Genomic DNA, 140669 nt, shown 5'->3' with positions numbered 1-140669 from the left:
CCATGTAACTACAGTTGGTGGTTGAGAGTTTGCACTGGTCCCTTTGAGATCCCAGATGGAGGGATTTGTCCAAGCTGACATGTTGTATATTCATAGCCAGACTTTATATAGCAAATGGATGAGGAAGGTTATTGATCCAGAATGAAGGCTGCAACTGTGGGAAAAGCCAGTTATCTCTTAATTAGATACAGCTGTGCAATCTAATGCAATGCAATGCCAAAAACGCAACAAAATCCCACTTTTGTGAAGCTTCTAATCAGTTTCTCTTTGAGCTTCTAATGCTGTGTTAAAGTAATGAGAGATGAATAAGAAATGGGAAAGATTCCCACATTTAATAAGTGCTCATAGTTCGTAACATTTTCATGTGTTTATCTTAAAATTAGCATGAAAGGGTTTAGAATGATATTGCTTAATTCTTCATCTAAGACCAAGAAAATCCAAACAAGTGATCTCAATTACCCTGATTAGTCAGGTGGGGTCTGGAAGGAATTATACAGGAACCTCCATCGTGTCGACAAACTCTTAGTAATGATGAGGGTGTCAGTTGTTCTGTGCTTACAAGTAGGCAAGCCTCAAGAACCACTTATTTCACAAGAATGCTCAGATTAAATTATCTTTCTGCCTGAGAGGTGTTCCTGCAATAATTGGAATGTGGTTTGTTTGTAACTCATAATATTCTAATTGTCACTCCTCATCTCCTTTGATGAACATGTTTACGTGTTGGTGAATGTGGGGATTTGTGAGAGTTTTTCATCTCAGTTCTAAGATACTGATAGAAATACAAATACAACCAAAGGATATTCATACTGATGAGCTCATTTTTCTGTGGTATTGTATTATACCTTTTTCTTCATATTGGAAGCATAACTTGGATGGTGAGGGTTGTTTTTTTAAGCGATTCAGGGGTCATGAAAATTTTCCACATATCCTCTTTTTTCTTTTTTAATTGTATAGGTTCTATCATTGTTTTTTTGGCTCAAACAAACTGGTGATTTCATCATGTCTATCCAGTCAGAGTAAACAAAAAAATCTAGATTCTGCGGTGCCTTAAAGCCACGTGGTGAAACACAAACTCTTTTCATCCCTGTGGAAATATATGTATATTCATTAAAAGGAAACACTCTATACAAACTCTGAATCAATCTTGGCTTTGAGTCATAAGCAGGGCTTGAAGAAACAGCTATGGTCTGAATGAACAAACCCAAAATTTTAAACCACACTCAGCTGATTTATTGAAAAATACCAGCGTCCCCCCCTGAGTAATGAAATATGTGAAGCCGAGATCTGTGTCGCTGGAGATGCTCTCAGCACACTAATATTATGAAATGTTAATCATATGATGAGTTACACCTCGTCAGCAGCAATATGAAACTCACTTATGTCTGCTGTGGTCTGTATTTCAGTGGCAGTGGGTCAAATGACTGGGTTTCATTTTAAAGACGTAGCTCACCTGGTGATAAATCTATGTTTTCCTCCACACTGTCAACATGATTTTACCAGCCTCAGTAGTATGGCTTGGGCTGTTTTGACCTTGTTAGTCAGTGTGTCAGCGTGGCAAAATCACCTCAGAGACAAAGGTGGTCATTAGTGCTGCGTTTGTATACACAGAGTTTCCCATTTTCAGCATTTCTTTGGAGTAAGATGTTGGTGAGGGGATTCATTTTTATTCATTTGGGTGAACTGTCCTATTAGAGCCCGGAGCGAGAGACGCCACTGTGCATTTAAAGGGAGGAAAAATACTCTTCTATTAAACCTAAAATCTCACGACACAAATAATCCCCAAATAACTGCCAAACTGACTACATTATTCCCAAAATTGTTTATACGCTTCAAAAGATTGCAAATCAATAAAGAGAGATCGAATGAAAAAATATTTAACATTTATCAATGCAAAAAGGATCTATTTAAAAAAGGTTTGTTTTCCAGTTAGAGTCCAATGCATCATCGTGGTGAGTGGGGACATGAATAAAGGAATGGGGAAAAGATAGGACCCCCTAAGTCTAGAAGTTGGTAGAGGATGAGCAGAATTAGCAGATGACTGATGATTCAAATGAGATTCTCGGGCATTGGAAAGAGGCTGTAGATGGTGAGGAGGCATGTTGCATGCACATAGTGAGAGAAAATGACAGAAGGAAGAGGAGATTTAAAGAATGGGAATAAGGCTGATTGGCTTAAATGAAGGCAAGTACCCATCAGACCACATCAGTGACATCAAAATTAAGAATCAGGTGAGTTTATCAGTGTTGAAAAAAGTAGCAGGAAAAAGGTCAATACACCCTGATGAGATGGAACAGATTATTGAACTTTCAGCAAAAGGCTTCTTATATGGTTCATGAGTAATGATCATTCATCTTATTTTACATGTTTTCATGGTTACTGCCTTTAAAAACTGTTTTCTAACCTTTATTCAACCAGGTAAGTAGACATTTAAGATATCTTGTGCGAATGTATCCTGACCCAGACCCATGTGACACACAGTAGTACACACAAATTGCATGTACATAAATTAATAAAGAATAAGCATTCCTAAGCATTGAAATCATAAACATAAAAAAGTAAAAGAACATCAAATACTGAAATATTTAGCTAGTGTGGTGAAGGTCAATCACAACATTTGTGTTGAGAAGCGCACGCCATAAAAAATTACTGTAAATAATACAAGGCTTGTTCATCATCAAATTCAGGTGTTTATTCCAGCTGATTTCAAGTGGTCCATAATTTCAATCCTTCGTTCAGTGTGAATAAAAGAAGAGAAAAAGTCTTTGAAGGCAGAAAACTATTTTTTATAGTTATTTTAAGGCTGTATTGTTTGTCTGTTTGTAAGTTCGAGAAGACCAAGAGAAATGTTGTTTTTGGTTTCTTTAGTGCTTTATCCAATTCAGGGTTGTCAGGGGGCTGGAGCCTATCTCAACTGTCATTGGGCGAGAGGCGGGGTACACACTGGACAGGTTGGCAGTCCATCACAGGATCACACAGAGACAAATGAGACAAACAACCACACACACTCACACTCACTCCTAGGGACAATTAAGAGTCACCAATTAACCTGACACCCATTATTCTGGACGGTGGAAGGAAGCCAGAGTACCCGGAGAGAACCCATACATAACACATGCGAACCCCCACATTACTGTGATGCCCCCATTCAGAAGATGTGTATTGGTTAACGGTCAGGACTTTGACTTGTCTATCCAAAAACATTATTCTTTTCTCCTTTAACAGATTTAACAGAAATACAGTGTTTTTCTTTTCCAAACATGGTGCTTTTCCTTTCTAACAAAAAGTTTTGGTCTTTTCTATCCACAAGCAAAGCTAAACTCTGGAAAACTAAAGACAGCCAGCGGTGTTCTTTTTACAGAGCAGTGGCTTTGTCCTTGCAGCCATGTCATGCACACCATTGTTATTCAGTGTTCTCCTGATGGTGGACATTAATATTAATCAATGTGTGAGATGCCTTTAATTGTTTGGAAGTACTCTGGGTTCATTTGTAGCTTCAGAGACTTCAGCTTTGCTGGTCGACCTCTCCTGTGGAAAGTAACAATGGTCTTTTTCCACAGTCTGTACAAAGTCTGTCTGAGAGTGGGTTGGCAAACTCTTAAGAAATGAGTTCTTAACCTTTTCCGGCCTAATGAGCACCAACAACTCTTTTTCTAAGGTCTCCAGAAATTCCCAGAGCTTCCAAGAACTTTTCCTTGTTTTTGGAGCGATAGTTCATCATAAAACATTCAACAAAGTTTTTGTTTACAGAGCAACCATTCACATTCCAACAATATACCACATATATATCCAACAATATACCACATATATATATATATATATATATATATGTATATATATATATATATCCGATCAGTAAAAACACACATAAAAAAGAAATACAATTTTTTTCAAAAGAAATGTCTTAGTTACATTAAGAAAAGGAAGTCTATATTGCATCAGATTTACATACCTATAGAATTCTTAATTATATACAAACATTAACATATATATGAGGATTAAAAGTATAAAGATTATAAATATAAGGATTAAAATATTTTAAAAAATGTCTGTCCCACTGTAGCTGCTGAGATCAAAACGATGGCTGGGTTTGAAGATGGGTGTGATGCTAAATGGCCATCGGCTGTTAAGTCCTTATGCTAATGCATGTTGCGGCTGGTGGTTATCCTGTCTCCAGATGGTCCTTAATTTGACCTGTTTTTATGGCATTTGGCAATCATTTCTAGCCACAGCAGGGAACTGTCTAATGGCGAAAAATAATAATAACGAAAAAAGCAAACTTGTAAGGTAAATATGCATCTGTGACTGCAAGCAGTTTGCATTCGTGACTGACCCTCCCTATAGTTGTTGGTGTCACTGGAGTCATTATCGGCTAGCAAACATCTTGCCTTTCCAAAGTTTATTCAAACATATGCGAATTTGAGTTCAGCTCTAGTGACAGCGAAACATAATCATTAAATGTGTGCTAGCAAAGCAAAAAAATAATGATTCTTTGAGATGTCTACTCATGCTGCCATTGTAATCTTAACCAACTGCTACTGGCACAGTGGACCATGGGATGTAGTAGCATGAGTATCCAATTAAAGTGGACTAGTTGTTTGGCATCTTTGGGCAGAATTGAACCTTTCAGAATTTTGTGATTCAAGCAATATGAGAGGAAGCTTGAGCTCCTGCTCTTTGCACACACAGACAGAATTGAGCGATTGATGGTAACAATCCTGTATCCTGTCTGTTTTGGCACATTGTGCCAAAGTAATTCTAAGATTTACTTTAGAATTAAGACATCATTGTCCCTCATGTGAGGCATTGTTTGATAAATGTACCTGAAAATATCTTATTCGTTATTATTCTAAAGAGTTACTTTGAGAGCCAGCATCTAATTTTGGATTGTAACCTTTAACATACAGCCCAAGTTCACAGTATGACAAAGCAGAGTGAACTCTGCAGAAACCCATACACATGAACTTCTGACCCACTGCTCTTCCTCTCTGGGGGCTTCTTTTAGCTGATTTTACACATTTCTATCAAAGCTGCCCAGTTACTTATCATGTAAATGTAACAGAACCTAAGTTAAGCATTTTGGCTGAAGATAACACAAAGAATACATTACATTAAACTGACCGCTGACATTCAATTTGTTGGTGACAAAAGGCTGTAACGAAGATAAGAGGTTTGGAATAGCGTGATAACAATAATTAGTTTTCTCTCCACAAATATGGTCGCCAACGTCATTATCAGTAATGGTATTATTGAGATATCAATAAAACACACAAATAAATTCATCACTGTCAGGGTCATTCATTCCAACTTTTTTTGTGTTTTTTGTGTTTTTGTTTTTTTTTTGCAAATTGATTTACAGTCAAAATGGGAGGAAAATAACTTTAAAAATTGCACAGAAACCAATCTGCATTGACAATGTTTTGATTTTATCAACTGAGAACAAATTGCGATGTGTTTGATCAACACAATTTCAATACTTAAATCTTTTAATATCACATTTAAGGTCAGTATTCATATATTGCAACACCTCTTGTTTGGAAGATTTTTTTTTATGAATAACAAAACAACTTCAGCCATATTCACACATTTGGAGCTTTTCAGCTGCTCATTTTAAGCCTTAATCAAACACTGTTCTGGTTAATGAGTTATTTGCATGAAAAGAAATTGTTGATTTGAAGCTGATAGTACAAGTGCATTACTGTTCTCAGCCTTGAACAGTCTTTCATTTACTACCTTTATTTTCTTCTTTTTGGTTTACACAAAGTATGCTGAATTTCAGTGAATAAGTGAGAATGTCACAGATGAGATAAATTGATGCTGTGAGGGAGAACACGTAAGTGGTTGGCATGACAGAGGAAGATGCAGAGGACAGGTAGAAAACGATGGTCCTTCATGGTGACCCCTAACAATAGCAACCAAGAGAATTAACTATACTATATAATTTCTATGCACCAGTGTTAGAAATGATCAATTCTGAGGTTCACCTCTGAGAGCAAGTCTTTAGTCGGGCTCTTCCTTTCATCCAAGTAAAGTCATTCATTCTTTCACAAGTTCTTCTGAGACAATGTACCAGACCAGAGACAGTTAGCCAGCAAAGCCCCTTTTCCTAAATTGCCATCAATTTTTTCTTTGTTCTTCCTGATCTGTCACACTATCACAACTTTCATCCCTTCCGAGGCTGTGCCTCTGGTCCTCCCCATCTCCCACCCTGCAATTAGACTGCACACACTTTTTCAGTCCTCTATTGGGCCTGAAAGCAAATCAGCTTCTATTCAGTTGAGAACCAGCTGAAACGGTGTGTGTTTGTGTGTGTGTGTGTGTGTGTGTGTGTGTGTGTGCGTGCATGCCTGTGATGAAATGGCATAGGACATGTCAACAGCAGGTTTTTGCCTGTGTGTTGCCACCTAATCTCACGCATGATTAGGAGAGCAATAACACGACTGTCTGAGCAGGTTACAAAAAATGTGGGCTTACCTCTCAGTGTGTGTCTGCATACGTGTATGTCTGCTTTTATGTGTGACAGTCAGGAAAATGTTTATTGAAGCACTAACTGTCACATTATAACCAGACTCTTTATGTCCTCTTCCCACCTGTGCATCCTCTGCCTTTGGTTCATACACGCTGGATCTAAATTCCCAAGTCCTGACCTTCATCCAACATTCTCAATCCTCCCTTTTTACCTCCTCAGTCCCCTGTGGCCTCCCTCCAATTTCTTTTCTCCGTGAAAGGGTGATTGCAGAGTTGTCCACTGGTTGGATCAGTAAGGAATCGACACGCTCACTTGACAGATGCTAATGGTCTCATCTTGATGTGCTTTTTTTCTTAAAATTTCTGCCCACCGCCTTGCCTCCACCCCTCTGCCTCTCCTCCACTGCTCATCCCTCACCCTGACTGTGTTTTATTCTTTCGCTCACTTCCGGACACTGCCCAGTCTGTGAGTCCTCCATTGTGCTCATTTTGAATATGAAAAATATGATGTGGTGGGTGGAAAGAAATCAGGAAAGCAGATGGCTTTTATAGTCATCTTTAGGAACCTTGTGTGTGTGAGAGAGAGAGAGAAAGAGAGAGAGAGAAAGAGAATGGGGACTTAACAGGAAGATAACCCATCTCATCCTCTGGGGAACAGCACCCCCATGTGGTAGCTAACTGTTTTCTTTTTAATCTTGCCTGTTAAGTAATCTAAGAAGGTAATGTTTGTGAGACTGAGAAGCTTTTATTCTTTATCTTGCAATGGGATGAATTACAATACTTTGTATGAAAGTACTAAATGTATATCTGTACATTCATTTGCTACATTAATCCAAATTTGTCAATAAACTTATCAAATAAGAAATGGATTTATAAAAACTGCAGATTACACTCAGTAGATTATTTGTAGATGTGGGTTCCTTTTTATATTGTCAATGAAAAAAGGATAAATGAATGAGATATGTATGTTGTGTTCTTCTTGTATTTTAGTTTGTTCATCTGTGGAACAATGGATTTATTTTGGAAAATTGCTCATTGTCTTCACTATCCCTTTCAATCTGTCTGTTCATGAAAAAGTGCCTTACTATAAATATTTCCATGAGACCTCTGGTCCTCTGTACATGGCACCTGAATCTCTGGTGTGGAAGGAAAACACAGAGTTATGTGCGAAGAAAGTAAAGAAATGGCAACAGAAAAAATAACAACAAACGTATAGAAATGGGTATACTTACAGAAATCATTTGTTTGATACCCAATTAGGTTGTGGTACTATAACTTGTTAAAACAAAGTGTGGTAAAACTAGTACATAAATTGTGTTGGGCACAAACTTTTCAACAAGACAGTGATCCAAAAATTACAGTCAGGCTGGTCAACAAATAATTAGCAGAGACAAATATTAACATGTTAGAGGGCCCGATCCAGATAACTGGATGTCCTCAAGAATCAGTGGGCAGAACTGTACTCCAAAGTGATAATAGAGAGGAACGTGTTACGACCCATGTTCCAGTCTTAGTTTTTTTTCCAGCTGTGTAGTTTTCTTTTGCTCCATCCGCCTCCAGCTGACAGATTTTGTGTAAGCAGCTGGCCCCTGTTTCTCTTACACTTTTGTAACTTCACGTAGACACTTCTGGAGAAAGTTAGGGTGTTTGATTTGTTCTGAGACAGAACTCAGCGAAACTATCAGTGAAATTTCTGTCTTGTTAGAATACTAATCTGATCCTTGTTTCTTAGGCAGACCTTAAGTTTGGTCTTAGGGGTGTCTCTCTGTAATTTGGGTTTTGACTTGTTTAGTTTTCTATAGTTTTATTTACTTCACCATGTAGAGTAGTTTCACTTAGCTTCTGTAATTTCTGTTTTGTTATGGGCTGTTGTCATTGTAATTTATTTGTTAAAGGATGGCTGGAATTACTTTTGGGAAAACTGAGTCCTTGTCATTTCTTCTGTTACTCCCCTTTTCCCCTGGCGAGCTGAACATTTTGGTTAAAGAAGATCCCCCATTAATATAAATATGGCATTGTCATGAATAATTTTGAGCTTAACCAGCTTTTAGCAGGGAAGCTCTTCTCTGGGTGTCCAGCTTTGATTCTCAGCACAATATTTCTTGATTAAAAGCTGAACAATTCTAATTTGATTAGTTGGTTGTGAGCAAATATTAATAACCTACTAATATGATGTTCAGTGCTTGTTCGGTCTTCGGAATGCTCTCATAGGTTTTGCACTAAACTGAGCACAGCTTTGACTACCAACAGATTAAATATACTGAATCGCAGACAGCCCGAATTAGTGCTGTATGTCAGCTGTGTGAACAGTGATGTTACAGGTGGCTTTGGAAAAAACAGCGAACAAACTACAATGTCTGCCAGTATGAAGGCTCGAACTCAGCTGTATAAGGCAAAGTAGTTTGTGATTTCAACCTTTTCTCAAAATGAGGGATGGAGAAAAAAAAATAAATCCACAGCCCTCATTGTGTCTATGACTTCTTGTGCTCAGCTGAGGCAATTATGAGGCTTCAGCCTTGTCAGTCAGTCAAATATAAATATATAAAATACCAAATCTTTCCCAGTGTCTCACTGCCAGTCATAAGCCATGTTTGTTCCAAATCTGTTCAGTTTGCCTTCTCATGTGTCACGTACAGTATGTAAGCATTTGTCAGCATATCCGGCTCAGCTGCAAGTGTTGTTTTTTTTCTATTTCTGTGTCACATATCTTTGTGGGTCAAGATTATGTTTATTTTAGCTTTCCTTCCCTTTTTTGCTCAATATTTTTCTGTCAGTTTAAGAGTTATTTAAATATTTCCCACTGTGTTTATTGTGTCTACACTGCAACCAAGAAGATAACAAAATTACAAACTAAGAAAGACAAAAAGAGTAAAAATACAGCCAGTCTGCTTCTGACTTTCTACTGGGTGTTTAAATTTCAAGGCTCGAGTCAATTTGGTATTCCACAACTGTATGACTCTGTCAAAAAAATGTGTAATTCCAAAGCTTTGCACCCTTAGAGAAAACATCACACCCTCATGTTGAAACCTTTTCTTGCTTCCCTCCATGAAAGGTAAAAAAAAAAAACTTCCCCTTTGTCCATGCTCTTTGAAATGTCATCTTTGAATTTCAATTGAGAGATCACCTTTTCCTCGCTTCCATTCTTAAGACGCCTTCCCTTAAAAAACAGCTCCTTTATATTCATGTCACAATACAAAATGTAGATGAAAACTGCAGGAACTGCTCTGACTCTTAGAAATTCAGTGGCAGCTGCATTGCAGGACTCCTGAGTTACCACTTTGCAACACATCAGACACTAACCGTCATAGATAAGGCTTTTGTTCAGATATCAGAACATGAAGAATATAAAGACAAAGGGTGTTTCATTTTGGACATATGAAAAGCATCAGGAAAACTGCCAAAAGAAGCACACATAGAGTGTAAAATTCAAGATAAACACATGAGAACGAATTAACAAAGCCAAGCATATGGACTAAAATAAAAATGTTGAGCTTATACAGGGGGCTGGAAAATGTAGACATACATTTAGTTAACTCTGTCTCACATGTTTATAAAGTATTCTTACATCTTCAAAAGTGTTTAACCTTTCACACTTTATTGGTATGAACTAATACCATGCTGAAATATGAAGTCATTTTAAATGCTCTTTTTTTTAGAGTTGAGCTAAAAGATAAAATTGAGGCAGAGATGGTGCACATCTAAGAGAAACTCAACAAAGCTAAGAAACAGGAAAACACCAACACAGTTAGTCAAAGTTTCAGTGTCTCAAAGTTTAATTTCCTCGTCATTCCATCAGCTTTGCTGATGCATAATGCATGATTGGATACTTTTATTACAGATTAGGTCTTTTTAAAATCTTGAGTGAAATGACTTTCAAATATGTCAAAACAAAGGTACTGGAGCAATACAGAGGCCACGTAGAAGTGGTGTAACAGGTGAGTTTGAGATCTGATTTCTACCCAAGTGATGAAGGAATTCTAGTTGTCTTGATCATGATGAGTGTTACCAAAAATGTGCCTGACAGTGTTTAGTCGTTCATTTAGTCGTCATCAAGTTTTGATGCTGTCATGCAAAAGTTGTGATCCTAATATATACATGAACGGATGGTAACAGAATTTGTTTTAATAGTAAGGTGTCTTAAGTGTCTCCACTTTTCACAAACACAATTTTACCATTATTATTATATACTATCACTTTATTTTTAATGTCACAAAATTCGAGGGGCCAAAATGACAAATTACAGCTATTTCTATCATATCTGAAAGCAAATATCTAAATAAATGCAAACTGTACGATAAAATCATGTGCAGTGGTTGAAAGCCCTTATCAGGTCACATAGTTTAGTGCTACACCGGAAGTGAGGCTCTTAAAAGCCAGTTGACAAAGGCTAGCAAAGGTTAGCCGTCATCCGCGTTCCGTCATTGTGTAGAGATGGAGGTAACACGCAAAAGTAAGGAGCCATGCAGCTTTAGCACTCTGACATTTTATGCTCTTTACTATACATATCATGACTATGTGCAGCAGAGTAATAACAGTGCATATATTTAAAACAGACAAGACTGAAAAGGCGCATCTTACGCTGTTTGATAAATTGTTAGCATGCTAGGTAGCATCACTGCTTAATGTGCTCAGCTGCTGGCTAGCTCGCGTACACGCTAATATTAATGGACTTTTTCTCCCTCCAGATTTTAAAGATTGTTTAAGCACTGTGTACAGCGCGATAGACGAAGCTGACTTCCTTGCCATCGATGGGGAATTTTCTGGTAACATTACCTCTGTTTTAACTGAAGTGGGGATTGAAATGGTCTCCACGGTGTGTGTAAAGTGACATGTGTTTTGCATTTTTAGGGATAAGCGACGGTCCCAATGTCAGTGCACTAACTAACGGGCTGGATACACCAGAAGAGCGATATACGAAGCTTAAAAAGGTTAGCAAAGTTGGAGAACACTACATTCCTGCTGCAGGCTGCGGTACTAACACCCCACGCCAGCGTAGTCAGTCCATCCTCTGCCCCAAAATCAAAGCCGATGATCTGACCATGTCCTTCTTAGTATTGATGATTTTAATACTTTGTCTCTGTCCATCAGCATTCCATGGACTTCCTCTTGTTCCAGTTTGGAATATGTACATTCAAGTATGACCAGACAAAGTCAAAGTGAGTATCATCTTATTGGTCAATACATACATTTAGATAAGTGTCATATATTCTGTGCGCTCCCTCTGCAGACATGCAATGCACCAAAACTAAGGAAAATGGGCTCCATTTCTTACAGTGCAACGCTTAAAGCCGACAGGCTTGCTCTTTCGCTTTTTGTCTGTGAGCTTTGGAAGGTCAGGGTTAACACATAGACCACAGTACTAAGTGAGGAGCTTGGGGGAAAAAAAAAAACAACCTGTTGTCAGAAATTCTGGTTGAAGAAGTCAGGATGTGTCGAGACGCATTCAAACAGATCTCACCAGAAATTCTTGAAGATGGTTTATTTCTATTTGAGAATTAAACCTTGCGTCATACACACAAAGACCTATAGCACCACTCGAACACATTCCATACATGAAATACAGACACACAAACTCGTGTGCAACTGAACAACACCCACAGACCAACACAGCCTTGCACTGAAAAATACACACTCCCACAGGCACAGACCAAGACACATGAAAAATGCATAGTGGGTACTCCGGAAGACTCCCAAGTTGCATACACAAACGCACATTACGCAGCATTACACACAGCACCACTCACCGGTGTACGCACTATTTGTCCTGACACACAAAGCTGTGTGGCACTTCATACATGCACTACACCGTGTAACAACTTACACAAACGGAAAATACTAACGCACCCACACACAGTAACGCCTCATAAATGCACACATCCACCACGATACAGTTATATACCCAGATAAACGCCGGACTCGCACAGATGGACCGCTCTTGTTTTCTTGTTGGGTTTCAATTCATTCGATCTTTTAGTTATTCCTCTGTGCTCTTTCCAGACAAAAAAATAATTAATTGTCAGGTCCTTAAACATCTTGAATGTAGTTTAGCTCCCCTTTTAAAAAATCTTAACCATGAGCCACCATGAGGGTTATGTTTTTATGTTGTGTACATTTTTTAAGGGGCATTTTCAGGTTTTTATGCAAAACTCATACGTAAACAATAGATTAAGAATGGAGGTAATTTAGCTTTTTCTGTGATTTGCTTCCAAGATAATGAAATTGCCACTCTGCTGTCCACTGTCGTCTTTTCTCTGCAGGTATATCACAAAGCCTTTCAACTTTTATATATTCCCAAAACAGTTCAATAGGACATCTCCTGATGTAAAATTCATCTGTCAAGTAAGTGTGGCTCCTTGGGGTTATTGGACTGCTTCTTTGTAAACATATTCAAAAGCTTTTTTTAATTTTCTGTGATGATAGATTAAGAGTGTTTGTTTGTGAATTACCTGTTTAACCACGGAATGATTTTAAGAGCATGACGAGAATAGCCCATATGTCATTTCAGAGTTCCAGTATCGACTTCCTGGCCAGCCAGGGATTTGACTTCAACAAGGTGTTCTGTCATGGTGAGTGTAGATCAACTGTTAACCTTTTCGATGGGAATTATATTTAGGCTATGTTTTGCTAGTTTTCCCTAAATGTCACTTAATTGTTTGAAATGTTGTGAAATAAAAATGTTTCTCTTGAAAAATGTATTGCAAAGAATAAATCTTCACGGATTCAGGTTTTCCATTTGTGTCACTGCTAAAGACTTAACATTACCGTCATAGGGCTCAGTCTTTTAGATGGTCCACCTAAATCTACTAATCGGGATTTTATCCTCGATTCAGTACAATAGAGTTCTTATTTGAGTGTTACCTCCATGTGTGGTTTGACTGAACAAACTGCAGTGAATTAACTTACATTAATCATCAATGCATTAATAGTTGGTATTGACCCATAATCAGGACTCGGTTTGCAGGTGAATACCAGAGAATGATTTTACACAATAAGCTGTTTATGTACGGAGCAAATGTAAATCAAAAGTTTGCTGTGCAGAAGTAAAACTGAGACTTACTTTCTGTTCTTTTATTTTATTTTTTTTAAGGAATCCCATATCTAACACAAGAAGAAGAAGTTCAGTTACGAGAGCAGACAGAGGAGAGGAGAAATCAACATGCTAACGGTCTTGGGACACCGTCGTATATCTCCCCCTCATCCTCCAAAGGCCCTGCACATGTACCCGAGGAACATAAAGACTTTGTTAACAGAGTGGTGTAAGTGCTACATGTGGCTCTATTTGTTGTAAAAGACCTGCTGTGCTATCACTGCCCCATGTTTTCACTGGGGTGGGACTTACCTTCTTGGTACACTTTGGAATAACTGTGCGTTTCTTTAAGTATTAAATTGATGCTAATTCCTGCCCTTTTTTTCTATTTCTGTTTTTATAACAGAGGGAAGGTTGAAGCCCTCTTCAGTGACAATGAGAAGACTTTGGACTTGGAACCGTGTACTGGGTAATCGAGCCGTCTTTTTCCAAAAGCCAAACTGCCCCTGAATCTTTATTTACCATGTCAATTTGTATTTATTGCGTATTCTCAGGTTCCAGAGAAAGCTGATATACCAGACACTGAGCTGGAAGTGAGTGTTCTTCAGATTCTTCTTTGTATTATTGTTCCTCCTGTTTTTTTTTTTTTTTTTGTTAAATGAACATTTGTCCCGCTCCCACAGGTTTCCCAAAGGTCTTCACGTGGAAACTTTGGAAACGGAAAAGGTAAGCGTGTGTTTTTGTTTTAATTTGTTCCTTTTTGTTTTCAGTAAAAATTGTTGATGGAAGTGCTGCTGTGTCTGCAGAAAGAGCGATACATTCAGGTCAGTAAAGTGGATGAAGAAGAGAGCAAGAGGAAGAAACAACAAGAAGTGGAGAGAGAGCAGGTGAGTTTGGTCACAAGACTTTTCAAACTGCAGTGTGTGACCGAAGGAAAACATGTGGTGTGTTCTGGATGAAAGCATAACAGAATAAGAGATCTTTTTCTTGTATTTAATGTTTTAATCCCACATGGCTTCTCCTCCCCAACAGGAGAAGCTTAATGATGCCGTCGGCTTTTCCAGGGTCATCCACGCCATTTCTAAATCTGTGAGTCGACCTCCATGTTGTTTAAATCACTTCACACAGTTTCAAGTTTTAAATTACAAGATGTAGAAAAAGCAGTGAGCAGAGATCCAAAATGTAGTTTTGATGATGTCATAGGTGGTTTACGGTGGTTTTGTGCTTCTTGTGAACAGGGTAAACTTGTTGTTGGCCACAACATGCTCCTGGACGTGATGCACACAATCCACCAGTTCTACTGCGCTTTACCAGAGGTACATAATGTTTTTTTTTTGTTTTGATTTTTTTTTAAACGTGGCCTGCGCATTATTCAAACCTTTCACTCTTATCTCCAGAATCTTCAAGACTTCAAAGAAGTAACAATGTGCGTCTTCCCAAGGTAATTTCCTGTTTTATTCATGTGTTTTCATAACATATTCCCTGTTTGTCTTCGCATTTTAATGTTTAATGCATCTATTTCTTTACTTGCAGACTTCTAGACACAAAGTTGATGGCCTCCACTCAGCCATTCAAGGTAAATCATTTGGTTAAGCTAAAGAATGCGGTGGCTTTTACATTTCTCCTGTGGCAACATACTTGACAAATAAAGCTGATTATGAATTTGAATAGGGCTTATTAAATCTGTATGTTATTGGGTATGATTGCACCATGAAAGTGTAACTTAAGTTCCTCGATCAGCTGAAGCTCTATATTGTTTAGAACAATGTGCATTTACAGATAATTGTGCAGTAACTCTTCTTTGCTCGCCAGTCATTGTAACCTTATAGTCTCTCTCCATTTTAGTGTTTTGTTTTAATTTACTCAATAGTTGTTTTTTTTTGTTTTTGTTATTTATCATATTTTATACATATTTTTAAGGATTGTATTTCTCCATCTGGTCTATCTCAGTGCTGCTGCGGACAAATTTCCCCTCTTTGGGACAAATAAATAATTTTTCTGTAAAGGAACGTCTGAGTTATGCTGACATAGTTTTTTATGATTTATGCTCTAGGAGCTGATCACTAACACCTCTCTGGCAGAGCTGGAGAAACAAGCAAAAGAGAGCCCCTTCAAATCTCCACAAGTTGGTAGGTTGAATAGAACAGTTTCCCTGAAAAGCAAAACTCTGAAAAATAAAATAATTTTTTTCCTCCTTTGTGCTGTTATCAGAAACAGCGGAGGGCTTCCCCAGTTATGACACAGCCCAGGAACAGCTCCATGAGGCGGGATATGACGCTTACATCACCGGCTTGTGTTTCATCTCTATGGCCAACCATCTGGGTAATGCAAGACAGATTGTAGCAAATTAAAGGCAGAAGTTGAAGCTTTGGTGGTTTGTTGGCTCTGTTACTTTGCGGCGTGCATTCTGCTGGGATGGTTTACATCCACCAAAGTTTAATTTAGTATGTTTTAGCTACATAATCATCTTCATTTGGGATTTATTTATTTTCTTGCTGTTGCCAATGTGCATGCAGCTAAACACGAAGACTCAACAACTTGAGACATTTTGTTTTGTTTTTAATTAGTCGCACATCCGTATTAGTTTGTAAATATATATTTTAATACACGTTTCAGCTTGATTGATTTTCTCTTTACAGGTTCTTTCTTGACTCCACCCAAAGCTTACATCTCAGTCCGCTCCAAACTAATCGAACCTTTCTTTAACAAGTAAGCCAAACTTAATTTGCTACTCTCCGTGATCGGTGACGGTATTTCTACTAATTTATGGTACTCCTCAATATTTTCCAGGCTCTTCCTGATGAGGATTATAGATATACCCTACCTCAACATCACAGGACCAGATTGTGAGTTGGTTCTAAAAAATACTTTATTTGTTTTTAAACTTGCTCAATGCTGTAATTTCTTCAAATTTTTCATGTGGGTTTAGCTCTGAGTATTTGAAATGTTGGTCTGAGCCTTTAGTTGTTCAATGGAATCTCAAACCAAAATGGTCAATAAGGATGTTGCCAAAACATGGACAAAGCTGCACAGATGATTTTCATTTTTTTAACTCTCACTTCTCTTACAGTGCAACCCAAAAGAGACCATGTCTTATATGTCACCTTCCCTAAAGAATGGAAGACTAGTGATCTCTACCAACTCTTTAGTGCCTTTGGTAAGCCCTGATTATTGGATGTTAATTGTGCTTGCAAATGGGTATTGGACACTGTTTAACACTCTCTTTTTCCTTTTGGCATCCCTGCAGGGAACATCCAGGTGTCATGGATAGACAACACGTCAGCATTTGTTTCCCTAAGTCAGACAGACCAGGTACAGATAGGTGAGTTTGACATGCCGGCCAAGTATCTATTCCAACCTGTACAGACGAGTAACTTTGAAACTCTGCTAATATAATTTCTGATTCCGCAGCTATGAACACCAGCCGCTATGCAGAGAGCTACAGGATCCAGACATATGCAGAGTACATCAAAGGCAAACAACAGGAGAAGGAAAAGCTTGGCCAGACAGCCAAAACCTGGGGCGAGGATGGCTGGTTGAAACCCCACTATGTCTCCTCTGCTGCTTCTGCTGGGTTTGGATATCCCAGGTATGCCTGTGCTCCTAAAGGCTACACTTAAAAACTTCCCATTTTGTGTATTTACACCTTCTGCAGAAGCTTCTGAAGGTTTATACAAAACTTTTTTTTCTTCTTTCTTTTAGTATGAGAAAGCGCAGCATTGGTTCCGTTCAGGGAGAGCAGGGAACCGAAGAGGTGCCCATTGCAGATGGCTGGAGCCACTACTCGTATCTGAATGACAGTCCAGGCAACAAGAAGCTGAAACTTGGTGTGTAAAAGCATGCTTGCATTTATAGCTCATTGCTGCTGTGCTGTAGCATGCAGTATGTTTTCCTTTGGAAAGCACAGTGAGCCCTGAGGAAGAGGGGGGGGTGTTGTATCTTGAATAGTCACAGCCAAGTAGCTAAAGCGTAGGTAATTAACATCGGAATTTAATATATTGTAATTGCCTCCTGCTCCCAAACACATGGTTGAGCTGCCTTTTTTTATTTACAGCAAGGAACACGGGAATCATTTCCAGTTATTTATATTGTGTTTTTAGGTTCACGGTTGAAGTTATTCAAAATGTGTCAGTTTCACCAGTGTCGTCAGAGTCGGATATTTCAAACATCGCACCATGTTTGGGATCAATTGTCATTCATTCAGTGCGGTTACATGCGGGCAATCGGATTAATGGCTAAATTACAATAAGATTGAGTTAGATCGGGTTACTTGCGATCGAATTAAGACCCTGGGATAACTCGATCCGATTGCCCACTGAACGTGCCTTTAGACGACAGTGGATGGGATCGAGCGTTCTGCGCATGCTCGAGATTTTTTTCCCACGATCATCACTAGGAAGTCGAAGGAGACTATATTACTGTTGTTATCCCATCAGAAACAAACAAACAACGTGATGGAGAATGCGCCGTTGTGCATCGCGTTTGTGCCATAACCAGCTCATCACCAGAGGGATGTAGCTTCATCTTGCTCTTCGTTCGTCATCTTTCTCGAATGCCTTAGTTTTGTTGTTGTTGGTGGTGGAGACGTCAACCAGAAGTGGCTCTATTAGCGATAGTTGAAATGGATACAGTGCCACTTATCTACTGTGGTATTGCTTGCTTTGTGCCAGGTAGCAAAGGATAATTACCCTTGCTCAGACAAGGAGCATAACCCAACTATAGCTATAATCGAGTTAATCTCATGTAAACCCACTGACTGTTGACCTTTGATACCTGAATGACACTCAAATGTCATCGCTCACATTGAGCTGAAATCAAATAAGGGAAAGTAACTTGAAATTGTTTCAACAACATAGAAACTATTTCTTTGGTTCTCATACCAAAGAAAAATAAATACTTGGAGAGTTGGTTCTTATTTTCTGCGTGTTTTTAGAAGAATAAAAATACACGCTGCTAAAGCAGATCTAATTCAATGTCTTGCGCCGTTTTCTAGATACAAGTGGACAGGCCAGTGACGAGGCTGTTGAAAGCAAGACATCGGAGGGATGGTTGAAAACAACGTAGGTGAAAAGCACTCATCTCTTCTGCTGTTACTATTTTTCTGTTTGCTGTGCTTTTAGTCACTTTATTGGTTTTCTTCTACAGAGATGCATCATATTCATCTGGGTCAAGTCCAGCTGCTGACGATAAAAGTCCCAGCTCAGATACAGGCAGTTCTGCTGAGGGGACAGTCGCCTGGCAACAAGCCCCAGCAGTCCCTGGGACGAAAGGTCAAAAGAAGAAGAAAAAGAAGTCTGAAGGTGTGTAGATCAAAGGAAGGGTTGTCCTTATCCATTGGATCCAATGGCATTGAACTAATTGGAGGTTAAAGGGGAACTCCGGTATTTTTTAAACCTCTGCCTTATTTCTGGCATGAAGTACGTTTATCTACTCACCGAGAACAGTTTGGCAAAAGTCGGCGTCCTTCGGAAGATATTTAGATAACTCGCGGTCCATATAATGGAGTGAATGGGGCAGGGACGATGCAGCCTTTAAATAAGGCATTATCTGTCTTTATTTCACCAATACTTCAAGACGAATGAATGAATGAACGAATGCGTACTATTGCTCTGTTAGCACATAGCTACTGTTATGTGGCTACTTGCAGCTATAGGAGATCTAACAGAGGGAATTCTACACACACCTCTACTGGGACCACTTCATTGACACGCATGGCTGCAGCAGCTCATTCACTCCGGTAAGAACGTTCATCTTACTCAAAGTCGTCGTTCACGTTGTCAAGATTTGATAAATATCTTGCCATGTTGCACAAAACTAGCAGTAGCAAACTCTTTGTGAAGTTAGCAGACTGTCACAGAGCAAGGAATAAATAAACTGTGCTCCAGGGGGGCGTGTGGATGAAGTGGTCCCAGTAGAGTGCACCTATGAGCTAACAGAGCTGTAGTACATGTTCGTTCATTCATTTGGCTTAAAGTATTGGTGAAATAAAGGCAGATAATGCCTTATTTAGAGGCAGTATTTTCTATGCCCTGCTCTTTCCCGTTATATGGATGTACACGATCGCGAGTTATCTAAATATCTTCCGAAGGATGCCGACTTTCGCCAAATTGTTCTCAGTGAGTAGATAAATGTATTTCATGCCAGAAATAAGATCTAGGTTTAAAAATACCAGAGTTACCCTTAAAAGGGTGTGAGAGGATATTTAAAAAAAAAAAAAAAAAAAAAAAGGCCAAAACTCACAATATATATGTATATGTGACTGTTTCAGTGTCATGGTAATGGTACAATCAGCAAATGTTCAATTTAGAGTATTCCTGTACGATACCCATGCAGTCAAGCTGCTGAGTGTTACTTTCGTTCTAATCTGACAACGTCTCTACCTCTTTTCACAGCGGCAGAATCTACGACGTCATTGTTCGAAGTCCCAGAAGTCTGGTAGCGAGAGGTGAGGAGCAGCGAGGCCACTGTCCCACAATGGGCTCCTGCTCAGGGTCTCTTCCTAAGCACTTGGCGCGCTCTCCTTCGGGCTCCTACAGCACTGGGACTGCTGCATGCCCTAAATTCATTTGTTCACTCACAGCTGTGGATGCAGTGTCCAAAGCTACCAGCCAAGCTACTTGACTCAACTATTTAAAGAGAACACAAGCCATAACAACAGCTGCCATATTTTGATCCGACACCAGAGGAGCAGGCACCTCCTCTGCGGTAACGCATACGTAAATAACTCCTGGTTATCTTGGAAATATAAGCTACAGAATATTTTTCATTTATACCTTGATGCGTTCAGACTGGAATCTGCCATCCACAGCCATGCATTCACTTTGGATATATTCATAAATTTTAACAACGGTCACCTCTAATCAGTCTTATATTGAGTGCGAGTTGTGTGCGAGTTTGTGCATGTGAGGGAGCTGTACCTTTTCTCTAGTGTAGTTTCCTGTGAATTGGTTCATAAAATGAGAAAAAAAAAATGCCACTTGACAGGTTCCGTACTGTACAATGTCAGGGTCACTTAGTATTTTAATGCAGTCATATGTTCTCATTTTAAAATAAGGTTAAGTTGTCAACTTCTCCACTTTTAACCGACCCCTGTAAGCTCATCAATGATAATTTGATATTTATTGTTGGTGACATTCTGATCCTTCATAAAAGGTGCTTGTGTTTGTTGTTTTTTTTTTGTACAGAACTGTTTTTCTTTACCTTTTCTTTTTTTTTTTTTTTGTAACTGTGTCAACCTGTGACAACGTCAGAGTATCTTGTAATGCAAAAGGTGTAAACGTTAAGACGGATACATTTTTGTATAAAGTATAAAAATCCTTAAATATTTCCTTTTTAAATGGGGGAAAATTAAAGAATGTTTCTTGATCACCTGTTTCTGTGATTGAATTTTTTTTTTATTTTCTGTTTTCAAACTGCTGTGCTGAAAAACATCATGGTACAAATGTCACTTTGAAACGAGTTCATAAGGATATAATTTAATGTTGTGAACATCTGGAATAATTGTTGGAATTAAGACAAGCAGAATTATACAAGGCACCTACAAAACTCGACTTCTGGGCAGTTGTAATGGCATAGCCAAAAACTGGGCTTAAATGAGTCATTTGATGTACATTAATCAATTTCATCGACTTAGTCTTTGTTTTAAAAAAAAAAAAAAAAAAGATACAAAAAAACTGCTCTTGGCTATTTCAGCAAAACTGTTCAAAGTATCATTAAAAGTTTTATTTTAGGAAGTTCATTTTATTCCATGATCCGGTGGAGACTTTTTGGTTTATTCTCCTTTTTCCTCAGGCCCTCGTTTAACTTCCAATAGACACAAACCTGGATGCTGACCATTTGTGCTGGGAAAGGAAAAAGGGCAGAATGTAGTTCAGAAATATCAAACTGGCTAATGATTCATGACTAACACTGGGAGAGTTTTTACCTTGTCTGACCGAGCAGCAACACCACGGACAAGGTGCCACCTGGGAGGAAGCGGAACACTTTTTCAAGCCGGCGGTCGAGCTTCTTCATCATGAGGTCCAGTTCCTGATCCTATAAATATTCCATGTTGGAGTGATCGTTACATATCAGGTGCTGTGTGTTTTTGTTTTTTTCAAATTAAATTACAAAAGATACTCGTCAGTTGAAACTGGACTCTTAAAACATCCAATTTCTTAGATTTCTTCTGCTGCCACAAGGCCAAAACAACTGAAATTCCAGTTTTAAATTGGTCAGGTTGTAAAACATCCAAACTATTTAACACCTTTTGGACTTACCAACTTATGGAACTGAACTTTCTGGTGAAATGAGCTACAACAAAGTGGAAGTCAGGACTTCACTTTCTACACACACACTTGTGAGTTGTACAATTCTCTTCATGGGAGGAAGGTTTAAAATCAAAAACTGAAATCTCACCTGATCAAAAGCATTCTGAGTGTTGCTCAAGCCCTTCTGACAGCGATTACATTTTCTCCTTTGCTACAGGCTATGTACATGATGAGATGAGATGGTTTCTCCAGACAAATCCTCTCCGGCCCCATCAGAATGGTCGAGAATCATTTTTGAACTGCTATCCTCAGGTCTCCACACAGATGTAGTATTAGGTTTTAGTCTGATCTCTACCCAGGCACCCTTCACTGTTGTGCTTTACTGTGGAGTATGGAGTTTTCTTCAAAGAGCTAGTGGACACACTTCACTTAAGCTAGGCAGCCAACTCTAAAAGGAGTCCTACAGGTTCCGTAAACCCGAAACAACAACACCTGTAGAGATTCTGGTGACTTTGTGAGTCTGAATGTGTTTGTTCTGAATCATTTTTACAGTTGTTTTCCTCTGTTTCCCTGCCTCATGCTTTAAAAAAATAATAATTTAGACGACATATAAACTACTCTAAGCTGTTGCATTAATTACGTCACTAATCAATAATCACTCAGATTTTACTTTCTAAAAGAGTTGTTGTGAGGACAGGCTGGGAGTCGGAACAATCCCAGCTACGATGTTTGAACCGGGTTGGAACAAGATGAAACCAAACCATCGCATCACAAAAAAAAAAAGGATTTGATCTTATCCGTGCCTCAGAACTGTTGTTCATGCAGGCTGTCCTCTGTTCCCCTGCCGCCACCCCGCCTGCTTCTCTTGTAGTCAATGCAGTTGTCACGGCGGCCCATGACGGTAGGTGAGGAGGAGTCAGGGATGGACAGATTAGGTAGTTGTCCTTCAGCAGATCCTCTGAAGAGCTGAGGGCTGCGTGCTTGCCCTCTGAACTCTCAAACTCTGTTAAGCAGACATATTTGGGTTAGAACTGTACTCAAACTGTGGGAACTCCTACACTTGCTAACCAACAAGTGCGAATAGATATTATAACTCACTTATACATGCGTATCTTGCACGTTTTTCCAATTTGGCGGGCAGGATGACGCTCTCCAGCGCACCGAAGCGGCTGAACATCTCTCGGACATTTTCCTCGGACAGTTTCGATGAGGTCGTAGTGAGCTGCAGCTGTTTACCATTTATTTTAGCCGGCAGCGACCCGTTTGCCGTTTTAACGCCAGTGACACCGGAACATTTTGCATCGAGTGCGTGTCCATTAAACTTTACGCGTTCAGCAACATGCGGACTTAGTTTAGCAGCGTAGAGGAGATTGGTATTCAGAGTATCGCCCAGCAGAGTGTCAAGATTCAGATCCAAGTCTAGCATCGACTCGCACATCGGCCTCTGCACCTAGAATAAAAGAAACGCTTTTACAACTCTCAACAAGCTCTGGGAAAACTGTGATGTAAAGCGTAAGAAATGTTAAAAAGAAGTAAGAGGACAAAAAGAAAAGAGGAGGAAGAGCTACCTTGATGGGCTGACCCAGCACGCAGAGTCCATTCAGAGTCTTTAAAGCAAGCGTTGCTCCTTCCAGTAGCTCAAATTCTACCTCTGCATGAACCTGGAAACCAAATAATGACGCTCAACCAAAAACAAAATAGAGGCCAAAAAAAGATAGTAGTAAGCGCTGACAGAAAGAAAAATAGATTGTTAAACAAGACGTACTCTGAAACTTGTGTTCAACATTTGGATCTTCCTAACTGGGCCACAGCAGCGAAACAGCTGCCTCACTTCCCTCTTGGTGAAGCCTGCAGGGAGCGGCCCGGCAAACACCACACACATATCCCGCAGATTCGCACACACCTGCAGCATAAACACAGCCAGTTGTACATCCGAAACAACCCCACGTGCAACAATGCAAAACGTTGAATTCCTCACACTCCGGTAGAGCTGCTCCTGGTGAGGGAAGCGCCTCGTCAGGTGGGCTGCGAAGGAAGAAAACTGGAGGACAGAGAGGTAGGAACTCTTTGTCTGTTTCCTGAACGATGCCAACACCTACAGCAGAGAGGATTCAGGCGAAAAGACAAAGGAGCAGAGGGTGGAAGAGTTTAGGGGAGGACAGGGAGGGCAAACAAGAAGGAATACATGGAGTGAGTGAGAGAAAGTAATGCAGCCGATGTTAAACGCTGCTGGTGTACAATTACCCAAAAATGACATTTGACATAAAAGATTATACATGCCTTGATATAATCAGAACATAATGCAGAGGAATGTCTAACATACTGGTGAAGCAGAGAAAAGCAAGTCTTCGTCAAGTTAGTCAAAAGCTGTAACATTTCACTTCTCACCTCCTTGTCAGAGTTGTACCAGTGCTGGTTTGACAGATCCAGTGAAATGTCAGCACGCTTCCCTGAAAAGGCCACAGACCGACCAAGTGTCTGCAGTATGTCAGCAAACCTGCACAAGCAAGAACGATGGAGAATCTGTCAGATAAGGTACACCCTAGATAGGTCGCCAGTCCACCACAGGGCCACTCACACTCACACTCACACTCACACCGAGGGACAATTTAGAGCTGAATTAATGCTTCAGTGGGCTAATGTTTCAGTACTTGACAGCATAGTGGAAATCTGGCTGAACATGTCTCTATTCGTGGGTGTTCCCTGTTTACAGTCGATTTATGAATGCAGTCCTTGTAAATCATTGATTCTGCTGGGCAACTAGGTCAGAGATGTAAAACAGAAGAATAGAGGTTTAATATGCCGCACCTGTAACTTGGTGCTGGTGCAGATGTGCAGTCAGTGGACTCTTCTTCTATTTTGTATCCCCACAGCTCCTCCAGATGAAGCTCCACAACCTAACAAAGAGGAAGCAGAAAATATTTGCTCATTTGTGTGTGCGTTTTGTTGGGGGTTTTTTTCCGAAAGGGTGTGGGGGGGGGCAATTTAAGCTACCTTACGAGGTCCTGTTTTGATAAAGTACTGAGCCAGCTCCAGGGCTGCCACAGCATCCTCGGTGGGATTATGACCGTTCTTCTCTTCCATCTGGATTTGCCTCCTGGGATGTGAACAGAAAATCTAATCATTACTCTCGGTGGGTGAGAGAGGCTCACAGAGACCGAGAAACAAGAACTCACTTAAGTATCGTCTCCGCCAGGACCTTCAGCTTAAACTTCCGTCCAAATTCTCTCCTGTACAGCAGGGAGGTGTCAATTACATGTTGGTGGATAAGCTGCAGGGAGGACAAGGAGACAATATGGGTCAAAAATTAAATTGTAAAAAACTTCTGGGTCTGTGCTTGAAACTAGAGAAAAAATTACTCATAGATTATCTAAAAATGACTACTGGGACATTATGAAGTACTTGGGTAATGTTGAATTATTACTATAGTGATGACAAAATGTAACCTTAAAATAATAACCAGCAGTCAGGTTACCAGCATCTGGCTCCTGAGTCCTGCTTATAGGTATCCATTCATCTTTTTGTGTCTCAACTTTGTTGTTTCAGACATGTTCACAATAACCCAACAAAGCATCGAAGGAACATTTTTTATCTGCTCAGAAAAGGTTTTCTTTTGATGACTCTTGACTCTCATATTTGTGCAGGTGTCACTGCACAGCAGATCAGTGCACCACCACTCGAGTGTCTGCTTTTGCGGTCAGACGGGGGGTTTAGCTTAGCTTTTTACCAAATCATACGAGCAGAAACCTTTCCTGTTCCATCAGACCTCGATCTTTCCTGTTAATCGTTGTTACACACTGAGGAAACAGACACCTAAAGATGACTACTCACTTTTAGAGCCACGAGATCATTGTTGAGGGAATGGCCCACCAGAACTGCGTCTCTTGGCAACAGCATTTTAAGCTTTGCTTGAACATCCTGCAGGGTGGTTTTGATGGGTCGCAACATCGCTGGAGTGATACCAGAGAACCTGTTAGGAAGAAATGTGTTTTAACATTTGAGCATAGGACTAAATGTTGTCAACAAAATGGAAAACTTTGCCTTTACACGCGCCTAAAAGATGTAACCAATTTCATATCAGTTGCAGGAGGGCTGCTGCAGATCCCCTCTTGTACAGCATGGCCATAAAGCTTAATTTTGTCCACAGATGTGTGTGTGTGTGTTTTCTCTCTGAGACAGAGAGAGATAGAGTGTGCCTGTAAATGTACTTTGTGAGGTAGTTGAAGACGCGGTTCTGGGGTTTCACAAGATCATCCAGCACACAATTCCCATCACTGTCCACCAGAGAGACACGAGTCAGCTCATATCCCTTCTCTGTTTGGCACTGAAACGCAACATAAACACAATGATAAACTGCTTGGAACAGCCGTAGGAGAAATGTAATAACTCAAAATATAATAAAAAAAAAATGTAGGAGTAGCTGGATGACAAAGAGTGGTATGAATTTGGTTATTTGTGCAGCTGCACAATGGATTTTAACTGTCATTTCTCAAAGTGCATCACAGGTAACTTTGAACCACTGCAGCTACAAACAGGCCAGATCAGTGGAATATCAACGCCAGGTGAGCAGATGTTTCCAATTCACAGTTAAGCACAATTAAATACTAGGAAACAGTGGGGAAGGAAAAGCAGATGCTTAAAAAGAGATATCCAGTCAACAGTTTGGACAGTATCTGGTTTTAAGAAGTGAGTATGTATTGCCATAAAGACTGTGAATCACACAACTTGTGAGAGGAAAGGATTCTGTGGTAAAAGGGAGAGTTGATCATATATTTAAGAGCACCTCACCATTTCACAGTCAAGTCCATACAGAGGGCTGCAGTTGGTTACAGACTCAGCGCTGTCTGTGCTCACAAAGTCCTCAAAGGCTGGCATTCCTATGTCAAAAGACACAAAAAGAAAGGTGAGAACGACACCATGAGCATGCTGAGCTGCCTAAATTTGAACATTCATTTTGTCCTCACTGAATTTGAGTTTTCACTTACCAAACTGAACTCCTAGTGTGGATAGATATTAAATAAATAACTGAATATTTGAGTGTGAGCATGTAGATAAAAGGCAATGACACAGTTTGGAGCGCTGTGGCAGTAAAATGACTCGAAAGAGTCAGAGGAATGTTGCTTTCACATGTACATCATTCAAATTTGGTTTGCCTTGCTGTGATCTAGTGACAAAGTGACCCATCATTGTTAAAGCATCAGTTTTGTTTTCTGGGTTAATCAGTTGGAAAAACAAAAGAAAGGTCAATGAAAACTACACAAAACAAACAGGCCATCTAATTCCCAGTGCGTACACATGCGTTTTCCAAATGCAAAACTAAACTTTCCTCACCCTCGATGGGATAGTGGTTCTTCATCTTCTCTTCCTGGCTGAGAAGAAATGCAGTTAATCCTCTCCTTCGAGTCCCGTAAGTTGTGATAACCGGGTGATGTTTCACCGCTGCAGCAGGACAGAAAATAACCCCGCAAATACGAGCAAATTTGCAAAGAGTGAAAACACACAAAAAAAACTTTATGAGAAATAATATATCTGACTAAATGGCATCATCATGTGATGAGTATTCATATGACAATTACAGACAAGAACACACAAAAACATGAACTGGACAAGCCCACTGGTGAGGGTAGTCATTTTTGATCACCTCTATGCAGCTTCTCGTCTGGTTTGGAAAAAGATAAAAAGTCCACTTTAGGAAGTTCCCTGCTGAAGATTTCAGAGGCTACGTTGTTAGATGACGGAGTGAAGGTGACCCTCTATAAGAATTCAATTGGAAACAAAATAAAATTTAAAAAAGAAATACACCGCAATGAACAGAATTCTTTACTTTACGTAATCTATGCCGGTACAATCACGCTCTCTCCGGTGGTTACTTACAGAGGTGTAGTTGGTCCGAAGGTGTTTCATGGTGAGGTAGTTCTTGTAGAAGTCACTCTGTGTCAGACCTTCCACAATCACAATGTTTAAACCCCCAACCTTTCTTTGATGGCTGAGACGGCACCAACTGGTAGAAGCAGGAGGATGCAGACCAAAAAGACAAGAAATAATGTATTTCTCAAGTCTAATGACTGAAGTACAGGGACACTAAGTTAATTACAGAGAATTATGTGACACATTATTGCCACCTGTCATTACCTGGGCTGTTTGATGCCTCCTTTTTTCCCCAGAGCAGCAAAATGGAGAAGCTCTGTCAGCTCAGTCAGTGTGATTGGCTGCTGAAGGCGGTCGAGCAGCGGTGAGATCCTCGGTGAACCAGAGGGACGTCCACACTGCGGCGCTTCATCACCTCCTGGATCTGCCTTCAATCTTTTGGCCTCCTCATGTGCTTCGGGAGCTTTGTTCTTTCTTTTCTTTCTGCTGCTCGCTGTTGCTGCTGACGATGATGAGGAAGGCTCCATGTTCAAGCTGATGTTTCTTCAGAGGGGTAAAACTATATATGAAAACACATTGCAAATGTACACTGTTCGTAGGTATCGATGAAAGTAGAAAAATCCAACTCTTACTTGGGCTGGAAGAACTCCGTATCAAACCATAAAATCTATTATGCATTTCCTAATGTGTGTCAGTAACGTTTACTATCATGAAAATTTTAATCAAACAATGTCAGTTATGCTTTATCAGGATTTTGGTTATTTACTTAATTTGACACTTGTTTAGCAAAGTTATAGATTTGTACGTTTCAGTTCAAACTAAGCACAAACAGAAATCTTTATGAAACATAATTTGAAATGTAATTAAGACTATACAGCATGATAGATAGCTACTGAAACAAGTATTTCAACTAGTATATATACCAATACAAAACTATAGCAAATATCAGATGACTGTTCAAAATTTCGTAAGTATTTTAACCATATAAGGGGCTTTGGGTACCACTGCTTAAACATCCTGAGGCTCAATTTCGTGTTTTATCATTGGAGTAGCAGAAACACTATGTAGCTAAACACTTTGTAAACTATTTAAACATGTCACACACATTTATAGTTTCTGAGTACTCCGTAGTCTTTGGAACAGTTAAGAGTGTAAAATTAAGCAAAAATACCAGGTGTTAAAGGTCCAGCTGAGTCCATACCACCACAGCTCCAACAGTGCTTGAGGTTAGTAACACATTGCTAAAGCACGTTACAGTGAAAGCGGAAAACGTTGACAGTACTTCCGTTCTGCAACTTTCGTAATAAAATCATTGAGTATTATGTGACGCGTATATAGTGGCGAATCTGTAGTTTTTATGCCGTTTTACGGTTTTATTTTCTTAGTTTATGTCTATGAGTGACACAGACATGCTGGCCTGTAAGTGACGCATGAAATATCCAAGGTTAATCTTTCTACTATGGGCTTTTATTCTGAAATAAAATGCTGTCCTGCAGCTCTGTTGCTTTCGATAAAAACAGCAGATTTTTCTATGATCGACTGTTTGTTTCGATCTTGCTGACTTGCAGAACCAGCTAATCGAGCTCAGAAACATTAATGTTACACATTTTTAAAAAAGAAAGCGCTATTTTTCAGTTTGAGATCAGAGCCTGAGATCGGTCCAAAGACTCTCTGTTTTAGAGATCTAACAAAAATCTCACCGGCTCCAACTCAAGTGACAGCTATGTCTACAAAGAAACTGGCGAAGTAAGTGAATTCGCCGTAAAAGACGTTCATGAATCGAATTCTGACTTTTTGGAGATTTACACATTTTAAGCCTTTAAATGCGACGAATATACCTTCTTATAAATAGTTTATACACCAAATTTTGCAGTTGAATGCTCTGTCATAGCATTGTTTGTGGTTTTGCAGTTTCTGGTGAAGTTTCTGTTCATTTGGACTAACAATGGCTTTTTAAACTCTAGAAAATTAGGATTGTTGAGGCAGCGGAGTCAGTCTTCCGGGTCAAAGAAATCAGTGATATCCAGTGAGTGCGATCATTTCACATTTCATTAGTTTAGACCTGATCTTAACTATTTCCACAGGAGTAAAGACCGTTTTTTCTTTCAGATCAAATATTTTCGTACTTGATTGTGATTGACTTTGAGTCCACTTGCTGGAGAGAAAAAAATAACTGCAGCCAGGAAATTAGTAAGTAACATATTTGAGATTCAGCTTTTGAAATAAGCTTTTTTTTTTTTTCTCCACAATTATTGCCGTCACCATCTGTCCTTTCTCCCTTTCTGCAGTTGAGTTCCCTGCTGTTCTCCTGAACACATCTACAGGGGAGGTTGAGTCTGAGTTTCACGCTTACGTTCAACCCCAGGAACACCCCATTCTGTCTGAGTTCTGCACTGAGCTCACTGGCATTACACAGGTTTTTGTGCTTTGGCAGAAGAGTTTGAGTACAGAGTCAGGTACGGTATATAGTTTAACATTACATATAGCAATGTGATGTCTAACAGGTTCAAGTGGAGGCTGGAATCCCCCTTCAGATCTGTCTCTCGCGGTTCAACCGCTGGCTGCAAAACCTGCAGCTCGAGGCGGGAGTGGCGTTTCCCAACAAACGGCAGGCAGGTCCGGCTCCTTCGCCTTCACCGAAGATGTGTGCTTTCCTCACGTGGTCAGGTAAAAGTAGCTTGTATTTGTGTACATGTATTTTTTTGCTGTTAAACTACACGATCCTCATCATAATCATTATGATGAGGCTAAACATACAAGCGAGATTAACTGTTGAAAACTATTAGAAAAAAAAATGATTTAGAACACTTTTAATTGAATGTGCCTTCATCTTCGTCCCATATTAGACTGGGATCTTGGAGTTTGTTTGCAGTACGAGTGTAAACGCAAGCAGCTTCACAAACCAGATGTTCTGAACAGCTGGATAGACCTGAGAAGCACATACAGGGTAAATGCCGCTTTATTTGTTGTATCTTTTCACCTTCTCTGTCTTTTATACTATTTTCTTTTTTTTTGTAATCAGATAATTAAAATACCAGTAAATTATCATCTATATTAACAGAGACAACAATACAATATGCTTATTTGTCTTAGTGTGACCACATTTTTTTTTTCAAATTTACAGTTGCACAAAGCGGGAATAAGTATGTTTCTGTTTCCAATTCTGTTATTTTTTTGGTATCTACAGCTCTTTTACAACAGGAAACCCAAAGGCCTGAACGGGGCGCTTCAAGATCTAGGAATACAGTTTTCTGGGAGAGAACATTCTGGTACGAATTAAAAAAAAAAAAACGAAAATCATAAGTGAAAATTCTCCAGTCGAGATATATCTACATATAGAACACCTTCACCCCCTCTTCATCGTCCCTCTATATCCACCTCAGGTTTGGATGACGCCCGAAATACCGCTCAGCTGGCAGCAAGAATGATGAGAGATGGGTGTGTGATGAGGATCACTCGGAGCCTGGAGAGGGTGAGTGGCCGCCCGATGAACCCCGACTCCTGAAATCCCTCCAGAGGTTTTTAAAGGACGAACCTCGTTTTTGTGCTGAAGATTTTATATGTAGAAAGATTACGCAATTTAAAACTTATTTATATAAATAAACAGAAAACTGGGCTGCGGCAAATGCTGATCTTGCTGCTTTGTAACTTATTTTGTACTTTAATCTTGCAGAAATTGTGTTGGGGCTTGTGGAAGTAAAGGCGTGATTATTTCAGTGGTGCTTGAGATTTCGTGATCTCTTTGGATTTTCATTTATTTCATATTTTTACTTTAACCTCAAACAAATCAGCAGATTTTCATACACACCCTAAATAAATCTAAAGAGAACCTAATGACACAATTCAGACAGAAATGTTAAAGCCAGTGGTTTATTTGCCAGAGAAACATTTCTGATGGCGATAAGATTTCCTTGAGCAACAAAAATATGAACCTTCAGGATCAGCAGTCAGTCTGGAGGTGAAATTGGAGTTGGATGTTTTCAGTTAGTGGGTTGACAATCAGGTGTGAGAGGATGCTCTTCTTTAATATGATATACTTCAATAAACATGGAAGTGTATCAAGGCACAGACGAGCAAGATTTCTGAGGAGCTGAGTGCTCCAGAGACAAGATTGTGAACAAATGGTGGAAATTCAGGAACATTGTTACTCTCCCTCGGAGGGATTCACCAACAAAGGTCGCTCCAAGAGATAAGTGTAGTAGTCTAGGAGTACAAGAGGCTTTTTACACATTGACTAATGTTAATGTTCATGAGCACACCATCAGGGGAACATTGAACTCCAACGATGGTGCACATGGCTGTGCTGCAAGGAAAGAGTCACTGCTTCAAAGAAAAAAAAAAACCTTGTTGCACTTTGCAAAAAGATTGCAGGAACCATCTAGAAAGCTGTTAGGAAAAACGATGGGCTGTTATATATTTAATGAAACCACAATAAAACAGTTTTTAAATCGAAGGAATATTGTTTCGTGAAAGGAAAACACCCAATTCCACCTGGGGAAGCTTATTTTATCTCTGAAACGTTGTGGCATCATGGGTTCACAAACTTTCTTGCACCGCTGTAAATGGTATAAATACTGTGTAAATACTTTTCTAGTCTGGCTGACCAGTCAAAGCGCTTTAACACCACATTCACTCACACACTCATACGGCACATGTTAGTCCACAGAGCTACGCAGTGCTTTCTACTACCTTCACACACATTCATACACCTATGGATGCATCAGCAGGGGTTCAGTGTCTTGCTCAAAGACCCTTCGACATGTGGCCCCGGAGTGGAACCACCGACCTTCCGATTGGTAGGCGACTGCTCTTCGTGCTGAGCTACAGCTGCCCCTATGTATTTGGCTGTAAGTATTTGCCTCAAGTGGAGGTTTTACTTTAAAGTGACTGATAGATATCTTCTCTTCTTCTTCTTCTTCCTCCTCGTAGACCCCAGTGATGGTCAAAGCCGCGTTTGGAAGCGCCACCGGTGCTGCAGAAAACCAGAAAGAAAATCTGGATATCAATAAAAAAGAAAACGTGTCCAAACTCTTATCATCCAAAGTTCCTCTCAAAACTATTCAAAAACAGTCATGTTCAGAGGACGTTACAAGAAATGCAGACACAAAGGGAAACTCAAATATTCCCAACGTTCAAATGTGTCGGAGCCTGATTTCACCAACGACGCTGCTGAGTGTCACACCAGCGCCACTGTGGGGACGCAGCCGCGGGTCAGCTTCAACACAGAGTGCTGTTAACCTTTCAGCCACAGCTTTGATAAACTGTACCTCAACGCACAATAACAGTGGCCATGTTCTGTGCCCTACGACCGTCAGCTGCTTTTCAAATCTGCCTCAGCGGGACCAAGCCTCAAAAACGGGACCTGTGGATGAAAAGGAGGAGAAAGCAGAACTCTTAGTGGAAACGGAGGAGAGGTGTGGCTCTTATGATGATGTGATGTTGGAGGGTGATGATGTTATAAATGTAACAGACAGAGAGTGTGACCCGGAGTACATTTCAGATTTTGACAGTGGATGTTATGAGTGGGAAGAGCTATCTCATTCACACTCACCGGCACATCAATCCACAGTGGAGGATAAGATGAGAGGCTCTGTGAGTGCTGGACGCAACTCTGAAATGCAAAATATCACCAGTGATTCATCAGTCATCCGTCAATCTACGAAGACATCAAACTCGCCTATCGAGCTCTCGACTCGCACAAAGGAAATGATACAGCCAACGACAGCATATTTTGCTGTGCCTAAACCTGTTAATTGGAGCAATTTAAATTGGCGCAAAGCAGGCCTTAGAAGCTCTGATCACATTCACCTCCAGTTTGAAGGACTTAGTAAAAATGAAAAGACAAATATGCCCTCTCCAGTCAAGCCGAAGCCCTTTGTGCCAAGAAAGACTTCAACCCCAAACACCTCCTCCGTCAGGCCCAAACCAATCCTCACGAAACGCATACAGCCTCTTAAGACATCTTTTACCATCTACTCTGAGCCAGCAAAGCAGGCTGCAGGGTCTTCCCATCGCTCTTCATCTGGTTCTCTGCACACCTCCAACAGCATCCTCTCCTCTTTGTCAGCCAACACACTTTCCTGCTGTACCAATCGCTCCCGGGTTTCTGTTCCAGCTAAAGGACCGCAGAAGATCACCTCCCCTCTTTGTGCGTGCGGGCGCCGTGCAAAGCGGCAGCTTGTGTCAAACGGAGGCCCAAACCACGGACGGGGGTTTTATTGCTGTGCGGTCCGCCGCTCAGGCGGCGGAGGTAGGATGGAGAAAGGGTGCGAGTTTTTTAAGTGGGAGTCTGCTCTGATGAGGAGTACTTCTCCTGCTGTTAGGTCCTCTGTGTCTCTCTGTCAGATTAATTCTTCTGTCTCCCAGCGTCCAACCCACAGAGCACCATTGAGAAAAAGCTGTTGAGCAGCTGGAGAAGCATCTGCACGAGCACACATCAGTCACAGCGACATGCCGACACAAAAACAAAACTATGGGTTTTGAATGATTCTATTTTCCTTTGTGTGCTGGTGTCCACTTTTCATGTAATATTTTTAACAAGGAAAACCTCTGAAGAAAGAGGTTTGGAGACAAGAAGAGAGATTTAATTTATTCCGCTAGCATGTTTGAAAGTTCTCTTTTTATGAAGTAAAACTGCTGTCAGATCAATGCCTGCATTAACTTATCATGTAAAAAATAAAGATGTATGCTCATTGTCAAAAAGAAAATATGTTATTTGCTTTATAATTTATGTGCCATCACTGTATTTAGCACGTTGGAATTTTTTACTTTTACACTTTCTTTAAAACAACACCTAGCACTTGCGGTAAGTTTATCAAATGTTTAGTAGAAAAATATGAATGTTTCAGTCAAAATCGTCATTTACTGTGTTGATTAGAAAATGTTAATTGTGTTGTACAGCAAATGTGAAATGTTAATTTTTATTCTGCTTTAAAGCTCAAATAAATGATTTTGTGATGATAAAGCCTCTGCGCTTTGGTCTGGGCGCTGCTTTTTGTCCCTCCTCACACACCGTAGGGTATTACCCACAAACGTGCAATGTTGTGACTGAGACGTCCTGCCTCGATCCATTTATAAGTTTAACCTGAACACATGTGGGGGTTGTAAATTGCCCGAATCTACTAACTCCTCAAGGTTTTCACACCGAGAGCGCTGCAGCTCTGAGACCTTAGAAAGCCTGAGTTAGCTTAACTAGCGAAGCTAACGGCTAAACAAGCGAAACGAGAGCGTAACCGGCTGTTGGTGTGCTTACACCCGCGATTTCGACAGCATATCTGCTGGAAAGCCCGTCGGTAACATGTCAGCCGCGCAAAACGACTCCAGGAAACGGAGCAAGAAGCACTATGCGGTCGGTCACCACAACAAGCGGTGGAAGGGCTCCCGGGAGCTGGAGGTGGGCATGCAGGGGATCCTCATCACATGCAACATGAACGAGAGAAAGTGCACCGCGGAGGCCTTCAATCTGCTCAATGAATACGCGGACAAGCTCTACGGCCCCGAGAAGGTGAGTGTGGAAGTAGTCATTTTCACATACTAAGAGTTCTTATGATTAAGTGCTACATGAACTGAAAGTAGGACTGAAAAAAACAATTTGCTTGAATTAAAATTTGAAGCATAAATAGCCTTCAGCAGCTACTGTGTCGTGTTCTAAAAACTGAAACTAAATGTGAAATGTGTCAACACAAGGATGCTGAGGTAGTGTTGCGTTCACTTGTGGGTATGAGTATGTGTGTATAATGAAGGTGTATTAATATATCTATTGAGGCTTCTTTACAGACCCAAAAACTACAGGAATGAAAGCAAGCTTGAAATGTTTTACAAGAAATACTAAATGCTTAATTAAAATTAAGATATATTGGTATCTTATGTGTTTAGATACTGTGCAAATAATGTGAAATACTCTAGACTTTTACCAGGAATTCAGAAAGCTTAACACGAGAAACTGCTCCTGATTTCAATGGATCAGTCAAGGGCAACATTTGTGCATTTTCTATGCGGCAGTCACCTATAAGGGAGCGAGCAAAAAGTAAGGTTTAAAAAAAAAAAGGATGAACTATATAACCTCTTTACAGTTATGTGCTACTCTGGCAAAAATCGTTTCTGTGCCAACCTGATTTCCACCCAGTAAGAATTTTCTGTCTGCACAGCTGGTATTCACCAATACTGATATGATCAGCCGCTGCTGCCTGCTGATTTTGTTACAGTGCCTCGTTCTGCGTCCTGATATTAACGTAGAAGTTACACTGAAACTTTTCGCCTGCCTAAACATTTTTAGCCCGGTCAGCAAATAATTAAGAATAACTCCCAGATTATTAAAGTTCCACCCTCAATCACAGCTTTCAGATGGCAATGGGAGCAGCGGCGAGGAAGAAGAGGCTGAAGAAGAAGATGTTGATGTTGCACTGAAGAAGGAGGTCGCACAGCTGCAAGCATCTGGAACTAAACAGGAGAGGCGCTTCCGGGCACTCGACAGTGGAGCAAACAATGTCATCTTCATCCGAACTCAAAACCTGGGTACGAACTCTAAATGTACAATTTATAGGTGGATGATTTTTTTTTTTTAATTCATTTTCAGGCCTTTCATTGCTGTTTTTTTTTTTTTCTGTCCTAGAATCTGATAAACTGGTTCATCACATCCTGTCTGATCTCCACACCACCAAGAAGAAGAAGTCGCGTGTGATTCTTCGAATGCTGCCAGTGAGAAGCTAAAATTGATTTCAATCTGTGGTTAAAGTTATTTAAGAAATGCAGCAGAGAAGAATGTTAACCACACAGGGAGTCGTGGGGTGTTGAGTCAGGCTATCGTTCAAATGACCGATATCATTTACAGATTCTGCCATGTCGCATTTTAGCGCTGACTCCGGAGTTGTTCTCTCACATCTGTCACATTAGTTGCAGCCACCAAAGCTGCACTCCCCTGGAAAAGGAAAAGCGAAGCAGATCTATTATGTCTGTTGCAATCTGCATCTTTATCGCTAAATCCTCCCCACCTTAAGCACCAGAACATCACTGTGCCTCTTCTGTCATCTACCAGGCTAGATGTTAGAAGCATAAAGGCTAACGTAATTTGACTTTTCATGCTGTTATCTGTAATGTCTGATCTTTTCGTCTCCCTTCAGGTTACTGGAACATGCAAGGCTTTCCAGGAAGACATGCTGAAATACCTGACCACGTTCTTGGAGCCGTGGTTCAAAGCCCCAAACTGTGCGACCTACCAGATCGCCTTCAAGGCTCGCAACAGCAGCCACAACAAGAGAGATGAAATCATCAAATCTATTGCAGGTAGACTTGGACCCACCTTGTGTCCATGCATTACATGATTGTTGCACCCCTGCTGACAGAATCTCACCTGTCCTTTTTGGCCCCCCCCCCGTAGGTCTTGTGGGGAAGCTGAACCCCAAAAACAAGGTGGATTTGACAATCCCAGAACTGACAATCATTGTAGAGGTCATCAAGGCTGTGTGTTGCATCAGTGTGGTAAAAGACTATACACTGTATAGAAAGTACAATGTGCAGGAAGTAGTGAAAGAAGACGCACCCAAGTCCGACGCGATCGCAGCAAACACGGATACGAACGCAACCGAGCAGAAAGAGAAACACGTTGGGGAGGAGACCGAAAAAGAAGAGAGGAAGGGCGAAGAAGACGAGGACAAAAATGTGTCGCAGAACGAGGTTGATGAGGGTGAAGGTGGCAGGGAATGAGAGCGCACTTTGTTTTGTTTTTTTAAAAACAGCCAGTTGGTGTGACGTCATCTTAAGTCGCTTTATGTCGTAGTGCTGTTTTTTTTTAAATAAACCGATAACATGATTTGTCAAAAATACTGAGGTTGGCAGGAGTCAGAAGCATCCTAATATAATTTAATGTCTTGGGGTTTTTTTTTAATCTCTTCGTAAAGCTTTCAGGCATACAATGATTCACTGAGCTGAATTATCAACACATATCATAATTTTGCTTTAAAAGTTGGACCAGCTTCCAGTTTGTTTGTTTTTTTTAAATGAATATGAATTCGATTTCAGTTAGATTCTAATTTGAATGATTTTACTTCAAGAAAAAAAGGTTTTTTTTCTCAGGTCAACAGGTTTGTCACATCACAGATGTTATAAGGGAGATACCTGTCATTTAAAAACTCCTTAATGCCACCATCTTAACTTTGGTCAAATTTAACGACAGTCTTCTTTTTGTAACCGTTGTTTTCTAAACCAGTTGTTGAATTAAAGCCACCTGTGTTTGACTGATCTCTCTCAAGGTTTTTTTTTTACGTATTTTATGATGTTTCATGGTGTAGCGATGGAAGAAGGGAAGGACAGAGACCTTTTGAAATCACAGCATAATTTTCATAGCCAAGTATAATGTTTTAAAACTTTTAGTGGTGTCCCTCTGTGTGTTTGTCTCATTCTTGTGACGGTCACCAAAGTTTCAAGGTGGACACTTCTGTGGGTCTTCTGTGCTGGCGGGTTGTAGAAGTGTAAGACAATTACATGTGTTTTAGAATTTGTAGCATCTCTATTTGACACATTGTTTCCCGTCAGGGCTGAATATTTATGTTCTGCCAGAATCTACTTGATCTGACATGAATGTACACTCCAGGTTTGAGCTACTTGTTAATACAGTAAACAAACAGCAGGACAAAAATAGCATCGCTTAAGAAAGTTCTTTTCACATGTGTTACTTGTACAGATAAGGGCAGACGTTCTCTAGTATCAACTCAAGAGAGGAACATCTTAGATTGTGGGGAAAATGGAGTCATGGACGTACGCTGCCACTTTACTGATAGAGGGTTCCATTCTAGTTGTAATTACAGTTTACTCCACAAGATGGAGTTAAAGCCCCACTATTCCAAGACATGCTTATTATAGGAGACTTACGCTTTAGATATTCAGCCTGGATGAGCAATTTAACGAAAAAAAATGTAAATATTTCTGCATCACAGCCTTTGTTCTAACTACATCGCATAATGTTTCAACCATTTTATAACTGTCCAGCAGATATTTGTTAATTGTGAAGAAAACACCGTTGTGGGGTTTTAAAATGTAATTCCCATCATTACTTCATTGCTATGTGTGACTGTCGGCTGGGAATATGTGTAATCTTTGATGTAATGAATTCAACTCAAGTTGATTTGTGTAAAATTTGACATGATGTTAATTTTTTTATATTTATTTGTATTCGTGCAAAATCTTGTGATAGTCTGTTTTGGAAGCACATCAAAACGTCTGAAGTGGACATGAATGTGTGTGCTAAGTCCATCTGATATTTACTGAAAGATTTCAATCTTGACCAGAGTAGCCATCTAAGAGTGACCAAAAATGATACAATATGAGCTGCTTTCCATTTTGTATTTGTTGTGTTTTCTAGTGTTTGCAGAAGGTCTTGTATCGATGACTCTTGGCTCAGTTTTGGATACAGCGCGGCTTTATGTCAGAATATAAACCAGAGTCTGTCCTTTGCATGCACCGAGCCTTCCTCCATAGGTCATGGGCAGTTTTATAGCTTCCCTTTCTGAGGCTACAATATCACCTTGGGATATGGCTTAGTTTGTTGTTTTGTGGATGGACACATTAAAAATTAATATCTTCATAGAAGAGAAACTGGGAAAATGTCTCTAATTCAAAATAATTGTGCTATGTTTTGGATACATTGCAGTGGTGATAATTAATCATTACAAGAACCTCCAGTTCATGTTCTCTGCCCCTTTCACGTACACACACACGTACACACACACACACACACATGCATTAAGTGATTTGTGAATTCCTTTTCTGCTCATTACACTGTGGCTGAACTGTTGCTGTGACCCACCAATCGTTATCTCCACCACGTTCGGCGAAAACTCTCAAATTACGTTGCTGCTGCCTCTCAGGTGGCCCAGTCGTTGAGACCTGCTGACAAGCCTGCACCTCCGATCGAAAGCGGGGGAAAAAAAATCAGCCTCTCAGTGTATTATTAGTGAAATACCAATTAACTATGTAACTAGACTGCATAATGGCAAACATACAGTGATGCCTCATAATGGTATTTCTGTGGTCTGCTGAAAGCAGAGTATAAGTGTAAGAGCAAATGCAAAATGAATTATTGTTTGTTAATGACTATATTAGTTTGAAAAAGTTGTTAAAACATGGGAGTAATTACAATTTACCGCCCAGTTATTACTATTAATCTTTTTTCTTTTTTCATTTGGGGGCTCTGGGGGGTTAACAGCTTTAAATGTTCAGCCAAATCCCAAAAACACGATTTTTTTTTTACAGCAATAACCTAACGTAGTTGTCTGTATGAGAAAAGAGTCTCTGATGTTTTAATTACCCCCAAGGCCATGTCTAATTAAACCCCTGTGGGCACTAAAGCCACTGTTTTCCAGCCAAAGGTGTACCTCACATGTACACTGTTGTGTCACACAGGACTTTGCACTCATTCAGGTCTAAATGTCACAGGCCTGTGAAACAATTACATCCACAGGCGCATGTGCACACAGTCTCTGGGGTCCGGATTAGCATCCACTGGTGTGGCTCCATATCTGACCTTTATGAGTAGCTAAGTAGTGCTCTCCGGGGTCTCATTTGTCTCACTTCAACCAAACAATGGTCTCAGCCACCTCACAACTGCGGCTTTATCGCACTCTCTGAGCAGAATGAAAATGGTGAGGCTCGAGTCATTGAGTTTTAGAACATGTCAAGGACTCTAGGTCTACTTTCACTCACGTGTTTATAAGATAATCATGACAGCAGCTGAAAATGTAGTCTGAAACCCTAAAAATGACATTTAGCACTTTATACTCAAGACAGTGTAAATAGCAATCGAGCTTAATCAAAAACTATTTAATTCCACTTTATCGGTTACTCTTTTGTGGTGTTTGAGCTTCTTTTTGCAGCAGAAACAGGAACAATACAGTATGTGTTTTTTCTAGTTTTAACACGTGAATTCTTGATGCAGAAGGATGAACGGTGGACAGTTTCCAGTGAACATACATTCAGATTGAGAGAACACACCGTAAGTGCTGAAGCTACTGAAATTAACTGATTCTGGGTTTTACAATCAAAGATAAGATGTAGTTTAAGGTTTACCACAAATAATGTTTCAAGGTAAACCTTGAATTCCATGTTGAGTATTTTAGATACTGTATTTTATGTCTGTAAGGGATTGTGCAGGTTTTATTCTGTACTATGATATAAAATACAGAATTCTGGTAGCAGTAAGCAGAGGGAGACGATTACTCAAAGGACTCGGTTAATCTGCTTTACTCGAACTGTGTTGATGTTTTGCCTGCAGAGATTTTGCCTGCAGGGTGCACATTAAGTTATTTTACTGAAGTGCTGAACTTAAGCAGATATTTGGGATGCTTTTGTACAACAGCATACTTCTACTCCACTAAATTTATTCAACAGCTTCAGTTGCTTTTAAGATGAAAATGTTACAATGGGAATAATGTAACAAACATGTAACAAAAATGACATTTTACCTAATTGAAATTTGAAATCTTTTGTGGTCTGGGTCACACTTTAGAGGTCTCTGTGTTGTTCATTTCTCCACCAAGTCTTGATTTTTGCATTTAAACATTTCAAATGATTTCAGCTCAAAGAATGTATCAATTACCCAATTTTCCACCAAACTCAAAAGTTAGAACATTTTTGAAAAATTGCAATAGATTTTGCTACAAAACTTTACTTTTTCTCTCCTTTCACATTAATCATATGACCACAATGCAGATGTATCTGATCTCAAAGTGTCTAAAACTGGTCATTGAGTAGTTTAAACCAGCTTCACCTCCATCAGTTACATCAGTAACATGTTGCTTACACACTAATGCCTCAGACTTAATAATGTCATGATGCTATGTAAAACAAGATATCTGAGAGACCAAACCAGCACTTTCCAACTTTAACTACATGCTTCTGCAAATAGTGAGAAGTTGCTGTTGCTGTATTGTTGCTTTTACTATTGAATACTTCTTCCGCTGGAGCATTTAGGAAATTGAATTACCTACACCTGTTACATTTTGGGTTTATAAAGGCCTGAGGAGATGACAACTGAAAACAGAAATTGTAGAGCCAGTGAGTAGAATCAGTATAACATGTAAGACTAAGCAAACTAAGACAGCAGTACAGGGATGATATAGAAACATTTGCACGCAGGCATTTGAAAGTGTGCCACATTTCAGCTACATTTCCTGTACGTCTCTTCCTTCACAAAAATGATTATGAATTCAACCCTAAACAATTGATTTTCAAAGAAAGGATCAAACAAACAGTTTGTTCTGAGTGCAGCACTTTCAAAGAGAAAAAGCAACACAGAAGTGAACCTTTCTTTCTTATTTAAAGCGTTGCTGTCATCACGTTCAATGATAATCATTTAACAAATGTCACTTTTGACATTGTACTATTTCCAATTGCATGTACAGTTCAAATGCTTTACAAAGCATTGTACTGAACTGATGTTCAGGAAATATGGTTGTACATCAGTCACAGGAGCACCAACATTATGCACTGAAACAAAAAGTGAATCATTGGAAGAATGTGGGTAAAACACAGTGCAGCTTCATTTATTTGGCAACTCACTAAGTCTTCCCAAGCAGACCAAGAAAGACACTGAATGTGGTGTTGGCCTGATAACAAATTACAACCCCCAAAAATGACCACTGAGTTAAACCCTGTGTGTCTGTCTGCTGCAACAAAATGCCATCGTGAGCTCTGCCAATCTGTTCAATGCACAGCTATTGTACAGTGAAGGCTTTTCTGTAATTCTGCCCATCCCCTCATGGTATGTGTCAGCTTATACCTTTTCCAGATATCCTCTCTTTTGTCATACATATGCATGGTAAATTGATGTACACATCAGTGATTTATTTATTTATTTGTATCTGTTGTTTGCAGCGATGGCATATATTTTCCTTTGTGAGTGTGTGTTTGTGCGTGCCAATGTGTGTGTGTGTGTGTGTTACATGTGTGTGTATGCGAATGGGGTTTGATAATGAGAAATTCTTATCAACCCTCAACAGCCTGTCAGCTCGCTGCTATTAGCTGTTAACCCAACAAAGTTACAGGTAGGCCAAGAGTGCTCTTATTGATTCCAAACATGCCCGTTTGTCTTCCCAGAAGGCGCACAATCAGCAGACGGATTTAGTTGATTGGGATTATGGGTAAGTCATTTGCGCAGGAAGTAAGTGGGCATTTTTAGCAGAGCTATTAATGTTGAGAAATTAGTTTTCTTAATACCTGCGGTGGAGTTGCTTTTTGAATATAAATGATTGTTTATGTCAGTTGTTTGTGAATGAGAGAAAGGAGTGTTGATTCTATGAGGAAAGCTGAGAAACAGTTTGTTGAACTGATTTAGAGACTTAAAGAGGGGGGGGGGGGGGCGACAGGACCAAGCATACTTGTATATGTTGAGTTGTTTCCATCGGTGTTAAAATCCTTGCTGAGGGGGCTTTCAATATAACCGAGTGGCTTTTGCTGTAGAGAGACCCATTTAAGTATAATGGTAACAAGAACCTTGACAATTAGTTAGACAGGGGAGGCCATGCGGGGGCAGAGGGGCAGCAGGGCAGCGTTCAGAGTGACAACGTGAATAGACACCAGAGGGAGAACAGAAGGGCAGCAGACTGAGGAGAGGAGGCACAACCTAGTCCACAACTTTGTTACGATGCAAGCAATTAATCACCTTTCATTCCACTGTGTTTCTTGTAATTGGTGCTCAAGAGGAAGCGGATGTAGGCCATACTTCACTAATCAGACTGGTTTGATTCATTTACCGCATAAGGACACTGAGATGTTGCTGATACGACTTCAGTCATGCCATGAGCTTTTCACAAGACTTGCATCAGAAACAGGAAAGTGAATTATGTTGTTTTAGCAGCACACGACTTCATCAGAGTTGACAGTCAACTTTAAATAGTTATAAAAGCTTGTGCAACAAAGCTGAAATAGGAAATTACACAAACAGAATTTTAGTAAGGGAACATTTGTTGAACTGAAAATGTTATAGTATCTAAGCGGCGGATTTTTGCGTACGTTTATATTCTACATCGCAAAGCCAAGACACAGCAACTACAGACCAGATTTTTTTTGGTCAAAACTGAATTAAGACTGGACTTTTATCACTGATTTATCTATTAAAAGAATACTGTGCCACAAAAGTGTACAATTTCCTTAAAAAGCTTCTCAAATTCCAAAAAGACATATCATAAGAGATGGTATTAAGCTCAAACAAGACCAGCTGAAATAACAGAGCTTGTAAGCAAAAGATATCTGGGAGGATAGTCACTACTAACCTTATTTAGGGCTATAAGTTTTCTTATCATTAGTAACTCAAAGATATAACATTTGGCTACCGACATTTTTGCTATTCAGTTTCTCATGCCACATAATTGATTGAATGTAGCCAATGCAGCTGAAATTAAATCAATGTTGGAGATATTTCAATTATTTTTGGTTACACTTGCTAGAACAAGCCAATTGAATATGGTCTCAATCCTAGTAGTGGCAATTCCTCTGGGACAAACCTGTAACTGGACGGCGGACATCAGTACCAATCTCATCTCTTTGTCTGCTACTTGTTGCTGTCTATTTCAAAGCCTCAATGTGAGATGTTAAAGTCAGTAAATGTGTGTTTCTGAAAAGAAAAGGTGAGCTGTGCCCACTCTCGTAGCCCCGACCTCAGCACCCTCATTGAAACGGGTGTGAATCCAGGTTTTGCTTTGCCATCAATGCCCGCCGGAGCTGAAGCTGAAAAAAATTATGCAAGACTGAATACCAAGTTTATACTTTCCAATTGCACTCAAAACGTCAGATGTCAGTGGGTTTTTGACTTGTTTAGAAAGGGATTTATATGCCGAAGTAGTTCTCAGTTTCATAAAGCACCAGTCCTTCCAGTTTCTCTTTTCAGTTGTCAGGTCCTCAGAGCAGGTTGTCTTTTCAGTTCAGCTTCCTTGCTATTAATTTGTTTTGTCTTCTTTTTATGTATTTTTGTCCTGTGTATTTCTCTAGGTCATGTAAGCTTCCCTGTGTTTTTTAATTTTTTTTTCTGAATATTGCCTCTTGCCAACCACAGGCCTGTTTCATCCACTTTGCTGGCTGCTTCTCTGTATGACCTCTGCCAGTGTGTTAAGATTTGTACATGACTTTTACCTGTTTCTGGTATTCTGCCTTCCGTTCGTCACTCCTCTGATTCATCCCACCTTATCAGTTAGGTTTTGGTACCTTAACTTAATCAAAGAGCCATTTAAAATTAAGGTAACGTGTCAAAATAAAAATATATAATTTCTCCTGGTTGGGATATGGATCTGCATTTCCTTGATGAAAGCTGAACGTTATTCCACCACCAATTTATCCTCTTAGTATTCTCTTATATACTCTGACACTTGTTGAAATTTTCTCCTTCTTAACTAGTTTACTCTTATATTCATATAAATATATATAAAAAAAAACAGCATAATTGATATGACTAAAAGATAATCATCTAATCTTGCTATGCCATTGCAATCTTTCTGTAATAAAGTGTTCTGTTCAGAGAGAAAACTCTAAAGCTAAACTTTTTCTTTCCCCAACATCTCTGTCTCTTTGGTTGGGGTCACTGCTGCCAGTACAGTAACTGTTATGTAAATCCAGTACTCTGTTTGTCACAGACATGTTGATTATGGCATAATGTGGTAGTACTTTTAGGTTGGACAAAGGCTACTCATTCTGTTGCTAATCATGTGTGTGTGTGTTTTCAAGGAAGACCTTCTTAGATTGGATACCAGCTGCCACAGAGGATTGAGACTGTGACAGTGAAACATGTATATGAGATTTTCAGGCAGATGTCAGACAGACAGAAGGGTTCCTTAAGAGGACATACAACTTTAACAGGATTGGAAATGGTAACGACCAGCTGTAAGTGGTAAGAGCAAGCAGGGGATGAGAGTCAAAAAGGAGACTACGGAGGGGTGGCAATGCTAGAAGTGTTTTCTTTTAGCCACAGAGTTGACCAAGAAGACATTTTCGTTTGCTGCACCAGCTTAGAGGAAATGGATAAGAAGGATGAAATAGATGAGAAAGAAAAGGACGGAGCTTTGGGATTGAATGAAGCTGTTTAAACATGTCATCAAACGCTGGAGGCACAGCAGGGGGCCTCGGGATACACCCGTCTGAGAGATGGGTGGTGTGGATGTGTGTGTATAGTTTTGTATTGGCCTAATAAACCATCCATCTGCAGGGAGAGGAAAGCAGTGGATGTGAGTAGTGGGGGTGTACCCACTCCTGACTAGTGTTCTTTTTGCTCCATATTTACACCCATTTCAAATGCACAGACCGACAGGCGCACGGTCCTGCCCAGAGGTTCTTTGATGCTTGTCGATAACGCTGCGTGATGATGTCATACGGCAGAGAGCAAGGGAGGGAGGCATGATCAAAGGAGAGAGGGAGGGATGAAGACGCAGGAGAGGATATCCAAGACAACAACGGGACAAAGATGGCGACTGCTTCTGCAATGGGACGTCCACTGGCGTCAACACCTCCGAACGACCAGGAGGAACCAAGGCCACACAGCAAGTGTATTCCATTCCCTTATTCTAACAGGATGACCACCAGTATTATACATATGAACCTCCACGCCAACCTCAGCCTTCTCTACCGCCAGGCTAACACGGTAAGCTCTCCGTCTACCTTTGCCTTTCCTCCGCTGCCGTTAAACCTCCAAACCCTCAACACCCCGATGTCTAGTTACCATCACTCCATCCGAAGTATTTATCATGAGTTGCCATTCTTTTTGATTTCACATTTTCTACCCATTTTCCTTCTTTTTCTTAGCCCTTTCATCATGGTCTTTTGCCTGTTAATATAGGCCTCTCTTTGCCATCAAAGGCAGCACATCAATTGCCTTGACTCCCAAGTGTATGTGTGAGGGTGAAAGGGAGAAAGGGAGAGAGGAGAGAAAAGAAAACACCATGTACCAAAGATCAAGGCAAGCTTTCATGCCTGTTTTGGCCTTAGTTGGGTTTTGCTTGCAATCATCTTTCCATCGCCTTTCTCTACCTCTTCCAGCGCTACAGATGCTCTCCGAACCCACTGATAATTCCACCGAATCCTCCGAATTCTGCACTCGTTGAAAGATGAAATTAGACGCTTGTATGGGGAAATGGAAGCAAAGACATTTTTTTCTGGTTTTCTTTGAGAATATTCTGTAGCTTGCGGGCTCCTGGGCCAGAGCTTTGCCCCAGTGATGACAATACGTGAAACAATATTTGAATAAGCAGCAGGAGGGCAGCCAGCTAATCCACTGTGGCTAATCCAGTATTGGCGCAGGCCATATTGGTAGCTGGAGTATTCAGCCCCATCACAATACACATCAGCAGGACGCCATGGCAGATATACTGACACTCTTACTACAGGCATGGCTGGGAAAGGCCAACAGATGGATGGATAAATAAGAAATAGATGGATGAATGAAAATACTAATAATATACCTGTTTTTTTTTTAATATCTTAGTGTACTTGTGTAATTCAATTGGAGAATTTTCAGACAACAAAAAAGACAGGAGGCTCTCAGAGGAAATACGGGCGAGATACTTGAGGTTCAGCTCACAATGTCATCCACAGCTTTATGATAATGTTAATGTCTAATCTCAAAGTAAAGGCTCAACATTAATACATCCAAAGTGCTGATAACACCTTAATCAAGACATATTGGCCATATAGGGTCCACTGTACAAGTGTTATTCTCCTGTTGAGTTTTTTTTGTTTGTTTGGGTTTTTTTTTTTTGTAATTAAGCAAAATACATGTCTCCAATTAATATTCTTAAAGAGTTGGGGTCTGTTTGTATTTCAAGACATTTATAATGAAGATTTCACTCTCACTGTGAGGATCTAAATGGGTCATTGTGCTGGGAGGCCCCCAAGAGATAAGCCTGTTTCTGACAGGCCTCCGTACAGACGCCGAAATCTGCTGTGGCAGCTGGAACAAAGGAACCCCCTGAGCTGGACCAGTTCGCTGACAAAAAGCCCCGTCTCAGTAGTCCAGGGGGCTGCCTCAGTTTAAGAGTTAATAAACTACTCTTATCTCCCCTGGAATAGTTTAATTTCATCACATAACTGACACCATTTAAAGGGTGGTTGGATGGTGGAAGCAGCATCATCAATCATTCATTGTAACAGTGGCAGAGTACACATGACAGCAGAACACGCCATCATCTGTTTATTAGTCCAATCAGTGCATGGTGTGCCACACATGGCACACTTGGAATAAAGCAGAAAAGTAGGGCTGTTGTGTACTGTGAAACTTATTTAGTCATTACAATATTGATTTCATTTGGCACAATTTTCAATGTTTTAACTTACAGTGATACATTCACATGGAATCTGTGTGATTTGAGGATTTTTATAATTCTCCATGTAACTTCATTTTTTTACCCCCAATTAAAACTATTGCTGAGGGACAATTTTCTTACCTGAATAGTTGTTCAGAGGGTGGCTGTTATCAGGTGTATCAAAAATCAAAAAGGAATAAATAATGGCTAAATACTATGTGTATATTTTACTTTGAGCTCCACTCTGCTCTTTCCTTAACTATGATATGGTACAAAAGACCCACAGCTTAGTATGAGCAATTAAAAATCCTCAGCATCCCTGTGTGGCACAATCGTGTGACGTGTGTTGTTTCATAGTGATAATGCAACATATTGTTGTATGTCCAAGTCCTGATGTCAAAGTACATTTTCACAAAAATAATTAGCTAATTTGCCCAATTTGTCCATGACCCAACTCTTATTCATCATGCACCGATTCTGCTCATCGCTTGCTCATCTTGGATGTGTGTCTGGCGTGATCTGCACATGCACATTGTTCCACACAAAGAAAGACGTGACCTCACACAGCAAAGACCAGGACCTCAGTGGAGCGCAAACAAACTACAGGCTCACAAATCAACAACACCTGAAGCTGTTCAATCCTGACATCTTCAAGAAGATAGATAGATAGATAGATAGATAGATAGATAGATAGATAGATAGATAGATAGATAGATAGATAGATAGATAGATAGATAGATAGATAGATAGATAGATAGATAGATAGATAGATAGATAGATAGATAGATAGATAGATAGATAGATAGATAGATAGATATAGATAGATAGATAGATAGATAGATAGATAGATAGATAGATAGATAGATAGATAGATAGATAGATATAGATAGATAGATAGATAGATAGATAGATAGATAGATAGATAGATAGATAGATAGATAGATAGATAGATAGATAGATAGATAGATAGATAGATAGATAGATAGATAGATAGATAGATAGATAGATAGATAGATAGATAGATAGATAGATGCGGGGTGAGAGCCAGGTGTATTGGTGCCCCCCTTGTGTGATGACCTTTCTTCAGCGAAGAGCTCAGACCTCTACAACACACACATACATAGAGGAGATTCATTATAGATTCATAAGTAGCAACATGCCCCCAACACTTCCACACCAAGACATCGTAAAGGTCAAGTTCATCTTCGTCAGTATTCTCTCTTTGTCTCCCTCCCTCTCTCCTCATTGTCTCTGGGGGCACCGCAGCAGCAGTAACAACACCAGCCTGTTGCCACAGGAAGCTGTGAATGCAGGTGCTGTGTGTGTGCGTGATTATGAGTGCGTGTTGAACACTGAGAATATTGGCCAAAGCAATGTGAATACATTTACATAATGAAGTGTGTTTGTCTTGGCTGTAAAGTCTGCCAATCAAGCATGTTGTCATTTTCTACACAACCTGCTGCCCGTCTTCATTTCTGCCCCCTGAAAGGCTTCTCTGGATCTCTGACTGAACAATTTCACACTGATTATCTGTTTAAAGACATTTTGATTGTTTTAAACATGCAGGGCTAATAGAGTTTAGGGTGAAAGTGTAAGAGGTTACAATGTTTTTCACCAAGTGTCATGGGATTCAATCGCACCTATCTAAAAGGTTTAAGATATTGAAATAATAATATTTTGCATTGTGACTCAAGATGTGGGGAAAAAAATCAAACTTGATATTATAATCGACATATGGAAAATTATTTTTGGGGTTCTAGACTGGCCCTGGTGTGCAAAATACAACAAGAGAACAGAAAGAGACCCATACAAATGAGAAGCACAATGTTTTATCTAAAAAAAATTTCAATTTATCATTTACAGCTTGAACCTATAAACACCTTTTCAACTGCAAGTCACCAAAATCAGTAATACTGCTGAGGTGATGATTTTATAGGTTCAAGAAAAATGTCTTATCTGTCAGATACATATTTTCATCTTGAGTTACTGTCATCTAAATTTTGTCCCATCAGGATTGAGCCGAATAAATATTTTTGAAAATATTGTGTAAATCCAGCTGAATTCCACCTTTATCTTCAGCTGTTGTCATACTCATAGGACTGTTCTAGTTCACATTTCTAGCTCTACTGTATTAACATGGAGCTGTTGCTCTTTACCAACCCATTACCATGGTGACTCGCAGTATTTGAGCTCTGTTGATTTTTTTTTTCTTTCTCTGCATTGCCCACACACACACTCACCTCAGAGTGAACATACTCAGAGCTGATTGAAGTAACACTTGAGTCCATCAACTCAGAGTTCAGGGTTGCACTCATAAACTCGTAGGTAACACATGAGAAGTGGACATAGTCAAACATTCTCTGACAGTCAAACATTGTCAGACATGAAGCCATTGTGGAATGAACTTAAACTGCAATAACACTGGACTCAGAACATCTTTGACTCCAATAAACTCCCAATCAAAAAGCATCAACTACTCAGATGAAATACTGAATCAATAATTACTTTTCTGATGATTTACGGAGTTAATAACATTTTTCAAAAAGTCATCATGGTGTCATTCATTAGATTTACTCCTGATCAGTGTGTCCCCTCTGAAAATTAACTTTATTTAAGCCTCAAAGATACATACTTTTGTCCAATTAGCTTTCAAGCTCCACCCCCTTGTCCAAATATAAACCTAACTCACAGAGAAAACTTTATATGTTTTGAATGCTCTTGCATGATAAGTGTATTAATGCTATACATCTGTATACATCTGTAAAATGTAAAGCAGCGACGAAACAGTGACTAAAGTATGGTGACTTTAAAACATCAGCGGTTGGGACAGAACTGGAACTCAGTTGTTTTGCTTGACAGTTCAGTTTTAGCTCCATTCCCCAACCCCTCTGACCTCCAAATTACAGACTTTATTGTACATGGACATGAAATTCATCATTTGTGCCTATTTCACATACTCCTCTGAAACCAAGCTGCGACCTGTGGCTGGTCCATCAACTCCATCCACATCCAGTTTGGCCTGTCATGTAGTAAGGTCACATTTGAGTGGATAAAAAAAATCCTGCCCATGTCCAAGTTGGCCCCTTTTTGTCCAAAAAGGTAAAACTTCAAGTATGCAACTGTCTGGCCTGCGAAATACCGAGATTTGTTTTATATTGAAAAGCTGTTGTTTCCTACTGTGTCAAACGTCTGCCATACATCGAGAATCTCAAACAAATAACTTTGTCAGTCATCACCAGCAGTTGTAATACTGTGTTTAGTAAAAGTTGACAGCTGAGAATACAGCTCGTCTTTTTAATTTGTGACTCTAGCTCAGCCTGATAAAACTGCGGGCATCTGGATGGAGCCACAATTGTGTTGCTACCTAACACGTCTGTGTTGAGTTAGAAACCCATAAAGAATGACAAAGTATTGCTAGAACTCCTACGGCGATCTTTGATAATGAACAGAATTCTTAAGGTTATGCATTTATCAGCATTGTTAACTTCATGGAGAATTCCAACCAAATGCATTTGATTTCACTGTAGTTAGGTTGTGAGAAGAATAAGAGTAAGAAGTTGGTTAATGTCCACTGCACATTATTGATTTTGAGCTACATTGTTGCTGTAAAACCAGAAAGCAATTCTGTTGCACAGTCAGTTCATTTCTGTGTACCGTTATTATTATCACTGCCACTATTTTACAGCCTCAGGTTGTCATGGAGAAGAAGTTCATCCAGGATTGGACAGAGGTGAGGACATGTGTCTGGTCCCAACCTGAGCCACCGGATCCTGACCTCTTGCTCATAGGACAACCAGCCTGACAGCAGCCATGGTGAGCTACTGTACATGATAGGTTTTACAGGCAACATTTCAGAGGGCAAATCTATCCAAAATGAATGCACCACAGTTTAGGTTTCTTGTTTGGACTGTCACGATTCCGCCGATTATCATCTGTGTCATTTTTTATGTGTTTCTATTCTGACCTGGTGAACTTTCTGGGATTTTCTAGGTTTCTGATACACATTCAGATCAAAACCACCTGGATGTCACATTTAGTCACTAATTAACTGTTAGAGTACAAACTCCAAGCTTAAGTTGTTATAGTAGGTCAGGTGCTAGTGTATTACTGCATGGTCAGATCCACAGATTTAGGTGAGTGTGGTCTGTGTAAGTACTGCTGATTATTGTCATGGAATCAGGACTGCATTAGTTTTAGTAAAGAAATGATCCATTTTAATCAAGGCTCACTTTTAAGCTTGGAAACAACAAATTCTGCTGCTCGTAGAAAGTGAAAATGTTAACATCTTCTATTCCATATCAACCAGACTAGGTAGTTAATTAGTAAGCTTGGCAACAGCCTCTAAATAAGCTTTAAAGTGTTTTATTCACATATGTTTCTTATTTCTATGCTTTCTTTAGTTGTTCGTTTAATGGAGGATTTTCCAAAAATGTTTTATAAGATGCATGCTTATCACATGTAAAACTAAGTCACATGACAGCATTATTCATAAGCACAGGTGTATGTCAGATATTGGTCATGTCAAATTAAAGGCGTGTTTGTGACATGCAAATTAAACACCATGTGATAAGTCTATATTTCGACATGTGTTGTTTTCGCACTCATCATATGTCTAACATAACTTTCACTTCCCACGTCTGTTAATATTGAACGGCCACCTCTCTGTTTCTCTTTCTTTCTCTCCCTCCCTCTAACACACACACAATCTGCTGGCAGCTTCGTGCTCCTGAATGACTGACAGTCCGGCGGAGGAGAGTGACAAGGAGGATGCTCAGGTGGTGGCAGCAGCATGCTCTTTCTGTTCTGTCATTCTCTCTGTTTGATGGTACAGCCTGTTAGATCTGAGGACCGGTTAAAAATCCTAGAGGTGAGTCGCCTCCTTAACATTTAAGTTGCTTTAGATTGCTTTACCGTTCAGACCAGTTGAAGGAGCAAAGTGAGCGCTTTACCTGGTCATATTGTCTGGTGCACCAGTGCTGTTCCTGTGTTTATCCAGTGTTATTTTTCCATCATACGAATCATTATTTATTTATCTATTATTACGCTTAATGACAGTGTGTTATCCAATTAGGTTATAAAAGATTAAGTAATAACTTCTGATTAGTGTCTTTAGAAATGTTCCGTTTAGATTGCAAATCCTTTCACATTGTCAAATTATGTAATGACCTGTTCTTGTCGTTGGGGGCGCTGTGTGGTGTATTTTCGCAACCTTGACATAGAACTGTAAAGGATAGAACCGATATAATGACTTTAAGTCACATACATTTACAGAGAGTAATGCCTAAAACCTTAAACTTTGGGAACATTTTTTGGGGGGAAGTTCATACCCCGTAGAAAGAGAATTTCCTCTCGGGGATTAATAAAGTATCTGAATCTGGATTTCAATATATGTTACGTTTTATTTACTGCCTAATGGCTTCTTTTTATTCCATTTGCTGATAAACACATGTGATTTTAATTGTAAGTCCAGTAACCCAGTATTTTAACATACATGTTAACATTGCGACAGAGGACAGTCATGAAGATTTTTTTTAACACCGTGCCTTTCACAACTGTGGCCTGTACGTGAACATTAATACATCTTAATGGAAATAAGTACCCAGAGGATGTGTGTTTGAAAAAAAAAATGAAAAAAATGCCCAGTCCCAACTTGCTGATAAAGTTTAAGATAACCTCATGAGTAGAGTAATTAAGTTAACATTGCACCACACTATTTATGCAACTCCTCCTTCATATATGAATGAAATACAAAATACTACAGTGAGTCAAACAACACAATATTAGCAGAACAGTTCAAAATAGTATCTCTTCAACAAACATTGACTTTAAAATGCTGCTTCAATGACAGTGCTTCAGGGAAAATTGTTTTGTTTTTTTTCAGATTAGCTATTCCTTGCTGTTTGCTTATACATTGCGGTTTTAGAAGGTACTAAGTAGTAACAGGTTGCATGTAATGTGGACAACAAATTACATTATAACCTGCCGAGATTACATTTGAAAATAACATTCTTCTGTCCTTATTCTAACCATGTCCTCTAACCATTAAAACATTTCTTAACGATATGAAAATAACCTATCAAAAGCGTCAATTTAAATGAGATTTTTCTTTGTTTAATGATGATTTATTCACAAGGGTGTCTAAAATCACATTTTGAATAAATACTCTTCCTGCGTTACAAGGTCAGTTCTTATGGTGACCTTTGATTAAAAGCAGCAGCGACACAAAAGAAGAAGCCCCAAGTGTTGTAAAATGCACGCAGCACACAGAATACATGCAGTGCATTTCTGGACTGAATTAGTTCAATTGACCAACGCAAAATTCTTAGTTTGTTAAATTCAGTCTATTTGCATTTATTGAAAATGTTTTATTTTGTTTGTAATTCATTTTTCTACATTATCTAATATTTCAATAATATGTTTGATTTCCAGGATACCCAAAAGTAAAAACTCAAATTGATTACGTTATCAAATACAATAATAACCATGTAATTCATATTCAGTTAACGGCTACATTTCAGAGTTCTCAGACCCAGCCCTGATTGTTACCTTTACTTTGACAAACTTATAAAGAGTGCTTTCTTCCAGGCTGAGCTCTTCGTGACACTTGGTGCTTATTGCTTCTATCCCCTACAGGTCTATAAACGTACTTCATTCCGTACGCAGTCGGTGTGGACGCACGTAGTCTCTCGCTCTGTATTATTGCTCTGAAACTAACCACCATGGGGAGTTAAGGGCAAGGCGACGGGATATTTTTTATTAACATTTAGTGACTGAAAGCTATCCTTATGCTGCGTTTCGGAGCACATTGTTCGCGCCAGTATCCCCAATGCAGCGGATTAAGGGGAACGGGCTTTCAGAGACGGTAGGACCAACACTTTTAAGGGGAACACGGGACGTTAACGCACCTAGCTAAACTAGCCAGCCAGTAAGCTAACAAACTAGCTCACCCACCGAAGCTAGCTGGCGCTGCAGCCACTGGAGTGGAAAACGTGCCCTCGCTTTCTTGTTTCGTTTGATCTCACATCGGGGGAATTGTTGGGGTCTATCATTCAGAAAGTTTGCGTTGTTTCTGTGGGAGTTTGCTCGGCACGAGTAAATGTATAGCCCACGGTTGTGTTGAAGTGTTCTTGCACGCAGGCCCGTCTTGTGTGGCTGTAGAGTTTGTTGCTGTACCCATCCCCCACCGTCTTTGCAGGCCAAGATGAATGAGATTCTCACTTCAAAGCACTGGCATTGCTGGTGGCATTGCTACAAGGCTAGCTAGCTGTCTTAGCTTGTTCACACCAGTTGATTGTTTAGGAAAATTAGGTTTAGCTGCACGAAGTGCGAGTTTTAAGGGCTGTTAGCATGAGTGAGTAAGCTTATTGATAAACACACGACCAAAACTTGATGGTGAACTTAAGCTTGAAAACTTGCATACGTTGTATTCAGTTGTTTTTGGTCACTCTTAAGTCTTGGTTCAGTGTCGCTGACGGTATGCAAAACAATTAAAATGTAGTTGATGGCATGTTTATGCGCCATATTAGCATCTGATCAACTGTTGTCGTTTTTAAAAGTGTGCTCTCATTTTTACCAACACTTACCGGCTTCTTTGTGTCTACTTATGGACTCTTATTTGATTCTGTGATATTTTTAACATGTATAATGCGGATGTGTTCGTATGCGTGTGTGCCTGTGTTTATTTTGGTGGTCTGATTTTGTGTAGCGCGTGCAAGATGACTTACTCATCATTATCATTTTACAATTACTGTTTATTTCTGTTGTGTCGACTCACATTGCTGCAGCTAACTGCTGTTCCTGTTTCCATTCTAGGGTGAATTGTTTGCCAGCAAAATCATTGCTAGAGGGGAGCGTCTGACCTCTGCCTTGTGCAATCAGAGACATGAGTGTTGTCAGAGAATTACATGGGATTGGATACAGGGGCGGTGGAGGGGTTGTGGCCTCTATGAGCGGCCCTACCCACTTTACCGAAGATGCCCCACGACCTCCAGTCCCTGGTGAGGAGGGAACTGATCTGGACCCCCCAGTCCAGTCAGTCAGCACCCGTCCAAACACCCTTTCACAAAGTCTAGGCTATCCTCCGTCTTCTAAAATGGGGGATTCGTCAAGTTACACACCGTCGTCATCATCTGCGACCCCACGTCGCCCTGATCTGGATTTGGGATATGAACCTGAAGGCTCAGCTTCTCCAACTCCCCCTTATCTGAAGTGGGCTGAGTCGCTACACTCTCTCCTAGATGACCAGGAAGGCACCCAGCTGTTCAGAAACTTCCTGAGCCAGGAAGGGTGTGCAGACCTTCTTGACTTTTGGTTTGCATGCTCAGGGTTCAGGAAGACGAGCCAGGAGAAGAGGGCAAAGCTGGCCAAGGCCATCTACAGGAAATACATTGTAGATGGAAGTGGGATTGTCTCCAGGCAGATCAAAGCGGCTACCAAGAGCTTCATCCGAGACTGTGTGGGAAAGCCTCAATCAGACCCTGCCATGTTTGAACAGGTGATTATAGCTTATCATACAGGTTATCAGTAAAGGTTCCTATAAGAGCGATGTATTATGTTGGCCCTTGGAGGATGGAGGCTGGAGTTTAACCATTGAAACGGTTCAGTTCTGATGTGGTATTTTTGATTCATGTAGACACGGTACCCAAGTGAAACTGAATTGTGTCTGTTTGCAAGACGATGCATGACACCCATAAAATTAGACAGTGGGCTTTGATGGCTGCACTGGACACAGTCTGACACCCCCCCCCCCCCCCCCCCCCCCCCCCCCCACCCCCATCTTACATCTTGCTAGTACACAAGTGTTATAAGCCTGTCAGCGTTTACTGAGAACTGAGGGAAGCTTAAAGCTATGTCTGGTTTCACAGTCGAATAAAGCCAGCCTTAGAACAGGCAACAAATTGTATACAGATGGTGTTTTAAAACATGTCTGATGCAATTTATTTGTAATATAAAGAATTTATCGTGTGAGTGTACATATTAGCTGCAGAGAGTAAGATGTGTGAGGAGTTAAACAAAGGTTGCTTAGTTGTAAAAGAAAAGATGTCAAAGTTTCGGTTAGGAAACTGCTACAAAATATTGTAAATAAGATAAAGTTTTAGTTTGGCTTACACTTCCTTTAGTGTTCCTTACATTCTTTTAACCCGTGTTGCCTTTATTCTGCTTTCCTTCATGGCTCATTTTTGATGCAGTAAGTCCCTTTGATTTGATTGGGGTCTTTTAGGAGTCCTTTATTCGCCCTTCTCCATTATGATCACAGGAAACAGAGGCTAAAACAGACTTTTAGTGAAGAAATTTCACCTGCAAAACAGCCTAGGTAGGAAGGTAGCATGCCCACCTTAATCAACTGAGGAAATGAAGATGTGCCGCACACTGCGAGACGTCTCAGACTGTGACAAGAAAGTAGTAAATCTGAACAGTTAAATGTTAGTCTCTGATTATTTCCCAGCTATTATTTCTGTTGATACGGCTGCATGAAATTTCATGCAATTCAATTCGTTGTTGAGCCTCCTGAGGCTCTTCTTTAACAGTTAGCAGTGGCGATCTGACAAGGTCGGACATGATCATGTGTACACGTGGTTTACAAGACGGCACAAGTCTGAACTTTTTTTTAATCGCTCTAATTGATAAACACGCACAGTAGGGATGGGTGTTCATGTGATCTGCTCCTTACAGTCGGCACTCAGAGTGCAGTGTGTCACTCACAGTCCTTTTGAAGCATCACCTGTTCAGTAAGCTTAAACGGGTAGAAAAGGGTTTGTTTTTTTTTTATCCGCTGCTTCCATTCATCACCTGTATGTTTCACACAACCACAGCATGCGGGAAATGCTCATGGATTTTGGCGACGTGACGTGTGATGAGAAAACTCACTCTCAGGGCTTTGGTGTTCTACTTAATTTGCTGTACTGTCCAGTTTGCATGATTGGCAAATACGGTGCACACCATGGCTCTTTCAGCCGCTGTCAGGGGTTTACCTGCATGAAGCCATTAGGAACATTAGAATAAGAGTGATAAATTTACTGAAAACACTCCTCTTTTACGGTCTGGATTGAATATTAGCTGGGTGGTCGGTTGTGTAATTTCAGGTTGTAATTGTGTTTGTCTGTACTGGGTCTGTTTGACAAAAAATCTAATTATCGCATTTGTCCGACCAAAATCAGACATAAAACATGTTAACACGTAAAACACGCCAACTAAAGCACCCATTTAATCGCTTCAGCATATTTACTCTGAACTGGATGCAGATGGACCTCTGCGCATGCATTAAGAATTCTTTTTTTTTTTTTAGGAATAGTAAAGTGTAAACTTATATTAGTACAGTTGAATTACCAATAAAGCTGCTCACTTTCACCTATTTTTCCTCTTTTGTCTGACAGCTTAACAAGTCAGATTAAAAATCACTGAGACTTTGTGTCAAGTTAAATTTAATTATTTTTAAACTGTTGCTCTGCTCTAATAAAATCCTGGTTCTATAACTGCTGCGTCATCTTAACAAATCACCATTCAAGTAACCAAAAGACCGCGTCTGTGCAGTGAATTCGGCTGTACTTGCATGTATGATCTGCCATAGAGAAAGTTAGACGCTGCAGAAGGTCTTGAACGTTCTCTCACACAGTCCACAGGCAGTAGCTCAATTCCCCCATACTGCGCATGTATTCATGGGCAAAAACGGTGATCAAGTTAAATAGCACACTCGAGCTTAAATGGTGTAAATGTAGTAATTGAGAACAATTGAGAAGTAAGATCCATGTCAACAACTTTGAATCCCCGCATCTTTGCTCGAGTCTAACATTAATATCAGCCATGAGTGGGCTGATTAAAGTGAAAAAATGGAATCAAATTTGAACTAACTCTTAAGTCCATGTGTGTGACCACGTTGTATACCAGGCCCAAACAGAGATCCAGGCCATGATGGAGGAGAATACCTACCCTTTGTTCCTCAAGTCTGATCTGTATTTGGAGTACACGCGGACAGGAGGAGAGAGCCCCAAGCCTAATCCCAGTGATCAGAGCCCTTCATCCGGGCCAACCAAACCTGTGCCTGGGTACCTGCCTACACTTGCTGAGGATGAAGAGTGGCGGTGAGTTGAGATGAGCTCGATTCTAATATTCTTAAGTCTTGCACAAGGTCTGTGTTTGATGTCTGGAATGATTGAACCGTGAAATCCACCGACTGTTTTTTCTAGTGGTTGGGATTTTTGAATGATGGAATGTGACTGTGATTGAATAACCAACATTAATCTGATTTTTAGGTGTGGAGGGGGAGGGGGGGTTAGGGAAATGGAGGAAGAGAAAGACGAGGAGTGTGGCGATACACCAGCTGAGAGGCTGACTCATAGCCTGCTGATGCAGACGGCACCACAGAGAGCCACGACGAGCAGGAGGAGGCAGGACAGCAGGGAGTACAGGTGCGTGTTGTCGTGCAGCTACGGAGCAGAGCATGGCAGCTCAAATTTGATTCTCTCTTGTGTCATAATGCTGGTATTGAATTTTTTTTTTTTCATAATAAACTGAATTAACTCGTTCATTAAATGAATTGTTGCGTGATCAGAAAAATAACCCAGTATGTTTTTAATTGCGCATTCTTATAATGCAAAACAAACGTGTGGACGTAAAACGGGAAATAAACGGTTTAGTTTGGGGGGAAAAAGAGACGAAACGGACACGCACCCAACATGCTTTCAACGTTTGCCTCATTTTTTTTGTTGGAGCGGAAGAATCACAGTGTCTCGATCCTTCCTCAGGCCGTGGAGGGAGCCGGTAAACCCGTACTACGCCAACATGGGCTACGCTCGGGCTCCAGCAACCAGTGCCAATGACAGTGAGCAGCAGAGCATGTCGAGTGATGCAGACACACTGTCGCTGACCGACAGCAGTGTGTAAGTACACACAGGGCATGTGTTCATTACTTCCTTCACACCTTTTATTATTTCAGTTACTTCAAATGAACATGCTAGACCTCTAGGATTAAGTAAGGGACACTTAAGAGCTGTGGTAATTGTTCTTTTTTTTTTGTGTGTTTGCACACAGAGACGGTATTCCTCCCTACAGATACCGGAAGCAGCATCGTAAGGAGATGCATGAAAGTGCCAAAGCCAATGGCCGTGTGCCCCTACCTCATATACCTGTGAGTACGGATGCTAAACACACCGTTGGAGAAAGTAAAAGTGAACATTGTCCAACTTGGACGAGTGTCTCTTTCAAAAATAGCCAACTTATTTGAAAGTTGCCACTCGAACAGGGAAAAGAAATGACTCTTTTGCCATTCCCCGTTTCTGCTCCTGTTCACTTTCTTATTGAAGCGAATTATAGATATCAAATGTACTTTGGAGCTTCTTGCATTATGTTTATGCGTTTGGCAGACGCTTTTGTCCAAAGCGACTTATGACTCACATGACTCTGCGAGAACCTGCGTTCATTGAACTTTATTTGGTGAAACGCACCATGTGACTTGTGTGCAACAATTTATCACGTGGAAAAATTTTTTTAACATCATTGTTTATTCTGCTTTAAGGAGAGAAAGTAGATGTTATATGTAATCTTTGTGAAATAATCATTGTAACAAGACAGAGCCATAACATGTCTTTTGGGAATATTTCATTATCGTGTCCAGAAGTTGAGATTCTGGCCTTTTTTCATTTCTGCCCAGGGACTTTCTTTTGCTCCTCTGTAGTTCTTCCCAGTTTTCGGTTCCCTCCTCATTCTTACTTTTCCCCATCTGGAATGTGTTGCTTTACAAGTTTGGAGTGTAAATCTTGGCCGCAGATGTGTGTAAGAATTTATTGATTGCCATTTTTTAATGAATTAATTCATTTTTGTCTTCGTGCCTTTCATAAAGCGCACACATCGCATGCCAAAGGACATCCACGTAGAGCCGGAGCGGTTTGCAGCGGAGCTCATCAGCAGGCTGGAGACTGTTCTCAGAGAACGAGAGGCTGAGGAAAGGCTCGAGGAGAGGCTGAAAAGAGTGCGACTGGTGAGTGGGCGACTGTATGGGAACTCTCTGTGACGTGAGGGAAGCTTCAGTCTGGCTGATATGATTTTCCTTGAAAATGCGCACATTGGGCATTACGGTGTGAAAGTCAGTTTTGCTTTCCAGTCTCCCACGAGTTGGTCATTTTTTTTTCTCTTATTTTGTTGTATATTATGTGTGCAGTCTGGTTTACAGTAGTGTTTACCTTTGTTTTGACAGGAAGAAGAAGGGGACGACGCTGACATCTCCATAACGCCCTCCATGTCCTCTCATACCATACCACTCCCCCTCCCCACGTCATTTCCACCTCTATATGGCGCCCGTTATTCAGAGACCACTGCTAGCACAGGAACAGCTGCCACTTATGGCGGCCTGGTTGCCATGGAAGATTCCCATGACGACGACCCAGAATCTATTTTAGACGAGCACGTACAGCGGGTGATGAAGACGCCGGGCTGCCAGTCGCCAGGGGCAACCAACAGCACCTTAGGAGGAGGAGGAGGTCGGCACACTCCTCCCAAATCATCGCGCTCGCCTGATGGAGGAATCGGGCCACCTCACTACGCCCCGCACAGAGGGGGAGGTCACAGTCTGCCTGCAGCTGGGGTCAAAGGTAAGCGCTGTGCCGGTGCGTAGACAAATGTCCGTGGGGTGGGATGTATGAGAGCCCGACCTCTCAAACGGACCTGTAGCTTACAGTGTGGAATAAAACTTTGTCGGTTTACTGGTGAGCACGTTTGGCCACGAGAGGAATTGGATGCAGGGTTGCAAAAATGTGTAACCCGATGGGTCGTTGACTCAATACTGCTTGACAATGAATGAATGAACGTTTCAGTGTGCCCACTTTCTAAAGCAATAGTTAAAAATGCAGCCTGTAAGCCACTCTGCCACTTTGTGTGGCTGTAGCTGAAGTGCACTCGCTCCTTTCACTTGTGGCTTCTCTGCTCTGTCTGTGCGCTGTAGATGAGACCTGCTCTCCTTAAGGGTGTGCAGCAGCGACGAGAGACAGTTTTGGGCACGGTAAAAGCAACAAAATGCAGACTACTGAGCCGGCAGCTGCTGATCTGTCCATTAATAAGCCAGTGGTGATAAGTGACAGACCGGCCGTGGGAAATTAAATGTGGGCTTTCCTTCAATCCTTGAGTCGAGCAATCGTGCATATAGCCGTGTTATAGCTCATCTGTGCCATTTAACTGGCCCACCGTCCTTGTAAATGTATACAAACACGAGAGCGGAATTGAGGTATTGATTTAGTTCTGTAGTTGGCCTGGATGAGTAAAACATTACAGCATGTGTAGACCACTGAGGCTCATTCGGGTGTAGTTGTGCGTATACAGACAGGAGTGATTCCATTCCACAACTGCATTATCAGGATGTGTTGGGCCTGTTTTGAGAAGCTTGATCTAGTACGATTTCAGTCAGACTAGCATGTATTTTAAAGGTCGGTTCGTTCGGACTAAGATTTTGTGTGTGTGTGCCATATAAATGGGCTTACTGTGTTCTTTCTATAACTTTTGTATTGTTCAAACAACATGAAGGATGGTTCATGGCTTTTATGTTTTTGATGGGACTGTGACGCTTAGGAGGTAGTGAAATATATACACTGCAGTCCTGGTTTTAATACTAAAATAATTGCGATTTCATAGAAGTTGGAATCTTGCGAAGTATCATATTTTCCGGATACGTTTTTTCCATAGTTTGGCTGGTCCTGCGACTTCTAGTCCGGTGCGACTTGTATATCAAAATATATATAATATAACATGTTTTTAAATGTAAAATTCATACTGACTGATATGAACCAAGGAGTAAACATTGCTAATTGCGGGCTGCAAGCGAGATGGCCAGAGCTGGAGGAACGAGTCCCCAGGTGGGTGCTTGAACAACGTTCAGCCGGGAGAGGCTCGTCAACGGTGCGGTTACGTCGCCACGCCCTGTTACTTGCCAAGGAGATGAATATAAATGATTTTGCAGGCGGGCCTTCTTGGTGTTACCGCGTCACGCAACGCAACCGCCTCTCTATCAGAGCACGGACTGTGGTGTGTCAGAAACTGCCGGCAGACTTCCAAGCCAAGGTCGACAGTTTCCATGAGTTCATTGAAAAGCAGGTAACTGAACACAACGCATCACCGGATCATATTATCAACATGGACGAGGTCTGTTCTTGGTCTTGGATTTTGTGAAATTAAATTCTAAATAAGTGCGACTTATACGCCGGAGCGACTTATAGTCCGGAAAATACGGTAACTGCTCTGTTGCAAGTGTTGAACTGAGCCTCGGTTGCCGTGTTTTTTTTGGACTTGAATGTAGAATATCTTTAAGAAGGGCTTTCACCAATTAACATCTACTGATTTGCCTCAGGAATGCATCACCATAAGCAGTTGTTGCACCACAGAGGAAGAGAAGGGCAGGAGGAGGCAGGCTCTAGATCTCAGGCCAACTTCCTGTGGAATGGAGACCCAGCCAGTCAGTACACAGGAAGAAGAAACTATGCTGATGGAGCTGGAGCCAGCACTCTGGAGGGGATGGGTTACAGGTATGCATGCATGATTAATCCACAGTAAAATGTAAATGGTAGTTCATTCAGATGGCTTTAATTGGTTTACGTATATGTGTTCATTCTACAGTAGTAAAGGCAGCACACTATCGCGGAGAGGTTGTAAGAAGACCTCTGAGACATCAGGCAAAGGTGATGAGAGTGGGCGTGGCCTGGAAACACAAGTGCCAATGGAGGATTTGGAGAGAAACCAGAAGATCCTTCAATGGATGATGGAGGGAGACAGACAGAGGAAGAGCTCTCATGGGTGAGTAATAATTCATTGTTAATGTCAGAATGTAGAATCAGGCAACTTGTCCGACATTTTAATCTGTTCATTAAGATTTTTTTGTAGCTGAAGATGTTGAGTAGACCTGTGTTGCCTCACTCCTCGTCCTCTTGGCTTCATGTGCAAGAAAAGCCACTTTCACACACATACTGGAATTGCCATGTTTGTAAAGAAAATGCTGTCATTTCCACACATACTTTTTGCATCACATGCTGCCTCCCAGACAGCCGTTCCTTCACACCTCCTCCCTCGCATATTGAGCCAGGAGAGCTCATCTTCAGCAGAAAGTCTCCCACTGCGATGGGTTAGCATGAACAGCAACTGTGAATAAAGACCAAACCAAATTGCCAAAGGTTCTCCTGAACGTCTCCAGTGTTAATGTGTGAAAGCAGCAAAGGATTTGCATCGATATCATATTTTTGAACACTTCTATCTCACTTCTTTTTCGGTTAAAAAAGGATTCTCTTATTCAGAAATTCTGTCATGTTCTTTTTTCTTTTTTCCTCCTCAGTGGCAGCACCAGCAGCTCCAGGAGGACAGGAACCAGCAGCGAATCACCGCGTCCGACATCAGTGGAGCGGCCCGGAGCTGTGCATCCCTGGGTCTCAGCCCAGCTGCGGAATAACCCCTCTTCTGTGCCCTCCACTATCCCTGGCTCCTCGTCCACCCAGGTCCAACCATCACACCCTTTCATCCAGGACCCCGCTATGCCTCCCAACCCAGCTCCCAACCCCCTCACTCAGCTGGAGGAGGCTAGAAGGAGGCTAGAGGAGGAGAGGAGACGAGCCGCACTACTGCAGGCCAAGCAGAGGTACATGGCAAAGTCTTTTTCTAGACTAAAATCACCTTTGTCCCAGCGTTTTATTTGCCCGTGTTCCTGGTTTTGAGATGGATTTTCTTCTATTTTAGGCATAAGTCTGGGAAGCGGCAAGTATGCGAGAACATGACGGTGGCGTACTACTTTTGTGGAGAGCCGATCCCATACCGGACATCAGTCAAAGGTCGTGTTGTGACTTTGGGCCAGTTTAAGGAGCTGCTTACCAAAAAGGGCCACTACAGGTTAGAACACACAGTATACATACATTTGAAAATATATATATATTGTGTGTGGAGGGGAAAATTTGTTGATGGTCACGTGTTTGTGTGCAGGTTTTACTTCAAGAAAGTGAGCGACGAGTTTGACTGTGGTGTGGTGTTCGAGGAGGTGCGTGATGATGACGCCATCTTGCCTATCTTCGAGGAGAAGATTGTAGGGAAGGTTGAGAAGGTTGACTGAAACTTGGGAACAGGAAAAAAAAAAAAAGAAACTGAAAGAGATTGTTTTAAAAAGAGGACACGACAAGAAAACGTTCAGGTTGAATAAAAACTCGCCTGCGACAAATTGAACGTCAGGAAGTAGAAAGATGGTCTCAGCAATGTGTGACAGAAGGGAGATTGTGCTGCATCGAAGAAGCATGAGTATTAAGGAGGTGGATGTTGTTGGTTTTTTTTTTTTAAATTTTCCTATGGATAAATGGATATCTGTGTCAGGGCCTGGATCAAACCCACAAAAAGTAAAGAAGCTCGGCCAGATGATACGGGAGTGGAGCAAAAGAACAAAAATATTTCACCAATCCTGTCTCTCATGGAGAGCTGTAAAAAAAAAAAAATATGTCTGACCAGTCTTCCACTTCTGCTGCAATGGATGGAAAAGGGTGAGGGGACCTCTGGAAGGAGAGACGATAAAGTAGTCTTCCACTTCTGCTCTGGAGGAGTCTGTCCTCCGCAGACCATAACAATGCTGCTACATTACCACGGAAACTCTTCAATCGGTGCTCGGGACAGTCAAGAAAACGGTTTTGTTCCTTTTATGGAGTCTAGTCTGCCTTTTGCTGTTTCTGTTCCTCATCAGCTGATGACAAGGGGAGAGGACGGAAGAAATCGGGCAGTGGAACTATCAACCTGCTCCTCCCTTCGTTGACTTCATGGCCTCAAAACAGAGAAACTTGCTCACCTTTGATTTGTAGACGTCACACGGTGATTTCTCACATTAACACCTTCTGACAACAGTTCTCTGCATAACTTGTTTACCAAAGCTACATATTTTTGATAAGACAAGTATCCTCACTACTTGTTTTCATTTTATTTGAATTGTGTATGTACAAGGCAGGTACTATTATTACAGCAGCTTAATTTTGTCATATCTCAATATTATATTATTGTGTATGTTTTGAAGATCGTTAATTTGTCATGTCAGGGCAGCCAATTTGTTTCTCCTCATTAGATCACATTACAGAACGTCACTTCTGGCATTCGAGTGTGGAGTCCTGTTCCTCTGAAAGATGAGTTTTAGCAGCTAATTTTTTTTTTTTTTTTTTTTTTTTTTTTTCACTCTCAAGATTCTCATATTATTTCTAACAGGTCTCTCTGTTCCTCTTGTGACTCTTTATTTTTTTCTGCTTCATCAAAAGCCTGTGTGTTAAACCCGGAGCTCATTCTGGGTGCCTGCCCGCCCGGCCAGTGCCATAACTCTCTAGAAGCTTATTCTTGAGCGTGTTGTTGAGTGTGAAAGCTTGTGTCCCTCTTGTGTGCCTGAACTCAGCCAAAGAGCATAACGTGTGTGTCCTATATGCCTACATGAGTGTCTGTGCAGTCCACAACTATGAAATGTTTTGTTTTTCTTCGTGAGCTGAAGGGGGGAAATGTACTTTCTGCAGAGTCCCAGAAGTAAAACATAGTCCTGCAACACTGAGTTAGAAATCTTAAATGATTCGTTTGACAATTTCGAACAGACTTAAAGTTGATCCAACTCTCATCTAAGAAGTACATATGAAGCCAAAGCCAGCAGCTCTCAGTTTATAGGAAAGGATGGAAAGTAGGAAACTGGTATTTATACCAGTCAATCTAACTAGGTTTGCAGCTTAAGGTTATTGTATTTTATTTATAGTGTTGTGTTTTTTTTTTCCATTGTTATTGTTTTATTATAAATTTATCTAAAAACAGCTTTTGTCTGGCTTTACAACATCTGTAAACCCAAAAGCGACAGACAAAAGGATTGCAGCTTAGAAGCTTGAAAGAAAGTACGGTCGCTCTCTTTCGTTCTGGACTAATTATTGTAAGGCACTCAGCTTTGGCTCTAGAAAGATGTTAATATGGAAAAACTAAAAGGTGCTGTTTGGCAGATTTTTTTGCTGAATCTGGACAGAACCAGGCATTCTGTCTCCAGGCAAGACTCTGGCTGTGGCTAATTTGTTGGCGGTTGAGGCTTCATATTTATTGTGGAGACATGAGAGTTGTTTTAGGTTATTTAATCTAACTGTTGTCGATTTATCAAAGAAACAAAAGAGGGAGAAAAAAAAAAAGCACATTTTAAACCGTGTATGACTTGTCCTTTAAACTGCTTGTATCTGTCTGACCTATACTGCAGTGAAAGCCTCGGTGCCAGAAAACCCTAAAGCACAGTGCCACAACTGCACTGACACACCAGCTATGTAAGCTGAATGTAATTATTATTATTATTATTTTTTCTTTTTAAATTTTGCCCACATCCTTAAAGGAATCTATTAGTCGGAGACATCATGTCTGACATCATGTCTGTCTTCAGGATCGAGCTCAAGCTGTTGGCTCGATCGTTGTGTGTTATCTATCTAGTTAATCGAATGTGTTCATCGAACGAAAGAGGTCTCGCAGGAATGTCGCAAGCAACAGTTTGTCCTGGGTTGGGCCCAGCAAGGGGAGCACAGAATCAGAGAACGTGTTCGTCCTTACAACCATTAATGCCTTCGATATGAAATTTAGATATGCATTTGTTTATCCAAAAATAAGAAAAAAATCATTTTAATAATCATCAAGCATGTGCTTTGACTGGAATGTTTCCGGATGAGTTGAATTCTCTGTTAGGTTTCCATGTTTCTGTGCAAGCCCCACCCCCCCACCCCCCCGCCCATCCACTTCCGGCTCGAACACTTACTGACATGTGAATGATAACTTTTCTCAAAGGTCTTCGTCTGATTCTGATGTGATGAACAAAACGACTTCATCCGCTGCGTTGTTGATTTGCGTGAAACACAGTGCCTTTTCTCATGTTATCTTTCAAATGATTTTTATTTGAGCAGTCCTTGCTTTTAATGTAAGTTTGCTTTCAGTCAGTCCTAATGTATCCTTAGCTGCACTCATGTCTTTTTTTTTTTTTTTTTTTTTTTTTCTCACTTCTGTTCGGATCAACCCTGTGCTGTAAATATGTACATTATCATTTCATACGTGTCTTCAGATCTGCACCACATGTCCATGGTGTTTCTGTTTTTCAACGCCAGATGTCACTCACTGTGCTGGTTCCACTTGTACATTTCTTTTAAAAAGGTACTTCATAATAAAGATGTTGAATAAACCTTTCTTCCTTTTTATTGTTCCAGTCGAAGACGCAGCCCTCGCACATTTCTTGTAGCCGTCCCTTTCAATGACTCCATATGTAAACTGACAGTGAGCCAGCATTTACTTATACTTGGTCTCAAGCCTATTCATCTATAAATGTAATTTTGCGTAATCTGGATCAGTGATGCATGTTCTTGTATTATAGTTTCTCCTCCATGATGAGAGCTCAACATTTTACTTTCATTTGATCCATTCAAAAGTTGGTAGTTAATTAATGAAGATTTTACACGAAAATTAGACTACGTTCTCTTGTGTATGTATTGTGGAAGAATTGGTAACTTGAACATAGTTTTTAATTAGGCTTCATATTGATTCATGTTATTGGAATACATATTTGTCCTCTCACAGAAAGCAAGAGGTACTTTGACTTTTGATTCTCTTGGTTTACACTTTGACTTTAGTTTCACAGTGAGTTTTAAGGGGATGTCATCAAATTGTGATAAAGTGGATTATATAATATCAAGATATTCATATATAGTCTAGTATATATATAGTCTCATAGTCTAACCTTCTTTAACTCCAACTAAATAATCTAATTCTACATCCGAATAAAATCAGTGAGTGATTAGAAATTTATATTAACATGGTAAAATACTAAAGCTGCTCATAAAAAAAATATCATCGAGCATGTCATTTAATATAATAGATTACGTTTGTTCTCAGTCCAAAGTAAGGCTCTTTGATTCCTTGGTCGTGTTGTAGACAGCAGCAAAGAATTCCTGCGTGTTATTCGGTAACATATTCAACAGCGACTGACTGTACTGTTAGATGAAGACGTTTTCAAACTATATCTGTCTGACTGAACAAAATACAGTGCATCATCTCATGCTTTTACACCGGCCATAATTTACCAGATGTACTACAGCGCCATCTTCTGGATTTATTTTTACCGAATAGACGCACAGCGTGAGGTCAAAGTTGAGTTTTGACGTGCACAAATACAGACCAGACGTACTGGAAGATGTAGTGGTGCTAGCGTTGTGTAAACAAGCATTTTGTGAACAGTTTTTCCCCTTTTTTTCCTCGTCTTCTATAACATAATTATGTAAAAGAAAGGACTTCGGTAGTTTGTCCTTATTATCCAGTGAACCTTTTAGTTGTTAATGACCACTCGTGGTGTTGAAAAGCCGGTAGTTAGTTAGCATGTTAGCTAGCTGGCAGCATTAGCCCAGGCAGTCGCATACCATGGATGCTCTGAGCATAGTAGCGGATGAAGTGGCTTTGGAGGGACTGGACGGGATAACTATCCCCACTCTTTGGATACGACTAGAGGATAGACAGCCCAAGTTTCCCCTTAAGCTAGACGAATGTACCAAGGGGTTTATCTGGAGGTCACTTGTGAACGACACCGAGCTGAGGTTCTATGAGCTCCCAAAGGAACGAGAGGACGTGGAGCTGTTAGACAGGTGACTTTATTTTTACTCGCAATCATCATGAAAAAGTCAAGTTAAAAGAGAAGCGCGTGCTGTCTCCGGTGGGATCACCCAAGATCACTTCAGATCACCCTGTCAATAATTTAAACTTTTTTTTCTCCATATCTGTGGTGATGCAACGTCGCTTTGGAGGCTGTTTGTGATGCTCCTTATAGATGCAGCTCAGATAACCCTCTTGGTTTTGTTTGATTAAGTCCAGAGCCCCAAAACAGTCAGTTATTTATCTGCCTGTCTGTCATCTGTCAAACAACATTTTTGTAAATGTTTTTGCTTCAAAATGACTTAAACCATTTGTTCAGGAGAATGGTGTTTTATTCACCCCTATTCGCATAGCATGGAAAAAAACAACCCTCAAAGCTCTTTTCAGCACTCTTTGAATGAAGGACTGAACAAAGTGGTGCAAGTGCAATTCTTTTTAATTGTAGAGTCCTGTGTCAAGTTTAAGAATAGCATTTAGTCATCTTACTTTGGGGCCTGTGCTGTTGTGTGTTTGCAGGTTTAAGGACGTCGACCCAGAGACGGGCATTGAAACAAAAGAGACGAGTTCTGAGGATCTCAAAGACGTCTATCCCGTCCATGTCATTCCAGAGACCAAGGATGGGACTCAGGGTTCTTGTGCCTTTTTCAAAGAGAGGAAAGACGTCACAAAGCATATCCGCTCCAAGTCCCTCACCCCATTGATTGACATAGAGGAGGCTTTGGAAAAGTTGGTATTGACTGTATAGTAGTAGATCGATTTCTGTTTAAATTAACACTTGTTTTTGGACCACAAACTGCCTACAGCCAACTACAGTGGGGATCTTCTAGATATTATCTTTCTCAGATATGCAGAAAATAACTATTTAAAACAACTCTCTGGGCATTTTATTGTTTTTTTTTTATATAAACAGTGGGTCATGTGAAAATACTTTAGTTAAATGTATTTTAACAGATCATTTAATATTTAATATCGCTCCTGGACAAAAAGTGTTAACATGGAGTCATTTCAGTTTAGTGCATCATTATGTCCACCGTGTTTCACATTTTCTTTTTTTTTTTTGACTTCCACGCTCTCAGGTATGGGCGAAAACTTGTCGTGGTGGCGTCTCAGGCTGTGCGATTTCGTGCCCTGATTGGGATTGAGAGTGATCCTGACTTAAAACTCAGCAACGACTCTTACTGCGTTTTGGAAAGAGTGGCCCGAGCACGATGGCAGGGGGAGCTACAAAGGGATCTGCACGGAGGCCTTTTCAAGTAGGAGAGATGCGCACTGTCATTTCACACAATGCTGTTTTGTGTTTAAGCTGTGTTTAGTTTAACAGACAGTGTTGTGTTTTGAGCAGGGCAGACGCTCGCAAGTTTCACTACTTTCGGAAGTCTCTTGTCAAACATGAACTGATCACCATGCAGCCTTACGTCAGACGACCGAAGACGGGACAGCAGCAGCACTCCATTCTTCTCCTCCTCAAACGCTTCCATGTAAACAGGTCTGTTTCTTGCTCTAGATCACATGGTTCACGGCTTGGCATTTCTACTTCGATAGATCATTATTGCTAATGACATATTTGCCTCAGAGGGCTTTGCGATCTGTTCAGCATAGAACACGCAACCTTTTTTTAGATCCTCAGTTTGAATAAAGAAAAATCCCCTGAAGAAAGTTTGCTATTCTCCTCTGTCAGCCACTGACACGCTGCTGGAGTTTCTGCAAAGTAGGGCTTTAATGTTGGCTTTTTTTCTGTATGGGCACTCTCTCACTCTCCCTGTAATATCCTTTCTCCTGGACAACTTTGTCTTCCCTTCCGCTCTCTCAGACGGACCATGTACGACATGCTGATGGAATACGTGTCCAACTTCCTCCAGCAGTCACCTTATCAGTTCGTCACTGTGGACATGCTCAAAGAACATCTTGTAAGCATCTCGGAGTGTTTGATGGTATGTTTTTGTCGTTTTGTTTATGGTGATTAACTTTGTGTTTGTCCTCTTTTGCTTGTTTTCTTCTTTCTCCTACAGAATCTGAACGATGGTACTTTTAAACGCTTATTTAAATACTTGCGAGCTGCCAAGTTGACCGAGTTTTGCCAGTACCCTTTAGAGGACTTGGATCCCAGCGCTGGACCCTGCACCAACAAAAATGGTGATTGAACTTTGTAAATAAGCATTACGGTGACTAGACTCATTTCTCATACATATTGGATATAATCAAATCACAATTTGATTATGCCGTCAGTTTTTATTGAATTATTCTCTTTGAAATTTCAGTTTGGAGCAAGATTTACTTTTATATATTGAATTCAACATAAGAAATATAAATCTGAACTGGATTTCTAAAGTTACCATTTGAATCTTTTAAATCTACATTGTTTCAAATCATGGACAGTTTCAGAGCATTCAGACTAAATGGATAAAATCAAACAATGATTATATATATTAAATTACATTAAATTATATATTAAATTATTATATATTAAATTACTTACAAATGTAAATGCAAACAATTATCAGAAGTTTTCTTTTGTGTCTGTTTTTGGTGGTAATTTGTGTCGCAAAAGCATATTTAAAGCTGTAAGTGTGGTGACAACATAAGACGAAATGCAACAAAAGTGGGAGGAAGAAGTTTTCCAGGGAGATGAATGTTGTCCTGTTGGCCTGTTTGGGCTCAGTGTATAAAGACACTTTGGAGAATCATAAAATACACTGAATACATGCTAATCATCACAAGGGCAGAGTGAGATCTGAAAATCCTGACTGCGAAAGGAAGCGCAGCTTTGTTGAAAGGGACACAGGCACAGAAAAGGTTGGGAGTCACTACAAGATATGATCAAGCAAAAGCTAATGAGTTCAGTCATAATTCAGTTGTTTAAAATATTTTATTCTTACTGTTTTCGATATAATGCGTAGAAAGTGCTCTTCATTACTTTATTTGTGTTCCAGGCAGCAAAGTGCTGGTACGGTGTGTGAAACTCTTAAAGCCATATACGAAGAAGGGCGTCACAGAAGATGACGACGACGACGAAGATGAAGAAGAAGAAGATTATTCTGGTGCAAGAAGAAGAGCCGACCCTTCAGAGGGGCGACTCATGGAGAGGAACATCATGATGCAGGCTTACCACATCAGTATGTTTGATCACAGCTTTCTCCGTTAAGAGATGAACAAATCTGATTCTAACAGGGATTCATGCTGTCATGAGCAGGCAAATTAGTCCGAAAACAGAACAGCAGCCTCCTAATGTTCAGCTGATAAATAAGATGGAGGATGTTTTCATCTGATTTAGGGTAATCCATGACCAGGAAAGACCATGACAGTTACTTTACGACATAACTGCAATGATAGTTTCACTGTGCAGGTTAGTCTGGTGTCCGTATCAGTAACTGAAGGACTGGCAGCAATTAAAGTAAAACATAAAGTCAGTTTTAAATTGTTGATATGATTGTTTTTAATCTATGATTAATTAATAGCAACCAGTTGACTACTGCATTTAATATTCCCGTGTCTTGCTCTCTTCATTCAGTACTGTCATCTGGTACAAAGGGAATTCCACAGAGAGCTATCTCAGTAAAAATGAACATTGGTAAACTGGAGTCTCGCATGATCTGGCGAAAGCTGGAAAGGGATGGTTTTATTAAGGTAAGCCCCCGTGTTTTTACGCTTTTTCTTTTTTTTTTTGGCCCCCTAAACAAATTTGTTTCCTACAGTTAAAACTCCTTTTTTTTAATACATCGGCTTCACATTGGCAGCCCAGTCGCATGTGCAGAATGTGATTTATTTTATTCATTTATTTATTTTTTATCTCCGCTCCCTCGTTAGCAGATTAGATCATCCACACCAGCTCTATGACACCTGTGTCTAAGCTGCTTGCCATCTATCTTTTCCTTCTTATATCAGCCTAATAGCAGCAATGCAGCTTTCACTGTGGTTTCAGCCTGAAGGCGATATGTCACCAACTTCAAAACCAACAGCTTGACTGTTACCCGATACGTGATGATGGACATGATAAAGGATTTTCTATTGATTTCAGCAACTGCAAGTGACTTGTCTCAGTTCACAACTGGGCAAATTCCCCGCCTGTTTTTCAATCTGATGAACCAACGTTTGCACTAAACTTTTGTGTATTTATGGGCATAAACGAAGGCAAAGAAAGAACAACGAAAGAAAGGTCGGTGTTGTTAGTACACACATTCAGCCATGAGGTGGCAGTTCAGCAGAGCGCATGCTATGTACGTGCTGCACTGACAATGTGAGACCAACGTCAGAGTCCTGGAAGTCCAGTCTAAATCAGGGAAGCCTTTCTAAAGGGCTCGCACAGGGAAATGGAGACGAAGTGCTTTGACGTCAGATTTTGTTGATCTGTCCTGTGCAGCTTGAATTTCTGTGCCTCTCAATGTCATAGCGTCTGCTCTCCCTCACTTTGCAATAAGTGGATTTACCCTCCACATTATTGTTAGTTTTTATGATGGTCGCACACATGAATGTCAAAACAATCGTTGTTTTTTTTTTTCTTATGTCCGAGAGCAGATTTAACCAGTCAAATGCGGTGGAAATAGTTTGACGGAGCTCTTTATTTTCTTGGAAGAAAACATTTCTGTGACTAAATGTCTTGGACACTTGCTGCGTGCTGATTAGCATTTATCAAAAATTAGCATTTAATTAGCATTAGCATAAATTAGCATTTAATGCTTATACTTTCACAGAGCCACAAGGATAACTGTCATTTTGAACTACTCTATGCAAGTTTTTCCACTTTTCAGTTTATTGTTTGTGACGACTTTTATCCTGCAGGCATTTATGGAGGATGAGGGTCGGCAGAGGACTACAAAATTTATCAGCCACAGGTTTGTATCCACAAACTAAAATAGAATTCTGAATCCTTGCTTCAGCACAGTAATATCACATCCTATCAAATAGTTAGATTTGTTTTTTATACTTGTTGTTTATACTTATTCAGAATGATTTGTTCCACTCTCATCTCTTGGCAGGTGTGTGGGAGTCAGTGATCAACTCCAGCTGTTTGCTAAAGAGCAGGAACGGAAGAAACTGCTGTACTCCTCTGCGCCCGAAATTCCAGATGCCGACCCTGCCACCTTTAAAACACTGTCGTCCTCAAAGTCGCCAGCAAACAAAAAGGGCAAAACACCTGCTGCCAAGAGGAGCAATAAAGCAGGTGTAGATGAGAATAAAAACGCAGAGGAGGAAAAAGAGGAGATGTGTGATGATGGAGGAGGGGACGAAGGCTTGAGTGGAAGAAAAGGTAAAGCGAAAGGAAAATCGGGAGCAGGAAGAAAGACGTCAGCAGAAAAACACACTGTGACAACAAACCAGACGCAACCCGGCATTCCCGTCCTACAACCTCCAGCAGTCGAATGTGAGCATTCATTTTTATCTTTGCACATCATCATTTCTGGCCTGTGATAAAGTATTGGCTTGATAGTGGATCACAACTCTCTATGATTTAAACTCCTGTCGTGTCACAGGTGAAACTCCGGCCTGCAGTGGATCAGTGACCAGTATGGAACCTGACTCTGTGCCCCTTCCTGCTCCAGGTGATTCTCAGTAATGGACTTTATCAGCTAGACTTCAGCCACGCATCAGAACGCATCAGATCTGAGAAGAAGCAAGGGTTTTTCTGTGTTTTTAGGCGGCAGATAGAATCAGCAGACCTGCACTGGTTATTAAAACACAAGCATTCGTTTGAAGACGTGTTCCTGTCTAAATGATGAATGTAAATTCAATAATCATCCTGTATAGAATTTTTTTTCAATCCTCTTATAATTAATTCCGCATTACGTTCATAAGATCGTCACAAAGTATGTCTGCCTGTTTGGTCGGCACATGTGGAGATGAGAGGATAGTTTTCTTAGCTTTTCAGTTGACCTATAACCAGCTGCTATGATCTACGACACGGCAAAGTGGAGCACTGAGATTAAACAATGTAAAACATTTTAACAGTTTAAACGTTATCAGTGTGTTTTTGTTAGAAGAACAACTGCATTTGACCTCAGATGTAGGGTGTCTGATTTAAAAAGCCAGTGAACTCAACGTATTTCACACGAGACTAGAATATGTTCCTTGTGTTTCTGTTTGTCGGGGTAATGTTTGTTTTGCTTTCACGTGTAATTTGGATTGTTTTTTTTTTCTATCAGATCAAGCGTCGGTTAAAGAGCAAGAACAATCCAACTCCGGTCATGCCAGTCCTTTGCCTCAGAGTGAGGGTTTAAACACAGCTGATAACTCGGCAGACAACAACGTTATGGTTGTCGACAGTGTTTTCCAGCCACAGGTGAGTCTGATGGATCTGTGCCTGTGGTTTGTTTTTCCTCTGGCTAGAATAGGTTGAAACTGACCTGCTCGTCTTCTTGTCCCACCAGAGGTTTCACGAGACGTACCGCCTGTTAAAGAGGAAGAACCTGATTGTCGAGGCTGTCCAAAAGTTTAAAATCATAGAGGGCCTTTTCCCGTCAGTTCGTTTTGGATTCTAAGTTTACCTTTTAATGCATTTTGATTTTTTTTAAATGTGTTCATTCTTTCTTATAGGCTGCAGAAGATGATCAGTGATGAAGAGAAGCAGGATGGGTTCAGTTCAAAGTGTTGCAAAAAGACTATTTCACGTCTCGTCCAAACTCTATCTAAAGAAGGCCTGCTCAAGATGTATACAACTACTGTTATACAGGACGGCATCACCAAGAAGGTACATAATATGCCCTTTTTTGCAAGCTGATACAGCATCCTGAGTTCTTAATGAAATGCCTGTAACATGCTTTGATCAAAATGATACGAAGAGACTCTACAGCGACTCCTTTTTCATCCATTATTTGACACTTTTATTCAAACTGATCATTTCAGGTCGTGGCGTGACCGACTTTCTTACACAGGGTCTGCCTCTTTTGGGATCTGTAATCTGAATTGAGAATTTCTAACTTCCCACCAGTAAAAAGATTTAAAAACGCTGGTTAGATTTCAGATTTCCTTTGTCAGGATATAAAACATCGGACAGAGTACTGGTAGATCTTTATTAGCTTATTTATTTCTTATGTTAAGAGAACAACATAGATAATAATGAGATTGGATGTTGTTGTCAAAGCAAGAGCAAAAGGGTTTCCATTTCCCACTTAATGAGGATCCGTGAATGCATCATCATCTCAGGTTGTAGTTAGGGAGACGTAAAGAGAGAGGTGGCTGGATGACCTTGTGGTGATGAATGTTTGCCCTGCAAATCTAAACGGTTCACTGAATGACACGACAACAATAAAATGTTGGGTTTTTCTTTCTGATCTTGTGGCACATGTAGGTTGACATGGTAGTTCATCCATCCATTCAGCCCAACGATGACAGAGTTAGTCAACTTATTGAGCAAGTCCGGTTCAAAATCTCCAGCTCTTACTCAGCTGTACGGTAAGCACATACGAATTAACTTCAAGTCAAATCTGTGAAAGTATTTGATTTTTGACACATTCAGACTTAAGTCCATAGATATTTAAAGGAACTCAAAGTTCTGATGTGCAGAACTGAGAAAGCCAAAGGTTGAATATGAGTCAGATCGAAGAGCGAATATGGGCTCCAGATACAAAGTTTGTTTCCAAGTCCTTAAGAAAAAAATCAGCTGGTTCTTATGAGCTTCTTTTGGGAGCCGAATGCTGTTGTAACTATGATAAAAATGTATTTCACACTCAGGTCTCACTCTGAATTATTACCTGAGCTCGCCTTGTATTACATTTCTTGACCAAGCGGCTTCTCATTTCTGTGCCATTTTGTCTTGTGTCCTACAGACAGCAGCAGGCTGATGAGAAAGCCAGAGAACAAAAAATGTCAGATATTCTGAACAACTCCTTATCACCTAGAAGCAAGGGTTGCAGAAAAGGTGGAAGTGGTGAAGACGACATAGACTTCAAGCCCACACCAGGTTCTTTTTCATTGAATTTCATAGACTATAATGAGAAAGAACATGTGGTTGGGGTGTGCTGCAAAGCCATATCAGTGGAAAAGTGAAGTATGTTGAAGTTTTGTCATGATGTCATCTCATGTCATGATGAGGTCTCTTTTTACTTGGCACTGTCACCGTGGTAACTTACACACTTTACCTGCTAAAGGGGAGGCTGTATGATTATGCTTTGATGTTCGCTCCTGAAACGGAGTCTGTTATACGCTGCTGAAGACAATTGACCACTTCTAGAATAACATGCTTATCGTATTAGATAAAAAGTTAAAAAGCTCCAAGGTGCAGCTGCCACACCAGAAAACTTCAGCAAGGCACTCAGAGTGCAGTTAATGGTCAAATGAATGTATTTGTCCAATTATCCGAACAGGTTTGTCCGTTACTTTCCTTTGTAACAAAATTGTTGCTCTTTACAGAACTCATAGTTAATGTTCTTTACAGCTGTGCATTATAACATCTTCCCACTGAACTAAGCAGCATACTATCTGTGCATCTCTGTCTCTGTTTTTATAGTTCGAGGACTGGGTAAGACTTTGGGGTTCCAACCCAAGATGCATCGGCTGCGTCTCATTCATAACTTCCTCTGGTACCTTATCTATGGGCACCCGGTCGGACATCACTCCACTGACTCAGCCAGTCAAATGCCAACAGACCCAAACAGCTCCAGTCGTGATGCCAAACACCCGGACGCCCAAGCAAAACAGAACACGAAAGATAAAGAAAGCTCATCTGTGTCGAACTTGGACGAGACATCGGGTAATGAAGAGGAGCCACTGAATGATCAATCGAAACCCGGTCAATCTGAGTTCGACATGAAAGGTGAGAACATTGTATAAGAACTGGGAATCTGTGGGGCATTTCCAAGAGGCTTTCATTTGAACTAATAGTTTCTTCATTCATTACCTGTCCCTACCTAATAGGAAGAGACTGCTCTTGCAGAGATAATTTTCTACTAATTTCCCCATACTAAGCAGTTTGATGTTTTTTTTGGTGTTTCTTATAGTGTATGTTGATGAGGAATCGTGGAAGAGATTCATCCCTTCTGTCCGTGTACACAAGGATTTTATCAGTGGATGGGCAATGGTTGGCGACGTGCTCCTCTGTTTGCCTCTGTCCATTTTTGTGCAGTTCACACAAATCAATTATAAGGTGAGATCAAAGTTTTCTTCAGGTTTTAAAAGGCTGTTGTACATCTCACTGACCAGATATGAGGAAAAAAGTCGTTTTTATGGTGGCATAATTTTCAGGTTTCATTTGTGATTGCTGTGTCTGATCAGTCTTACAACCCACTTGCTTGTTAAATGAATCAGAATTTGTGGGTTTCCATTTTAGCCAGCAAATATCCAGATCTGTAGGCAAAGACCTGTCCCGTGTGGTAGTTGTTGTACTAATTCAGAAAAACTTTTTAAAAAGTTAGTAAGGGGATAAATTGATGGTTGGTGTTACCTGACAGTTTAGATATTTAGTTTTGGGAAATCTCTCCTGCTGGTTGCATAATGTTCAAGTGCATGCAGTTGGGCGAGTTTTAACACAATGCCAAGGGGGAAAGACATCAACAATGAGAAGCAATTGTTGCTGCCATCCTTCTGGGAAAGGTTTATGAAGCCATCTCCGAGCCATTTGAAGTCCATCATTCTCCAGTGAGAGAGATTATTCACAGGAAAACATTCAAACACTTGTAAATCTTCCCAGGAGTGGACGTCCCAGCAAGTTCACATCAAGGTCAGACCGTGGAATGGTCTGAGAAACTGCAACAAAACCCAAAAATCTGCATCTCAACCTCTACAATCACTGTTAGCATGTTGAATGTTAAAGTTCATGACAGTAGTGGAGAAATGGAGATGTTTAGTTGTTATGCCTCATACCAGCTGTTAAGCACGGTGGAGGAGGGCTGATGATTTGGGCTTGTTTTGCAGCCATGGCACCTGAACACCTTGCTGTCATTGAGTCCACCATGAACTCCTCTGTTACCAAAGTATTCTAGAGTCAAATATGAGGCCATCTGTCTGACAGCAAAACAACAGATTTAGTCAGCAACTAATTTTGTCAACTTAATGGCTGGTGACTAAATGTGAATGATTTCAGTTTAATGAGCATTAATCACAATAATAATTGCATATCTTGCAGCTCATGAGAAAGACCACACAGTATGTAACTGTACATGCCTGATATGTGTCCACAGGTTGATGGGCTGGAGGAGTATCTCAGTGACCCTGTTAAGCAACACTGTCTTGTTCGAGCGCTGCCTGCGAGAATGAAAAGACACCTTCTTTATAAACGGTGACTTCTTTTCTTTCCTGTTCACTCTAATGTGGTTATTTTTTTCTCTGCAACACATCAACACTGTCGTTCAAAGCTAAAAATGTTTTTTTTTTTGTAGGAAATACATTCACTCGTTTCACGAGAACCTGCAGAGGTTGGCCTACATGGGTCTGCTGCAGTTTGGACTTGTAGAGAAGTTCAAAGAGAAAGACCAGGTACTGAGCATCATCATTGCATCGAGTCCTTTACTGCAAGTGCACAAAGAAAGAATGTGATGAAGCAAAGCAAATGTTTCTGGTGATTTTTGTTACGATGCTGGGTATCAATTTAATGATTGCGTTATGGTTTTTAGTTTTGGAATGGAAGTGTTGGCAAATGAGCCACAATTGAACATCTAGGATGAATTTAAGTTAATGGTTAAAAAAGAATGGAAGCAGCAAAACCCGAGCGGATTTTCTTCTCACACGTTTTTTATTATTATTTATGTCCTCACTCTGATCCAGGTGTTTGTGTATCTGAAGCGCAACGCCACGATTGTTGACACCACCAACACCGAGCCTCACTACTGGCTGGTCACAGAGTCTCCCGACAAACCATTTGAGAGGCGCCAGTACACATTCAGCACTGCTGAGGATGTGGAGAGCTACTGGTTCGACCTGATGTGTGTCTGCCTCAACACACCACTGGGTACAAACAGCACAGCACAGCTGCGAAAATGCACGTTTACTCAGAGCAATGAATGTCGACGTGACTCAATTATCTCTTGCCTCTCTTTCAAAAGGGGTCATTCGTAATAAGAGAAATGTCGCAGAGGATGAAGCTCCTTCGTTTGTTCACGAACGCAGTGTGTTTGTAGGAATGGCCTATCTGCTAAAGTAAGTGGAGTATCACAATGTTTTGATTTAAACAGGAGATTTAAAAGAATGGAGAAAGAAAACTGACACGAGGACCTTAAAATATGAGTTTATAATTGCATTATTTTAAGTAAAGCTGAAATATCCTTATCTTTACTGGTTTGAATGTATGGATTTTACCATTTAGGACTAACACGGCATTTATGTCACACTTGTTTGTGTTTGGCATCGCGTCAGCCGCAAACTTACACTGTAAAGAAAAATGTGCCGTGATCGCAAATGCATTTAAATTCATGACGGACACAGTTCATGTGTGCAAAGTCAAACCAACCAATGCTTCTCCGTACGAACACAATCAGGGGCAGTTTTGACGTGTGTGACGACGGGTCGATACCAGGAGACGGTAAAGGAGCAGGAGGTCTGGACTCTGAATTCTTTTGTCATCTTAAACGCAACTGGTATTGGACCAATCACCTGCTGGCTTGTAAAACGGTATTTACCCAAAACGCAAGCATGTTCATGTCCACTGTCTATACATATGTCCGCCGTACAGACTGAAAGCAATTTTTATCATCATTTTTAGAAGCCAAGTGGTTCAGAGGAGCCACAGATCAAGATGAGACTGAAGAGCCTCGTGAGTAAAAATGCTCTCAGAATTGCTCTTCAAGCTGGTGAGTTTCCTGGAATCCGATACATTTCCTTCCAACCACTTTCTGTACTCAAATCTTGCACAGCTCTTTGTGGAGCTTGTTACAATTTGACATCGAGCCTGAATTTAACAACAGCGATTTCTACAACAGGAGAAAACAATTCCCGGCGTTATTTGACCAACAAGCGGCCCCTGATGACAGAAAATGTCGAGGTACGACTTCTAGATTATTTCGCATGTATTTATTAATGTATTTGAGATTATTTTGACAGATATGGTTTGAGAAGCAGGCGAGGTATATTCTGTTGTACTGAGAAATACTTCCTTTATTTTCAAAAACCACACTTGTATAAATAAATACAAAAGAACACTACGAACCACATTCAGTCGAATTTACCACTAATATTTTTGTTAATTTTCCCAATATTATATTCCACCTAGTTTAAAGAAAAGCACGTTACTGCAGGCTGTGCCACAGAATGTCGAAATGCTTTGTTAACAAAGACACATTCATTTGAAGTTGAAAGGTTTTTGTCCAGTTGGTAATGAGCTCAGCTGAATGTCTGAAGAAATGTTTCTACAATTAGTGACGAGTGATACACGGCATTTGTGCACTGTGGCGTTTTCTGTGGCGTCTTCGTCTCCAGGTGGATGTAGAGCCGGCCTCCAGAAACCAGCAGGTTGTCGGAGGAAAGGGCCAGAAGAGAAAGAGAAGCAAAAAGGAGGTCGTCAAGGGCTCACGCAAGAAGAGGAAAGGTGCATTGTGTGTACGGAGTATGTCTCTGAAGGCCTGAAGGTAGAAAGCTGACTGAATGTCTGTGTTGTTTGTCTTGAAGAGCCTAAAAAACGTACTCCTGCTCACGATGAGGCTGACCACCAGGCCTTGAAAATGATGACCAAACAGAGAGTCTACTGGTCTGTACAGGAGGACTCACTGATGATGCTCTCCTCTGTGGCCTCATACCTGCTCAATAGCAAGGTACACGCTACCGAAAATTGTCAGGCAGTCTTCGTATAGGGACCTAATTTTCTGTGTGTTTGTTCTATACTGCATATTGCATGCATACAATTACATTATTGGGATGAATCCAACAAAAATTGAACAAATGAATGACCACTTAATTAAATAAAGACTGTGTCATGTTTGCGGACTCTACCGTCTCTCTCTCATGCATTTTTCCATTCATGCTTAATCATCGTCCTTTTTTTTTTTCCCATGTGTTGCAGTTAAAAAGACCGTTCATACCTCACTGTGTGGTAAGAGATCTGCTACATGCGGAGTTTGAGATATCGGTAGATAAAACCTCTCTTGCTGTCGGACGTCGCTCAAGATACATCCTCAAAAATCCTCAGGCGCTTCTAAACTACAGGTGGGTCGAGACGGTAGACACAAACATATTTTTAGTCGGTCTCTCGGGAGGTTTTACTCAACAAGTATCTGTGGTGTAGGATCTGTCTGGCTGAGGTGTACCAGGACAAAACTATGATGAGGCTGTTGGAGGAGAAGAAACCCTCTGACCCCGATAAACCTGAGGTGTCTCTTTGTTCGTGTACTTGCTTTGTAGAATCTGTTGAAGGCTGACTTTTTGGCTTGAGATTTGAATATTTCCACCCGTTTCTTTTTAGGATTGTGCCAAAACGTTCTCAGAGTATGTCAAGCTTCTAAGACAGAAGTTCAGCTCTGTCATGAACGCCCGTAATGTGATCATGCCTGACTCCAAACAGCAGCTCTTCTCTCGGTAAGACTAGCAACAGGTTTGATGTGCTGATTTAAAAGCAGCTGTGCTTAAAGTAAATTGCTCCATGTGCGTTTTTGCAGGTACAAGGTTTCTGCAATAGATGATGGCAGACGGGTCCCATGCAAAGACACCCTCAACAGGTAATAATTCAGACAAATTTCATTAAATGTTGTTGTTTCTTCATCTGGCAGATGTTAACCGTCTGTGTGTCTTCTCAACAGCACTGATGACATTCATGGCATTGTGTTACATAACCTGATCCAGAGCACTCTGGCCATGACGAACAGTCAGATGAAGTCCTCCAGATCCTTCCAGGTACCGTCTTCAGTTTTATACCCATTTTTTTTTTTATTCGTGAAGTTTCGTGAGCCGAATCCCAAAACATTTCAGTAAGGAAATTAAGAATAAAACACCATGCAAACGTTAATGTGGACAAATGTGACAAACAGATAACTGAAAAAATGTACACACAAACATTTGTTTACTTGTTGAATCCAGATGACTTTTTTAACATTTGGTAGAGATTTAAACTTTTAAGCTTTTGGACTTTTTTTAAAAAATTGATTTTTAAGCTATTCAGTTTTTGTTTCATCATCATCATCACCCAATCTTCGAGCAAAATGCTGGTTCTGTGAGAGTTCTGTGGGAATTTATGGTCATGGCGCAGGTGGCAGCCCAGAATTATTTATAGCTCTTCGGTCGAGGCAAACGCTAAGTTTGTGCCACTTTAAACAGTAAACTTGAAATTACTCTTGTGTTTTTCAGATGAAATCTTCTGTTGTCATCTTAAGCATTTTTTTAAATAGATCAAATAACCAAAAATATAATAATGATAATGATACAGTGCTCCTTCTTGGACTTGGAGTTACAAGCGAACAATGGATCTGAAGGAAAACGGCAAAGACTAAGCAATCCTGTTGGGTATCAGCTTGTCCATCACAGTGAAGCCCTGCCCTAATGAAGACCCTGACACAATGACACAATATAATTTCAGTTTTAATCAAAATTAGGCCATAGCTCACAAAATGGAGACCATTCATTCTAAATGAGATGTATAAATAGTGGCAGAGTCCATAAACATTCAGAAAATGTTTATTTTTTCCATAAACTTCTAAAAAAAAAAACATTTATTTTAACACATTAGTCGCCCCCCTGCTGGCAATTCAATAGAATGCAGGAATGAAGCACTTCTGCTTTGCAGCGTAATGTTTTTTGTTTTTTAACATAACTTAAAATCTTCACAGTAAAAGACACGTTGACATGTTTTTAGAGAAGTCTATATTTTAAATAGTTTGATACTTCTGTCCTTAAACAGTTTGCCTCTCACAGAAAGAGAAAACAAACAGCGGTGTAATTATCAATCTAATTTCTCTCTTAGACCTTCCACACGTACAGTAAGTATGACCAGGAGCTGCTGTGCAAAGTGTTCATCCAATGCAGGAAGAGGCGTCTCGTCAACCGCCGCCGTATCAATCAGTCATTTGGGCCAAAGAAGAATCGAGCGCTGCCCATTTTACCCATGTCCTACCAGCTGTCCCAGTCCTACTACAGGTATACCACCACTCGAAGACTTTCTGCCTGTGTTTGTTTGTCACACATAAATCGCATCCTGCCTCTTATCTATAGTCAACTCACAACATTGACGTTCCAGTTGCTGGCAAACACATTTTTGATGATTTTTGGTGTTTTTTGCTGTGAGAATAAACACACTGAAATCCTCACGTGTCTTTTTGCAAAACTTTTGACCACCTCTGTCCTTCCTCTTCCTGACAGGAAATTTTCTTGGCGTTTTCCTCAGTCATTGTGCACCGACTCCTTCTGCTTCTTAAAGAGCTTAATCACCAACGGGACTGGAGATGAAAGGCCCGTCATAACTCTCCACCACGAGACTGAAGTAAGGTCACAGAACGGTGAGGAAGTGTTGGAAAGAAAAACGGAGGCGTCGAGAAAAGAAAAGAAGAGTGGAAGAAAGGAAGGTGGCAGAGAAGTCGATGAACCACAGATACAACCAGAAGTTGCTCATGTTGACTCCACAAAGGAAGGAGAAAACGTCCAAAGTAAAATGGAAGGAGAAGAGAAGTTGATGGAGAAGGACGCGAACAATGAGAAAACTGAGGATATAAGCGTAGCAGAACAACACAAGAACCCAGAATATTCCCTCCCATCTGAATCAAATGAAGCGTCATCAAACAAAGAGCCAGCAGAAGATCAGCTACCCAAAGAGCAGACAGAAGATCAGCTACCCAAAGAGCCAGCAGAAGATCAGCCACCCAAAGAGCCAGCAGAAGATCAGCCACCCAAAGAGCAGACAGAAGATCAGCTTCCCAAAGAGCCAGCAGAAGATCAGCCACCCAAAGAGCCAGCAGAAGATCAGCTACCCAAAGAGCCAGCAGAAGATCAGCTACCCAAAGAGCAGACAGAAGATCAGCTACCCAAAGAGCCAGCAGAAGATCAGCCACCCAAAGAGCAGACAGAAGATCAGCTACCCAAAGAGCCAGCAGAAGATCAGCCACCCAAAGAGCCAGCAGAAGATCTGCTACCCAAAGAGCAGACAGAAGATCAGCCACCCAAAGAGCCAGCAGAAGATCAGCCACCCAAAGAGCCAGCAGAAGTGTCGGCCGCTTCGGATGCGGCTCCTCAAGCCTCAGCGGATCCTCCAGATGTGTCAGACATGCTGCGATTCTCTCTGAGCTATCCAGGTGGAGCCTGCGTGGCGTCTCTAAGCCTCATGACTCTGGGACTGCTGAACGTCCACGTGTCCATCCCTAAACAGATAGTGGTGGTGGACAGCAGCTTGGTGGACAACGATGTAGCAAAGAGGTGAGTTATGGTTCACAGACAGCCTGTGATGGGTTTTCATTGAACTTGCACTTCAAGAAATGAAAGTTGTCACTCTCTCAGGCTTTGTGTCATAGTCACAAAATGCACGGTGCTTTTTACACATGAGAGGTAGCTGTAATAGCAGACTGTTTCCTCGCTGCCATCCTCAAAGATTGCTATTCAGTGTAAAAAGTGCTTAAAAGCCTGAATTTCTGTCACCACCAACTTATTTATTAGTGAGGCATTCATTCTTTAGCAACTAAGATCTTTGTAACAAAACCTCATGATGTAGCAAAAAACAAAGAGCCAACATACAGATAGCAAACACGAGGTCATTTTAAGGGCTTTTTTTTTTTCCTCTTCAGTATGGCTGCGTTGGAGGAAGATGATGACGATGATGAGGGTGAGGAGTGTGAGGGGAGAAAACGACTGCTGGTGACGTCACACCAAGCTTCACACACCAACTATTTAATTATGCGAGGGTACAGCTCACCTGGCATAGGTAAGCCTTTACTTTTCCCAGATTGATAGGTTCTGTATAAGTAAAGTGTGACATTTCTCTTGTGCCTGATAGCATGGATAACATGATAGCATGGATAACATGATCCCTTAAAGATTAACTTAAAAAAATGTAACACAGAAATGGTTTCGTTTTTGCAAGTACCATAAGCTCATGAAATATTCCTTATAAGTCATTGTATACAATTATATTTTGAGCTAATTTACTGGAACAAGACACAAAACGTAATACTGTTAAACTGAGCTGAATACAAATGCTGACAGAAAAATGAAAACGAGAATCTTTGATTTACAGACAAATGTGATCTTTTATATACTTTGATATAAAACCTTCACATACTTTTTATACAACTATAAAACACAAAATGCAACAGAAAGGAGGTCTCTGTCGACTAAATGGAGCCTTAATTTATGTGCAAACCACTGAGAAATGTTTTGTAATACGTAAGAATTGAAATTATAGAATTGAATGGAGTATAGTGGATATATTAGATCTATTTGGGGTCAAATTAATACGTGACTATTTTTTGGAATGCTCCTAAACGTCTGTTATTTGATTAGAAAAGGAAAACTAAAATAATGTGTGAACCTATTATGAAAATGTTTGTTGCAGCCTGCCGCAGATTTGCTAATTGCCTTGTGTTTCCCCAGTGCAAATGCGTAACCTTAGCAACAATGATAACATCGTGGTGGAGTCTTGTATCATGAGGTTGCAGCTGCGCGACACACCCGCTCACCATTTGTTCAGTGAGGAGAGTAAGTATCCGGGCAGTCGTGACTTGTACTGCCAATTTTGATTTACACAAAAAAACCTTCTTATGTTCTTTCTTGATTTTATTTCTAGACTGTCCACCGCTGGACTTGACCAAATGTGGCCCGTCCCTGCTGCCCTCCATGCTTACCCGCTACATTCGCTCACCCTTCGTCTGTCTACCCAGTGTGGACGAGTGTGACAGGCTTTTAACTCAGCAAAGACAATACACGGCTCAGGACATAGACGTGTGCGCTCGGCTCAGGGGGAGCTTGGATGAAGCTGGTGAAAATGGTTTGGACGAGCAGGACCTCCGCGTGGCTCATTTACGCCTGCTGGAGCCGCAGTCTGGGCACACCAACACCCTGCAGCAGTATCTGCAGGTAAACGGATGCTCGGCTGTTGGGGAAGGCTTCATCTATGTTTCCTTGTTTCTTTCTTTTCCTTTCCTCCAAGTTCCCTTTATTACCTCCTAAAGAATTAAAACTGGAGGAAGTGTATTGCCTGGCGAAGCAGAGTTACCAACGTAAGAAAAATGCACCAAAGAACTGTGAAAATTAACACGTGAACCAATGTGATTAAATCTGAACCAGTGTTTAGTTCAACTTGCATTATTTTGTTCGGCCCTCTTCTACCAACATGCTTCGATAGCCTCCATCCCTCCGTGTGTCTTGGTGCTAATAGTGAGGCTTTGGTGCTGTGCTGACAGACAGTTTTTAGACCCAGCCGAATTTTATCCAAAGCGACTTCCAGGTAGGCAGGTAGGGTAAGGGGGGGTCTTGCCTGAGGACCCCTACTGGAGGTCGTACCTTTCATGCAGGGGATTTGAACCCAGGTCTCCCACACGAAAGGTGACAATCTTACCACTACAATTCACCAGAGTGACAGAGTCAACACGGGCCTTTCATTGTTTTTCTGAAGCTAAGAGCCTGAAATAACCTTTACCAAAGTGTTCAATCCCTACTCAAAGTACCCAGTCAAAGAACCTTTAGCAGCTGCGACAGACTCATGATTCCTTCTTGGCAGGAATCTACGGGCTCAGCCAACTTGGATTGCGAGCGTCAGATGATAAATATTTTCGGTTTAAACACTCTCTGTCCTCTTTGGCCAATGAAATCACACACTGATTTCAATTTCGATTGTCAGATTTTCTCTTTATTTAGTTTGAATTTGCTCACGTTTGGGTGGACAGCTGTTACAAAATGAAAAGAGAATATTCACAGCGTGAAGCATGTCGTGGTGTTAAAGACATTTTACTCATTTTTTTTTCTTCTTTTACTTAGTTACTTTTTTTTTTTTGTCATTTTTGCTCCAGGCTTTACAAGAAGAAGGCCAGGTGGTGCGGGTCGGGAGTTTGGGTGTTCGTTGGGTGCTCATGCGGCATGCTGAACCATGGCTGCTGACTGTAAAATCCCAGCAGTCGTCTCGTTCTCACGTAACATCGGAGAAGTCTCCCTTTCTGAAGAGTCGGCACAACATCCCTTTCATGCGTAAGAGATCCAGTAGAGAACTGAATCGGGAGACCGAGGGACCGCCTCCAAAAAAACTGTCTGTGGACAGAGGAGAGGGTGCTGATGTAGAGATTGTGGATGAATGGAATAACCTTAAAGAAAAACCCAACGAGGAAGAACAGCAAGAAGAGCATAAAGGGAGGGCAAACGAGCAAAGTGGAGACAAATTGCTGAATTTGGGTGAGGAGGAGAAAGTGCAGACACAGCCTGAAGAGGAAAGGGGTGGAGAGGTAGGACAGGTGGAAGGTGAAAAAAGACAGGATCAAAAAATGGAGCTGAGGGCCAGAAAGAGCAGTTTAGATAATGAAAGACATGCAGAGGCATGCGCTCCACCGACAGGATCAGCTGATGAAGGGTGAGTATCTCCTCTGAGATGCTGGCTTTAAGGATCTTTTTGCCAAGGGAAGACCTTTTCCCTATAAGTCATCTCTTCTCTCTGTTTCCATCTCCAATCTACTCCACACAGGGAAAGCATGAGTTTCATCAGCCGGCCATGGCGCTTGGTTGATGGCAAGCTGAACCGGCCGGTGTGTAAAGGCATGCTGGAGGCCATTCTTTACCACATCATGTCTCGGCCGGGCCTCACACAGCAGACTCTGGTGGAACATTACAAAGATGTGCTGCAGCCAGTTGCAGTGCTGGACCTTATGCAGGTAAACACACATAGCCGCATGTCAGGTCCCTTTTACTCTTTTGTGTATTCCTGCCTTGTATTCTCTGTGTATTGTGTGGTGGAAATTTTAGCAAGGCACAGAGTCGGTTATTTTCTGAGGCGATTAGAGGCTTTTGATAATATCTTGCAAGAGAACAACACAGTACAAGGTACGGAGCTGCTCTAACCACTGAGGCAAAAACACTATAATGCACATTTTTGCATCATTGCTCCTTGGCTCCAGTGGAGCGTTTTTATCTAGTCTAACCTTTACTCCCTAACCACAGTTGACAGACAGCTGCAAATACCAGCTTCATTTCTGTCCTCCCTAAAGTGCAGCTCGATCATTTTAATGAGCACGTGATGTTTAAGGGAAGGAAGAAAAACGGGGCTTGGTGGTATCCACTTTTAGTGAAATAGTTTTATCTGGTAATATGCAATATATGATAGACCAAAGTCGGCAGCTAACTTACCTTTTAACAGCTGATGTTACCCACTCTTTTTCCTCCGCAGGCACTCACAGACTTGGGCTGTGTGACGAAGAAAACTTTGATTAAAGAGCCTAAACCCTCGCTGTTCGCCCGCTCTGAGCATCAGACAAGAAGCGAGACGAATGTGACGGTGGAGGAACCTGACACAGTGTTTTATGAACCCACCATCAGCTGCTGCTTGCGACTCTGTCAGGTGTTACCCAACGAACGACACTGGAACGACAGTTTATCGTGAAAGTCTTCTTCAGGCTCACGCCGACTTGGCTCCGCTCTTTTTTTATTTTTTATTTTAAGCCCCAAGGGCTAAATAAAAAAGTAAGACGTTGTAGCAACGATGAGGCTTATGTGATACATAAATAAGGACACTTGACCAACATGTCATCTTTTTTAGATTTAGCAGTCAAATGTTTTGTGTTCTTTAACTACTCTGTAACTTTAAATTCTAAATAAAGGTACATTCTTGACTCCCATTGGTATTCCACTTAAGTGAGCAATTTTAGTAAAATCGTATGACCATGTTGTATGAACTTGTTCAGGACCTCGAGGAGTCCAGTTCAGGAAGCCGTCAAGCTGAAGAAGGAGCCCTTTCAGGCTTGGTTGTTCCGGGGGTCACCTGAAGCAGCTGACAGGTGGCTAAAAGGGCTGCAGCACTGGTGCTTTCACAATATAGAGCTGGACAATATAGAGCTATTACTTGATAGTATTGTAATAGGATTAAACAATAAGAAAAATTACCATGTGAGCACAGTGTATATTTCTGAGCATTCAATGAGGAACTGGGATGTAGAAATGAAATTTTAAGACACCTTAGGAAGTGTCTGGTTGTTCCTACATATTTGCCATACGTTGCTAATCAACCCCCTGTTAAAAAGCCTGTTACATAAAAACAGAAAATACACCTCTTGTCCAAGGTGTTGGTAGTTCAGAAATGATTAAACGTGCCTTTAGCATTCACTTCTTTTCCGACAGTTTCGTTTTCAAGTCCACAGGGACAGCCTTCATACACAGTGCACCACACCTTTTCCTGACTGGACAAGAAAAAAAAACTTAAGAGAGGATATGAGGTGGGAAAACAGGCTGTGCTGCATACATTCTTCTGCTGACCCTCCAACAAAGACAAAGGAAAGCGAACTCATACAGCAGAATAGATTTCTGACCTCTTTTGGATTTGATGTTGGATCATTTTGTTTTATTTGAGGTGCACAAAACTAGCAGAGAGAATGTTTTTCCAGTTTGTTCTGTTGGTTGTTTCCTTCATGAGTTTTCTGTGCATCTGCAGTGCGTCCAGCTGTGGTAAGTTAACAGTTTCCATCTTTGTCATCAGGCTCTTTCTGCTGTAAATGACTTGTTGTTTTGTTGAACTTTTTTGTTCATAAAGCATGACCATCCTGCCACTGCTTAACGTTAGCCTCAAAATAACCTTTATAAGACACCCTGCTTCTAGTGTGAAGTTATGAAGCTGTTCTCTCTGCGTTTCCTTTGAGTCTCCGTCGTTTTCCTAATTGTCTGGACTTTCTGTAATCTTCATGTAAAGTCCCAGATTATAACAGTTATTGTTCTTACTTTGAATAAAGTACATGATCAGGATGTGTTGTTGATCATCTTGTTTTCTAGATATCAGCGACTCCTTAAGTACAAAAGTATAGTCAGCTAAATGTTGCATTAAAGAAAGATTGTGTGATAAGATTATTGTGCTGATGTGCAGAATCATAACATTTAGGCTTCTGTGTTTCTTACAGATACATGTTGTACACATGTTCCTGAATTCACTCCATCCAGACTGGTAGTGAAGTACGGTGATCAAGCCAATGCTACATGTGTAGCTTGTAAGGATGACTGCAACTTCAAATTCAGCTTGTTTAGTTTGGAAAAGCCTGTTGGAACCATTTCAAGGGACAGTGAAACCAAGCTGTCGTGGAGTGTTGACAAACTTACTGAATGGGATCCACCTCTCATTTGCTATTTTTTTGTTAATAATGTCCAATGTCTTTCCAACCTGCCTGTTACAGTCTACCGTAAGTACATTTGCTCTGAAACCAGACAGTTGCTTGCGAAGAGTTTCCGTTATTATCAGAATTTGATCTCTTCATTTGTTCAGGTACACAGCTGTCTGCAGATGTTGACAGACTCTTGCTTGGTTTCTGTGTCTTTTCTTACATCTTTGTTCTTTTTCTTGTCTTCACAGAGCCTCCACAAGAAGTGTCCATCAGCTTTGTAAATCACACTGGGCCCATGAGGGAGGGTGGCCGTTACACACTGCAGTGTGATGTGCTGAATGTTGCTCCTATCAAAGACCTCACTGTGACCTTCTACAGAGGACAGACAGCACTGGGTCACCTGCAGTCCAGCAACACAAATAAGAAACTAGTGAATGAGAGCTTCACGCTGAGCTTCAGCGCCAGTAAAGAAGACGATGGAGCAGAGTTCTGGTGTGAAGCCAAACTGGAACTGGGACCTCAAGGGCCACAGCCCCCTCCAGTGGTGAAGTCAGGAAATCTCCCTGCTACAGTTCACAGTGAGTGTGACGTCATCTAAATGTAGCCTTGAGCAAAAAATGACAAAACACAAAAGTCCCAGCTTTGGAAAAAGTCCAGATGAAAACAAGTCATCTTCATCTCTTTTGCAATCTACAGCCATACTAGAGGAAATGCATCTTATTCTTATTCACTCGACTGGGTGATGATACTCTCATGTCTCCCCTGCAAAGATGAAGCTGTGCAGCACAGTTAGTAAAATCTAACATGAACAGTGGTAACAGTGATAAACACCATGTACCACCTCAGAAAAGGTTCAGCTCACCAAGTACCACCATTATGACCGATGTTAAAAACTCTTTTCAAGCAAATTATCTGTTCAATTTCTGAGTGTAAAAAAAAAACAAAAAACAAATGCAGCTGCTAAGGTCTGATGGAAAGAAAACAGAAAGCATGTAGAGTGACATTTGAACATAAACAGATCCTGTAACTCTGAAATTAATCTAAGGAAACTGTGATAAAGTAGGAAGTTCAGTAAATTGAATTGATATTTATTATTGGGCCATAGCATAATTAGGCTAATAGCCTAAGTTAGTAGGCTCAGTGTCATAGGTTCATAAGGATAGGCTGTCAAACAAGCACCAAATGTTAACTTGTGAAACATCAATTTCAGAAGCTGTCACAAAGGGTGAAGCAGCAACAGGTCCCTCATCCTCTGATACTGTGGACTTGAGACAAGGTGGGTTTAAAATGAAAGCGCATCATTTTAGCTATTTTTACTGTAATGTGTTTAGCAACACCAAAGTCATGCTCTGTGTTTTACTGTAGCCTATGTTTGGCTATAGCCTAATTACTATAAGAGACTAAAGGCAATTCCATCCAAAGTTGAGTTGACTTTTTTGTCACATGTGTAGCAAACTCAAGTGTGGAATTTAATACAAACGTAAGACTTTAAATGACTGCAACATTCTTTTGTGGAGATGGTCAGTGTGGAAGTACCAGATGGGGGATTTCCCTAAAATTCAAGTAGACCAGTAAATGAGTAGTAGTGATTGTTTTGGTGCTTTTTCATTTAGACTTATGAACTCACATCACCTTTCTGTGTCCCCACAGGTTCAAAAATATCAAATGAAATCAGACCAGGCAGTGATGCCACCAGCATATTCAATTCACAGGTTCATAAGTTCATAATGTGTTTTATGCTTCTATTTTCTGTTCAGGTTTGATGTACAAGGCTGCTTGTGTACAGAACTATAACTCACAACTAAAGCATGTGACTCTGCAATTAAAGAGTTTATGGCCTTTTCCTAAATAGCTTTTTATGTAATGTTACCAGAAATCCTTCCTTTCTAAATCTCGCATTTGACCACTAGAGGGGATCAGTCCTGCAAGTGACAACTCATTCAACGATTTTTGCTTCTCTGAGAAACACCAAAAATGCTGCAATTATTATATGGTTAGTGTCTTTTTTGTAAGATGATTGAAATAAGAGTCTACAGAACTGAAAGAGAAATTTCAACGTGCTGATATCCACTGTGCTTTCTGACTTACTTTCCTGTGTTAATATTTCATATGAAAGTCAACAGTACCTCTGAGGCTGGAAGGAATGTCATTGTTTTCCATGTATTTGGTGGTAAAGCACATTGGAGGAAAAGCTGTAACTCAGATGTTTGTGGGGAAATAAATGTCCAACCTTTTCCAATTAATTCATTAATGTATGTACAAAATAAACTCATTTCTTCACTAGAACTGTTTTTGAGTGATTGTTAGAGCCGTTTTGAGATGACACACTTTGGAAAGTGTTATGAACACACAACAAAACATATTCATGTTATGGAGACATGTTATAGAACGAAGAATGTAGCATTGTGTATTTATGCCTTTTTTTCATTACAGTGTTTGTTAGCTCAAAGCAAAACAGAGGAAAGCAGAGATAAGACCAGCAAGAGAGAAAACATGTCGAAACCAGTTTTGCTCCCAGTCTTGTAGAAGACAAACAACCACATATTCGTTACTCACAGTGCTGTCTTGTCTGACGCGCCTGTTCAATGTTGCATGGAGGTCTGGATCAATGTCTATGAAGTGGCAGACCGGGGTGGTGGTTCCCCTTTTTAATACCTCTGTTTATCTGTTTGATAAGACTGTTTGCACACACTTTTTGCGCATACATTTTTGCACAAATACATTATATATTTATACTGCCTCCTTTCTCTGACCTGGTTTTTATTCTATATCTTTATACTTTTTATTCTTTTTTTATATTCCCTTTAGGATATTTATCCAACCGTTTTTAATCGTGGCCATATGCATCGTAATTTCATTCTGCAGTGCATTTCTGATGTTATGTTGAAAGACAATAAAAACAATCTGAATCTTAAACAAAGGGGACTGGAGAGTGTGTTCTACTACAAGGGGGATCACACTACTCCGCCTCCCCGGGAAGGTTTACTCCAGGGTGTTGGAAAGGAATCTCCGACCGACTGTCGAACCTCAAACTCACGAGGGGCAGTGTGGCTTTCCCCCAGGTCGTGGCACAGTGGACCAGATCTTTACCCTTGCAGAGTTGCTAAGGGGGTCATGGGACTTTGACCACAGTCACTTCGTCAGAAGAGAAGCTGCGCCATGAAAAAAACTCTTTTAAGTCCTTCTTTTGCCACAAGAATCCGTATCAAGCTCACAAACATGGAACGTTGTCTTATAAGTAGTAACATTTAAAATATTGATAAATGTTCTCAGAGCAGAAGATTCAGATGCAGTTCAAACACTTCTCTTGTTCAACGGCTTAGATATTTAATTAAAAAACCATATCGGAGCTATTTACTACAGATAAAACATTGATGGAGGAAAGTTTGACCTGCAAGGTTATTTGATATCTGTCGGTTTCCTCTGAACAGCTTAGAACATGTCAAACCTGCCGCTGCTGCGTGTCTGTTTTTAATGTGACTGCATCAGTTTGTACTTGTGCCATGTTGAAAGTGATTCCCATTTTCCAGAGCTAGTCGCATTTCTGTTTCTTAAAAGTACCGGGTAGGAGGTCATTTCTCGTGGCACTGGCATGTTTAGTTGGCACAAAATTAATGGAGAACAGTCCATGTGTGGAACGGGCTGGAGCGTCTCGTTTTAGGAGCTTAACAAGCTCAAAATGAGCAAGGAAGAAGTGATGTCATAGTGCCACCTGCACCTTTCAGGTAGCATCTCTGTTTTCTACAAACAGCCTATTTTTTGCTGCTGTTGTGAGGCCATTTATCATTGATGTCAGTGTGTCAAATTCAGAGGCCATCCTAGTCTCCTGCTGTTTTGTGGAGTTTTCACTAACACAAGTGAAATCGTGAAGCCTCAATAAAAGATGGTGAGCACATTTTCTCCCTCAGAAAGCAATTCAGCTCCTTCCTCTGGCACACTCCAGTCTAAAGAAATCCGCACGCCATCATTGGAGTGCTCAGGCCTCACAAAACAAACACAAAAAAAGTGAAGTCGTTCATCCAGACAGACTCCTGTTGTGTTGTTTGAGTACCTCTAAAAGGTGTTGCTTACTGCCAGCAGGTGAGCATGAACGAGGACGCCGTTTCAGATGGTTTTTGTGAAAACCTCTAAAGAAAATCTTTTCATGACATGTCATCTGTGGCTGTAGAGCTCTGGGCGCTGACCAAATCAATCCAACCATTCCCTCGTGTATGGAAGCATCTGTCAAAGCGAAACAAATGAAGAAACCAGCCATTTCTCAGTGGTACGGCATTGTTGAGCTCATTCTAGCAGACTGACCTGCTTAACCATGATGATCGGTGGGGTAAACACGCCTGGTGAATTTGAATTTGGTAAAAAGTCTTTTCTTGGTAGAAATCTAACTTTTTTATGTAAGTGAACTTGATCTACTCCATTGTTTTTGGGCAAGGCGGAGAGAAAAGTGGCTGCAAACTAAAACATACAAATACATTTAGTACTGAGTGCCCAGATAAAGGGCATGAAACCCACAGTGGGATGAGAGCAAAAATGTTTTCCCTTAAAGAGGCCAGAAGCACAGACACCTCTGTGTGATTATTTTTTCAGTGAGTTGCACCTTAAGTCTTTCTCAGCAGTTCTTTCTACATCTGCTTGTAGTCAGTCGAGCATACTTGTGAACAGTGGCTCTCAAGAGCTTGTAAATATGAGATTAATCTCAGGAAACTGTGATATAGCAGGAGGTTCAGTAATGCACTGCCCTCAGATCTGTTTCCTATTCATCTGAAGGCAAAATTTCCACTTCTTTCTCAACGAGAACTTTCAGTTTTTGTTTTTTTTGTTTTTTTTTCTCCTGCTTTTGTGTATACAGCTAACAGAGCCACACATATTGTTCACACAAGTTGAATACTGTGTGATATCTGTGTTACATGATTTATTTCAGCGCTTTGGATCTGAAAACACAGGATAAACCTTTGTTTCATTGAAACAATGTAACATTTTCATCCATTTGTGCTTCTCCAAAAGAGGCTTTGCTGCTTATATATTTATGGACAATATAGAGCTATTACTTCATAGTATTGTAATAGGATTAAACAATAAGAAAAATTGCCGTGTGAGCACAGTGTATATTTCTGAGCATTCAATGAGGAACTGAGACGAAAAAAGGAAATTTTAAGACACCTTAGGAAGTGTCTGGTTGTTCCTACATATTTGCCATACGTTGCTAAATAACCCCCTGTTAAAAAGCCTGTTACATAAAAACAGAAAATACACCTCTTGTCCAAGGTGTTGGTAGTTCAGAAATAATTAAACGTGCCTTTAGCATTCACTTCTTTCACAACAGTTTCGTTTTCAAGTCCACAGGGACAACTTTGATAAACAATGCACCACACCTGCATATTTTTAGAAAAGAAAAAAAACTTAAGAGAGGATATGAGGTGGGAAAACAGGCTGTGCTGCATACATTCTTCTGCTGACCCTCCAACAAAGGCCAAGGAAAGCGAACTCATACAGCAGAATAGATTTCTGACCTCTTTTGGATTTGATGTTGGATCATTTTGTTTTATTTGAGGTGCACAAAACTAGCAGAGAGAATGTTTTTCCAGTTTGTTCTGTTGGTTGTTTCCTTCATGAGTTTTCTGTGCATCTGCAGTGCGTCCAGCTGTGGTAAGTTAACAGTTTCCATCTTTGTCATCAGGCTCTTTCTGCTGTAAATGACTTGTTGTTTTGTTGAACTTTTTTGTTCATAAAGCATGACCATCCTGCCACTGCTTAACGTTAGCCTCAAAATAACCTTTATAAGACACCCTGCTTCTAGTGTGAAGTTATGAAGCTGTTCTCTCTGCGTTTCCTTTGAGTCTCCGTCGTTTTCCTAATTGTCTGGACTTTCTGTAATCTTCATGTAAAGTCCCAGATTATAACAGTTATTGTTCTTACTTTGAATAAAGTACATGATCAGGATGTGTTGTTGATCATCTTGTTTTCTAGATATCAGCGACTCCTTAAGTACAAAAGTATAGTCAGCTAAATGTTGCATTAAAGAAAGATTGTGTGATAAGATTATTGTGCTGATGTGCAGAATCATAACATTTAGGCTTCTGTGTTTCTTACAGATAAATCTTGTACAAAGTGTCCTGAATTCACTCCATCCAGACTGGTAGTGAAGTACGGTGATCAAGACTCTGCTTCATGTGTAGCTTGTAAGGATGACTGGAACTTCAGCTTCAGCATGTTTGGTTTAAAAAATCATGTAGGAACCTCTTCAAAGGACAAAGAAACCAAGCTGTCATGGAGTCCATACCTTGTTTGCTATTTTTCTGTTAATAATGTCCAATGTCTTTCCAACCTGCCTGTTACAGTCTACCGTAAGTACATTTGCTCTGAAACCAGACAGTTGCTTGTGAAGAGTGTCTGTTATTATCAGAATTTGATCTCTTCATTTGTTCAGGTACACAGCTGTCTGCAGATGTTGACAGACTCTTGCTTGGTTTCTGTGTCTTTTCTTACATCTTTGTTCTTTTTCTTATCTTCACAGAGCCTCCACAAGAAGTGTCCATCAGCTTTGTAAATCACACTGGGCCCATGAGGGAGGGTGGCCGTTACACACTGCAGTGTGATGTGCTGAATGTTGCTCCTATCAAAGACCTCACTGTGACCTTCTACAGAGGACAGACAGCACTGGGTCACCTGCAGTCCAGCAACACAAATGAGAAACTAGTGAATGAGAGCTTCACTCTGAGCTTCAGCGCCAGTAAAGAAGACGATGGAGCAGAGTTCTGGTGTGAAGCCAAACTGGAACTGGGACCTGAAGGGCCACAGCCCCCTCCAGTGGTGAAGTCAGGAAATCTCCCTGCTACAGTGTACAGTGAGTGTGACGTCATCTAAATGTAGCCTTGAGCAAAAAATGACAAAACACAAAAGTCCCAGCTTTGGAAAAAGTCCAGATGAAAACAAGTCATCTTCATCTCTTTTGCAATCTACAGCCATACTAGAGGAAATGCATCTTATTCTTATTCACTCGACTGGGTGATGACACTCTCATGTCTCCCCTGCAAAGATGAAGCTGTGCAGCACAGTTAGTAAAATCTAACATGAACAGTGGTAACAGTGATAAACACCATGTACCACCTCAGAAAAGGTTCAGCTCACCAAGTACCACCATTATGACCGATGTTAAAAACTCTTTTCAAGCAAATTATCTGTTCAATTTGTGAGTGTAAAACAAATCCAAAACAAATGCAGCTGCTAAGGTCTGATGGAAAGAAAACAGAAAGCATGTAGAGTGACATTTGAACATAAACAGATCCCGTAACTCTGAAATTAATCTAAGGAAACTGTGATAAAGTAGGAAGTTCAGTAAATTGAATTGATATTTATTATTGGGCCATAGCATAATTAGGCTAATAGCCTAAGTTAGTAGGCTCAGTGTCATAGGTTCATAAGGATAGGCTGTAAAACAAGCACCAAATGTTAACTTGTGAAACATCAATTTCAGAAGCTGTCACAAAGGGTGAAGCAGCAACAGGTCCCTCATCCTCTGATACTGTGGACTTGAGACAAGGTGGGTTTAAAATGAAAGCGCATCATTTTAGCTATTTTTACTGTAATGTGTTTAGCAACACCAAAGTCATGCTCTGTGTTTTACTGTAGCCTATGTTTGGCTATAGCCTAATTACTATAAGAGACTAAAGGCAATTCCATCCAAAGTTGAGTTGAGTTTTTTTTTGTCACAAATGTTTTTTTTTTTCAAAAAAGACTAGTGAGTCAAGTTTTTAGGCTACCTTTGGTGGCATTTACTGTTACAGCTTTTAATCATCCTGCAAATAAAACAAAAATTCAGTGAAGTCTTGTGTGATTAGAATATTTTTGTTGTACATTTAAGAAATTAATGTGTGGTTAGAAAACTGGTAGTGAGCCCTTGTTGTTGGATACTTTCAGCGTTGGGGGGGCTTGGGGCTGGGCACTGCTTGTACATAGGACCCAGAATTTGGTGCTACGCCCCTGAATGCACTGCCCTCAGATCTGTTTCCTCTTCATCTGAAGACAAATCTTCCACATATTTCTCAACCTGAACTTTCAGTTTTTGTTTTGTTTTGTTTTTTTTCTCCTGCTTTAGTGTATACAGCTAACAGAGACACAAATATTGTTCACACAAGTTGAATATTGTTTGAGAACTGTATTACATTATTTATTTCAGCGCTTTGGATCTGAAAACACAGGATAAACCTTTGTTTCATTGAAACAATGTAACATTTTCATCCATTTGTGCTTCTCCAAAAGAGACTTTGCTGCTTATATATTTATGGACAATATAGAGCTATTACTTCATAGTATTGTAATAGGATTAAACAATAAGAAAAATAGTCGTGTGAGCACAGTGTATATTTCTGAGCATTCAGTGAGGAACTGGGATGAAGAAATGAAATTTTAAGACACCTTAGGAAGTGTCTGGTTGTTCCTACATATTTGCCATACGTTGCTAATCAACCCCCTGTTAAAAAGCCTGTTACATAAAAACAGAAAATACACCTCTTGTCCAAGATATTGGTAGTTCAGAAATAATTAAACGTGCCTTTAGCATTCACTTCTTTTCCGACAGTTTCGTTTTCAAGTCCACAGGGACAGCCTTCATACACAGTGCACCACACCTTTTCCTGATTGGACAAGAAAAAAAAACTTAAGAGAGGATATGAGGTGGGAAAACAGGCTGTGCTGCATACATTCTTCTGCTGACCCTCCAACAAAGACAAAGGAAAGCGAACTCATACAGTAGAATAGATTTCTGACCTCTTTTGGATTTGATGTTGGATCATTTTGTTTTATTTGAGGTGCACAAAACTAGCAGAGAGAATGTTTTTCCAGTTTGTTCTGTTGGTTGTTTCCTTCATGAGTTTTCTGTGCATCTGCAGTGCGTCCAGCTGTGGTAAGTTAACAGTTTCCATCTTTGTCATCAGGCTCTTTCTGCTGTAAATGACTTGTTGTTTTGTTGAACTTTTTTGTTCATAAAGCATGACCATCCTGCCACTGCTTAACGTTAGCCTCAAAATAACCTTTATAAGACACCCTGCTTCTAGTGTGAAGTTATGAAGCTGTTCTCTCTGCGTTTCCTTTGAGTCTCCGTCGTTTTCCTAATTGTCTGGACTTTCTGTAATCTTCATGTAAAGTCCCAGATTATAACAGTTATTGTTCTTACTTTGAATAAAGTACATGATCAGGATGTGTTGTTGATCATCTTGTTTTCTAGATATCAGCGACTCCTTAAGTACAAAAGTATAGTCAGCTAAATGTTGAATTAAAGAAAGATTGTGTGATAAGATTATTGTGCTGATGTGCAGAATCATAACATTTAGGCTTCTGTGTTTCTTACAGATACATGTTGTACACATGTTCCTGAAATCACTCCATCCAGACTGGTAGTGAAGTACGGTGATCAAGCCAATGCTACATGTGTAGCTTGTAAGGATGACTGCAACTTCAGCTTCAGCTTGTTTAAGTTGGAAAATCCTGTTGGAACCATTTCAAGGGACAGTGAAACCAAGCTGTCATGGAGTGTTGACAAACTCACTGAATGGGATCCAGCTCTCATTTGCTATTTTTCTGTTAATAATGTCCAATGTCTTTCCAACCTGCCTGTTACAGTCTACCGTAAGTACATTTTCTCTGAAACCTGACAGTTGCTTGCTAAGAGTTTCTGTTATCATCAGAATTTGATCTCTTCATTTGTTCAGGTACACAGCTGTCTGCAGATGTTGACAGACTCTTGCTTGGTTTCTGTGTCTTTTCTTACATCTTTGTTCTTTTTCTTGTCTTCACAGAGCCTCCACAAGAAGTGTCCATCAGCTTTGTAAATCACACTGGGCCCATGAGGGAGGGTGGCCGTTACACACTGCAGTGTGATGTGCTGAATGTTGCTCCTATCAAAGACCTCACTGTGACCTTCTACAGAGGACAGACAGCACTGGGTCACCTGCAGTCCAGCAACACAAATAAGAAACTAGTGAATGAGAGCTTCACTCTGAGCTTCAGCGCCAGTAAAGAAGACGCTGGAGCAGAGTTCTGGTGTGAAGCCAAACTGGAACTGGGACCTGAAGGACCACAGCCCCATCCAGTGGTGAAGTCAGGAAATCTCCCTGCTACAGTTCACAGTGAGTCCCTAAAATTCAAGTAGACCAGTAAATGAGTAGTGGTGATTGTTTTGGTGCTTTTTCATAGAGACTTATGAACTCACATCACCTTTCTGTGTTCCGATAGGTTCTCAACTTCTAAGTGGCCCTATGTTTCCCCTTTTCATTTCTGTTTTTTGTTGGGGGAACTGAAAAGTCTTATTCTTCACGCAGTGCAAAGTGTTTTCTGTAGGCTAAAGATACCTCATATTTGAACGCACAGCACAGAATTTTGCATATTTCCCGAAATGTCCCACTTGAGAGAGTAATTGGTGTGGTGGTTGACACTGTGGCTTCACAACAACAATTAGTGGTTTGAGTTTCAGTTCGAGCCTCTGTGAGTAGAGTTCTCCATGTGTCTGGTTTTCCCCGAAAACTGAAGTCATTCTTTAAAAGTCCAGTTTAAGTCTGACTAAACCAATGGCTTGTTTGATTGGTTTTAACCCACGACCAATGCCACACTTAGGAGAAAAGAAAAGTGTGAAACATTCTCAACTCACAAGACCCCAGCTGAGCATAGGCGCCGATTCCGTGGGTGCTTCAGGGCCGGGGCACCGGGCTAATGACCCCTCCGCTACCTATTAACGCATTGCCTTATGATGTCAGATAAAATGCCAAAAAGGCTGGACAGCAACCTGCTGTTAAACTAGCAGCGGTTGATTTGGCCAACAAAATGGACAAATTTGTCACAAAAACACCGTCTTTCAGTGAAAACTCTACCGTGCCAACGACTGAGGACAGTAGCAGTGCAGATGTTAGGCAGAAAAAAGGTCGGACTGGAAAGATAAATACCCATGGATAAACTACGATGCTGCAAAAAACAAAGTGCTTTGTGAGGTTTGCACTGTTGGATTGTGGATTTGGAGTCTGAGGACTTGGGGGAAGACTCAGCACCTTGGTGGAAGTTGTTGAGATACTTAAATAGCTTCCCGGTGGTAAAGCGCTGTGGGTGGACGAGATTCGCCCTGAGATGCTAAGCGCACTGCCGCGATTCTCAGCTGAGTGGGAAGCAGCCGGGTTGGAAGTCAGCTTTCCCAATCCGAGAGAGACCATGGTTCTCAGCCAGAGAAAGGTGTAATGCTCTCTCCAGGTTGGGAATGAGACCTTGCTTCAGGCAGAGTTTGAGTATCTTGGTAACTTGTTCACGGGGGATGGCAGGTTGGAGTGAGAGAAAGAAAGACGGACTGAAGCTTCGTCAGCAGTGACAAATGATCATTTTCTGTGTAATCATTGCTTAGATTCATATTCAAGTCAACCCTCCGGCAACCGGAGGAATTCGTAAGAGGCCCTTCCTCATTTTGGTTCTGGCTAACAGAAGCCTCAGGAAGACCAGCATTGTTTTACTCGGTGGTCTTTACCTCACTGTGAGGGATTTTTTTTACCTCTCTGAGCTCACTTCCTGAGACCAGTGTGACTTTTATACGTTCACCAGTTACTAAGAATGATCCTGACCTCTCAAAAGTAATAGAAACACTCATAACTGGATTACATAACTGGATGTTTCATAGTCTTACCGACAGTAATCGAAGGAAGCTTTTTCAATTTTCTCTTTCTTTTTTTCATACACATATTTATAGTAAAAAATTCAAGAGATTCTAACATACGCAGTCTCTTTAAAGACGTTTTCTTTTTCTTTTTTTTTACCTTTGCCATCATGATATATCACAGATTCTGAGAACTGGATATTTTAATAACTTTCTCTTTTAAATCTAAACTATATTGCAAATAAATCTAATTAAAGAACGCTTCTTATGACAGTTAGAATTTGATGACTGTCTAAAGTGCATGACTGTTTACTCAAGCGCTGATGGTATTCTCTTGCGCAGCTCGCTCCATGTTTTTTCTCACGTGGTAGCCTTCTCCTCGTCCACTTGTGCAGGCCTGTTGCTCTTTTCCTCATACCAAGTGTCATTAAAATATCTGGGCTTCTGATAGAGTTATGGCGCCAGTGAGTATGAGCTGGAGTCGGAGGGAACTCGGATCAACAGTTTAAAATGAACTAGGCAGTGAGAGTGAAAATGATCACAACTGAAGTGGATTTAAGTGTGTGAGGAAACGAAACGGAGTCAAGGCAGGCAGCAGGGGTGACAAACAGCTTCTCAGCCATGAATGCTGATGCCGGACGCGCCTTCTCCTTTTTGCTAAGTGTGGGGGAAGTTATCTCAGATAAGAGAAGTCCACCTTTGAAGCTTCTTGATTACCCCAGCAAAATTTAGGTTGAAACGTTTTTCTCTGTCGCTAATCAAGGACAGAAATAGGCTCATTACAATTAGACAACTCTGACGTTATAAGTCACATAAGAACAGTTTTGATGTACAGATGCTCTGTACTCGATTCCTACAAAAGTATTGTTTTATTTACTTTTTTTGTTGTTTTTTTCATGAAAAATATGACAAAATAGCCAATGAAAGAGCCTCGAGCGCGTGTGTTCATTGATTAAACGTAGACCTAATGCATTTCTTTCACCTCAGAGACCTGTCTATTCATAATGAACTTTCTCTTGAAATGGCAAATTGACGAAGATGCTTTCGAGTGAGATGACGAAGCTCAGCGGGACAGGCCCAGATGAATGGTGACGGCTCACTCCGGTCATGAGGGAGCCACTCATGACCTGCAGACAGCCCCGGGATTCCCCAAAAGCAGTAATGGTTCCACTTTCAAAATCCTTCCCGTTTCTGTTTTGCTTTAGCGGCAGTAACGACGCTGTTTGAGTCACGCGTTGTGCCTCTCAGCTTTCCTTCTCTTTTGCGTAAATCATGGGAAAGGGGAGTCGACCATTTTGACCGCATTTCGGATCAGTTCGAGCCACTCTCTGTCCAACCTTGAGTTCGGCGACTTGTAACCTGCAGACACTCTGTACACCCACGAAACAAACGGGAGGAGATGTTTCTCTTTCACACATTTTTGGTGTTCTTCTTGCTCAATTCTCTGCCCGATTCCCAGGTGTCAGGCTTTGGTGAGTTTTCCGCATTCGAGATTAAAATAGTTTTTATTTTCTTTGTTGGTAGACCAAAGAGACAGTTACTGTTAATGTTAACCATCTCATAGACTAGTCGTTTAGTTCAGATTTGTGGCGTGTTCATACCTTCAAAATCAAACAAAACCATACAAAATCTTTACAATAATTACCGTGTTTCTTACAGATAATTCTTGTACACATGTTCCTGAATTCACTCCATCCAGACTGGTAGTGAAGTACGGTGATCAAGCCAATGCTACATGTGTAGCTTGTAAGGATGACTGCAACTTCAAATTCAGCTTGTTTAGTTTGGAAAAGCCTGTTGGAACCATTTCAAGGGACAGTGAAACCAAGCTGTCATGGAGTGTTGACAAACTCACTGAATGGGATCCAGCTCTCATTTGCTATTTTTTTGTTAATGATGTCCAATGTCTTTCCAACCTGCCTGTTACAGTCTACCGTAAGTACATTTGCTCTGAAACCAGACAGTTGCTTGCGAAGAGTTTCCGTTATTATCAGAATTTGATCTCTTCATTTGTTCAGGTACACAGCTGTCTGTAGATGTTGACAGACTCTTGCTTGGTTTCTGTGTCTTTTCTTACATCTTTGTTCTTTTTCTTATCTTCACAGAGCCTCCACAAGAAGTGTCCATCAACTTTGTAAATCACACTGGGCCCATGAGGGAGGGTGGCCGTTACACACTGCAGTGTGATGTGCTGAATGTTGCTCCTATCAAAGACCTCACTGTGACCTTCTACAGAGGACAGACAGCACTGGGTCACCTGCAGTCCAGTAACATAAATAAGAAACTAGTGAATGAAAGCTTCACTCTGAGCTACAACGCCAGTAAAGAAGATGATGGAGCAGAGTTCTGGTGTGAAGCCAAACTGGAACTGGGACCTGAAGGACCACAGCCCCATCCAGTGGTGAAGTCAGGAAATCTCCCTGCTACAGTTCACTGTGAGTCTGATGAAAAACAAATAATACAGCTATTCACATTTTTCTATCATTTTGGAATTCTCACTTTATTAGTATTTTGATTTGCTCAAATTTATATTTTTATATTGGCAATGAGCCCTTGGCTTCCAGCGACAAATCCACAGAGAATTATTTCCCAAATCTGCTGTTTTCTTCAGCGTCCAACAACTTAACTGTTTTGGTTCTTCCTCTTAGTGGTCATCAGTAAAATCTCCTGCTATAGTAGACCGCTACGTTTGGTGAGAAAGCTTGTAGAACGCTGAGTACATGATATACTTATCGCCAAACAGCAGAGAGACAGAACAAGCATCGAGCTGCCAGAGACAGAGAAGGTTTTTTTGATTAAAAATAAAACAGATATTCCCCTCAGAAGCTAGTGAAAATCAAAAGTTGGAGGTGGTCTGAAACATGATAATTGTCTAAATTAATATTGTTATTGTGGTTGAAACAGAAATGACAAAAAGTCAGTTACTTCTTGTTTGAGTAAAGAAAAATAGAAATGATTATTAATATACATAGAAATATGCCTGTTAAAGCAAGCATCCATCCATTTTGTTTACCTGTTTATCTAATTCAGGGTTTCAAGGTGGGGGGGGCTGGAGCCTATCCCAGCTGTCATTGGGAAAGAGGCAGGGTACACATTGAGGAGGTCGTCAGTCCATCACAGAGCCACATTATTAGGGCCTAATTAGAATCACCTCTACCTAACATGTTTGATCGTGGGAGAGAACACACAAACCCTGTTTTGTTCAATTAAGTGGCTCATGTGGGGAAAATGGTCTTCTGAAATGTGAAGGAGTAGAAATAAATGGTTGCTGGAAGTGAAAGTGAAGTACAGTGGACTGTCAGTGTGACGCCAGTTGGGTACTTTCCACCTTACAGTGTGTTTATCCCTGAGTAATATTCAAAAAGTCCCAAATTGTTTCCATCTGGGTCAACTAACATGTTTTATTTGATCCTCCCTGAACCAACACATAGATGGGCCTGTGCTGGATGGATCGGGAAACCGAGAAAGAACCATCAAAGAGGGAGAAACTTTGCAACTGAACTGCTCGGCTGTGGGAAACCCCGAACCTTCATACACCTGGATCCTCCCTTTCAGTGGCAAACCCTACAATGACAGTGTTCTCACTGTTGGGTCTGTAGGTCTTGAGCATAAGGGGGAGTATATATGCAAAGTCAACAACAGCATAAAGGAAATCCCAGTGACATTTAACATCCAAGGTGAGTTTTGTAGTGTTCACTTCTGTGTTCTGATTGTTTTTGGGAAGAGAGTCACAGAAAAAAACCAGCAGTATTTCTGCCAGTATTGCAGCAGGTAGTTAAGAAATAAGTCTAACCCACACGAAACCAAGAAGGAAGTTCATGGAGACTGTTTTGCTATTTTGTGTTGTCTGACATGTGTTATTCTCTTCTTCTCTGCAGTCGAGCCCAAACCAAGCATAATCATTTTAATCGTTCTTATAGTCGCGGCTACTTTCGTCTTCTCAATCCTACTCCTGATTGGATACTTCCTCTGCTACAGACCGAACCGAATGGGACAGTACAACCTTAAGGATGTTTTCCGTTATCCCATGCAGCACATTGCGGTGCCCATGAAGTAAACCTGCATGGACATGAATGGACAATCTTGAGCTGAGGCTTTGACTTGATGCAGAAAAAAACAGTTGCAGTATTTCCAGTTTGAGTCTGGCTGATGGTTTCCCATCATCTCTTCACCAAAACTAAGCATATGAAATGATAAGTATGCTCTAAATACCGAATGGAGCAAATCCTGTCCTCGCATATGATTCAGTTTCTTGTTCCCTCAGTCTCTAAATTACAACACTTACATGTCGTACATAGTCTCACTTTATGCTCGAGGCCATAATATAAAACAGATTTCAACAGCTTTTATTGTTAATTTTACAATTTACTGAGTTAAGGAGACAAATGTACTATAACAAAGAGTGAATTACATATGCAGACTGAAATAAACAATGTCTGTAGTAGTTTACTGTGGAAATATTTAGGAAATATTTCCAGCTACTGGCAGCAGAACTGTGTGTGTGAGACTCACTTATCACAGTGACAGAAGACTGAGGTCACATTATAACAGACATCATGGAGTTTTAGGTTTTTTCATTTGAAATACCCCTAGTTTGTCTCAGTTTGTTAGTTAAAGTGACTTTTATTGTTCTGTGTTTGTATATCTTGCACTCGTGCTTTCACTAAAATGTTGGTATGTTGGTTACAGTGTAATGTTCTTAGAAATTATTATATTATTATATAAAAAAAATCATTTTTCCATAATGTTTTCTAGAAATCACTGGCGTTTTATATATTATGTGTAACTGCATGTGGAGCTGTACATTGTGACCGTTAAAAATGAAGAGTTCATTTAGCATTTTCCTCAGGGAAATCGTAACAAAGTGTCATCTCTTCAGTGATATTAGTGCCTTAACTTGAAGAGGAGCTGTTGTAGATATATGGAGATGCCTATAAATATATATTTTTCTTTTTTTTTTTTTCTTTTACTGCCTCAACAATGTTTCTAAAGGGAGCTTTTTAGGTGTATTTGCATATGTTAGAACTGGACAGTGTTGGGATGTACTCTGACAATCTCACTGAAATTCACTGCTGCCTGTGAAACCACTGAAAGAAACCCACAACTAGAAGCTGAGCAACGGTTGTCATGTGCTCATAATTGCTGTGCACATATACATGTTGTATATTATGGTGCAAACTCAGTGCTTGTGAAAGAGCGGAACAAAGCTTGTGATAACTTTTAAATGATGACCTTGCAAGCTAAGATGTATCTTTATAATATATCTTTAACAACCGAAATAAATAACAACTTGAAAAACAACTGTGGAATAGGTCAAGACCAGATAGTCAGCAATTTTTCCTGAAAATCTCTGATTTTTAAAGGGTTGTAAACTGGCTTATAGAATTGGTAAATGTACATTTCCTGTGTGTGTGAGATTCCCTGTTGCTATTGCTTCTTCAGCACTTTTTCTTTGGTTTCGTTTGTTTAAGTCTGAGTCTTTTACAAGAAACTGCACTTCAGAGCTTGTGTGGGGTGGGCTGAGTGAATACAGTTCCAGAAATCTGTTACAGCTCCTCTTTCTCCCTTTTACTCCCCCGCATGGAGCGAAACGCACCAGGAAAAGTAAGGGTGTCCTGTTATCTTAACACTGCATAGCTTCTGCTTTCGGGAAATGTGTGGCTGGGGTTTTTACAATCTTTCTTTTTGTTGGGAAAGGCTGCTTCTGTCCACTGTTCAAATGAGACTTCAGTTTATGCATATCACTTGCAATCTACGCATCATTAGTTCTGCTCTCTACAGACCAACTACTATGTCACGTTTGTTTGTAATCGCCCCTGTGTTGTTGCTAAGTTAAAACAGGATAATTGCCTCTGTTTTGGAGTGGTTATAAAGTTTTGGTACCCTATACAAATCAACTATAGTTTATCTCTTTAAAGTCAAGAGGATTAGTGACACGGTTTAAGATAAGTCTAATATTTTTCTCAGTTCTTGCCAATTTTTCAAACTGCTCACAGTCTCTGTTGTTTTTCACTCACTCTTCTCTGGCAGGCCCAACACCATACTAAGATGCCTAATGTGTAATTTTCCTTTCACTGTAACAATGTGATGTACTGTGCTTCGTGTTGTTATTGGGAGAATGAGCGCTGGTGTTAAAGGTGGCACCACCACATACAACCACCCCATTTTGAAAGGGCTGATTTCATCCCCGTAACCTTTTTGAAAACATTGTTTGTTAAGAAATGTTCTGACAAATACATTGCACTCGATATAATGAAAACTGAAAGAACTAGAATCCTTTGAACAAGGCTTATTCCCACTGGAAGAAATAAATAGTACAATCTAGATGTGAAAGAGACACATTTGCATTGTCCAGAAATGACTGGACGTCAGTGGTTAGACCTGAACTGTTAATTCATGGAAAACTTTTACAGTAGATGCAAGCACCATTGAAACTATGAGACAATTGAAATTCTTGCCATAATTACAGTTTTCCTCATTGAAGCACCCTTCACACCTGCCTATCATACAGTGTCAGATATTATATGTAGAAATCCAGGCAGTCTGTTAGGTATTGTGTCTGTCCCTCAGTAGGTGAAGTCAGCACACTGCACATTGTGAATTTAAAACAGCCGTTTAAAGCTTCCTCAGATTCAGGGCACTATTTCCAAAAAGAATGTGTTGTGATGGACTGCCTTTGCTTCAGGGGGTTATAAAGGGGCAGCAGATGCACAAGACTGATAAGCTCAGTACAATAACCAGACAGCAAGCTGCAAGCTATCATGGGATGTTGAAAAAAAACAAAACACTTCCACAGAAACCATCTGACCTGGGCCTCTTCCTATGTGGATCTGCGTTAGAGACAGCAAATTTCTTTTGTGCACCAAATTAAAAATATCCTTGACGCAACAAATACGTAGATATTGAAGGATGTGGTCAAATTAAACTGTCATTCAACGGATTAACCAGCTGGTGAAAATAGGACACCAGCCATGAACTTTTTCTGTGTTTTTTTCTAAATGTTGCTGTTTCTTTTTCTTGTTAAAGAGATCATCCAAATGGTGAAAAGTTTCACGTTAGAAATATAAAGAGAAAAAAGGAAAAAAAGCCGAGCTAAGGTGGTTACTTTTGGTCTTCCAGTAACTCAGTAAATTTAGCAAGCCAGGAAAGGAAAATCAATCAATTTCACTGAAAAAAGCAAGCAAACAAACAAGCAAAAACATCAAACAACATCATATGATGCTGGTTATAGGTTAGCAGCATCGCTTCACAGCAAGAAGGTTCCTGGTCTGAATCCCAGCGGGGGCCTTTCTGTGTGGAGTTTGCATGTTCTCGCTGTGTTCTCTCCGGGTGTTCAGGCTCAGGCTTCCTCCCACCATCCAAAATCATGCATGTCAGGTTAACATTGAACTCCACTGGCTACCCTTAGCCGCCCGCATCAGCACTTACCCTGCACTTCCCTACCCCCTCTATCTTTGCACTTTATCTTTCTGCACTTCCTTCTATGCCTGCACCCTATCTCTACTCTGTCACCTCTGACAGAGTCAGACTAGTGGGTTCCTTCTATGTAGTTTATTGTTAGCTTTTTATATAGCTGTTAAACCTTCATTTGTAAGTCGCTTTGGATAAAAGCGTCTGCTAAATGCATAAACATAAACATAAACATAACTGGTGACTCTAAAATTGTCCCTAATAAATGAGTGTGAGCGTGTGTAGTTGTTGGTCTCTGTGGGGCCCTGTGATGGACTGACGACCCATTCATGGTGTCCCCTGCCTCATGCCCAATAACAGCTGGAATAGGCTCCAGTCTGATTAAGTGGGCATAGAAAATGAATGGAGGGTTGTTTGAGATTACTCTCTTTTATTACCACGTGGATTTAAGGCAGTCACCATCAGAAATAAATCAATTTAATTTAAAGTAATTCAGGGATACTATTACTATATTAGGGCTGTATTAAATGATTCTTCATCTATTTGATTGCTGAAGGGGGTCCTCAACTCCCCTCCAAACAGCAGTGTACATAGTTATGGCTTTGGCAAAGAAATTGATCTTGAAGGGAATAATCCATTGGTTCCAAGTTTTAAGAAATGTCAAGAGCTTGTTTCTGTTATCGATATATAGAAACTCCAGTTGAATAATTTGAAATGTTTCTATAAGTGGGGGGAGTGTTGGGATCCGTTGTTACAGTATTTGAATTCTGTCTCTTGCATTGTTGGTCTGTTTATTGTTTCTTTTTCTTCTCTTGTTGCTCCTGAGTCTGCTTGTAATGGTCGATGTCATTTAGTTGAACATAGGGCACGAGGTGGACAACTGTATCCCTTCATCTCGTACAAGACACAAATCATATTGTTTTCTGCGCTTGACGCGCTTGATTGACCTCATGGCACGCGGTGATGCCGTAAAAAGAGGATTCCCTTGAGCTTCTTGCGTTGCTAAGAGGATTTCAGAAGCCGTGTATGCCTTGTTTGCCCACTTCGCCGCTGCCATGTTAGTGTAGCGTCTCCTTACAGTATATAATTTGACATTTTAAAGCGAGAAGTTGGAGAAGATGAGCAGCAGAGCGGGTATCGACTACAGCGCCTGGGACCACATCTACGTGTCCGACGACGAAGATGTAACCAGTCCATACGTCGACACTTCGAGTCTGTACAGAATGAGACACCGGGTCAGCAGAGAAACTTGTTCTAGCTGTGACGTTTGGAGTTTCATACTTGGTTAGTTTTGTCGCTAGAAGTTACATTTACGTACAGGGTCAACTCACAGGAGTTGGCACAGACAGAGTTTGTCAAGCAGGTGTTACGGAGAGATCCGTGAGCCGTCTGGTTTTGGCATGGTGAAAGATCCGCTAGTTTAAGATGCAGCTTGACTCCGTGACTTTGTCAAAATTCGTGTGCAACACGATAAATGACAGAGCTCAAGGTGAAAGTCGGATATGAACAAATAGGATTATTTTGCAGAACACTTATTCTGTTTTTTTGTTTATTTATTAAATTTTCAATGAAAATATAAAGGTACGTGGTTTCAAACTGGGATCTCGCGTCTCTCCAAATGATCTCAAGGCAAGCGACTGTAAATGATGCAAATTAAATATGTTGGGTTGGGTTGAAATCTGTGCACATCTGGATCGTGTTAAGAGGCAAAACAAAAGTTAGAAATAAGAATAAACGTAGGAACAGACCCACAAGCTTTGAATAAGGTGGGAATATATGTTAAACATCATGCAGCTACAAATATTGGATACGCCAAGTAACATTTATGTGAACATGAATGAATAAAAGATTCTTTATTTATCCGTAGGGGAAATTCAAATGTAATGTATATAAGATAAATTGTATTACTATGATATATATACATACTATATAATATACTAATGATATAATATCATATAACATGTATTATAAATGGTTTTTGTGAATTCACAATTTGTGCTTAAAATGAGATAAATGAAGTGTCTAAGTACAAATATATTTGTCACAGTAACTCCACTGTTTGCTGGCTCAGGATCTGAGTAATGAGCTTAACTAAATATTGCCTTCCTGTTGCATGACTTCTTAGGGGAAAGGTCTACATTGCCTGATAGCTTCCAGTATCCCGATTGCTTCCCTTGTCTGTTTAATTTCCTTTTGCTACATTTGATATCTGTAGAAAACTTGGCTTGTTGTTGGGAAAGTCTTGTGGACTTGTGGAAATGATAAGAGGTGATATAACTGTAACTCACTTGGTTCATGATATTTTATTTTATCTTGTGTGAATGTGCAGATTGTCAGTCTTTCTCATTTCCCCACATACACATTTTTGTCTGGAAGTGTCTTTTTTCAGATTCAGTTGTTACATTTAAACATTTAGTTTCAACCACATGTCTTTAGTCATACAATTGCTTTTACACCCAACTCCTCTGCCCCGTGTCTCTTTTTTTAATTTAAATTGCTTTGTTCCCATTCACTCTGACATGCCGCATCAGGCCCGGCTCGAGAAAATGGCTGAGTTCCAACAGAAAGGCGAGGATCTGGGAAATAACTTGGCAGAATGCCAGAGGCTACAAGAGGAAGCCCAGCGACGACTTAAAGACCTGGAAGTAAGGATGAAAGATGGAGAGCAGGATGAGGAGCGAGAAGCTGAGCTGAAGAAAGTCCGGGATGAGGTGAAGAAACTTAAGAGGGATGAAAAGTCATTTGAGAAACTGATGGAGGAACACAGGCGAGAAGAAAAGAAACTATCCTGGAATGTAGACACTATCAGCAAAGAGGGTTTCAACAAGGTATTGGAAGGATTTCAAGATTTGATGTAGCTTGTCAGTATGCCCGTTTATCTCTTCCCTTTACTCTGTTTTCCAGAGTGTGCTCAACATCAAGCCTGTAGGAAAGGAGGAAACACAGGAGACAAAGGTGGAGAAGCACAAGACCTTTATGGAGAAGTATGCACAGGAAATCAAACACTATGGTACGATCTCTTTTTGTTGTGTTTGCACTCATGCTCTCTCAAATCATTACTTTCCACCTATTTCAAATCTTCCCTAGAAAATATCCATGGGACTCAAACCCTCATTTTGAGCCAGTCTTTTGTGGATTTGCTCATGTTGTGAGGATCTGCAGCTTGTGAAAAGATCTATGATAAAGAATTCATTGTTCACTCAAATCATCAACCAAGATTGAACCGCCCCATTTGCCACCATTTTCACAGCTGGTATGAGTTTATTCACAAGAGAAGATGTCTGTGATCTGCACCAAACACGTCTACATACATGGTGGCGAAATAACTGTCTTTGGTTAATTTGTTCACAGCGCATTATTCCAAAAAAAGCCTGGTCCTCACCTACATGTTCATTGTCAAACTGTGTTCTAGTGTTCGTTTTGGACACCAAAGGCTTTGGCTTTGCACACCTACTGTTCAGGTCATGTTTGAGCAGTCTCTGTCTCATTGGACACACGTCCACTTTGACACCAGTAGCTGCGAGAGTAAATTACCTCTTTTTGGACTGAATGTCCTGCTTGAGACTTGACTTACCTGGGTTAGCCAATCCTGGTCAAACCAGCACTTGATTTAGAGATATTTTAAAAATCCTTTTCCAGATACACAGACAAACTCAGAGGTCCTTAGATCTTGACATGATGACCCAACATACGAAGAGGAACAGAAAACAAAGCCCAATGAAAATCTAGTTTTATTGACAGATTTCATTCTGATATATGGTCCAAAAAATAATATGATAAGAATTGAAGATGGAGGGACTGAGAGAGCTAGATCTTAAACTCCTAATGAGGTATGGACACATTGAATCCAGTGTTTCACATGATTAAAATGAAGCTTCTACCTCAGATAGTCAACTTTCTTCAGGAAAGAGCAGGTGGAACAGACAAATAGGGTACTTATACTGTAAACTACAGGTGATAGCAGGTTAAAACAAGAGTTTTTTAAATGATCATTAATTTAATGTAATGATCCTTACCTAATTAATCATCATATTAACAGCCAATATGTGTGAAAAGAAATGTTACACCTTCTCCATCCAGCAGGAGAACAAACTGAGGAGTTAAGTTAAAACCTGTTATATTTGACTTCCTCTATCAATGCCAGATTTGTGTGTTTTACCAGGCATGTTGGGCCGCTGGGACGACAGTCAGAAGTATTTATCAGACAACCCACATCTGGTGTGTGAAGAGACAGCTAATTGCCTTGTTGTCATCTGTATCGACTTTGAGATCGACGAGGTGAGGGCCACTGGAAGAATATTTCTGTGTGCTCTTGATTAAGAACATAACAAAAAACAGCTATGTTCATCCTGGTGAAGCCTGCAAAACTCTTAATCTCCTTATAGAAACACGCCCTTATGGAGCAGGTGGCCCATCAAGCCATTGTCATGCAGTTCATCTTGGATTTGGCTCGAACTCTGAGTGTTGACCCAAGAGGCTGCTTTAGACAATTCTTCTCAAAGATTAAGGTTTGTACTAATGTGTTATTAATGTGTGCTTTGATTTGTAGGACATTACGGGGAAAAATATGTGCTTTTTGGAGGATATGGTTTATTCCTATATTTTGGTGTCTATGTTAGACTGCAGATAAACCATACTTGGATGCATTCAACCGTGAACTGGAGCAGCTGAAAGAACGGGTCCGCAGATGTGCACAGATTCGTATGGAGGGTGCCATGAAGGAGCTGGTGGAGGAGGAGAGGCAGAAGAGACTGGGCCCAGGGGATTTAGACCCAGTAGAGGTCTATGAGTCACTACCAAGGGTAAACTATACGCCCAAACACATACCTCAGAGATTTTTTAAGAATAGACGTTTTGTTTGTATAATGAATGCTGTATTGTTTGATTAATTACTTTATTTAAAGTTGAAACTGTTAGCGATGAGTTGTGAAAGATTTGTGGTGGATAATCATTTTTTCGAACTTCATTGAGAAGAGTTACAACATGGTGCTGCAAGGGATCGTAAAGATTATTTCACAACTGTAAGTTGTCTGAAACATGCTTCGGTCAAAAGGACACAGCTAGATACAGTGCAATGCTTCTCTTTTCTCTTCCCCAGAGTATGTCCGAATTGAGAGCTGCCAGACAGTTTCAAGTTATCTTACAAACATAATTGCAGTACAGTTAATAGCCCACAACAGCACAAACAGGAAACTGAGCTCAGACACTTACCAACCAAACTGATAAGAAAAATAATTGACCTTCCATTTTCTTCTCATATATTTACCTCATCTACAGTTAGTTCTGCTTCCTCTTTTTCACGTACTGGTCTGCTTACAGTTTAATACAACAGTCAAAAATCACGCAGCAGTTCCTGGGCCTTCACTGTTGCTCTTGTCCTCTTGTGTTTTGTGGATATGTTAAAAAAAAATGTTGCTTGTATGGGTTATTTTTAACCCAAGTCAGTTTTTGTAATGACGGCGGATGAAGCATTCAAGGGGGAAAAAAAAAAGACAAAATGTTAATTACAAGTCAGATTTTTCTAGTTTTGATGCAAAACATTTAACAAAGGCCTGATAGAGCATTAGTATATAATTTTCTTTGTTCTGTGGATGTATAACTAACAATTAGGACTGATTGATAGTAGCAAAGCACAAAGTAAGAGGGAAAGTGTTTCAACTTCCCTCTTCTGAGGTACAGCTGATGCAGCATGACTTTGAACTTTAAGTTGGGTGCAGATGAAGATGAGGAAGCTGGAAAATTTGTAGATATCCCCTGCAAATCTTAGCTTTTCTTGTCATAACCCATTGCCCTTAAAGAGTCATCACGCTAACCCTGACACAATCCTCAAGAAAGAATATTTCTCTTTTAGTCATCCATTTATTTTAGTCTAAGGCAGAAGTGGCATTTTCAATGAACAAATCAGACCTCATGTTGTAACATACAGCAAAAAAAACAACAAAAAAAACCTGGTGGCCCTGCACCGCATTGCCGAGAGGCTGGATGAGAACACAGTGTCTCCCATTATATCTGGTTTATTCAGCATAATTCAACACTGTTTTGTTGTACTGGTTCAAGTTACAGTCAAAACACAACCACAAGCTATGTTTGTTTTCTCCCAAGTGTTTGAAACGGCACCATTTTGCTCTTATCTACAGTATTGTTAAACAGTGGGTACAGTTACTGTAAAGTGCTGCCTCTGCTCATCGGAGGAATAGCAAAGTTGAGTTTCATGTCCTACCACATACTTTCCAGCTTTTGGGCTTTACAGTTGTTCCTCTTCAATGTCTGCTCTGAGAATATGAACTTACTTTCACAAAGCATTCACACTGCGATGGATTATTACATCTTACATTACAGTATTTTATCTATTGATTAATTAATCCTCTTGAGGGGAATTTTGCTCTGTTATGAAAATATTACGGTATCCACTCAGTTTCCAACTAAACTGCCTCCTGCATTGTTTCTGTTCCTTATTCTTTTCAAATATTGTGTTGTTTCTTTCCCAGAATTTGGCGTTGAGGCAGCCTTAGCTTGAGCATGAGCAATGAGCTCATAATTCTCCATTTATATCTATTCTGTGGAGCTCTGACATAGAAGTAACCAAAGATTTAGAAAAATCCTTTTTTAACCCTAAGCCTTTCTTCAATAGACTATAAGGTGTTCAATAGGCTCTTTGCCATTCAGTGACATGTTTAAAAAAATCCTGTTGCTTATACAACCCTGTAGCTGTTTTGAGGGACTGGATTTTTTCAGGTAACACATCACAGTAGAATTTGAAGCATCTGTTGACGTAAAATATATTACTTTTTTGGCCTAATGAAAGATATAGGTCTACAGAAGAGACTCCACCAGTCAAACGTGTGCTCTCTGTGCCAGGTAAAGGATAGTATCTATTAAGTTTGCACATATGCTTAGATATAAGAATGTTATGCTTCTTTTACTCATTCAGTGGAAGTTATTAGTAGAATTGTATTGAGTCTGAAGGAAAAATGTAACTTAATGCTGTTGTTGCTGGCAGCGCCGTACGCAGGGCCCAAAAAATGCTGAGGTCATGAGACAGAACTTCTAGGCAGGTTCGGGGGCATGCTCCCCTGGAAATTTTTTTAATTTTGTTATTTAAATCTGGCCATTTTCAGAGTCTTAAGGAGCAAAAACAACATCATAATGGCTTATCGGCTTATTTTTTTTTGTTTGTTATGAGAGAACATCACCCTCATCCTAAATGAGTTACATTGTAAAACTGGAGAATGAAGTTCACCAAGTCATGGAATAGGAATAAAAAGGAATGAACTGTCCTGGGACAGAGGGATAATAGATACAAATGCTTCATATTTCCTTCAGTATTTAAAATAGATACCCAAGCCCTATTACACTATCATGTTGATGATAGTGCTTAATCTGTTCACTCTTGTTAAGGAAAGCCAGCTTTTGAACACATTTCTATTATAATCTTACAGAATACTTCAATTATCATGCATTATACATCTGACTTTTAAAACGTTTACAGTTCTGGCATAGTCTCTTCTTTTTATAGTACCTGCTCTCCCTCTATCACTGCTCCTCTTCTTGCTGCTTGGCCCAAAGATGAGCTTGGTTTGGCTCAGCCTTTTCCTCCCTATCCTGTTTTCCCTTTAATGAAGAATATAAACACAGTCAAATACTAAACTGATAGAAATTATGTAAAAATGGGGCATTCTGAGGCTTCCTGGAGGACCATTATGGTAACTCATGAAGTAAGGGCAAGTTACCACAGAAAATAATTTATTATTATTTTGAAAATGAACTGGACTGGTGTGACTGACTGTCTCACTAACGGTAACAACATCAACGTCTGACTTGTGTGTGGTAGTTTCCATAGATAGATAGTGCATGTTGTTGACGACGCGCAGCACGTATGCTCAAACTGAGCCACTGTTTTATTAAACAGTCGCGCTACTCTTGGCTCTTCAAATATAAAACCACCACAATTTAAGCAAAGAAATAAAAAAATACAGAGGACGCGACCTCGGTGTCCTCTATGGTAGTTACGGCCTTGGCTGCTGGTGTTTTAGCAGTATGAGATATTTGCCACTTAGACTTACTAATATTCAGACCTGGCACATCAGCGTGGTGTGGGCAGCCCAGTAGGTGCGCTGCTTCTTGTCATTGCTCTGATAGCTCTTGTCCCGTAGGAATTACAGAGGAGCTTTGATGAGAAGAACATTGACATGATGCAGGAAGCAATGAGCAAGCTGGACCCAGAGGTTAGTGAGTATCTCACCCTGAAGAAGTCCATTTGGATTGTTAAAAGCAACCTAAAAGAAAAAAAAATTGTTTCCAATTTTGAAAGTTAATTCTGTGTCACATATGTCTCACAATGTCTCTTTCTGTAGGAAGGAAAATACCACCTGATGCGGTGTATTGACTCGGGATTGTGGGTCCCTGACTCTGGAGAGGGCGATGATGAGGAGAAATATTAGAAATAACCAGTTAAACTGCACACATAACAACATTAAGAGACTTTACTTTCTGTTTGTGTCATTTACTTATATTATGTCAGATATATCTTCATGAAAATCTATTTTAATCTATATTTATGAATATTTAATAGCACGTGAGTTGCTGATTTCTCAGCAACTTATGCAGCCAAGTAAACAAATAGAAGTATGTTGTCAGACATCAGTCATCATGACAGTCGATCAGAAACACTGGTACAGGGTGGATGAGAAACAGCCTTGGATGCTGGTTTACAGCTCGGATTAATAAAACTCAGGAACAAGCAGCTGTGTAGTTGTGACTTCTCTGTCCACTGCGTTCTGTTTTCCAACTTCAGATAAATGGCGCCACCTTGAGTCTGTTTGCAGATAAACTGTTCAGACAATCTGAAGCCTGTAAGAAAAACAATTCACCTTGTGTAGCCAGCTATATATATTTTTTTGTTGTTATTAGTGAGCTTTACGCACATAGATAATTTAATAACAATCATTATCAGGCTAAATGATTTGTAAATGATCTATAGTCAACATATAATGATTTTAAACTTTTAGCATCCCATGCCGTGGATTCAAATATTTTGAGATTTTGCTGTGGGTACTGTTCAGTGGACAGAATAACATTATAGTATTTTAATAAATATGAATAACTTGAATTTTAATGCATGCATTTTTGGAGTAACAAAAATATTAATGTTACACGAATGTTGTTTCCACGAGGGATCATCTTTGGCATGTTAGAAATAGCAGGTAAGCTTATAAACAGGCAGAACTTTTTATCCTCTTCATTTTTTCCAGCTTTTTAGAAATTATTTATGTATCTTTTTTTTTTTAAATTCAATAAAATGTAACTCTCAACATTTGCTGCCTTCTAGTTATGTTGGAATGTCTTTTATATTATTAGCAAAATATTGCATTCTGTGGTTTATTTACATTTCACACAGCATCCCAACTCACTAAATACACATTTGAGATCATTCAGAAGAAGTCTGTGCATATATCGTAACATTGTTGTGACGAAATACTTTTTGAACCTCAATAATACAACATTGCTGAGTCCAAAGTCTGCAGACAGTGTATACCAGGAGCCTGAACTTTATGTAACTATTTATTACAGTCTTACACAGCTTTATGATTAAGGCATATATGTCTGTCGTTGGCTCGATCGATTCACATTTTCAACACTGGTCGTGACTTTTCAGTCATTGAAATCTCACAAACTGTGTTCATTTTAGGATGAGATATTTCCTTCTGTTCATCAACATGATATTTTCAGAAAGCACAGAAAATCAGAATAGCAAAAGCTGGAGGTTTAAAATGAGATTTACGTCAGGTTAGTATTTTACATTAAAGGCTCATGTTAACTTTTAAAAGATAAGATGCGAGTAGTTGCATATCAAAATATTGGCAGATTTTTAAGCACCTTTCATTGACGGACTGATCAGATAGCTTTTACAAGATGTACATTTGCTCTAATATTTGCCTTTGAAATTGAATCTGCTTTTAGGTCATTTTTAAGTACTGCTGCCATTCTTCATCTACTTTATTTTTGATGTTCCAATCTGTTCCTCCACATATCACTCACTCTTCTTCACTTACATAATTAATTGTCGACTCTCCCTCTCTCCTCTGCTCATCATAATTAATCAGTGGGTTTGATTTAGTGGCCTGTGCAGTACTTGTTTTTCCTTTCTGTTTATTTTTTAGATGCAAAGTTTCTTTGTGAGTTCACTTCAAATAGAAAACAATCATTGCATGTCAGGGCCATGAATCAACTCTAGATAACGCCTGCCTTGAAGAGCAGTTTGAGAATAACAGATGACCTCACTGCTACATGAAGAACAGCATGTGTGTGTGAAACAGACCATCTCTTGGTATAAAAAGCCAGCACAGGTTCAGCAGGCTACCTGAATGTAAAATGTGTTTATTAGATTCCATTTTTAGGGTATTTGATGTATTAATACAGTATAGCTGAGACAAACATTTTATTTTTAATCAGTTATTTAAGGTATTTTTATTTATGCAGAAATGACAAATATTCTCTGATTTCAGCTTTCCATATCTGAGGATTTCCTGCCTTTACTTACATGATTTTCATGCATGTGACAAATGCAACAATAAGCAGTTTGTTCATTCTTAACTGAGCTCAAGAATTGTATCTTGAAAACAAAAAAACAGAGGCGCTGGCTTTTAACTTTCCAGCTTTGCTGGTCCCAGTGTCCATATCCATTCTTATTCCAAATTGGTGAATGAAAGAAAATGAACAACATGATTCACGTTAATTTGGCTTTAAGTGGGTAAATGTACTGTATGTCCTTGAATGGCTGTAAAAGGACACAGCAAATAGGAGTGAAACAAAAAAAAAAGGGCAGAGAGAGGAACAGCTAAGGGAGATGCGTGCTTTTTGTGATTTTTCAGTGTGAGTGTTGTGCATCAATAAAAATCAGCTCATTGTGTGGGTGTGTGTGATGGAAAGCAATGACGCCTGGCTATAGAAACAGGATGGGTGTAGGGCTGCTTATAAAATGAAAAAAAGGCACTGCCGGATAAACAAAAAAGAAATGGCAGAGGTACTGATGGAGAGAGGAGGAGCGGAGACGTTTGTATGGGATTAATGGACACACTGTGCGTGTGAAGGGAGGAGGGAGGAGAGATGGGCTTCTCCATGGAGGCTGTGGTGGTGTTGGTGGGAGGGGGTGGCTGGGGGAGACCACTGTGGCAGGGGAGAGGGAGAGGAGAGACAGGGAGGGAGGGAAGCTGGTGAAGCCGTGGATATCCATGAGAACGGCGAGTGTTTTTTCTCTCGCCGTGGTGACACTCCGCAATGTCTACAGACAGACAGAGAGAGCTGGGAGGACAGAGGGGGAAGAAGGCGAGTGAAAGCAAGACGAGGCTCAGCCCATCTTTCCATTGATCTTCAGGCGATCAAGGTGAGTGTGTTTTCATTCTTGCATCTTGCAGCCTCTGTGTGAGTGAATGTGAATGTATGTGTACATGCGTGGCAGTCTGACACACACCTCTTGCAGTATGTGCAGACAGACATGACAGCAGGGCAGTCCTGTCATGTATGCACGTTTTTTTTTGGACATGTACATTTTGATGTATTGTAACAGAACAGCAGGTTGATAGTTGGGCTTCTTGTTGATGCATTGCTGCTTGGTTTTGTAAGCTGCTTTATCTGGAGTGGAGGCTGTACTGGTGGTAGCCATGGTGTGTGTATATGCTCAATTTGCTCGTAGTGTGTGCATATATATGTCACTGTGTCACTATGTTTTTGTTGATTTCTCTGCACAGATCTGTTTTTACTCTGTGAATGTGTGCTGAGTCTGCTGTGAAAGTCCTTTCACTCAGAGGGTGTGTTCTCGATGACCCTGGTAGAAGTCGTTTTCACTTCTCTCAGTCTGTGTACCAGCTTAATCAGAAACAAACACTCTGATATACTGTATCTGTCCCATCCATTGGAATTAGGTTAACTCGGACTGTTCAGAGTAATTATATAACATATTGGTGTTGCAGTATTTGCTCAGAATTAGCCACACTGTAGGTACTGTCCCCTTCAAGGCCACAACACACCAAAATGTTTTGTTAGGGCTGCCCTCTTTCTGACTAATTTATTAGTTGGCCCAACATTCCTTGGGAATCTAGTCTAGAAATGGCAATATTCATTAATATCTTATTAGATGTATTTTCTCATGCATGAGATAAGCAGTATGAAAAGAGTGAATACTGAATACTGAAGAAGCGGGATAAGGGTTCTATGGCTTTTTTTTAATATCTAATTACTTACTCCTTTGAAACAGAGAACAGTGAGAGAGATGAGACGATAACAAAACTGCCTGATTATTCTTGAATTCCTGCTCACTCTAACTCTTAATTTCTGTTTTCATGCAGGGATACAGATTCCAGGTTGGATATTTTGCCAGATGAGCCAGTCATATCCAAAAAGGCCTGTCAAACACAGTTTGGATTCAACTGACCAATCAGGTTGTAGAAAGACAGGAGTGAGCCAATGCAGCGTCTTCAATAAACCCTTTGGATTCTTAATTGTTGGAAACTTGCATTTTTTTGGGAAACTGGCAAGCATCATGCGAACAGTCCTCCAGTTTGGATAGATATTTGACAGAACTTGTTACAAGGTTTGCATCATCATGAACTCTAACCAGGATATCCCATGGTCTCATCTGGACAAAGGAAAACAACGCAGGGTGATGGTTGTTTCTTGAGTTTTAGTTTGCACCATTTTTTGGCTTTTGGAAAAACAGCATAGCAAAACAACGTATCTGTAGCCTTCACGTAAACATGGCGTCAGTGAGAGGCATATAAATGCTCCTTAGCTGTTTTGCAGCAGGAGGACGCCACATTTCCGCCATCTGACGACTGAGGTGTGGACACAGCGTAGGCGCGGCGGTTGGCTGGCTGAGTCAGCTCCAATGGAGGCCGGTTGTGACCCGGTCTGACCCTGGTTTGAGCTTGCAGTGACCTTTGACCTCTCCGGTCCTGGCTCTCCACCTGCTCTGCTGCCTGGGTTCCGGAACGCTCCGCCCTGGGGCCCAGAACGAGCCAATCAGAATGAAGAAGAGCCGCAGCGTGCTGTCGGTGACGGGAGAAGAGGTGAGACAGAAAATGTAACCAATGAGGGAAAATAAAACATTTTTTAAGGCAGTCAAAGTGAAGGGAGATGCTAGAGGTGTCAGTCAAACTGTACAGTGTGTGTGTGTGAGACATACAAACCGCTTAATTTTCACACATCGAAGCTCTCTTTGTTCCTGCCATCAAGGTCTGTGCAAACACTCAGATGTCCAAGAGGACAGTTAGTATCCTTCAGCCTACGTTCATTCAGCATGACCCCCTCTGTCACAGTCCTGTATGTAAATAATCTTTTGCTAAATGAGTGTTCTACATAAATGATCTATTTTCTTTTAAAGGTAGCATCTTGGCTGAAGGACATGACACCATGCATTATTCAAACACTCTTCCATTGATTATGCTAACCAGGTGCTCAAACGCTTGTGAACGTGTGTGTACTGAATGTGAGTGTGGATGTGAACGTCTATCCACATCTGGGTCTGGACAACATCAAACGCGGCATGGAAGCAACACGGCACTGTTGCCTAGCAACTGCTACCATTCCCCCAGTGTTTTGTTGCTACGGTACTGCAGTGCAGATCAGCCTCTAAGAGCTCAGCCTGTAGAGGCCCTATCTCAGACACACACACAAAGCCGAAATCACGCATTCACAGTAACACACGTGTAAACACACATACATTATCAGTTTATAGACTGTATTTCTGTAGAAATTTCCCCACTTTTAAGAATTGAAATGTGGCAAATTAACTCCTATTGGAATATGTGCCAAAAAATGACAACAGCAGTGAGCAAGTTCCTTCATTTTAATTGCTGAATCTGATCTTTATTCAACTGTCAGATAAATACCGCAAAACATTTTTATCTTTATATCTTTCCACTCGCCTGTTTTCCTCATATATTCTCCCTTCTGCCTCACAGGGAAATGACACAGATGTAACTGATGCTGGGGAGAAGGCGGAGTCATCTCGCTACAGCCGATCATACACGTCTGGGGCCACGCTGGGGGCTGAGCTGCGCAGGGGCAGGAGCAGAAGACTCTCGCCTAGTCTCCAGGTATTGAGCATGGGCACATTAACGTACTTGGGGTTTGTAGAGCATAAAAGATCCATGGATTCCTGCTGGGAAGTGACTCTTTCTGTTCATGCTTTGCAACCTGTCACTTCAAATTTATATCAGGGCCATAACATAATAATATGATGCTGAATGACAATCCACAAGTTTCACAACAAATCATATACATCTGTAACTACAGACCTCTTCACTGAACCTTGCTTGAGTCATGCACTGCATAATAATCTACACCAAATCTGGATAAATCTTCTTAATTTTAAAATCAGTCAATAGCACAGAGTTGTGTCATTTTTTCTATTGATTCTTACAAGATCTGAACCAGAAAAGACGAATAGAAATGCTATAAATCTAAACAGCGTCCACTAATGCACAAAAGAGTTTATATGCCCACTTGAGGTGTTTTTTTGCTGCTTTGAAGACTTGATGCGCAGTAGGGAGAATGAAAACAGCTTTGTGAATCAGATGTGTGACCTGGCAAAGATTAAAATGAAGTGACTCAGCAGCTGTTTCAAGTCTAAGCCGCAAAACAATTAACTCAGATGACTGACTGGCATCTTCCCAGTTATGATATGATATCCCAGATATTCTCAGAGATGAAAAGAAACTCCAGAAAAAGAGCTTGCTTAATTTTTCTGTTCTGTACAGCTGCCACACCTACTGTTGTCTTGCTCTTTTAGGTTTGTGTCCTTGACTGATTTTGATTGAAAGTGGTGTAATTGTATTGGGGCTGCTCTGTGATCTGGAGATTGCATGTTGCATGCATGGGTTCTCTCTGGGTACTCCAGCTTCCTCCCACAGTCCAAAAGCATGCATGTCAGGTTAAATAGTGATTCTAAATTTACCCTGGGAGTGAGTGTGGGTGGTTGTTTGGCTCTGTGAAGGACTGGTATGAGGCAGGCTTCAGAGTGTACCCTGCCTGGTGGGTATGGAAAATAGATGGATGAATTGGACTGTATCTTACAGTGCATTTTTGTTGTGAACTGGCACTATACAAATATCACTGAACTGAAATGAATTACATTGCAACCACTAGCATCATAGCCTGCCTGTACTGCCACACTCTATGCAGCCAAGTTTACTTTCTTTTCTTTTTCTAAAAATCACTTTAGATTTGCTTCACCAGTTGGTTGAAACCTGGGTTAAAAATACTGTGTAGAGTATTGCAGCAATTGTGCAGCAGTCAAACAATTTTTTGCATAGTTAATACCATCTTTTGATATTAAGTTACCTTTCTAAATGAAAAAAAAGGCAAGTATTCATGAACTCGTTCCATAAAGAAGCCTGTGTGGTGTTGTTAGAAGTCATTAACATAGATAAGATTACACATGGGATGAAATCCCAATACAGATGAAATCCCTCACTGTCCAGAGTGAAGACAGCGTGGAAATGCCTTTGCATACAATACCTCTTTGGTTTTTGGGCACATTCCAATGTTTTTTTGTCATCTTGTATTGTCTGTATTTTGTCTCTGGACGTAGAAACACCTGATCAGTTGTGTTGCAATGACAATCTGACAAGAAAAAAACATTAAGTTGTGACGTGGATCCACAGATGTGAAACTTCAGCTTTTACAAAGACAAAATCCCATTAGATGCTTTTTCTCATGCAATCTTATTAAGTTGTCTCATACAGGCTGTGTAATATGGGTAACCTAGTGATAATACATCTTTTTAACTGCACCTGGTCATTGAATTGAAAAATCATAAATGGGAAGAAAAAGTTACTAAAGTAAACTATACTGTTAACATCAGGAATGACATTCACATTCATCCTCCTGTCCATTATCCACACAAATCCCAATTAGTTGCTTCAACTGCATGCAACTGCAAGGAAGGACAGTGTTTAGTCCTTTCCTTTGATATGAGGCTCCAGTGTGTCCTTTGTTAAATGAAATTAGGCCTCTTTTCTGAACATTTAAGGAATTCAAACAGCTCTTTTCATGGCTGCTGTTTAGATACTGGTGGAATATTTCCTTGACTAAGCTAAAAGATGATAATGGGACTGGAACCATTATCTTTTAGAAAAGTTGTTCCCATGACTTCAAATGTGCATCAGGGTGGTGTGGTGGTTAGTACTGTCGCATCACAGCAAGAGCGCTCCTGGTTTGAATCTCAACTGGGGCCTTTCTGTGTGGAGATGTGTATGCATGGGTTCTCTCCGGGTACTCTGGCTTCCTCCCAGCATCCAAAAACATGCATGTTAGGTTAATTGAAGATTCTAAATTGAGTGAGAGTGATCAAGCATTGTTGTTTGTTTCTGTGTGGGCCTATGATGGGCTGGTGATCTGTCCACGGTGTACCCTGTCTCTCGCCCAATGGCAACCCCAAATTAGATTAAGTGTGTATAGAAAATGGATGGATGGGAAATGTGGATCAGTTCTCTCTTGAAACAGGAAGCAAGAGCAAAAAAACTTAAAATGGATGTCAAAATGTCAATGGTGAATGTCAATGGTGAAAATTATTCTACAATAAAGCTTCAGTAATCAATATTTTTATTCTAGCAAGAGAGCAAATAACTGTTTAATATCAGCAACCTGTATGCTTTCTCTTCAGCACCACAGTGACTAATTTAGCAGCATGAACCTTGTGAAACATTAGGAAGTTAAAGTGGTTACACTTACAGTTTGTAAACACCAAAACAGAAGAATACTGGATATTTGACATAGATTTCTCAGATACTCTCAGTCTGTTAGTGTTTACTAAAGGACCTAAGGATGTGTGTGTTATACCCCATTACCCCACTTTGGGATATAGGCGATCAACAAGAGACTTCCACTTGCCCCTCTCCTGTGCTGCTGCTCCAAGCTGGTACCAGGTGAGGCCTGTCCTGTGATGTTCGTCTGAAGGTTTCTTAGTTAGGCTTTTCTTACCCAGCCCCTGTCTCGTGGGGACTCCATATCACGTCCTGTCTGGTAATACTTGATGCTTGCCTTCACAGCACGTGCCTAATCCATCCCTATCTTCCTCTGATTTCATTTTCTGCTGGCTGATGTTGTATTTTCTTCCACAGATAGATGTTACTGATCTTATCTGGCCAGTTGATCTGGAAGATTCTTCTTAGGCAGTTATTGATGAATGTATTTTGTTGGAGATGGTCTTTGTCATCTTCCATGTCTTGTAACCAAACGTCAGCTCTGGTTTGACTCTTGGGTTGAAGATGTGGATCTTAATTGAATTTGAAAGCACTCTATAGATCCAGATGTTCTTGAGCTTCACAAAGGCTAGCCCTTAATGTCTGCATCAAGGCATACTCTCACGTAATGAAAGACCCGACACTGCTGTGGTCCTTAATAGGTACATTTGACTGAAAAAGAGTTTTGTTTCTGTGCATGTCTCCGAATGATTACGTCAAACCAGATAGCAGTGAAATTGGACACTTTGGACCCCTGAGGCAGTTGTCAGCTTTGTTGAGAACCAGCTTTGAATCGTAGAAAAATCGTGTGCAGACTATAATGTCTTCCTTCAAATTTTAGAGGCGTCCACTCCCATTTATCTACAAAGTCTATCTTTTGTCTCATCAGGTACCCTGCTGGCTCCGCCCTCGAGACCGCACGCGTTCACCAGAGGTCCTCAGCGATATGTCGCGTCCCACAACTCTTCCACTTCGCATCCCACCTCGCATCTCCATCACACAAGCAGACACTGACAGGTTTACACCAAATTCCTCCTAATGTCAAACGACTGATTTCCCCTTGCATAGTGCTTTACAGAGTAGTCATTTTCTGTCTTGTCTAATCATCTTTATCATGTTCCAGTTATGAAGCAGAAAATGGCGTTTCCCCGGGTCACACCCCTCTGGGCTCGCAGAGTCCAAGCCTCACCTTGCACACCTCATTCCCCCAGGGCCAGAGAAGGGAGTCCTTCCTGTACCGCTCTGACTCAGACTACGACATGTCACCCAAGGCTGTCTCTCGTAACTCATCCCTTGCAAGCGAAGGGTGAGACAAAAAAATGCATCTATTATTTTTCATTTTCGAGTCTTTCCATAGATTCTGCTCTCAGTCTCTTTTCCAACTGTCCCTCCTCTCAGGCACACAGCAGAGGATTTTATTGTCACACCTTTTGCTCAAGTGAGTGAGACTCAGAGTATTACTTTGTATTACTTGATGAGTAGTCATAAAAATGGTGTTTCTTACCACTTCCAATGCCTAATTTTTAAAAAAAATGGAGTAATGTGCATTTTTCTTAAACAAATATTCAAGGCACTATGAAACATTTACCTCTTGTATCTGGACACCCATATTTGCCTGAAATTGTTCTGTGTATACACAATTATTCTCTGATATCATGTTACAATTTAGGTTCTGGCCAGTCTGCGATCAGTACGGAGCAACTTCACCATCCTTGCCAACGTCTCTACGCCAACCGTCAAGTCAGTGACACTAAAAATATTCCACTTTTGCGTGTAATACAGATTGAGTCAATCAATTTTTTGAGTACCACTATTTATCAAGCTAAGCATGCTAAACTGCATGTTTACAATGATAAACACATGCACATATTTTCTTTTTGCATTTTTGATTTGAGTTTTTTTTTTATTTGACGGCAGGATACTTATACAGGTTTTCACACTCTAAAAGTCCCTGCTTGCATGAAAATATTCCACCCAAAAACTGTGTTTTTGCATTCAAATACACTGTCTTATTCACAAAGATCCTGTGCATATGAACACTTCTCCTGGAGCTCAGTCTTCTTTCATCTGCTTGCGAAACTTCTCCTTTATTGATCTTATCTTTTCGCTTTCAGATTGTTGTAAAAGAAGCACACTGTCTGAGCTTCAAAACAAGAAACCTTGCTCTCAAATGAAAAAGCGCTTGATTAAAGATAGTGATATACCCCCTATAAATTTACATTATTGGCCAACTGTCAACACTGGGTTCATCAATCCAAACATTGGCCACTTTTACCTATTTTAACCTATTAAACATTATCATTTTCCCATTTAAGACTTTCTTGCACGCTATATTGATGAAGCAAATAAATATGTAATATTTGCTATCGCTGCTCGAAAAGGAAGACACAATGATCTATTTTTTGTTTTGCTTAAGAAGTTTCTTTATCTAAAAAAAGTTTTCAACAGATCTACAAATAATAACATTTTGTAAGTAAAAATCAAACCTTAAAAAAAATTAAAAAAAACCCTATGTTTCTTAAAAACAAGATACACAAGATATTTGGGTTGTTGAGAACAATCTTAAGTGTACTTTCTGTTATAACTGCTGTATTTTTTTTAGGAGGTCTCCTCTTGGTGGAGTGTGCATCGGTCCCAGGGGGACACTATCAGACCAGCAGTACCAGCAGCTCGCCCTGGATACACTGGAGGAGCTGGACTGGTGCTTGGACCAGCTAGAGACCATTCAGACACATCGCTCTGTCAGTGAAATGGCTTCCAACAAGGTATTAAAACATCTCTGAACCAGTCAATCAACACATCAGCAAACAGATAAAAAGTTTATCACAAACTCATTACTGTTGATGCGCAGTCTACATTTGTCATAACTTAAAAGAATGTTAATGTTTAGTTATCCTATACTTTTAAATGCTCAAACATAAACTTGAATATTGCTTTTTGATGAACTGACTGTAAGTAATGTGGACTAATATATACTGAACAGGGAAATATGAAACCCATCACCAACAGGGTACAAGGCATTAGTATCTACTAAAATTTGTAGGAGATCCTCTTATTTTAGTTGAACAGTAGTTTTACTGCAACCTTGAACCTCTGGACCTGCTGATGCTCTGTTCTGGATATCAATCCTCACTGTCATTCCACAGAAAATGAGAAAAGAACTCCTTCTGAGAAAGATATATCAGACTGACTCAGACTGTATCTCTGCTTTATTCTCACTCTGCCACAGTTTAAGAGGATGCTGAACAGAGAACTCTCCCATCTGTCAGAGATGAGTCGCTCTGGGAATCAGGTGTCTGAGTATATCTCCAGCACCTTTTTAGGTGAGTGAGACCAGAATCTGATTCATGTTTATATCACATGTAAAGAAAAACCAGCAAATTCTCTCATGTGTGTTTGCCCCATTGATCTGTAGACAAGCAGAACGATGAGGAAGTCCCCTCTCCGACTCTCAAAGACAAACCTATGAGTCACATCAGTGGAGTGAGGAAACTGTCTCACAGCTCCAGCCTCTCCAGCGCTTCGATGCCTCGCTTCGGTGTCAACACAGACCAGGAGGATGAGCTTGCCAAGGTGCTGTTTTCTGCGCGGGTCATTCTGACTCACAAAGAAGAAGTTACACAAATCAACACATTTATGGTCTGGAAAAATGATGCCACTTTAGAATTGAGTGACTCTATGGAAATGATTCCTTTTTTTCAGCATTTTCTTTGTTAAATCTAGGTTTATTGTTCTAGTTGTATGTGTGAAAACTATGCACCGTCTTTACGAAAGTAAATGTAGAAACACTTTGATAAAAGCAGAGGTAAAAGTTAATAAAAGTATTGGCATTCAATGTGCTTATAAAAGTAAAAAGTAACCCTTTGAGGGTTAATTTGACCATTTGTTTCAATACAAATCTACAAGAACCTCACATCAAAATAGAATTTGAACAATATCAAACCTACGATACAATATAATACAGAGCAGTGTACTGTAAAAAAATAGATACTGACACAACAGATGATCCAGAAATTGTTCTGTACAGAAAACAACTTGAAAAGGTTCACTTACAGATGAAGAATAACTAGCTGCTCTGAATTTACTTCACTTTCATCCATGTTGTTAGTTACTGGCTCTTCTTGTCACACATATTGCAATTTACATTTAAATATTACACTGTCTAGATATATTATATTGTTACGTCGTGTTAGGTCTGTGGTGAGATCAGTGATGAATAGTGAAGAATGATTACTAATAAGTACTTAAAACTTCTGAAAATGCAAGTAGGAGAAAGTACTGATATTTGTTTCAAAATGTAGCGGGTAAAAGTAATCAAAAAAAGAAGTACTCAAGAAAAGTACACATACCTGAAAAGTACAGCAACACTTGTACTTGTACTTTGTTATTTCCAACCTTGAACTTTACGTTTGGAGAAGACAAAATAAAACATTATCACATAACAGACATCACATTTTAAACCAGGGTTTTGTCCTGGTGATCTAGAGAGACACTGCTGTTACTAACTATTAAAACATTTAAACACAAACTGTTTACATGCAAGATGAGCATCTCGTGGAATCTCAGTTTATCAATTTAATGAAGAACTAGTTATCAAAAAGTTAATCAATGTTAGTGACATGACGGATTGGAAGACACCAAACCTCACCAACAGGAGCTTCAGCCATGCACTAACATTAAGGCAATGAAAGCTGGATGATGGCATCTTTATGAAACCTGCAACAAGTTTAATGAGCACGATCCTTTGAGCTCTGCTTTGACTTTTCAAGCTGCTAAATGCTCCATTATGTTCTTTCACTTGTATGCTGTCCTTTGCTGTTTAAAAGGTATTATGAGCTTTTCTCTCAGAGCAGCTGAGGGTTATTAAATTAAACAAAACCAATATGGTTATAAAGCACAAGTGCACATCTGGATGATAATTCTCTGTGGATTCGTTAATACAAGACGCTTTTTCTATGACGCACATCTGTTGGCTCATCAACAGTGTCGATGAGAGCAGCTTTGAATCCATTGGACAATAAATTGGTGCCCTTCCCTTTTAATGAAATTTAAAAACCACATTTGTGAGTCTTCTTGGGTTGATCCAGTTATATCCACTTACAGATGGAAATTCTTAGATTTGTTCTGCTCAAGGCATCGATCAGGGCTGGGTTGTTTTTTCTTCAGGGTGAATAACTTTTGTGGGTTTTTTGACATGTGATTGTGTGTCGTTTTTGGTTGATTTTTCTGTTAAACATGTTTAGGTTTTGTCTTAACCTCTGAGCACATCATGTGACCACCTGTGACAATTTGAGAAGAGCTGCAAAAGATTTTCAGTTCATTCTTGTCTTTATGATTGTTTGCTGTCTGACATAACAATTCACATTATGTATTTCTGTGTGTTGTGTTCAACCAGGAGCTGGAGGACCTGGACAAGTGGAGTTTTAACATATTCAAAGTAGCAGAGTTCTCCAACAACAGACCTCTTAGTTGCATCATGTATGCCATCTTCCAGGTAAAAAGAGACTGAATCTGCAGGACTCTAATTTCTGGATTTGTTCTTGCCTTTGCTCATGCACACCACATTCACTCGTTTTTGAGTTCTGGCTCCTCTCCTCCCTCCTCAGGAGCGGGAGCTGTTGAAGACATTTCGTATCCCTCTCGACACCTTTGTCACTTATGTGATGACCCTTGAGGACCATTACCATGGAAACGTAGCGTACCACAACAGCCTCCATGCTGCAGATGTCACCCAGTCCACACATGTCCTCCTCTCCACACCTGCTCTGGATGTATGTCAACACACACACACACACACACAAGCAATGATGATGTGTGATTGAAAATCTAAAATATTAAAGAGAAGATGGTTATCGTCATAAAATCTGAGTAATTTGCTTTAAATCTGATGTAGTTCAATGATGTAGTTCATTAAAGAAAACTGATGAACTTCTGGGGTCTCAAACACCGTTTCCCATTGTATGCCTGCTTCAAGATTACTGATAAGTTTAAACAATTAGAACAAGAGCGTTACAAGATACATGCAAGGAACTGAGTTAATTTATCAATTCTATTTTTTTTACATGAGATGTTTGCCAAAGCCCCCAGAAAAAAAATGGTAGTCAGCTTTCAGTAGATTCACCAGGATAAATTGAAGATTTTATTCCTACAGTTCGGAAAAAAAATAAACAAAACGAAAAGTTGAAAACCGGTAACAATAATGTTTATTAACTAATGCAAAAGATATTTGCCCTAATTGGCAATGTTTTCTGATTTTAAACAGTTTATCTATTTATTTATCATGTAAGAAACTGGAAATCAGCTTGCTGCATGTTTTGATTATCAATTATTTTGAAATGTAATGGGTTGAGATTTTTCAACAGATAATATACCTGCTGTATTTTAATTACTTGGTAAAAGTTTGTCACATGATTGCTTTGGAGTTCGTTTGTTTGTTTCTCTATCAAATCTTCAGAATTGAGAAGTGATGCAGAAAAGTCAAATAACAACACGTAAAATAACAAAGTCGTCTTGTAAAGATAAATGATGCGGATCACCATCGTAATTGGTCCCTGTGCAACAAAGACAGAAAAAAAAATCCCTTTCCGGTGCAAACAAAATGAACTGGGAGCAAAAATAACTGAAACTACACACAGACATAGCCCAGTGTATTTACAAAGATCACATTTGATCTCTTTTCTGATCCTGGTCTCGTCCTCTCAGGCCGTCTTCACTGATCTGGAGATCCTTGCCGCGCTGTTCGCTGCAGCTATTCATGACGTAGACCACCCTGGAGTTTCCAACCAGTTCCTCATCAACACCAGTAAGTGCACACACGTGCACAAACCCTATAACACACACCATAATATCTGTACAGCCCGTGTTCACACCCCCTTCCCTGTGCTCAGACTCAGAACTGGCCCTGATGTATAATGACGAGTCAGTTCTGGAGAACCACCACCTCGCCGTTGGCTTTAAGCTCCTGCATCAGGAGAACTGTGACATCTTCCAAAACCTCACCAAGCGGCAGCGCCAGAGTCTTCGCAAGCTTGTCATTGATATGGTATGGAACCACAACTTCTACAAAACAGACAAACTGTACCCAAACAGATCAGTTGAAGTGATCATTTATTAGTTTTAGATTTCTCTTTCCACGTTTTATACTTTTCTTAAGAAGTCTGTACCATAGACTTCTGTACCACTATACAGGTGGTTAAAGGACATGATTTTTTTACGTGTTCTTAACTCTCGGTTGTCACTGGCAGTTTAAAACTACACAGGTGTGCGTTCTTCTGTTCTAAGTTTGTGAAATTTTTGTGTATTAGTTCATATGTTGTTGGATATTTTTCTCATTAGACACAGCTGAAAGAAGGTTTGAGGCAAAGAGAAGCAGCTTTCTTAACATTTTATTACTCTTTTCAACAGTTTATCCAAAAGTCATTGTCAATTTCAGTCTCAATTATGCACAAATCTGGTTTTCAATGGATTTGTTTCTTTATTTTATAGTTAAGTTGGTTCCTTTGTGAGTTTCTCTCAACACTTTTAAAAAGTCTTCTCAATGACACTTGGTGTTTTTAAGATTAGTTGACTTTAACCTCTACTCTAGCATAGTAGATGACTTTTTTGTGCCGCCATTGTTTATTTTCAGAGCTACTTTTAATGATACAGCAGTATAATTACAGTTTGGAAGGGCACCGGAGTACATTTATGAACTCCTCTGCCCTTACACAGACCTCCTAGATCCTATGAAAAACTGCTTTGGCTGTTCTCCAATTCGAGATCAGTTAATAAAGGAGATGCCCTTGTAGGTGCAGGTCCAAAGATACGTCCAAATGTAAAGTAAATGTACTCTCTGTATTAATGTTCTTAAAACACACCTGAAGACAGAGTTGTTCTCCATGACTTTTAAACTGTATTTAACGCTCCTAGTATATACATATATATAATATAATCTTTAATAGGTTTTCTCGTTCTGCATTTACATGCTTTTAATCTGTGCCTGTTTATTTGTTTTGTTTCCTATTGCCATTGTGTGTTATGTGTACAGCACCTTGGTCAGTTGTGGCTGTTTTAAATGTACTTCACAAATTGAATTTGATTTAATTTGATTTAAAACAAAACGAGGAAAAATAAGAGTCATTTTTTCAACTGTCTGTCTGCAGGTGTTGGCCACAGATATGTCCAAACACATGACTCTGTTGGGTGATTTGAAGACCATGGTGGAGACCAAGAAGGTGACAAGTTCTGGTGTGTTGCTCCTGGACCACTATACAGAGCGCATACAGGTCATCTCTCATTTTTTCCCTCTGGGATCATCAAAATATTTCAGACTTTTATCCGTATAATGACACTGCAAATGTGGGTATGCATTGAAAGAATATGACATAAAATCACTGTGCAATGATCTTGTATGTACGTGCTGTAGGTACTGAGGAACATGGTGCACTGTGCTGACCTGAGCAACCCCACCAAGCCGTTACCGTTGTACAGGCAGTGGACAGAGAGGATCATGGAGGAGTTCTTTCGACAGGGTGACAAGGAACGAGAGAGAGGGATGGAGATCAGCGCTATGTGTGACAAACACACTGCGTCTGTCGAGAAGAGTCAGGTAATGAACCACTGTGTTAAAACAGTGATGCAACTTTTGATTTCCTTTCAAAAGTCGGTACAGATGAGCCATGAAAAAGCAGGTTTCTGTGTTGGATGAAGTGGACAAAATAAAGAAAAATACTGCTCAGTATGATAAAACGTTCCTGGAAATACAATCTGTATAAGCTACAAACCTTTGGTGTGCTTATACAGAGTGCTGGATGCGGTAAAGAGGCCAAATTACACCTTTTGGGTTAACCTATCTGCAATGTGTTATATGGTTCTTTTTTGTGCATATTAAAGGTCCACATACAAACTCAACCCTCAAATTTTCTTCTCCCACTCGAGTCTCAGGTCATGAATTGCCTAAGATACCGTGTTCAGAGTGAGGCTTTTTTCCCCCTGCATAATGAAATCATGATGAATTTTAGCGTTATGCCCAGTAAGTGGCTTGTTTGGAACACTTCAAACGAAGAAAGAGCACTCATACTAAGCCTCTTTGTGATATCAGCTAGCCAATCAGGGTAGGCTTAGCATTTTTGGAGCTAAGGAGCTAAAAACTGACAAAAGGTGCTCGAGCAATCTACATAACTGAGAAATGATGTGCTCTTTGTACATTTAATCATGTAAAGCTGTCCTGGTGTAACCTCCTTATATAACTATAACTAACTTCTTAATATGATATGGGCTCTTAAGTTATTTTTAGGTGCTTCTGATATTCTTTTTCAAACCACAGCAAAGTTGTGTGATGTAGCAGCTTGAGACAATTGAACAAATTTATTCAGATTAATATAAGCGTCACTGTCCACCAAACCTATTGTGTTGTCAAACTAGCACAGCTTTCTATACAATTCTGTACTCTCTACACTATAAAGTCCATCAATTCTTTTACAATAGGAAGCATGTCGTAAAGTCTACCAATGTTTGTTACTGTGAGAGTTAAAAACATTATTTAGTCATAATTCTTTCCTTAAAGTGATGCTAAACAATAGTTTGCATATCATTAACTGGAAGTAGATACTTCTCATTAGTTTTGCATGATTTATATATATATATATATAATTCTTTAAATCAATTTACTTACCATTTTCAGATGATCCGAAAAACACATTTTTTAAAAATGTATTTCTCAAAAAGTTACTGCTCCTGATCAGGTCTCACCTTCAAGCTCTACATTGCAAATAATTGTAGATTAAACTTGTTTTTTTCGGTAATACACAATACACAGTGCTAAGAGAAATTTAAACAGTTCAGACTCGTTGTCTTCCATGTCATCTTCCACCCGATACAAATCAGCCAAATTGTTTTAATCAGTTTTACTATATCAATCATGAACATGTCCAAATTTGTAGATGCAGTGAACGATGCTGTCACACTTTTATATGATGCTGTCACTTATGCAGATGTCTGTTGACAAGGCATTCCCTCTGTGCTTTAGAACACATTTGCATTCATGCTGCAAATTCAATCTGACCATATATGGCCCAAACGCCTGCAGAAGTGGTGAGAGCAGCTGGATTCAAATGTATTCTCACACGCATGCTTATTGTTCTTCTAAGCATAAGCATTGTACTTATAGCTGTCTGCTTGTAAGCACACCATCAAAAACGTGTGTTAACCACCAGCAGCCTGTAATTAGTTAAATCACATATCAAGACAACATAGAAGCTCCTCTGGCCTCTCAGTTTTACTGTTGAAAGTGGCTTCTGTTAATTTGAAAGTATTTTTCTTGTAATTCTTTTTTTTTTCTTCTTCTTTTCTTTTAGGTGGGTTTCATCGACTATATTGTCCACCCGCTGTGGGAGACATGGGCCGACTTGGTGCACCCAGATGCCCAGGAGCTGCTGGACACGCTGGAAGAGAACAGGGAATGGTACCTGAACACCATGCCTCAGTCTCCTTCACCTCCTCCCGACAGACACCTCCAGCATGATCGCTTCCAGTTTGAACTCACCCTTGAGGACCTGGAGCACAACAACCACAACCACATACACTTGAGGAGCAGCAGTGGGAGAAGTGGCAGCAACGGCCACGAAACCATCTGCAATGACAGCAACGAGGACAAAACACAGGACGGCCAGACAGAGAATGGAGAGCAGGAGAACCATGCAGAAACTGAGAAAGACGACTATGAGAATCACAACAGTGAACAGAATGGAGTCGAGGAGGAGGAAGAGGAGGAGAACACTGGTGAAAGTAAGGGAGAAGAAGCAGAGGAGGTGCAGGAAGATGAGCAAGTGCAGGAGGAGCAAACAGAGACAGCAGAAGAAGAGAATGATGCAGAAGTGATTGATGCAGCACAAGAGACAAAAGGAGAGAAGGAACAGAGAGAAGAAGAGATGGAGGAGGAGGAGGCAGAAAAAGAAGAGGAAAATGATGAAGTGGAAGGTGAAGAAGGTGGAGAAAATGAGGAGGGAGATAGACAGGAAAATGTGGAGGAGACAAGTGTGGAAATAGATGAAGAAAACAAAGGGGAAGAAGACATTGAAAATGAGGAGGCAGAAGTGGAGGGGGTGACAGAGGAAATTGTGGATGAAAAAGAAGAAGATGCAGAAGAAAATGACAGTGACATGGAGGAGGGGGTAGAAGAAGAGGAGACAGAACTGGAGGAAAAAGCTGAGGAGAAGGAACAAGGAGAAACAGAAGACAATATGGAGGAGGAAGAAGCCCCCCAAGAGGTTGATGAAGATGAAGTAAAAGAGGAAGAGGAAGAGGAAGAGGAAAGTTAGTGGAGCTGACAAATGAACAGGGTCAGCGAGGGAAAGCAAAGAAGAGCTAAAGAGGGCCTGAGAGGCTCCAGTAGGTGTCAGTGTGGCTGCAGAAGAGAATGAAGAGCGCAAGATGCCCCTCATTCCAGATATTATGCTCCACCCACTTTATCATGTGACGCTCTCATCTAAAGGCCGGTTCCCGACTTCAAACATCTTAATAGGCCCAAAGTAGCATTCAAGATCAACAGTACAACGCCACAGATATGGAAAGAAAACCTTTCCGGACACTTTCTGAAGAGCCAGATTGTTGCAGTGAGCTGATCAGGCGATAGTGACAGACTAGAGGCCTCTTCACCTGGTATCTGTGCGTCTATCACTGCCGTTGGGGACAAACTGGGGCATAATAGTAATAAAAGCAGAGGGACTTGTTTGTAGCTCCCAAAAAAAAGGACATTTTTAAAAAAGTGCTAAAATACGTACATGCAAATTAGTGTGTGCCTGTTCTCCAGTTCTTATAGACTATCACCCATTGTCTTTTGGTCACCGTCTATGTCTTATTGATGAGGAAGATGACAAAAAATACAGCAGCCATTGACTCAAGAATGGCCATTAAAAAAAAAAGAACAGATAATGCAAAGAAGTCTGGAAGGCAGGGTTTGTCTTATTATATTAACTACAAAATCCTTCCACTTGTGAACAGGATACCGAGTGCACCTTTGAGCTGCGGTCAAGGGGTAGCGTGACCTCCTCACATACTAATCCTAAAGCGGCAATGCTAAATATGTGGACTGTTTTCTCAAAGTGGAAACATTCGCAGCTTTAAAAGGCTGATCTATTGTATGTGTCAATGTCAATTCATGTTGAAATAAAAAAAAAAAAAAAACAAAAACAAAAAAAAACAAAGTCAAAGTGAGTCAAAAGTGTTCATCCCCTCGTGACATTGTCACCTGAATCGTGCCAAACTGTCCCACAACCAGCACTGAGCAATCCAGCCTCCGAACGGGTAGGCTACTCGTCACGAAGCAATGAAACCGTGGGACCAGGCCAACGGGTGTGATGGTCTTCCACAAATTTATTCTTTTCTTTTCTTTTTCTTTTTTTGGTTTGGTTTTGTAAAAACTGTATTTCGCACTTTATCTAACACCCGTTAAAAATATGTACATAGTAAACCTGTATTTTAATCTGCTGATGTCATATAATAAATATGATCAATTCAATTAATGAATTTGTTGTGGTTGTTTTTTTTCTTTGCTAAGAATACTCGGGTGTAAATGCTTTATTTTACAGGTCGGAGACTTCCTAAAGGCAGAGCCTGAACAAGTAGCTTTATTTATTTATTTTTTTAAAAAAACACTAAAAAGCATCTTAAAAGTATTGTTTTTGTCTGAAAGCATTTTGGGTGGTTAAATATATATATATGTATAAGTATATATATATATGTATATATATATGTGTAAAGATTTTATCTGGACAGATGCTAGTTACCTGTAACTTGTCAGCATACACAGATACAGTCAATAGTAAACATACTGTATGAACATGGGGCTAAAAAACAAAAAAAATCCAATAAGAACCATGAAAACTTCCAAAAGAGATGTAATCCAATATGTAAATTAATAGTCACTATTAATGATTAAATGTTAACATTGTTAAAGTGGAGCACTTAAGTTAGAGGTTATACAGTCAACAGATGATTGAAACACGCAAGGCAACTTGTGATCGTGACACTGATGAATCATCGGCAAACAGTAAACGTAATCCCAGTAAAAACATTGCACCTCTGCAAGGGCAATTCAAGGTTCATTATTAATTTAGGTTTTTGTAATCCTGACACAGGATTTTAAAGTAAAAAGGAAGACAAACATTGTTGTTTTGACGTGCACAATGTGAGAGTTGATAAAAGAATTCTTTATTCTGGGCTCAACAGGAACTTTAAGCTTTCAAATACAGCTCGACAGTCAGAAAACACTGATGTGGTCACATGGGACGACAGTGTCATAATTAGC

The 140669-nt window shown here is 40.3% G+C and overlaps 9 protein-coding genes and 1 long non-coding RNA gene across 15 annotated transcripts; 9 read left to right on the top strand and 1 right to left on the bottom strand.

The window, feature by feature from the left end:
* Positions 1-10824: 10824 nt before the first annotated feature.
* parn (poly(A)-specific ribonuclease (deadenylation nuclease)) lies at positions 10825-20858 on the top strand. The gene is made up of 26 exons (XM_072384715.1): positions 10825-10915; positions 11151-11228; positions 11314-11393; positions 11554-11621; positions 12723-12804; positions 12971-13031; positions 13553-13721; positions 13899-13961; positions 14047-14085; positions 14176-14218; positions 14299-14379; positions 14525-14581; positions 14731-14808; positions 14890-14933; positions 15026-15068; positions 15546-15621; positions 15704-15814; positions 16132-16201; positions 16283-16338; positions 16563-16649; positions 16740-16814; positions 16904-17081; positions 17195-17319; positions 18486-18552; positions 18638-18792; positions 19885-20858. The coding sequence occupies exons 1-26, from the start codon at positions 10897-10899 to the stop codon at positions 19929-19931; spliced, it is 2052 nt and encodes a 683-aa protein (XP_072240816.1). The 5' UTR covers positions 10825-10896; the 3' UTR covers positions 19932-20858.
* Positions 20859-20918: 60 nt separating this feature from the next.
* On the bottom strand, positions 20919-28864 carry LOC140305737 (RNA exonuclease 5-like). 3 transcript variants are annotated; one of them, XM_072384714.1, is made up of 18 exons: positions 27874-28152; positions 27616-27742; positions 27383-27494; positions 27073-27180; positions 26530-26618; positions 25950-26065; positions 25573-25711; positions 24918-25012; positions 24736-24838; positions 24550-24638; positions 24130-24238; positions 23720-23836; positions 23507-23644; positions 23310-23402; positions 22840-23191; positions 22545-22744; positions 21417-21526; positions 20919-21333 (listed from the first exon to the last, which is right to left on the bottom strand). In XM_072384714.1, the coding sequence occupies exons 1-18, from the start codon at positions 28134-28136 to the stop codon at positions 21264-21266; spliced, it is 2430 nt and encodes an 809-aa protein (XP_072240815.1). In that variant the 5' UTR covers positions 28137-28152; the 3' UTR covers positions 20919-21263. The 3 variants fall into 3 exon arrangements, with proteins under 3 accessions (XP_072240815.1, XP_072240813.1, XP_072240814.1); XM_072384712.1 differs by lacking the exon at positions 20919-21333 and adding an exon at positions 28781-28864 and having other exon boundaries at positions 21509-22744; XM_072384713.1 differs by lacking the exon at positions 20919-21333 and adding an exon at positions 28781-28851 and having other exon boundaries at positions 21509-22744; positions 27874-28168.
* A 383-nt stretch (positions 28865-29247) lies between these two features.
* On the top strand, positions 29248-34451 carry eri2 (ERI1 exoribonuclease family member 2). Its single transcript, XM_072384711.1, has 9 exons — positions 29248-29355; positions 29574-29635; positions 29719-29799; positions 29898-30025; positions 30114-30276; positions 30456-30556; positions 30797-30878; positions 30993-31081; positions 32539-34451. The coding sequence occupies exons 1-9, from the start codon at positions 29333-29335 to the stop codon at positions 34012-34014; spliced, it is 2205 nt and encodes a 734-aa protein (XP_072240812.1). The 5' UTR covers positions 29248-29332; the 3' UTR covers positions 34015-34451.
* A 166-nt stretch (positions 34452-34617) lies between these two features.
* Positions 34618-37854, top strand: thumpd1 (THUMP domain containing 1). The gene is made up of 5 exons (XM_072384710.1): positions 34618-35113; positions 35946-36123; positions 36221-36306; positions 36729-36891; positions 36986-37854. The coding sequence occupies exons 1-5, from the start codon at positions 34907-34909 to the stop codon at positions 37309-37311; spliced, it is 960 nt and encodes a 319-aa protein (XP_072240811.1). The 5' UTR covers positions 34618-34906; the 3' UTR covers positions 37312-37854.
* An 8179-nt stretch (positions 37855-46033) lies between these two features.
* On the top strand, positions 46034-52744 carry LOC140305028 (uncharacterized). Of its 2 annotated transcripts, none has more exons than XR_011915313.1 (3): positions 46034-46225; positions 51574-51695; positions 52599-52744. It is a non-coding gene; the product is annotated as an uncharacterized lncRNA (long non-coding RNA). The 2 variants fall into 2 exon arrangements; XR_011915314.1 differs by having other exon boundaries at positions 51568-51695.
* A 1814-nt stretch (positions 52745-54558) lies between these two features.
* LOC140305734 (axin-1-like) lies at positions 54559-68041 on the top strand. Of its 2 annotated transcripts, none has more exons than XM_072384709.1 (13): positions 54559-54744; positions 55695-56376; positions 58767-58954; positions 59132-59287; positions 59624-59758; positions 59910-60006; positions 60718-60855; positions 61072-61465; positions 63211-63385; positions 63477-63653; positions 64186-64485; positions 64584-64733; positions 64824-68041. In XM_072384709.1, exons 2-13 carry the CDS (start codon positions 55765-55767, stop codon positions 64948-64950), a joined length of 2649 nt encoding a protein of 882 aa, XP_072240810.1. In that variant the 5' UTR covers positions 54559-54744; positions 55695-55764; the 3' UTR covers positions 64951-68041. The 2 variants fall into 2 exon arrangements, with proteins under 2 accessions (XP_072240810.1, XP_072240809.1); XM_072384708.1 differs by having other exon boundaries at positions 54560-54744; positions 58767-58960.
* A 980-nt stretch (positions 68042-69021) lies between these two features.
* On the top strand, positions 69022-89949 carry LOC140305733 (general transcription factor 3C polypeptide 1). 2 transcript variants are annotated; one of them, XM_072384707.1, is made up of 40 exons: positions 69022-69490; positions 70014-70223; positions 70574-70750; positions 70840-70983; positions 71308-71404; positions 71507-71630; positions 72428-72610; positions 73006-73121; positions 74274-74326; positions 74471-74856; positions 74966-75034; positions 75635-75771; positions 75860-75948; positions 76026-76179; positions 76780-76883; positions 77258-77391; positions 77938-78243; positions 78428-78573; positions 79607-79704; positions 79805-79901; positions 80190-80373; positions 80468-80561; positions 80900-81032; positions 81124-81211; positions 81341-81402; positions 81837-81945; positions 82026-82168; positions 82417-82559; positions 82639-82723; positions 82816-82928; positions 83009-83068; positions 83150-83243; positions 84307-84479; positions 84702-85748; positions 86114-86250; positions 86919-87023; positions 87112-87401; positions 88334-88884; positions 88996-89182; positions 89695-89949. In XM_072384707.1, exons 1-40 carry the CDS (start codon positions 69270-69272, stop codon positions 89905-89907), a joined length of 7056 nt encoding a protein of 2351 aa, XP_072240808.1. In that variant the 5' UTR covers positions 69022-69269; the 3' UTR covers positions 89908-89949. The 2 variants fall into 2 exon arrangements, with proteins under 2 accessions (XP_072240808.1, XP_072240807.1); XM_072384706.1 differs by having other exon boundaries at positions 81124-81402.
* Positions 89950-90706: 757 nt separating this feature from the next.
* Positions 90707-108493, top strand: LOC140304883 (uncharacterized). The gene is made up of 13 exons (XM_072383690.1): positions 90707-90965; positions 91412-91687; positions 91858-92187; positions 97699-97950; positions 98121-98450; positions 100398-100508; positions 100955-101230; positions 101401-101730; positions 104573-104704; positions 104892-105167; positions 105338-105667; positions 106664-106909; positions 107111-108493. The coding sequence occupies exons 1-13, from the start codon at positions 90893-90895 to the stop codon at positions 107287-107289; spliced, it is 3141 nt and encodes a 1046-aa protein (XP_072239791.1). The 5' UTR covers positions 90707-90892; the 3' UTR covers positions 107290-108493.
* A 3267-nt stretch (positions 108494-111760) lies between these two features.
* cdc37 (cell division cycle 37 homolog (S. cerevisiae)) lies at positions 111761-119157 on the top strand. The gene is made up of 8 exons (XM_072383808.1): positions 111761-111877; positions 113174-113470; positions 113547-113652; positions 114805-114920; positions 115028-115150; positions 115262-115444; positions 118796-118867; positions 118997-119157. Exons 1-8 carry the CDS (start codon positions 111761-111763, stop codon positions 119081-119083), a joined length of 1101 nt encoding a protein of 366 aa, XP_072239909.1. The 3' UTR covers positions 119084-119157.
* Positions 119158-121842: 2685 nt separating this feature from the next.
* On the top strand, positions 121843-139870 carry LOC140305729 (3',5'-cyclic-AMP phosphodiesterase 4C-like). Its single transcript, XM_072384701.1, has 17 exons — positions 121843-122025; positions 122987-123706; positions 124601-124735; positions 128274-128401; positions 128508-128690; positions 128783-128822; positions 129054-129124; positions 129987-130149; positions 130614-130707; positions 130800-130957; positions 132780-132878; positions 132991-133155; positions 134087-134186; positions 134272-134426; positions 135526-135648; positions 135789-135971; positions 137719-139870. The coding sequence occupies exons 2-17, from the start codon at positions 123665-123667 to the stop codon at positions 138679-138681; spliced, it is 2802 nt and encodes a 933-aa protein (XP_072240802.1). The 5' UTR covers positions 121843-122025; positions 122987-123664; the 3' UTR covers positions 138682-139870.
* Positions 139871-140669: the final 799 nt, after the last annotated feature.

This window comes from Leuresthes tenuis, unplaced genomic scaffold (genome assembly GCF_036924035.1).
Source record: "Leuresthes tenuis unplaced genomic scaffold, fLeuTen1.0.hap1 SCAF_4, whole genome shotgun sequence".
In the NCBI taxonomy this organism is placed as follows: Eukaryota; Metazoa; Chordata; class Actinopteri; order Atheriniformes; family Atherinopsidae; genus Leuresthes; species Leuresthes tenuis.
The sequence above is the reverse complement of the archived record's forward strand: the minus strand, read 5'-3'. Positions and strand labels throughout refer to the sequence as shown.

Excerpts from the sequence above, each read along its gene's own strand:
- parn (XM_072384715.1), top strand. Across the intron at positions 13,032-13,552 it reads CAACAAGGTGTTCTGTCATG|GAATCCCATATCTAACACAA; the intron begins GTGAGTGTAGAT and ends ATTTTTTTTAAG. Across the intron at positions 16,815-16,903 it reads GACAGACCAGGTACAGATAG|CTATGAACACCAGCCGCTAT; the intron begins GTGAGTTTGACA and ends CTGATTCCGCAG.
- LOC140305737 (XM_072384714.1), bottom strand. The coding sequence starts at position 28,136 with ATGGAGCCTTCCTCATCATCGTCAGCAGCAACAGCGAGCAGCAGAAAG. Across the intron at positions 26,066-26,529 it reads ATGGACTTGACTGTGAAATG|TGCCAAACAGAGAAGGGATA; the intron begins GTGAGGTGCTCT and ends GTTGCGTTTCAG. Across the intron at positions 25,712-25,949 it reads GTCTTCAACTACCTCACAAA|GTTCTCTGGTATCACTCCAG; the intron begins GTACATTTACAG and ends TCTTCCTAACAG.
- eri2 (XM_072384711.1), top strand. The coding sequence starts at position 29,333 with ATGTCTACAAAGAAACTGGCGAA. Across the intron at positions 30,026-30,113 it reads AGCTCACTGGCATTACACAG|GTTCAAGTGGAGGCTGGAAT; the intron begins GTTTTTGTGCTT and ends GATGTCTAACAG. Across the intron at positions 31,082-32,538 it reads TCACTCGGAGCCTGGAGAGG|ACCCCAGTGATGGTCAAAGC; the intron begins GTGAGTGGCCGC and ends TCCTCCTCGTAG.
- thumpd1 (XM_072384710.1), top strand. The coding sequence starts at position 34,907 with ATGTCAGCCGCGCAAAACGACTCCAGGAAACGGAGCAAGAAGCACTAT. Across the intron at positions 36,124-36,220 it reads CATCCGAACTCAAAACCTGG|AATCTGATAAACTGGTTCAT; the intron begins GTACGAACTCTA and ends TTTCTGTCCTAG. Across the intron at positions 36,307-36,728 it reads TGATTCTTCGAATGCTGCCA|GTTACTGGAACATGCAAGGC; the intron begins GTGAGAAGCTAA and ends GTCTCCCTTCAG.
- LOC140305734 (XM_072384708.1), top strand. The coding sequence starts at position 55,765 with ATGAGTGTTGTCAGAGAATTACATGGGATTGGATACAGGGGCGGTGGA. Across the intron at positions 61,466-63,210 it reads GCCTGCAGCTGGGGTCAAAG|GAATGCATCACCATAAGCAG; the intron begins GTAAGCGCTGTG and ends GATTTGCCTCAG. Across the intron at positions 63,654-64,185 it reads CAGAGGAAGAGCTCTCATGG|TGGCAGCACCAGCAGCTCCA; the intron begins GTGAGTAATAAT and ends TTTCCTCCTCAG.
- LOC140305733 (XM_072384706.1), top strand. The coding sequence starts at position 69,270 with ATGGATGCTCTGAGCATAGTAGCGGATGAAGTGGCTTTGGAGGGACTG. Across the intron at positions 82,560-82,638 it reads CAGGCGCTTCTAAACTACAG|GATCTGTCTGGCTGAGGTGT; the intron begins GTGGGTCGAGAC and ends TCTGTGGTGTAG. Across the intron at positions 87,402-88,333 it reads CCCTGCAGCAGTATCTGCAG|GCTTTACAAGAAGAAGGCCA; the intron begins GTAAACGGATGC and ends TTTTTGCTCCAG.
- LOC140304883 (XM_072383690.1), top strand. The coding sequence starts at position 90,893 with ATGTTTTTCCAGTTTGTTCTGTTGGTTGTTTCCTTCATGAGTTTTCTG. Across the intron at positions 101,231-101,400 it reads CCTGCCTGTTACAGTCTACC|AGCCTCCACAAGAAGTGTCC; the intron begins GTAAGTACATTT and ends TTGTCTTCACAG. Across the intron at positions 106,910-107,110 it reads AGTGACATTTAACATCCAAG|TCGAGCCCAAACCAAGCATA; the intron begins GTGAGTTTTGTA and ends TCTTCTCTGCAG.
- cdc37 (XM_072383808.1), top strand. The coding sequence starts at position 111,761 with ATGAGCAGCAGAGCGGGTATCGACTACAGCGCCTGGGACCACATCTAC. Across the intron at positions 111,878-113,173 it reads TGTACAGAATGAGACACCGG|GCCCGGCTCGAGAAAATGGC; the intron begins GTCAGCAGAGAA and ends ATGCCGCATCAG. Across the intron at positions 118,868-118,996 it reads TGAGCAAGCTGGACCCAGAG|GAAGGAAAATACCACCTGAT; the intron begins GTTAGTGAGTAT and ends CTCTTTCTGTAG.
- LOC140305729 (XM_072384701.1), top strand. The coding sequence starts at position 123,665 with ATGAAGAAGAGCCGCAGCGTGCTGTCGGTGACGGGAGAAGAG. Across the intron at positions 130,708-130,799 it reads TATCTCCAGCACCTTTTTAG|ACAAGCAGAACGATGAGGAA; the intron begins GTGAGTGAGACC and ends ATTGATCTGTAG. Across the intron at positions 134,427-135,525 it reads GCAAGCTTGTCATTGATATG|GTGTTGGCCACAGATATGTC; the intron begins GTATGGAACCAC and ends GTCTGTCTGCAG.